This window comes from Nicotiana tomentosiformis, chromosome 10 (genome assembly GCF_000390325.3).
Source record: "Nicotiana tomentosiformis chromosome 10, ASM39032v3, whole genome shotgun sequence".
Classification (NCBI taxonomy): Eukaryota; Viridiplantae; Streptophyta; class Magnoliopsida; order Solanales; family Solanaceae; genus Nicotiana; species Nicotiana tomentosiformis.
The window spans coordinates 67472534-67616712 of record NC_090821.1 but is presented as its reverse complement, the minus strand read 5'-3'; the positions used below and the strand labels follow the sequence as shown (position 1 = coordinate 67616712).

The following is a 144179-nucleotide window of genomic DNA, read 5'->3' as shown; positions in this document are numbered from 1 at the left end:
GGCACAAGATATAGAATTTGAAAGTTCAAAGTTCATAAATCTTGATTTGAGGTGCGATTCGACGTTTTGATGTTATTTGATGTGATTTGAGGCCTCGAGTAGGTCCGTGTTATGTTATGGAACGTGTTGGTATATTTGGTTGAGGTTCTGAGGGGCTTGGGGGTGTATTTTTGGATCATTCGTTGAGAGATTAATAAAGTTAAGAAATTTGGGAGTTTGGCCATGGTCAATATCGGGTCAAGACGACCTCTTTTCAGTATTTTGAGTGCGCGACCAGGTCCGTAGCATATTTTATGATTGAAATTCGTATATGGTTTGTGTCCGGAAGGTTCCGAATGAGTTTCGGGGTGAGTTTTGAGTGAGTCCGGGCATTTCGACACTCTAATATTGTTCCGACACTTTTGGGGGTACATACCGCACATTTTTGGGTGCTGAGGCGAAGGAGGGGCGCGGACCGCACATAATAGTACGGACCGCAGCAGAATTTCGTTGGCGCGCTTGGAATTTCGCGGACTGCACAATTCTGTGAGCGGCCACGCTCCAGGGAGTTCTGCAGATTCGCTGGTCCGATTTCTGAAGCCTATATCTTTTGATCTATTGTACAGAACGTTTTGGCCAAAATACTAAAGCCTGGTAGTGCAGCCACCAGTTTTTCGCGACCGCAGGACCTATGAGGCGCAACTGCGCTCAAATTTTCGCGGACCGCGAAGTGGGAGATCAGAGGTGCACTATATAAATAGGGTTTAAGGTATTATTTCACATTTTGGATCTAGGAAGCTCGGTTTGTGGCGATTTTTCGTGGGTTTTTCAAAAAATTCATCGGGGTAAGTGATTCTAACTTGAATTTGGTAATATACATGAATATATCAATGATTTCATCATGTGATTATTACTTTGAGGTGGAAATTTGGAAAAATTGTATAAATTTCATAAAAATAAATTTTTGAGATTTGAACAATGATTCGGAGTCGGATTTGAGTGAAATTAGTATGGTTGAATTCGTAATTGAATGGGTTGTCGGACTTTGTGAGTTTCGTCAGATTTCAAGATGTGGGCCCCACAGGTAATTTTTGGGGCGTAATTTCAGATTTTGTGAAAAATATTAGTATTTTGATATGGAATTAATTCCTATAAATTTTGTGGGCTGAATCAAATTAAGTGTGACTAGATTCGAGCCCTTCGGAAGTTAATACACGCATAATGGGATTTCTGGAGCACTGTTTAGCTTGCTCGGCATTGGATTTGGCTTGTTCGAGGTAAGTAACTCTTCTAGTCTTAGAGCTAAGGGTATGAACTCTGAATATATGTATTTCGTGAATTGTTGGGAGGTGACGCACATGCTAGGTGACAGGCGTGCACTATAGAAATTGCGACATAATTATTTATGTGGAATTTTGTAGTTGAATAATCTTGGCATTTTCCATGCGGTTTATGATTTAAAGAAATTGAGCTGAACAGCATATTAAAAATCATGTTAAGGCTATGTGCAAGTATTATTTGGACCCACAGAGGTCATATTCTTGTGATTTATTTGTTTATATTGAAAATTCATACGCAGTCATATTCATTTCATTGCATATCATATCTCATTCTCTATTGTTATTTATTGATGCATGATATCATCATTTTTGGGCTATTCTCATAACATTGTGAGCCCATGAGAAAGAGACTGGAGAGATTGATGACTGAGGGAGGCTGAGGGCCTGATTGTGAGGATATTTTTGGGATCGGGTTGCACGCCACAGCAGGCCATGTTGGCTTTATATATATTATTACTATTATATGGATCGGGGCTGCCCACCTGCAGCAGGCTTTATTAGCTTATTATGGCACGTAAGTTATCCGTGCAGATTCTGATATGATATTATAGCCCACGATTTGTCCGTGCAGCACGTGAGTTGTCTGTGCAGATTATAGCGCTTGGGCTGAAGGAGCCCCTCCGGAGTCTGTACACACCCCAGTGAGAGCAGGTACCTACTGAGTACGAGTGTCGAGTGCCGAGTGATGAGTGACTGGGAGGCATGAGTGATTGTGAGGTATGCCCGAGGGGCTGTTTACGAGTGATTGTGAGGTAAGCCCGAGAGGTTGTATACGAGTGATTGTGAGGTCTGCCCGAGGGGCTGTTTATGATTTTATCACTGAGTTGCATAGCATTGGCATGTACACATGACATACACGCATAGAGATGTATTTTTCTCATGCTATACAACATCACATCATTCATGATTTCTCACACATTTTGACAAATGGGCATAGTGATGCAATTTTTTTACACGGGTTATCCGGAAGGAAATGAAATATCTTATTTATTATTGAAAAGATTTTGGGAGAAATTTATTGTTTTCAAACTATTCATATTTTTGGCAACTTCGGCAAAATATTTGGGTTTTCACTAATGTATTTGAAGGAAGAACTATTATTCTTGAAATCATGATTTGACTGAGCATTTTATCTCTGAGTTACTTCTGGTATTGTTTGCTTTATGTTTTTATGGACTGTTGTGGATTAGTGGTTTCGAACCCGACCTTGGAAGAAGCTCGTCACTACTTTCAACCTAAGGCTAGGTTTGTTACTTACTCAGTACATGTGGTCAGTTGTACTGATGCTATACTTCTGCACATTGCGTGCATATGTTGGTTGTTGTTGTTGTTGTGCTCGATGGTTGCAGGATTTGAAGATGTACCTGCGTTCCTGTTGTAGCTGTCTCTTATTCATGGTAGCCTTAGATTTATAAAAGCTATGTTTATGTACTATTCAAACAAACTATGTATTTATTTCATTTCCGCTTTGTATACTCTATTCTTAGAAGCTCATGATTGTACTACCAGTTCTTGGGGATTGTATAAGATTAAGACCTTTATTTTACTTAAATTGTTATAATAATTATTATTGGAATTGGATGGTTAGTAATTGGCTTACCTAACGGGTTGGGTTAGGTGCCATTACGACTAGTTGGATTTTGGGTCGTGACACAGTCCATGTTTTATCTGAGTGAAAATATTTTTTCTCCTCCACTCACTACTAAAAAACTGGCTAATTTCGTCCAGGAAAACCGACCGAAATCGGTCGGAAATTGAGAAAAAGCGATCGATTTCCGACCGCTTTTAATTAGTCGGAAACATGATGGTCGCTAAGGTGTTTCGACCGAAATCGATCAAAAATTTCAATGCGTTGACTGACAGTCAAACTACATTTACCGACCGAAATCAGTCATTATTAATTAGTTTTTTTTTAATTTTCAAAATACCGACCGAAATCGGTCGGAATTAATTAATTTTTTTTAATTTATTTTTCAGATACCGACCGAAATCGGTCAGAATTATAAATATATAATAATTATAGAAATCTTCCATATATATATGTTTTTGTATCACATGTATACTCCTCAGCTCGAGATATCATAGCACCACAATATTATATCTTATTACTATATTATTAATTAGTACTAGTATATATTATCATTATTATTTTATTGAATTCTAATTCTAAATATAGAATATTAAATCTTATTACTTAGAACTAACTACAACCCTTCCTATATTTGCTTATTTTTTATTAGTCCACAATTGTTGGACTCTATGCATCAAAGCTCAACTTATAAGATGGAAAAGCTCACATCTTTCAGCCGATGTGGGACAAGAGTATTTCCCAATTTCCGACCGAAATTGGTCTGAATTTTTGAAAATTTTTAATGAAAAATTATTTTTCCATTTCAGCCGATGTGGGACAAGAACATAATTTCACATTCCGACAGAAATCGGTCGGAATTTTTGAAAACTTTTAATAAAAAATTATTTTCCCATGGAAAAACCCACTACTTCTCTTCCCATGGAATATTTATTTACTAATCTATCCATTTTATTATTTGTTGTTTCTTTCTTTTTTATAAAAAAAAGAGTGCATTAAATAAGGATTCCATAAATCAATAAAAAATTATTTCAAGTGAATAAAATTATGATTACATTTTAATGTAAAAATATGCTTAGTTATTGTTTCTAAAATTTCATTTATAATCCTTAAATAACACATTAATTATTTTATATAAAAAAATATATTAACTAACCAGAATTAAATATATCGTACATTGGTTAAGTAATTGGTATATAAGCTATAAGCTATATTCAATATATATCACATGGCAGCAACTTTACCAGTTACACCAAGGCTCCCCTTCAAAACTATTATCTTTTAATTGTACTATTTTTCTTAACACTTTAAATTCATAAAATAAATCTAAACCATCAATATCAGATTGATTATTATGCTCTAAGGAACACTCAAGATTAAAGCAGTATTTTTTCCAAATTTTCATTATCTGGTGATCTCAGGTTTTTGCGCTAAATAGAAAACAAAAAATATATTCACATGCTTCGAATTGTTCAAATCTATTTTGAAGTGAAAAAATAGTCTTGTTTACTATGTATAAATAGTAATTAACTCTGAAGGACTCTTCAAGAGATTTCAATATCAATAACGTCAAATTAGTTTTTTCTATTTATCACACGTTACTTACAAAGTTCGGGTTTGGTTTCATTTCAGATGCAATTTTCTTGGTAGAAATCATACCAGTTGTAAATCCTTTTACTGCTTAAGCTTTTAAGACATAAGTTTTAAATTTTTTTTTTCTTAAACTCCGTGATGAGTCAAACAATCTAATCTAAATTGAAATGTGGGGCCTAAAGCAGTTGATTTACCTGCTTTAGGGTAGAGCCGCCCCTGGGGGTAAGGTCTGCGTACACACTACCCTCCCCAGAACCCAGTACTAGGATTTCAGTAGGTCGTTGTTGTTGTTGTTGTTGTTGTTGTTGTTGTTGTTGTTGTTATATATTCGATATATATATATATATATATCTTAAGATGTACATATAGTATATTCGATAGGCTATATTCGATATATATCTTAAGATGTATATATAGTAATATATATATATATATATCTTAAGATGTATATATAGTAATATATAATATATAGTATATATATATATATCTTAAGATGTATATATAGTATATAGTATAGTATAGCATATATACTAAGTGTATAGTATATAAGCTATATTCGATATATATATATATATATATATATGAGCTATATATATATATATATATATATATATGAGCTATATATATCGAATATAAGCTACATTCGATATTAAATATTGAATATTAAAATTGGATCTTAAATCAATTAAATATTATGTACATATATATATATATATATATCAATTAAGTATTAAATATTATTTATTTAAAAGCTATTTATATAAAGGTTGAAAAAAACCGACCGACTTCGGTCGGTAATATTATTAAAATTATATTTTATTATTTAAAATTATTTTTCCGACCGAACTCGGTCGGAAATATTTAATTATAACTTATTCCTGTTGGTATATATAATTTTTGTTATATTAAAAAATAATTACCTAGGGCGGGAAATCATAATTTCAAATATTCCGACCGATTTCGGTCGGTTTTTTTTCCGACTGACTTCGGTCGGTATTCTTTGGACGAATTTTGCCAGTTTTCTAATAGTGACTACATATTCCTAGTTTTTTTTGGGTGAAGAAAATAGGTAGCCAACTCTAATATTGTTTTGCGGCTAAAACGAATCCAACTCAACTAACTCAAATATATTGAAAACTTGCGGCTAAAATCCTAGTAGGAATCCAACTCAAATATATATGGAAAACTTGGGCTAAAATCCAGTCAGCACTTGATGGCCGGCCGGTTACCAAGTTATTTATAACCAAATAGTACTAGGGTTAATTTCTCAACTTTGTTATGAGTGTAGAGAACAAAGAGACGCATAGCGTAGCGTAACGTGAGGCTTCTCATATAGCACAAACATGGAAGGAACCCTCAGTGAAGTAACAATTACTACCACCAAAAAGCGGCGGATGGAGGAGAAGCGTGGATTTGCAAGGGACATGATATTCGAGGTATTAACATGGCTTCCGGCGAAATCTCTGATGCGATTCAGGTGTGTTTCTAAAGCTTGGAACAGTTTCATACGACATGATCCCCACTTTGTCAAGTTGCACAATGCTCGTTCTCAAACCCGTCCTCTTGCCAGCCGCCTCTTATTTGAAATAGGAACACGCCATCGTGAAGTTGTAGAAAGCACTTCCAATTTCCCAACACAACTTGAAGGATTCTCTTTACAGCTCGCACGTCCTCGTCATTATTTCGACTTTAATGAAATTACTATTTGCTCAAATCATTGCAATGGCCTTGTTTGTTTCTATAACCGTAAAGATACTCAAAGTTACTTGTATAATGTCACCACCGGTGAGATAAAAGCTTTACCATCTTCTCTGAGGCTTCCGAAAGGATCTGGTCCTACGTTGTTTCTGGGATTTGATCAGGCCACGGAAAGATACAAATTGCTTCATGTTATTTTCTACACGAAAAAACCAAGGATCAAGATTCTAACTCTAGGAACCACCTCATGGAGAATAATCCGCGGAGATCAGTATCCCGTTTCATGTTGTTTTCATACATGTATCTTTCTCAATGGGGTAGTTTATTGGATTGAGTATCACAGGCCTGTTATCTACTTCAACTTCACAGAAGAGAAGTTTGTAACTCTTTCGTTGCCACAAAGGAGTAGTTGGAATACACTGAATAAAATGCAAACTGCACTTTGGGGAAAGTTGTCTATCTACTGTCGCTTCCAACATGAAAGGTGCAATTTGGTATATGATGAGGTCAACAAAATTTTTGTGAAATCTAACTCTACCTCCGACTTGGAGAACGAGAAGGTTGCCTTGCTTGCACCAAAAAACGTTGGTGAGAAAATTACAGAGTGTGGAAACATAGTTTTAGCAACAGGGAGTGTTAATAGCGCCTCAACTTCGTTGGTATTCCCTGATCGTTTCAGGTTAGATAATGTTAGCAGTTTTGTTGAGAATATTATCCCATTAACGTTTATTGAGGTTTAGTTTTTTTTAAAAAATTATATTTATTTATTGAGGTTTAGTTTTATGAGAATTTGTTTTAGTTTCTAAACATTGCTCGTCTCATATACGTCAACCAATTTATGGGTTATTACATTTTAGTTTCCACCCGTGTTTATTCTGCATTGATATACATTAGATTAAGTATCACAATAGTTTGTTTTATTTGCACAGCTACAACCCAACAATATAGGAGGATCAGGCTCCAGTTTTCTATTTCTATTAAGTAAATTATTGAAAGATGTTTTGATTATGTTTCATGTGTCCATATATTTCATATTTCACACATCTGTTCTAGTATTCTAAGGTCTTGCCAAAGGGCAATGCAGAACAAGTGTGTTGTTTTAGTCTCAAAATTTTCCATACATTATGCACCTATTGATGAATATCAATCCCTTTCCTGAAAGAAAACACTAATGAAGTAGCAAAGTGCAAAATAATCTTTAGATCTAGGAAAATTATAATCCATTGAATGCAATGAATCACATAACCACTGCAATTTAAGATCAGGGGCATTCACTTGTAAAATCTTTTCATTCTTTACTAAAGAAAATCCTTGTCTAACCCAAAATGAGCTTTTCAATTTATAGTACAACACAGGCAATGTTATTCGGGTATCTATATTGCAATGGTGCACTTTAAAACAAACTGACTTTGCCTGCCTCATTTTGGTCACCATTTAATAACAGCTCTTGAATGTCTATAAACCAATATACAGTATCATATTCATAATTGGAACATTTGTAGGAAAACAAAGAAACTAAAGGAAATAAAACAATAGAACTCTTACCTGAAATCCAGCTTCTTTCACTACAACACCAACAACAATAACGGGGTAGAGAGACTGTTTCCGATAGACCATCGGCTCCCTCCCTCCAAGAATTCCCCACCTTGATCTTGGGGTGACTCGAACTCACAACTTCTTGATTGGAAGTGAATGGTGCTTACCACTAGAACAACTCACTCTTGTGTACCACTAGAAATCCAGCTTCTTTGACTGCCTTATGAAAATAGAATTTCAGAAGTGGAACTAATGTCGGAGCAGCCTTTTCACGCATTAACATCACTTGTTTAACTCAACATTAAGCAAAAGGTTTCACTCAATAACATATGAAATATGAAAAAAAATTAAAATACCAACCTGGCAAATTTATGGGTAGAACCCTTCCTTCAACTCATCAGCATAGCAGCACAACATATAAAAAGTTGTATCCTTCTCCTCTACCTTTTTATGACTATTCTTTTATCCCCTAAGTTATACTCTTTCTGTTCTAGTTTATGTGAACTTATTTTCTTTTTGGTCCGTTTCAAAAAAAAATTACCACTTTCTAAATTTGTAAATAATTTAGCTTAAACTTACAATTCTACCCTTAACGAGAAGTTTTTATAACCACACAAATATTCTGGCCCTTTTTTGATTTGTTTAGGACCACAAATTCCAAAAGTCTTCATTGTTTTCTTAAACTCCATGCCCAGTTAAACAAGTTCACATAAATTGGAACGGAGGGTGTAGTTAAATTAAAAAATAAATAGATCAGGTCATAGACATTGAAGACATGTCCTCAAGATCGTTTCATATGAAAACTAATGAATGTAATAGAGAACTATAGTGTTTGCTATATTCGATCAACTTGATACAGAAGTAGGTAGCTTTTGATCTCCTCAAAGGTTCTTTCATATGAAAATTAATGAATATAGGAAAAGCTTTTAAATAAATTCTATCAGAGAACATCAATTGCTAACGCAAAAGATGTATGCCCCATCTTAGTTTTGTACTAACCTTTGAAACTATACTAAACAGGGAAATATGCATATATCATATTTAGTAGTAAGGGTGTACAAATGAAACAGATAAACCGTATCAACCCGATAATTCGAGTCAAATCGAGAAAACAAATCCGACTATGGTTTGGTTTGATTTGGTTTGGTGTTGAAAAAATAAATCCGACCTTATTTGGTTTGGTTTGGTTTTAACTAAAAAAGGTCAAACCGAAACCAAACCAACCCAACATTATATGTATAGAAATTTTAAATATATTTAATACATAAAAATATTTATGGTAGTGTAGTTTATAAAAATATTCAGGTTCTGCACAAAAAGTGCAGCAAGTGTAGCATGAGTACGTAGACAATGTGTACCCAGTAAGTATCAAGCCTAATCTCGAAGAGGTAGAGACGAGATGGTCGACTTTGACACTCACTAAGGGTCAATAATATTAAATAAAATAAAAATAAAAATATTTAAATCGACATGGTTCACAGAGTTAAAATTAATTTTATTTACGGCCGTTTTATTTAACCAGCAGAAATAATTAAATTCCTTCAGATGCAACAATTTCCAATCTATTAATTAAATTCACAAGATGCAATTAAAATATCAAGGTATCGTGTAATTATTATTATTATTAAGCACGATTTCTACCGAGGTCGTACGGCCTGATCCAGAGTATCGTGTACACTGCCGAGGGACGTGCGACGCGATCCATAGATGCATTTATACTACCGAGGCGTTCGGCCCGCTCCACAAGAAAGGAGGACATTTTCTTACGTATCTCCGGAATAAGAGTATATTTATTATAAGATTAATTCGAGAGGATGAGCAATTATTTTAATAATTAATTAATTTAAACAGAAAATTAAGTATATAAGATTTCCATCTTTTTACTATCTTTCCCTAACAATTCACAATATATATTACAAATAATTTAATTAAATAAAGAATACAATTTACACACATAATTCATGATTTGAGTCCTAAACTACCCGGACTTTAGCATAAGTATTAGCTACGTACGGACTCTCGTCACCTCGTGCGTACGTAGCCCCCACACTTAGCAACAATTATTAATTTAATCACCTATGGGGTAATTTTCCCTCACAAGATTAGATAAGAGACTTATCTCAACTTGCTCCAATTTAAATCACTAGTAGGCCTTTTTTCCTCGATTATCCAACTCTGTATGGCTCGAATCTAGCCAAAATAATTCGATACAATCACTAAAAATTATAGGAATCAATTTCATAAGAAAATACTATATTTTTCAATAAAAATCCAAAATTAACTCAAAAATTATCCATGGAGCCCACGTCTCGGAATCCGGTGAAAGTTATGAAATATGAACGCCCACTCAACCACGAGTCTACCCATACAAAAATTAATAAATTCCGATAACAATTCAGCCCTCAAATCTATCCAAGAGGGTTTTTCAAACTTTTCCAACTTAATTCAACAATTAAATGATAAAAACAGTGATGAATTCGGGTAATTTAACTAATATTGAGTTAAGAACACTTACCCCGTTATTTTCTTTGAAAATCTCCCAAAACTGACCTCAATCCGAGCTCCAAATCGGTAAAAATAGAAAATGGGACGAAGTCCTATTTTCAGAACTTAAACTCTCTGCCCAGTGATTTCTTCTATGCGATCGCGAACTTCCTCACGCGATCGCATAGCACAAATTCTTACTGCCCAAAAATAAACCTACGCGATCGCGGAAATGTCCACGCGATTGCGAAGTTCAAACTTACAGGCCTACGCGATCGCAAACCAATTCACGCGATCGTGAAGCACAAAAATATCACTGCCTCAAACAAGCCTACGCGATCGCAAACGAACTTATGCGATCGCATATAAGAAAATCAGAAGAAAAATACCAGCAGCTATCAGGAATCTCCCAAAAGCCAAAAATGATCCGTTAGCCGTCTGAAACTCACCCGAGCCCCTCGGGGCCTCAACCAAATACACCAGCAAGTCCTAAAATATCATACGAACTTAGTCGAAACCTCAAATCACATCAAACAATGGTTAAATCATGAATCATACTCCAATTCAAGTTTAATGAAACTTAAAATTTTCAACTTCTAAATTTGGTGCCGAAACCTATCAAATCAAGTCCGATTGATCTCAAATTTTGCACACAAGTCATAAATGACATAACAGAGCTATAAATATTTTTGGAACTGGATTCCGACTCTAGTATCAAAAAGTCAACTCCCCGGTCAAACTTCCAAACTTAAATTCCTATTTTAGCGTAATTTAACTACGAACTTCCAAATAAAATTCTGAACACGCTCCTAAGTCCAAAATCACCATACGGAGCTATTGGAACCATTAGATCTCGATTCCGGACTCGTTTTCTCAAAATGTTGACCGAAGTCAAACTTAGCATTTTAAGGTCAATTTAAGGAACCAAGTGTTCCTATTTCAATCCGAACACTTTCAAATCCCGAACCAACTATCCCCGCAAGTCATAAATTAATAAAAGCACATACGGAGAGTTTTATTTAGGAGAATGGGGTTCTAAAAGCCAAATGACGGATTGGGTCATTACATTTAGGAAAACCTCTTTTGAATATTCTCTTAACTAAATTTAATCAAATTGAGCCATCTCGATGCTGGATTGGTAATTGTTATTATAAGCAAACTCGGCCAAAGGTAAGAAATGATCCCATTGCCCTTCAAAGTCAATCACACATGCCCTGAGCATATCCTCCAAAATCTGAATTGTCCGCTCTGACTGCCCGTCAGTATGCGAATGAAAGGATGTACTGAGCTCTACACGATTCCCCAATTCACTCAGTACTGCTCTCGAGAAATGTGAAGTAAACTTAGGGCATCTATCTGATATGATAGAAATTGGCACAACGTGCAACCGAACTATCTCCTGAATATAAATCTGGGCCAACCTCTCTGAAGTATACGTAGTCATAACGGGAATAAAGTGTGTCGACTTGGTCAACCTGTCAACAATCATCCAAACTGAATCAAACTTCCGCAAGGTCCACAGCAACCCAACTACAAAGTTTATAGTAATGCGTTCCCATTTCCACTCCGATATAGTCATCTGTTGAAGTAGGCCACCTGGCCTCTAGTGCTCATATTTAACTTCCTGGCAATTTAGACACCTAGTTACATACTCAACTATGTCCTTTTTCATTCGTCGCCACCAATAATATTGCCTCAGGTCATGATACATCTTCGTAGCACCTGGATGAATAGAATACCGAGAACTGTGTGCTTTCTCTAGGATTTTTTTCCTCAGTCCATCAACATCAGGAACACATAGACGATCCTGGAGTCGCAGAACACCATCCGCTCCAATAGTAACTTCCTTGGAATCACTCCATAGTATCGTTTCTCGAAGAACCATTAAGTGTGGATCATCATACTGGCGAGCCTTGATCTGCACAAATAGTAAAGACTAGGCTACAACACATGCAAGAACTCGTCTGGGCTCTGAAATATCCAGCCGCACAAGTCTGTTAGCCAAGGACTGAATATCCAAAGCTAATGGCCTCTCCTTTGCTGAAATGAAAGCCAAACTACCTATAATATCTTCAGCGTATGGTACCCCGATCTCAAGTCGATCTTAGAGAACACCCTAGTACCCTGCAACTGGTCGAATAGATCATCAATACGCGACAACATGTACTTGGTCTTAATAGTGACTTTGTTCAATTGATGATAATCAATACACATTCGCATCGTTCCGTCCTTATTCATCACAAATAATACCGGTGCACCCCAAGGCGATACACTCGGTCTGACAAACCCTTTGGCTAGTAACTCCTCAAGCTGTTCTTTTAATTCTTTCAATTCTTTCAGAGCCATGCGATACGGTGGGATAGATATAGGCTGGGTATCTAGATCAAAGTCAATACAGAAATCAATATCACGATCTGGTGGCATGCCTGGAAGATCTTAAGGAAATACATCGGAGAACTCCCGAACTACAGGCACATGATCAATAGTCGGAGTCTCTGCAGTAGTATCCCGAACATAGGCTAGATAAGCTAAACAACCCTTCTCCACCATGTGTTGAGCCTTCATAAAAGAAATAACCTGATTAAATGCACTAACAGACGAACCCTTCCACTCCAGCCTAAGCAATGCTGGAATAGCCAAGGTAACAGTCTTAGCATGACAATCTAGAATAGTATAATATGGAGATAAGCAGTCCATGCCCAGGATGATTTCAAAGTCGGTCATCTCAAGCAGTAGAAGATCTGCTCTAGTTTCATAACCACATAATGTAATAATACAGGACCGGTAGATCCGATTCACAACAACAGAATCGCCCACAAGAGTGGACACATAAACAGGAGTACTCAAAGACTAATGAGAAACACCTAGGAAATGAGTAAATAGAGATGACACATAGGAATATGTAGATCCTGGATCAAATAATACGGAGACATATTTGCCGCAAACAGATATAATACCTGTAATCACGGCATCTGAGGCCTCTGCATCTGGTCTGGCCGGAAAAGCATAGAACCGAGCTGGAGCGCCAACTGGTTGGCCTCCGCCTGGATGACCTCCGCCTATAGGATGACCCCTACCCACTTGTCCTCCACCTCTTGGTGGTCAAATGGCTGGTGGAGTAACTAGTGCGGTAATCATAGGTTGCTGACCCTGCTGCACTGGTCTATCCCGAAGCCTGGGGCAAAATCTCCGCATGTGACTGGGATCCCCACACTTGTAACAACTCTTAGGTGAGATGGGTTGCTGGCTAAGAATCTGGCCCTGGTGACCTGAATACTAGGGGTGTACATGGATCGGGTTGGTTCGGTTTTTATCAAAACCAAACCAACTATATCGATTTGGATTGGTTCGGTTTTGTCGGGGTTTTCGAATTTTTTGTTACTTAAATATTATTTCAATCTTACTTTGTTAAATATTTGATAAATAATATATATTTAGTAAAAATATAAAAAATTGCTAAACATATTATCGATTAAAATATTCTTATGAGAGAATTCTATTAGTAACACATAATAGTTATTTTTTTAGTCGTCTGGCAATAATTTTTCGTTGATGTACACTTTCAGGTTAACCGAATTTAGTAATTAAACATAAAAATCAGTATGATACATAAATATTAACAATCACTTCACATTCGAAAAAGATATAAGAATTTAATATATCTTAACATATGATATGAATATGGAAGAACAAAGAGATAAACGCATTTCAGTAACACTTGATAAGAAAGTGATCATACAACCCATTATTTAAGGTCAATAAATATGGAGCACTTCATATTCTATTAAAATTTATATCCCGCAAGAGAATCCCAAATATTTCTAGATATTTTTTAAAGAAAATTTTGTATAAAATCTTAAAAGTATATATAAAAATTATATATTTATATGTCGGGTTAGTTCGGATTTTTTTTACTCAATACCAAACTAAATCAAACCAAATCAAGTTGGGTTTTTTAATCGGTTTGGTTTGACTTTTCGGTTCGGTTTGTACACCCCTACTGAATACCCACTGGAAGAACCTTGAATAGCCGGTGGGCGATATAAACTCTCTCGCATAACACTGAAATAAGGTCGCACTGGAGGACCCCGATGAGGCGGTGATGCTGGATATGGGGGCCTACTGGACTGCCCTCTCACAAACTGACCTTTACCCCCAGACGGAGCACCTCTGAACTTTCCAGAATACCTAAACCACTTATCTCTCATAACCTGCTCTCGGCTACGCTGACGCACACCCCCAATCCTCCGCGCTATCTTCACGACTAGCTCATAAGAAGTACCTATCTCAACCTCTCGAGCCATAGTGGCCTGAATTCCCGTATGTAAACCCGCAACAAACCTCCGCACTCTCTCCGCCTCAGTAGGGAGTATCATAAGTGCATGGCGAGATAACTCAGATAACCTCGCCTCATAATCGGTCAGTGACATCTGACCTTGCTGGAGCTGCTCAAACTAAAACCGCAACTCTTCCCTGTGGGGGGTGGAATATACCTATCCAGGAAGATACGAGTGAACCTGTTCCAAGTCATGGGAGGAGAATATGCTGGTCTGCCAAGAAGATAAGACTTCCACCATCTACGGGCTCTGCCCTTTAGCTGAAAAGTAGCAAAGTCTACCCCATGAGACTCCAATATCCTCATGTTGTGCAGTCCGTCCCTTCACCGATCAATGAAGTCATGGGGATCCTCATGCCACTCACCCTCAAAGACAGGAGGATGTAGTCTAGTCCATTTGTCCAATAGGTTTTACGGATCAGCGGCTGCAGCTAGCCTGGGCTCAGGTGTAGCTGCTGCCACTGGCTGGGCTCCACCCATGGGTAGTGCACCCTGAGTCTGATATACAGCAGTTGCCTGCCCATGAGCCTGTGCGGTCGGAGTCTGGGATCCCCCGCCCACCTGAGATGTGGCTGGGTCTGCCGAAAATAAATCGGCCTGGGTCATAGTGTCCATGAACCGCAACATACGACCCATGACATTCTGGAATCCCGATGCAGATGTGAAATCCACCGGAGCTGGCTCTGCCACAGACACCTCACCTTGTTCCTCAATAATGGGATTCTCTGCTGGACCCACTGGCGACATAACTGGAACAGTCGTGGGACGTCCTCGTCCTCTACCACGGACCGGAGCCCTCCCTCGGCCTCTAACAGCAGGGTGAGTAGCTCTTCCCTGGTGTGGAACCTCATTAGAGCGCGTTCTCACCATCTGTGAGAGAGTAAGAGAAATATATTTAGTACTACATGAATTACACGGTGGAAAATGAAGAAAGGTAGTTTCCTAACACCCTATAGCCTCTCGAAGATAAGTACAAACGTCTCCGTATTGATCCACAAGACTCTATTAGGCCCGCTCATAACTTGTGGGGCCTATGTGAACCTAGTGCTCTAATACCATGTTGTCACGACCCAATTTCTCCTAAAGGTCGTGATGGCGCCCAACACTACAGCTAGGCAAGCCAACTAGTAATTTAAATACATATTCAATTCTTTTAAAATTATCCGAGTAATTAAACTATTCTTACTTGCAAGAATTTAGACAATATGAAAAGATTTAGTAAATTAAAATAATCAAGAACATAATTAAATCCAAACATTCTACTAGTGCGTGTGCCAAGACCTGGTGACACAAGTGTATGCGCATCTAGTAGATTTTACAAAATTATAAATACTCTTTGAAAGGAAATAGACAGAATAAAATTCCCCAAAAAGGCACCAGTTGCTGCAGAACGGCTCAGAAAGCAGCTCACTACTAAGCCTCTGGATAACGCGGGTGCGCGCCGATAGGTCCAACGATAGCACCTGTCGATAGGTCCTGCACAAAAAGTGCAGCAAGTGTAGCATGAGTACGTAGACCATGTGTACCTAGTAAGTATCAAGCCTAATCTCGAAGAGATAGAGACGAGATGGTCGATTTTGACACTCACTAAGGGTCAATAATAATAAATAAAATAGAAATAGAAATATTTAAATCGACATGGTTCACAGAGTTAACAATAATTTTATTTACGGCCGTTTTATTTAACCAGCAGAAATAATTAAATTCCTTCAGATGCAACAATTTCCAATCTATTAATTAAATTCACAAAATGCAATTAAAATATCAAGGTATCGTGTAATTATTATTATTATTAGGCACGATTTCTATCGAGGTCGTACGACCCGATCCAGAGTATCGTGTACACTGCCGCGGGACGTGCGACGCGATCCATAGATGCATTTATACTACCGAGGCGTTCGGCGCGCTCCTCAAGAAAGGAGGATATTTTCTTATGTATCTCCGAAATGAGAGTATATTTATTATAAGATTAATTCGAGAGGATGAGCAATTTTTTTAACAATTAATTAATTTAAACAGAAAATTAAGTATATAAGATTTCCATCTTTTACTATCTTTCCCTAACAATTCACAATATATATTACAAATAATTTAATTAAATAAAGAATACAATTTACACACGTAATTCATGATTTGAGTCCTAAACTACCCGGACTTTAGCATAAATAGCAGTTACGTACGGACTCTCGTCACCTCGTGCGTACGTAGCCCCCACACTTAGCAACAATTATTAATTTAATCACATATGGGGTAATTTCCCCTCACAAGATTAGACAAGAGACTTATCTCAACTTGCTCCAATTTAAATCACTAGTAGGCCTTTTTCCCTCGATTATCCAACTCTGTATGGCTCGAATCTAGCCAAAATAATTCGATACAATCACTAAAAATTATAGGAATCAATTTCATAAATAAATACTATATTTTTCAATCAAAATCCAAAATTAACTAAAACATTATCCGTGGGGGCCATGTCTCGGAATCCGGCAAAAGTTACGAAATATGAACGCCCACTCAACCACGAGTCTACCCATACAAAAATTACTAAATTTCGATAACAATTCAGGCCTCAAATCTATCCAAGAGGGTTTTTCAAACTTTTCCAACTTAATTCACCAATTAAATGATAAACCTACACGATCGCGGACATGTCCACGCGATTGCGAAGTTCAAACTTACAGGCCTACGCGATCGCAAACCAATTCACGCGATCGCGAAGTACAAAAATATCACTGCCTCAAATAAGCCTACACGATCGCGTAGAACAAAGTCATCTCTACCCAAATTACCCTACGCAATCGCAGACGAACTTATGCGATCGCATATAAGGAAATCAGAAGAAAAATACCAGCAGCTATCAGGAATCTCCCAAAGGCCAAAAATGATCCGTTAGCCGTCCAAAACTCACTCGAGCCCCTCGGGACCTCAACCAAATACACCAGCAAGTCCTAAAATATCATACGAACTTAGTCGAAACCTCAAATCACATCAAACAATGGTTAAATCATGAATCATACTCCAATTCAAGTTTAATGAAACTTAAAATTTTCAACTTTTAAATTTGGTGCCGAAACCTATCAAATCAAGTCCGATTGATCTCAAATTTTGCACACAAGTCATAAATGACATAACAGAGCTATAAATATTTTTGGAACTGGATTCCGACTCCAGTATCAAAAAGTCAACTCCCCGGTCAAACTTCCAAACTTAAATTCCTATTTTAGCGTAATTTAACTACGAACTTCCAAATAAAATTCTGAACACGCTCCTAAGTCCAAAATCACCATACGGAGCTATTGGAACCATTAGATCTCGATTCCGGACTCGTTTTCTCAAAATGTTGACCGAAGTCAAACTTAGCATTTTAAGGTCAATTTAAGGAACCAAGTGTTCCTATTTCAATCCGAACACTTTCAAATCCCGAACCAACTATCCCCGCAAGTCATAAATTAATAAAAGCACATACGGAGAGTTTTATTTAGGAGAATGGGGTTCTAAAAGCCAAATGACGGATTGGGTCATTACATTTAGGAAAACCTCTTTTGAATATTCTCTTAACTAAATTTAATCAATGATTCAACTAGCCTCTTTGGATTACTTAGAAGAATTTATGAATTCAACCAACAATATAATGCAAAGATATCACAAGTTATGCCTCTTTCAATTACAAGAATAAGTGAATATAGATGCAACAATTAAATCTTCCAAAAATGATTCAAATACATAAAAATAGAGTTATAATCCACAAACAATCATCAATACACCAAATCCATCAAAACCCAAAAAGATCTACTCCATAGACATGGAGAAGTTCTTCATAAATATAACTAAAGTATAGGAAAACATAAATTCAATCCAAACCCAGATCTTGAGTGAGGAAGGAATGATGAAATCCTTGTGCTTGTTTTCTTCCAACTCTTCCTTAGCCTCTTTAGGTCGAAAATATATCAAAAGTCCATCTAAAATGATGTTTTGGTGTATTTAAGCCGCACCCGAAACAAACCCCGAACAAAACAATCTTTTTTTAGCGGAAATAGGAAGTCACTCTAACATTTTTGGGCTACCGCGTCGCGCCCCGCGCCGCCCCATGCGGCGCACATGTAGGAAATTCCAGAAAGTTTGGAAAGCTCATTTCTGGCCACTTTTTTCATTAGCGCCCCGCGGGGCGGTAGTGCAATTGTCTCAGAGTGAATTCGTTTTCTCATTTTTTGACGTTCAGACTTGGTCTTCGACCCCCGAACGTGGTCCCGACTTAATTGCTTGAACTTTTACTCAAACTTCAAACCTCTAACTTGTTCAAATTAGCTCCAAAATATCTTAATGGCTCGGAATCACTCCTATAAGGCATAAAATACACAATAAGTGCAAAAACACCACCAATTAAAGCTCAACACAAGTAAAGTACGGTGAATTAGAGTGTAATAAGCGACTAAAACATGAGATTATAGCCTTTGTTTTACCCTTATTCTATTTTCAACTTTTGATCATTCTAAATCTCAATTAGCCACGTTTAAAAAAGGAGATATTAGGGGGGAAATCTTATTTATAATTTTTACTTTCTCTAATTTTACTTATAATCTTTAGATTATTGGGGTTCACAAGTTTACTCTAGCGTCAAACAGAACAACTTTACATTTTGTCTATGTAAGATTAGTTGGCTATGTTACACAAAGTTTACTACCTTTTCTATTCTATTTTTGTGTATTTTACAACTAAAATTTCTACGACGTTATAAGTCCCATTCCTTTTTTGTTAAACTTCATCAATAAATATTTTTACCAAGTATAAATTAGAATTTACCTCTTCAACTTTTTGGTAATTCAGTGAGAAAACCTATTTGACTTTGTCATAATCAAATAATCTCAATAATCTTTACTCTCTAGCGATTCCTTCTATCACTTTGGCTTTTATGTAATCTTAGTAGGCATTTGGTTAATATTTAGTTGAAATTGTGAAAGAATATATGAAATTGAAGTTGGAAAAAAGTATTCGAAAGTTGAAGTTATGCTTTTACATTGATTTCACTAGGAATAAAAGCTGAAGGGTTTGCAAGTGAAAATTATTATTACACTTGAAATAGTACACGGGAAACACTGTGACATTAGGTTGGACTTTTTTAATAAATATTATCACCAAAGAATAACTATGTTAAGAGTGATAAATTATTAATGACTTTTCAATTATTTTTGCATGATATAGTAAAATATTTATGTAATGACCCGACCGATCGTTTTGAGAGTAATAGCCCCGATCCCCTATTTACTATTTTTCTCGTATCTTTTTCTGCTTATATGACTTGCGGGAGGTTTTGTTCGTGATTTCGAAGTGTTTTGGGACACTTAGTCCCTAAAACAAAAGCTTAAGTTTTAGGATTTTGTTCATAGTTGGAACTGTGTGAAGACGACTTCGTAATGGAGTTTCGTCGGTTCCGTTAGTTTCGTTGGGTGATTTTGGACTGAAGGGCGTGTCCGGTTTGTGTTTTGGAGGTCTGTACCTGATTTAAGCTTGAATTGGCGAAAGTCGAATTTTTGGAGATTTTGACCAGTAGAAGATTTTTTTTATATCGGGGTCAGATTCAAGTTCCGGATGTTAGAGTAGGTCCGTAATGTCAATTATGACTTGTGCGCAAAATTTGAGGTCAATCGGACGTGATTTAATAGGTTTTGGCATCGGTTGTAGAAATTTAAAGTTTCAAGTTCATTAAGTTTGAATCAGAGGGTGATTCGTATTTTTAGCATTGTTTGATTTGATTTTAGGGCTCGACTAAGTTCGTATGGTGTTTTAGGACTTGTTGGTATGTTTGATTGAGGTCCCGGGGGCCTCGGGTGAGTTTTAGATGCTTAACGGATCGAAAATTGGACTGTGTGTTTTCTGAAGTTTCTGGTTTCTGGTGTTTTCGCACCTGCGGTGGGGAGACCGCAGGTGCGGTCACGCACGTGCGAGAGGCCAAGCGCAGAAGCGAGATTTAGGAGATGGACAGGGGTCGCAGGGGTGAGGGAATTTCCGCATTTGCGAGCCCGCAGATGCAGAGAGTGAGCTAGAAGGGGAGATCACAGAAGCGGACCACTGTCTGCAGGTACGACCATCTGATCGTAGAAGCGGTCCCAGTCATCTTAATCCATTTCCGCACCTGCGATGGAAATTTTGCAGGTGCGAGATCGCTTGGGTAGAAAATAGGAAGTTCGAGGGTTTTATTCCATTTCCAATTTTGGGACTTTGAGAGCTCGGATTGGGCGATTATTTAAGAGATTTTCAGAGAAAGCTTTTGGGTAACGATTCTTAACTCCTTTATGGTTATATTTCACTAATCTATGGTTCATTTCATCATTTAATTTCGGATTTAGGTTTAAAAATTGGGAAAAATGGGAAGAAGTTCTTCAACCAAGATGTTTGGGTTTTGATTGAGATTTTGACATCGGATTTAGTTAATTTTGGTACGAGTGAACTCATGAGTGAATGTGTGTTCATAATTTATGACTTTTACCCGATTCCGAGACGTGGGCCCGGGAAGACATTTTGGGGCGATTTTTCTAATTTCTTGATTTAGTTTTGATTTCATTAATTAGATTAATTTCTTATAGTTGTATTTATGGTATGTAATTAATTTTGGCTAGATTTGGGCCATTCGGAGTCGGATATTCATGGAAAAGGCATTGTTACCGATTGATTGAGCTTGGTTCGAGGTAAGTGGCTTGTCTAACCTTGTGTGGGGAAATTCTCTTAGGTTTTTGGTGCTGTTGTGATATGTGAGCGCCGTGTACGTGAGGTGACGAGTACGTACACGGGCTACTTGTTGTAAAACCCGATTTATTTTACAGAGTAGCAACATGCTTTTCCTTTAATTTGAGTTATACTGTTTAAATGAGTATTAGTCTGTTTTCATTCTTAATTGAGTTGTTCCAATATGTGTAGTTGTCCTGTTTAGTCTAATATCGTATGTCTACGTGCTTTAACTTCTCATTTGAACTCTATAAAACATGCCTAGTTGATTTCTTGCTTTTCATTTGTTCTTTATCAGTATAACTATAGAAATTTTGCTGTTAATTATTGTATTTATCGGTTTGACCTGTGTGTTTACTTTTGAGACTACGAGGCGGTTCCTCGATAGTTCTCCCTGCACATTTACTTATGAGACTACGAGGCGGTTTCTCGGGAGTTCTCCCTGCACATTTACTTTTGAAACTACGAGGCGGTTCCTCGGGAGTTCTCCCTGCATATTTACTTTTGAGACTACGAGGCAGTACCTCGGGAGTTCTCCCTGTATATTTACTTTGGGGACAACGAAACGGTATCTCGGGAGCGCCCATGTTGTTATATCATTGTGCGGTGTTGTTATTGCCTTGTGAATATTTGTTGTTATCTTCTCCATTTTACTTTATTTTTTATTTATAGCATCTGCCTTATTATTATATCCAGTAGGGCCCGGATCTGACCTCGTCACTACTCTACCGAGGTTAGGCTTGGCACTTACTGGGTACCATTGTGGTGTACTCATGCTATTATTCTGCACATGTTTTGTATACAGATCCAGGTACTTCTTATCAGCCCCGCTACTAGATGAGAGTGCTTGCTGTTGTACGGAGATTTCAAGGTATATCTGTCGTGTCCGCAGACCTCGGAGGCCCCCTCTTTTCTCTCCTATGTCATCTACTTTCCGTATTTCTTTTATTAGACTCTGGTGTATAGAGATTCTAATTTTCTTCTGTAGCTTGTGACTTATGATGTTTCGGGTTTTGGGAAGACTGTGTATTTATAGAATATTGGTTATTGTACATGCCGAGCGACATTGTTACTAGTTACTCAGTTATCCACTGATGTTAGTTGCCAAGTTTTGCTTTTGTTTTGTTATTTTTCGCAATTTGTTAGGCTTACCTAGTCATAGACACTAGGTGCCGTCACAACGTTATATAGAGAGAGTTTGGGTCGTGACAATTTATCTCCAACTTAGGTGGAAGAAATGAGATTAGAGTACTAATATTTGAACTGATCAACTTGTAATTGTCATTCTATAGTGCAATATTTGATAGTTTTACTATCTCTGGGGTCGTCTCCTCCAGCTTTGCTTTCTCGTTGGTTGCCAAATATGATTTACTGTAGTTGTTTCATTAAGTTATCCAAAGTTACTTTTATTGTTTCTTTTGACTTTTATTCAAATGCCAACCGTAAAGTATGTTTTTTAATGTTATGTAATTAAAATTAAAAATGAAAGTTGAATGTAGTAATATGGCAAAACAACGAAATAAATTATACTGCAAATATATTAAACAAAGAAAAAGAAGAAACTATAATTAGCATGGGAAGGTGTAGGGAAATAGTCTCTAGGTTTTGGTGTGAGCAGTACTCCTTTCGTTGTGAAAAGCCACATGGATCCTGACATTAATTACCATGACAAATGGACGGAGAGTTGACACTTGTCAAAAGAATGTGCTACTGGTTGTTGATAAGTAAGAGGCAGTTTCGTCAAAGTACTAAAACTTTTATGTAGTAGCTATAGTGGATTTTTTTCCAGTCAATCGTATTGTTATGTTTTATTGAAAAAATACCCTTATTTTGAGGGGCAGACATGTTGACCTTTGAGGTGCATGTATTCCCTCTTATTAAGTAGTAGTAATTACAAAAATACCCTTATTTTGATAGGCATGCATGTTGACCTTGTGTCACGATCCAAAATTCAACTAATCGTGATGACACCTAACCTAATTCGTTAGGTAAGTCAATTATTCACTATCCAATTTCAATATAATTTAACAAGACAATTAAGTAAAAGAAAATATCTAAATCTTATACATTCCCCAATGACTGGTAGTACAAATCATGAGTTTCTAAGATTAGAATTTACAAAGTTGGCATGAAATATATACATCATCTGTTCGAAATGTACATAAACAGATTTTTATAAATCTAAGGCTACCATGAACAAGAGGCAGCTACGAACGAACACGTGTACGTCTCCAAATCCAGCTCACGTCGATCCCAGCAACATCAGCATCCAATATTTACACGCAAGATGTAGAAATGTAGTATGAGTACAACCGACCTCATGTACTCAATAAGTAACAAAACTAACTGTCACAACCCAAAATCTTACCTGTCGTGATGGCGCCTATCTCAATACTAGGCAAGCCGACAATCCCAATAAACCACCATATCTTTTAAGTTTGAAAACCAAATAATTAAATTCAGAGAAAAAACTCTCACAAATACAAATATGACACTCCCAAAACCCGGTGTCACTGAGTACATGAGCATTTAAATGAATACAAAGTTTGACTAATAAAAATCACTATCTGAAAATATAGAACAGTACAATAACTAAACAGGAAGGGAATCAAGTCTGCGATCGTCAAGCAGCTACCTTGATAGTTTCCAACGTAAATAACTCTGAATTCTAGCAGTCGTCGTATCCGGGAGCACCTGAATCTGTACACGAGGTGCAGAGTGTAGTACGAGTACAACTAACTCAATAAGTAACAAGACTAACCTCTGGACTGAAAGCATTGACGAGCTCCGCAGGTACAGTCTAGTATAATAATAGTACAAAATGTAGACATACTTTCAAATTTAACAGTTAAACTCAGTACAAGTGAAATAGATCAATACTGCATGATATGAAAAATATAACATCTCAGTAGAAAGACCTCATCTAAATACTGGTCACAAATTATCCGGCCACTCGATACTTTTTTATGGCCAATCCAGCCTAGGGGTGTTCCAACCCGTATATATATATACACATCGACTGTCAGTCAGTCACCCAGTACCGTATAAGGCCAATCCAGCCCTGGGATAATTTATACCCAAATATAAATGATACGGACAAAATTCATGTCCAAGTAAACTCATTACAATACAAATAAGTAAGGCAAGTTCATGCCTTGAAAATCCATCCCGAATATACATAATCATCTACGCTCACTGGGGTGTGTGCAGACTCCGGAGGGGCTCCTCCAGCCCAAGCGTGATATAAAGTAAATATGGCCTACTGCAGGCTGGCAATCCTGATTCGTATAATAATAAAGCCTATAAGGCCTGCTGCAAGCGGGCAGTCTCAATCCATAAAATAGTAAAGCGTATATAGACTGTTGTAGGTGGGCAGCCCCAATCCAAAAAATAATATTGTATAAAGCGATTATGGCATGCTGCGTTGCGCAACTCATTCCTATAAATATCCTCACAGTGGACAAATATTACTGAGTATGAAATGTATATTTTTGAACAATTAATTCTATAACAACACGACCCCATGGGTCCCAAAATATTACCACGTAGCCTAAATATGATCTTTAATAGGAGTCTCAACTCAATTTCTCAAACACGTGGAGAATGTTCACATAATAACATGATTCATTAATCTTACAACTGCACAAGATTTATTCATGACACAATTTATATGGTGCATGTCCACATGCTCGTTACCTATCGTGTGTGTCACCTCCAAACAATATATATCATACCAAATTCGGGGATTCATACCCTCAGAACCAAGTTTAGACGTGTTACTTACCTCAAACCGTGTAATTCTTTACTCTCGTATGCCTTTGCCTCGTGAATTCGTCTCCAAACGCCTCGAATCTAGCCATAATTAATTCGATTCAGTCAATAAAATTTATTGGAATTAATCCCATAAGAAAATACTAATTTTTTAAGTAAATCCGAAATTTAGCTCAAAATATTGCACGTGGGACCACGTCTCGGAACCCGACAAAAGTTATAAAATACGAAAGCCCATTCAACCATGAGTCTAATCATACCAAAATTACCAAAATCCGACGTTAACTTGACCCTCAAATCTTCAATTTAAACTAAGAGGGTTTTCTAAATTTTTCCAACTTAATTCACCCATTAAATGATAAAAACAGCCATAGATTCGAGTAATTTAACCAATATTAAGTTAAGAATACTTACCCCATTGTTTCCTCTGAAAATCTCCCAAAAATCGCCCCAATTAACCTTACGCGATCGCGGATATCCCCACGCGATCGCGTAGAACAAAACCTCTACTGACCAACTAAGCCTACGCGATCGCAGACACATTCACGCAATCGCGCATAAGGAAATCAGATACAGATATCAGAATATTCCAGCAGCTATTTAAGACCAATTTTTGATCTGTTAATCATCCGAAACTCATCCGAGTCCTCCGAAACCTCAACCAAATATACCAATAAGTCCTAAAACATCATGCAAACTTAGTCGAGAGTTCAAATCACATCCAACATCACTAAAACTCGAACCACACATAGATTCAAGCCTAATGAACTTTGAAACTTCTAATTTCTACAAACGACGCCAGAACGTATCAAATCATGTCCGGTTGACCTCAAATTTTGCACACAAGTCATAAATGACATAATGAAGGTATTCAAATTTTCAGAATCAGGTTCTGACCCTGATACCAAAAAGTCAACCCCCGATCAAACCTTTCAAGAATTCAACTTTCGATATTTCAAGCCTAATTCACTACGGACCTCCAAATAATTTTGCGGAGTCGCTCTTAAGTCCAAAATAACCATACGGAGCTATTGAAGTCATCATAATTCAATTCTGAGATCGTTTAGGTATAAGTCAATATCCGGTCAACTTTTCCAACTTAAGTTTTCAATTATGAGACTAAGTGTCTCATTTCACTCCGAAATCCTTCCGGGACCGAAACAACTAACCCGATAAGTCATAAATTAATTGTAAGGCATAAATTGAGTAGTAAATGGGGGAATAGAGTTATAATACTCAAAACGACCGATCGGTCGTTACACTAACCTTATGTTGAAAGTAGTGACGAGTTAGAACAAAGGTCGGGTCCAACACCAATACCCAAAAACAGTCCATAACAATATAAAGCAAGTAATAAAAGAAGTAACTCAAAGATAAAATGCTCAGCTTAATCATGAATTCTGAAAAATAGGCATGTTTTTCAAGTATATCGGTAAAAAACCCAAATCGTTTACCGAAGTTGCCAAAAATATGAATAAGTTTGAAAACAGTAATTTTCCACAAAAAAATCCTTTTAACAATAAATAATATATTTCTTTTTTTTCTTTCCATATAGCCAGTGAAAAATGCATCATTATGCCCATAGGCGAGTATGTGCGAGAAGTCATGAATGATGTAATATTGTACATCATGAGGAAAATGTATCTATATGCATGTATGTCAAATGTGCATGTCAATGCGATGCAACTCAGTGATAAAACCATATGCATACTCTCAGAGTATCATTTCACTCAGTCCTCCCAGTCACTCAATCCTCCCAATCGCTCGGCACTCACACTCATTAGGTACATGCGCTCACGGGGGGTGTGTACAGACTCTGGAGGGGCTCCTTCAACCCAAGCGCTATAATCTGCACGAACAACTCACGTGCTATAGTATCAATAACTGTATCCGCACGAATAACTCACGGGCTATAATAAGCCAATCTGGCCTGCTGCGGAGTGCAGCCCAATCCAATAATAATAAAATATATAAAGCCAATATGGCCTACTGCGGTGTGCAGCCCGATCCCATAATTATCCTCACAATAAGGCCCTCGTCCTCACTCAGTCATCAATTTCTCCAGTTTCTCGGGCTCGCAATGTCATGAAACTAGCCCAAAATGATGATATGATGAATCAATAAATAGCAACAGAGACTGAGAGATGATATGAAATGAATAAACATGACTGAGTATGAAATTTTAATTTAAACAACTAATTTAACAACAATATGACCTCTGTGGGTCTCAATAATACTGGCACATAGCCACAGTATGATTTTTAATATGATTCTCACCTCAATTTCTTTAACACATAAAACTAAATAGAAAATGCCAAGATTATTTAACTACAAAATTTCACGAAACTAGTTACGTCATAATTTCCATAGTGCATGCCCACGCCCGTCACCTAGCATGTGCGTCACCTCCAAACAATTCACATAATATGTATATTCAGGGTTCATACTCTGAGATCCAAGATTAGAAGAGTTACTTACCTCAATCTGTGTAATTCTTTACTCCGCTATGCCTTTGCCTCGCAAATTTGCCTCCGAAAGTCCCGTATCTAGTCACAATTAATTTGTTTCAGTCAATACAAATTACAGGAATTAATACCATAGGAAAATACTAATTTTCCAACAACATCCAAAATTGCACTCAAAAATCGCCTGTAGGGCCCACGTCTCGAAATCCGATGAAACTTACAAAAATTGATAACTCGTTCAATTACGAGTCCAACCATACTAGTTTCACTCAAATCCGACTTCGAATCGACATTCAAATCCCAAAAAATTCATTTGATGAAATTTCTATAAATTTTCCCAAATTTCTATCTCAAACTACTAATTGAATGATGAAAATAGTGATATATTCATGTATGTTAACCAAATCCGAGTTAGAATCACTTACCCCGATGAGTTTCTTAAAAATCCCACGAAATATCGTCACAAACCGAGCTCCCAACATCCAAATGTGAAATAATACCCTAACCCTCGGTTATATAGTACCACATCTGATCTCCCAATGTGCAGTCTGTACATTTTCAAGTACTGCCGCACATTTTTAATTTCTGTGGCCGCACAATTTTGAGCGAGGTCGCATTTCACTGTGACAACTTACCAGGCTTTCGTAAAATACCCACAACTTTCTGTACAAATGTCCAAATGCTTAATTTATACTTTTCTGAAAACTAGATTCAAAGGGCTACAACGTTCATTTTTGAATCATCTCCAAATTCTATATCTTATGCCGAAACAAGTATATCTTGTGCCTCCAGTACCAGCATATCATACATGAGCAATTAAACAAGTACACTTGTATATGATAATGAAATAAGATTCTCATGCTCCTGGACTGGTATAAATAACACGTCATAGTGTAACCATGTGCAAAGTCTGCTATCACACTTCAAATCGGCAATTTAACACAGAAATAGTAACTACCCCATTTATTCAGGGAATTAGCCTCTTTGTAACCTCAAGTGTAGCCCAGATAATTCTCAACAAAGGTAAGAACACGAGAAACGTTATCACTCTGCGCTTAACAATCAACTCTAGGCATATCATAGCCTAAGCATTCTTTTGAGTATAAATACTTTCCCCGATGCCCGCGCATTGGCTCAAACCTCACATATATGCACACTTATAGGGCGTAGCTATCACAAATAATTAACGCAACTAGTGCCTCCACTGAGTTTAAATAAAATACTCACCTCAAACAGGCCGCAACCCGAAACAATATGCTTCTGAGAACTCCTAGTCTCCAAATTCATCGAGCACATGAATCACCGTAACTGATCCCAACTTCATCACTAGAATGACTAACACATCTTTCATGCTCGATCATCCCACGAGTTATACTTCTATAATTCTCCCATGCCATATAGCAAAAATCTGAATATCAGCAGTCAATCAACCAGACAAATGCCGCAATACCAATGAAACATTCATAAGTCAAAACATAGTGTGCCCTTCTGAATATACACTCTTCTCAGGTAATACCACTAGTGCCAATATCTGAAATCGACTGTGCTCCATAAACTCATGACCTTCCTTTTGAAATTGAATCGTATACTTGCACATGCAAATCCCAATCTCACTCCACGCATAACCTCTATTAGGCCATCCAATGAAAACATGAGAACCTCATTAACGCTCTGAGTCACAAGAAAAATACATACCCAGTTAGTTAGAAACCTTCTTCTTGCTTCCTTCGAGGAGGAAATCACAATACACAACACGTTTTCCACACTAGTAAAAAATATTCCGTTCAAACCATGGTAGAAACTATCAAGAACACTTTGATATCCATCTGCACATAACCAAGCTATTAGAACTAAATTCCTCTAACTCGACCAAACCACGTAGGTCACCAAAACCCAAGAATGTTGCCACCAAAACATCTGTAGAGTCTCACCACATCATAATTACCTCTATAAATACCACAACTGAAACACCCACTTTGAAAATACCTTATTTGAGTTTAAGACCATTTCATTCACCCTCCTGATACCGAAATATAAAATCCATAATGATATACAAAAATGTCACAAGTCTCGACACCATCCAACTTAAATCTCAGATTTTAGCCATAAACAAATCCGTCAAAAATTCTCAATTGCTACATATTAATCTTGAATCCATTAGAACTTTCTCAAGAGTCGTCCCCTCTGCTCAAATATCAGTTGCACCGCCCAAACTGGCCAAACGACACATGCCCCATTAGCACAACAACACCCAAAGAAGTACCCCTGCCTTAACACCACCAATCAAATTCATACTATGTGTGTACTACATCCTTCACAAATGACAACTCACTCATTACATGATTTTTATATATTCATAAGTGCAATATAACCCGTATCCAGGAATTTCCTTATTCGAGTCATCCTCGATCTCAACTTCTATAAGTCATAACTAACCCACGAGTACGCCTCAGCACAAAACTAAACCTTTACATATAATCATAAAATTAAATTGTCAATAGCAGGCTCCCCCACTTGGATTAAAGCCATAAATTAAAATACTCGATAACTCACAATACCCATACTCTATTACTGCCATAATACCGCATTCAGTTCAACGAAAATTCTTCTCAAGCTCATGTAAAGCCAACCATAAAAATACCCCAATCATCCACTAAACTCGCATTCATTCTCTTGACATTGAAGTCAAATTTCTTAACCAGATTCAAATTCAAGTTTCAAAATCTACGCCCCGCTGGCAGAAAATAAACTCTCCACTCAACATTATAAAGAACACACCTACGTAGATTACTCTCCAGGAGATAATCCACCTCCTTAGCCTCAAATTGGCATCTTGTTATACCCTTTCGCATCCACAATTACTACGCAATCACTTAATATTCCTGAGTCCAAACTCATTAACAAGACATGACAATATAATTCTCTCCACAATTAAACTACATGACAGATACTTCAACATACTCACAATTCGAGATTGTACGTCACATCAAACGAAAATCAATCACCCAATAGCCCTCTTTACATTCCAAGGAAACACTTCTCGTCACGTTCAATCCATCTTAACACATCCCGCACGTCATCCCTGAAATCAAAAGCTGGCGATACATAACTGATACCAAGCGCTCACATGCGCACACAAATGTATGGAGGGAATTCAAAGAGTTATATTTCTAGCTGAATCAATTTTGCACGATAAGGAAAGAAAGATGAGAAATTATCCTAAATGCTCTTTAGCCTCTCGAAGATAAGTATGGACGTCATCATACCGATTCGCAAGACTCTACTAGACACTTGCTCATGACTCGTAGAATCTTTGAACCTAGAAATCTGATACTACCTTGTCACGACCCAAAATCCAACTAATCGTGATGGCACCTAACCCAACCCGTTAGGTAAGCCAATTATCCACTATCTAATTCCAATGTAATTTAACAAGACAAATAAGTAAAAGAAAATATCTAAATCTTATACATTCTCCAAGGACTGGTAGTACAAATCATAAGCTTCTAAGATTAGAATTTACAAAGTTGTCATGAAGTAAATACATCATCTGTTCGAAATATACATAAACAGATTTTTATAAATCTAAGGCTACCATGAACAAGAGGCAGCTACGACCGGAACACATGTACGTCTCCAAATCCAGCTCACATCGATCACAGCAACATCAACATCCATTATCTGCACGGTAGGTGCAGAAGTGTAGTATGAGTACAACCGACCCCATGTACTCAATAAGTAACAATCCTAACCTTAGGTTGAAAGTAGTGACGAGCTGGAACAAAGGTCGGGTCCAACACCAATAGCCAACAACAGTCCATAACAACGTAAACCAAGTAATAAAAGAAGTAACTCAGAGATAAAATGCTTAGCTTAATCATGATTTCTGAAAAATAGGCCTTCTTTTCAAGTATATCGGTGAAAAACCCAAATCGTTTACCGAAGTTGCCAAACACATGAAGTTTGAAAACAATATTTTTTCCAAAAAATAATCCTTTCCGCAATAAATAATATGTTTCTTTTTTTCTTTCCAGATAGCCAGTGAAAAATGCATCATTATGCCCATAGGCCAGTATGTGTGAGAAGTCATAAATGACATGATACCGTACAACATGAGAAAAATGCATCTCTATGACTGTATGTCAAATGTGTATGTCAATGCGATGCAACTCAGTGATAAAATCATATGCATACTCTCAGAGTATCATTTCACTCAGTCCTCCCAGTCACTCAATCCTCCCAATCGCTCGACACTCGGCACTAGGTACTCGGCACTCGCACGCAGTAGGTACCTACGGTCATGGGGGGTGTACAGACTCCGGAGGGGCTCCTTCAGCCCAAGCGCTATAATCTGCACGTACAACTCGCGTGCTGCACGGATAACTCACATGCTATTGTATTAATATTTGGATTCGCACGGACAACTCACGTACTATGGTATAATATCTGGATCCACACGGACAACTCACGTGCTATAATAAGCCAATCTGGGTTGCTGTGGCGTGCAGCCTGATTCCATAATAATAAATTATATAAAGCCAATATGGAGTGCTGCGGTGTGTAGCCCGATCCTATGATTATCCTCTCAATCAGGCTATCGACCTCACTCAGCCATCAATCTCTCTAGTCTCTTGGGCTCACAATGTCATGGAACTAGCCCAAAATGATGATATGATGAATCAATAAATAGCAACAGAGAGTGAGAGATGATATGAAATGAATGAACATGACTAAGTATGAAATTTCAATTTAAACAAATAATTCAACATCAATATGACCTTTGTGGGTCTCAATAATACAGGCACAAAGTCTCAGCATGATTTTTAATATGATTCTCAGCTCAATTTCTTTAACACATAAAACTACATAGAAAATGCCAAGATTATTTGATTACAAAATTTCACGGAACCAGTTACGTCAAAATTTCTATAGTGCATACCCACACGCCCGTCACCTCCAAATAATTCACATAATACGTATATTTAGGGTTCATACCCTCAGCTCCAAGATTAGACGAGTTACTTACCTCAAACCGTATAATTCTTTACTCCGATATGCCTTTGCCTCGCAAATTTGCCTCTGAAAGGCTCGTATCTAGTCACAATTAATTCGTTTCAGTCAATACAAATTACAGGAATTAATTCCATAGGAAAATATTAATTTTCCAACAAAATCTAAACTTGCACTTAAAAATCGCCTGTGGGGCCCATACCTCAGAATCTGACGAAACTCACAAAATCTGACAACTCGTTCAATTACGAGTCCAACCATACTAGTTTCACTCAAATCCGACTTCGAACCGACATTCAAATTCCAAAATTTATTTTATGAAATTTTTATCTCAAACTACTAATTGAATGATGAAAATAATGATATATTCATGTATGTTAACCAAATCCGAGTTAGAATTATTTACCCCGATGAATTTCTTAAAAATCCCACGAAAAATCATCACAAATCGAGCTCCCAACGTCCAAATGAGAAATAATACCCTAACCCTCGGTTATATAGTACCGCGTCTGATCTCCCAATGTGCGGTCCGCACATTTTGAAGTGCTGCCGCAGATTTTCAAGTTTTGCGGCCGCACAATTTGCACTTAAGTGTGACAACTTACTAGGCTTCATTAACATGCCCATAACTTTCTGTACAAATGTCCAAATGATTAATTTTATATCTTTCTGGAAACTAGATTCAAAGGGCTACAACTTTGATTTTTAAATCATCTCCAAATTCTTTGTAGACTAAAAGATATAAGCCTCCGAAGTCGCAACATCGAACCTGCACAACCCCTGAAGTGTGGTCGCACACAAAATTGTGCGGTCCGCACTTTTCCTCTGAAGTGAGGTCGCACACAAAATTGTACAGCCGTACTCAAAATTGTGCGGTCCGCAGTTTTCCTCTGAAGTGCGCCCGCACTCAAAATTGTGCAGTCCGTACTTTTCCAAAAGTTCCAGAACAATATTAAAGTGCCGAAATGCCCGGACTCGCTCAAAACTCATCCTGAAACTGACCGAGCCACTTGGGATCCCGTTCAAATATACCAACAAGTTCCATAACATAAAACGGACCTATTCGTGGCCTCAAATCAAATCAAACAACATCAAAACGTCGAATCGCACCTTAAATCAAAATCTATGAACTTTAAACTTTCAAATTCTATATCTTGTACCGAAACACATCAAATCAATCCGGAATGACTTCAAATTTTGCACACAAGTCATAAATGACATAACAGAGTTATGAAAATTTTCAGAACTGGATTCCGACCATGATACTAAAAAGTCAACTCCCCGGTCAAATTTTCCGAAAAATTCAATTTTCGCCATTTCAAGCCAAATTCCACTGCGGACTTCCAAATAATTTTTCAGGCACGCTCCTAAGTCCAAAATCACCATACGTAGTTATTGGAATCATCAAAACTCTATTTTGGGGTCGTTTATACATAAGTCGACATTCGGTTACTATTTTAACTTAAGCTTTAAACCTTAGAACTAAGTATTCCAATTCATTCCAAAACCTCACCGAACCCGAACTAATTAATCCGGTAGGTCATAAAAAAACTATAAAGTATAAATTAAACAGTAAATGAAAAAATGAATTTGTAATACTTAAAACGATCGGTCGGGTTGTTACACCTTGAGGTGCCTGTATTCCCCTTATTAAGAAGTAGTAATACCGCATATATCTCATAAGCTTATATATACACCCGATCATGTCATTTGTCGGTTATTTGAGATAGGATGTAAAATTCTCTGCTTTACTTTTGTTCTTCTTTAAACTCAAGGGGTATAATAAAATTTTCTAAAACGCCTTATGGTTTTTAAAAGTGGAAGAAGATTATAGTAGTTATAGTAGTAGTAAAGAGAAATTGGCTAAAAACAAAAATGTTGAAAAAAGTGAAAATAATATTTTATTGAATGTGAGTTAGAATGATGACACGTAGCTATATGGTCAAACGAAATGGATGTGGGCCATAGCTTGTGGCCCAATATTATCAATTCAGATCCCAAAAACTAATCATTACCAGAAATCAGGTGAACGGCGTTGCATTTTTTCTACGGAATTGGTGAACAAAAAGACAAATTTTGCTTTAAGTGAAACAAATACTACTTCTATATAATGCAAGAGAGAAAGAAAAATAAGGAGAGAAGGGAAGGATGGATAATGCATGTCATTGATGTCGTATGCAGTCAATATATTATAACATAAATATTAAATATAATACATATATTATATGCGCTATATTTTAACAGACAAAGTTGTCGTTAACGTATAATACGATAAATAATCACGCTATATATAAAATTATAGTAAGTAATTTTTTTACCTAGTTTCGTCGTTTGAGTCCAAAAAATCATATTTTGGTTCCGGACTCCTTTGCTCATGATGGTGTAAGGGCACATTTTCCAAAGTTTTTTTTTTTTCCTTGATAATTAGGAATCAGAGACAGTGTACGAAAAAAACACAATTAAAAAATTGGAAAGCTCATCCAATTAAGGACGTGCCACTTGGCATTTAGATGGTAGATTAGCTTTTGACGCCAAGCAAAAGCCTGACGACAGGTAAGGAAAAAAACTGGCGTAACTCAGTCCAAAGCAGAAGGGTAAAATAGTCCAAACACAAAACTATTGTTGAAGCGGCTACAATAAGATTCTTTATTGTCCAATTGTATGACAAATGATTTAAATACCCTTAGATGAGTAGAAATAAATGGGGTAACTATTTTTTAAAGTGATATTTATTTTTTATTCATTATTTTTAATGCTGGACAAAACTAGTCACTAATTTATTAAAATTAATATGAAAAGATGATGTTACCCTTTCTTTTATCTCTTTTCTTTCCATGTTCTCTTTCTTGCCACTGTACCTCCGTGGCTTTGACCTCACCGCAGAGTAGTGAACAACTTTCACCTTCTCAAGTTCCACATTCTCTGGGTGACGCCACAACATAGCTAATACCAAGTTGTACTTGTTTGGAATTGGCTTGTATACATCTCTGAAGAACATGTTCAACAAATCCTGCAAAATAAATCCAACTCTGTAAACATACAAAAAATATTAAATATTTATACTGTATTCACAGGTAGTCTTGAACTTAGAGTTTCAAGTTCAAAAAATAAGGGCATGTAGTCCTGAACTTCGAGTTACAAGTTCAAATGTTAAAGACATGTAGTCCTAAACTTAGAGTTACAAGCTCAAAAACTAAGGACAGGTAGTCCTTAACTTAGACTTACAAACTCATAAATTAAGGACAGCTAGTCCTAAACTTACAGTAATAAGCTCATAACTTAAGGACACTTGGTCCTGAACTTAGAGTTGGAAGTTCAAAAATTAAGGACACTTGGTCCTTAACTTAGAGTTACAAACAAAAAAATTAAGGACAGGTAGTCCTTAACTTAGACTTACAAGCACAGAAATTAAGGTTAGGTAGTCTTGAACTTCGAGTTCCAAGTTTAAAAATTAAGGACATGTAGTCCTGAACTTAGAGTTACAAGTTCAAAAGTTAAGGACATGTAGTCCTAAACTTAGACTTACAAACTCATAAATTAAGGACAGCTAGTCATGAACTTACCGTAACAAGCTCATAAGTTAAGGATACTTGGTCATGAACTTAGAGTTGGAAGTTCAAAAATTAAGGATACTTGGTCCTTAATTTGAGCGAAGTTCTCTGCAATATATCCGCGTAGATTTCAGCGAATTATAGCAGAAGGGTATTTTCGTCCAAACAAATAAAACTTTATTAAAGGAGTCTCTAAAGACATTTTAAACAATAACTTAAAAATAAATACATATCTTATTACAGGCTAACCGTGCACTTCCCCCTTGGAAAGCAGGCGCACGAGCCCAATAATTTAGTATAGTTGGCCTACAAGTTTTACGTATTGTTAATTTTTTCTTCTGCAAGTTATTTGTCCATTTTTAACTTTAAGTATTTATTACTCTTTTTTTTGTATTTATTACTTATTAATGGGTGGCTCAAATATCAAATTTTCTGAAATTTAACCATGAATCTCTTATTCTTATCGGTACTTATTAAATGGTTTTGTTACATAATTTATTTTTATTATAGTTTTTTGGTCATCATTCAAGTACTAAATATTCTTTTACATAATCGACAAGTAATTAGCTTTATTTTTTCAAAATATTCCCTTATTTACTCCTTATATATCAAATTAACAATGTGCAAATTTTAATTAAGGGTAATTTAGTCAAAATATCAGTTTCTTTCGGGAGTTAATATTTTTTTAAGGGGTGTGTTAAATGCCAAAAAGTTACTTATTATGGATCGGAGGGAGTAATTATTAAAGTTGACATATTGTTGAACATCAATGAACCAACATGCTTAAAAGTCCAAATCACGGAAGAAGACTATTTCTTTTTGGAAATTTTACCTCCTATAATAAAGGTATACACCCTATTTATTGTAAGCCAAAATTATTTTAAAATATTATTTTCTACAGCTACCTTTTATATTTTATAGCAAAATAAGTATTTTATGGTATATACTACCATTGAGGCATGAAATAAGCTATTTATGTTTTTCCTCTCTATTTGACAGCTGGACATACCTATTTTAAGGGATTGTCGTTACTGTATTCATGAATACATGGCGCGAATACATGCGTGTACATTTGGTCTGCCCTGATTTTAGGCGTTTTTTGTTGTTGTATTCATGAATACATGGCGCGAATACACGTGAATACATGCCCATACGGCTGGACTGTCCTGATTTTAGGCACTTTTTACTGATGTATTCATGAATACAACAACGCGAATACATGTGAATACATGCACGTACAACTGGACCACCCTGTTTTTAGGCGCTTTTTAATGTTGTATTCATGAATACATGTGAATACATGCGCGTACAACTGAACTACCTTGATTTTAGGCGCTTTTTGTTGTTGTATTCATAAATACAACAACGCAAATACATATGAATATACTATTGTAACAACTAAATAATAGTTATAGGAAGTAATTATATATATGATAACTATAGAAAGTTAATAGTCACTAAACAATAGTGGTTTACGAAGATTCCTCTTTCTTTTTCAAACATAGAATTCTAATGTTTCTTATGTTATGCCGAAATATTTTTTCCGGAAATATTAAATTTATTTAAGTCATTCTCCTTTAGTGCTCAATGCATGATTTTCTTATGGCTCGATCAATTTTTATAATATGCCTATGTGTTGGGTTTATTTTATTTTAATTTTTTTCAATTCATTTTATTTTAATTGATCGTCACTTAACTTGTACCAGACCTTATGCTGGTAAGATCTATGAACTTCACAAATGTCAGTTATGATATTGTTGGAAATAGGTTAAATAATGCAATATTTATGCTTAATTTTTTTCTTCCTAATATCTCTGATTAAACATTGATTAGTTTATGCAATATTTGTATTTCTCCTAGTCCATTAAACTAAATTCTTCGTTATTGTATTTCCTTTTAAACTATTATGATTTTATTTTTTTGAGCCGATGGTTTATCGGAAACAACATCTTTACTTACTCAAGATAAGTATAAGGTTTGCGTACATAATACTCTCCACAGATCCTACTTGTAAGATTACACTAAGTGTATTGCTGTTTTTTTTTTAAAATCAAACGGCCCCTTAATAATAATGTTAAAAAATTGTGCGTTAAGATTGTGATGCTGCACTAATCTGTTTTGACTGTTAATGATTAATTTTTCTCAACCTTTTGAAATATTTTAAATAAATAATTGTAATCTAAAATCTGATTTGATTAGTTGATCTAATATATGCAAACATTTTATTAGCATAAACAAAATATCCTACTACATATATAATAATTTAATGATCAATTTATTACTACTATATTTCCTATAGAAATTCGTATGAAACGAAACGGTCACAAAATTATTCAAAAATAAATCTATCCAATTTAGGATTCATATTTCAAGGTGGATAAATTAAATATCAATGTATGTGTCAGGAAACAAAGAATTGAGTGGACTCTTACGTTTTCCAAAGAAAGGCACGTGGATTTATGAGGGAACAAAGAGACTAAGGACCAGTTTGGCCATGTCACCACTTATTTTTCCTACTTTATATATATATATATATATATATATATATATATATATATATATATAAGAGAGAGAGAGAGAGAGAGAGAGAGACTAGAAGAGGATTACAAGATAAGTTGCTCTGATGGTAAGCACCCTCTACTTCCAACCAAGAGGTTGTGAGTTCAAGTCACCCCAAGAGGAAGGTGGGGAGTTCTTGGAGGGAAGGATGCCGATGGTCTATTGGAAACAGCCTTTCTGTTGTTGTTGTTGTTGTTGTTGTTGTTGTTGTTGTTGTTGTAGAAGAGGGTTGTATTACTTCGACTATTTTGTAAGACTATTCATGTCAATTTAAATAATATATTTTAAAATAAAAACTTCATATGCATCTTTAATCAATAAAAATTATTGCATTTCTGAATTAACCATATAATTTTAAACTTAATTTATTGGAATTAAACATCAAGGAAAAAGGAGTAAAAAGGTTACCAATATTTCATCAATTTGCTTTTTCTTTGTGTTTGTGTGTTATTTTTTCTCACATTCTAATTTAAAATTTACAATAAATCTTTTTCAGCATAATAATAAGTAGTCTTATTTGTAGCACAAAATTCTTAGACAACACATTTTAGTAATTTCTTAGCGTGTTAAATTTAAGAAAAAAAAGGTCCCAAATTTATTAAACCTCATCAACTTGTGCATAACCATAAAGTTTGCATTTTTCTTCATTGACAATTCATTACTTAATAGTATTAAATAAGATGTGATGTCTTCCTTTAACATAAGAAGAAATATGTCATTAGAAATGGATTTGGAAATGTAGAAACAAATATTTCTAAAGGAGTATCAATTCTATTATTTCTTTTTATAGACCTTTTTCATTAAGTGCTAGAATTAAATCCAGTTGAGCAGTTGTACTTTGAAATGTTTATTTGACATTGAAAATAATCATAAAAGTTCAAATGGTAATGATATTATAATTTGAACAGTAATACCGTGTACCTTTTCTCCTTTTCTTATTTACATGTCCATTTTTTTTGTACCCTCCCATTTAGCAACTTAACATAAATATAGTGGATAAATTATTTATCTCACTTTAAAATTTTATCTTCTTTAGATTTGTAATATCCTTTTTTTCTTAGATTAAGAGCCCGTTTGGATTAACTGGAAAAAGTAGCTTTTAAGTACTGAAACTTGTTTTATAAATAAGCAGTTACCTGTTTGGATAAAAGTGCTGAATCTTAAAAAACGTTATTAAAGTGTTTGGTAAACAAGTGCGGGTAAGAACTTCTTTTTGTTAAAAAGACAGAAATATCCTTAAAATTATTAACATTATAAAGGAGCTGATTACTACAATATATTTTATTTATATAATTAATGCAAATAAAAAATAATTTATATTTTAATTTAATTTCAATTTAAATGATTACTTAAGATAGTTTTTACAAATATAGTTCTTGAACGCTCATTTTTAGTTTGTACAAAAGAGGAAATAAAAATAATTTATTTCTCTAACTAATAAAGATTCAGAATATAAAATCATTGCATCAAATTTTCATAACACTGATTTATGAACCCTCAACAGTTGAGCTGGATGACACAAATCACACATGACAGTGATTTAACTTTAGATCTTAACTTAGTGTTATTATAGTTCGAATTGAATATCTATGTTGAAATCAAGTCCTACTACTCTTTAATTTCAATAAATCAAGTATTACTATTCTTTAATTTCAATCGTTCTAATTTCAACCACTTAATTATATACATATTTCAAGAGAACGAAACAAAATAACATTTCTCAATTGGAATGTAAAATAATAAATATTAGTGTTTTAAAAGATTCATACAACTACAAGTATCAAGCTTCCCAAATTTCATTGGCAATCAAATCGCGAAGACCCATCCAAACAAGATCACTTTGCTCTTCCATATTTTCCGCATTTATATTTTTATTAGCTCTCAAAGATGTACTAACATCAGGATCAACAGATGGAACATATCTCTCATTCTCAGCTGTTCGGAATGCATCATCCATATTGCATTTCTTTCTAATATAGTTATGAATAGCCATAGTAGCAAGTACGATATCTCTTTGAGTGTCAATGTGATAGAAAGACATGTCTCGCAAAATAGACCATGTTGCTTTCCAAACCCCAAATGTGCGCTCTACAATATTTCTACAAGAAGAATGCAAATAGTTAAATTTTTCAATTTGCCCTCTTGGTTCTCGCAATTGTCTTGTTGCACCGCGACGGAATTGTGCTAGGTGATATCTCACATTATCTCGTTTGTATGGAGCCATATATCCATTCATATGCGAATATCCTGCATCAACTAGATAATACTTATTTCCAATTCGACGTGAAAAGTTGAGTTCTGGTCTACAAATGGCCTCACCAAATATACGACTATCGTGAGCTGCTCCTTCCCACCCAACCCATGCAAATGTAAAACACATATTAAAATCTACGATAACAAGAATATTTTGAGTCGGATATCCTTTACGTCCAATATATGGTATCTCTTGACCTTGCGGTAATCTTGCTTTAACATGTGTGCCATCAAGTGCTCCAATACAATCCTACACACATTTACAAGTATAAATTTAACTTAAGTTAGTAATACTTATAAAAGTTAAGTTATAAGTTTAATAAAAAAGAATCATGTAAAAATATTTCTTACTCTAAAGAAAGGGAGATATCGACCATTACATGGCTTGTGAGCTCCTGCACCATCATTATAATTTTGATGTGGTCTAATTATATCTCTTGCAAGCTCACAAATGGCCTTTAAAACACTATAAAAGTGTCTATGAATTGTTTCTCCCGAATGTTGAAAGATTTCCTGTATCTATCGATTTCCAGCTCCATGTGCACAAGTCATCAAGAACATGCCTAACATCTCGTGTATAGACATTCCAAGTGTGGGTTTAAACCCATACTTTTCAGTTAGGTCATTCGATAGATCAACAAACACCGACTTCCTCAATCAAAAAATTTCATAACAACGGGCCTCGTTTCCTCTTAATATCTCTTGAATAAATACATTTCCAGAGCGACTAAATGTACGGCAAGGTTCCTTGCATAGGCATTTTTCATAATACATCAAAATCAATTTACCTGCTATTTGACATAAAGCCTTCCATTCCTTCTCCTCTTGCTCCCTCTGTATTTCCTCCAATGCTTTTTCATATTCATCATCTGACGAATAACTTGGATAAGGATCTACTATATCACTAGAGTTCAAACTCTCCATTTTACTGAAAATAAAAACATAAAGTTAACTGAAGCTTTCTAAACATAACCTTAACTAAAACTTTACAAACATAAAGTAATGAGAAGCTTAACAATAGTAAGCTTAACCGAAGCTTAACAATAGAAGCTCAACAAACAGAAGTTTTAATTCAATAAAAGTTTAATGATACAATCAGAACGTCTAAACAAGAAGCAATATATAAAGTTTACACATAAAATCATAATAACGTTTACACATACAATCACAATATTAGAACATGGAATACTAGAAATACCCAACCACAACGATACATTATCCATTTTTCTTGAGGTATAACTGATAGTTAAACTCCAACCAAGACTTGCGACCCAAAACTATCTGTCGGTTATTTTTCTTGCGGAACATATTCATAGTAAAACTGTAAATTTCACTCCCAGTTAGAATATCAGAAATTTATTCCAACATGCCAATACACTTCTCGATGGATGTCTCATCAACTGCAGGAGATGTAGCAGTGCTTTTGCTTGACATAAACTCTATGAGAGAGTGTATATCCTCTTTTATTAATGTTGCAGCTGTTTTTTCTTACTCTTTCGTACTTGACTACTGGTGCTAACACCATCAGTTGATTTTTGTCTTTTTAGTGATGGCTCTGGAAACATAACAGAATTTATATTTTGTAGATCATCACTTGCATCACTCATTTCATCATTAAGATGAATAAAGTGTTCTTTGTCACAATCATCAATAACATTTATTCCTTCTTCATCAAGATTAAGTCCAATGCCAGATGATTGTTCTTGATTTGTTGCACGTGCTCTTTCTCCTGTGGCAACAACATCAGCAAACAATGCATCGTAGCGAAACCATATGAGCGAAAGATCTTTGTTCCTAAATTTCTTATATTTTGTATTCTCCTGTAAAAAGAGAAAATCAAAACTACTTTAATCAAACTGATAAACTTAACAATGAAAAAAATAAGAATTACACATATAATAATGTGAGAGATTTACCTTAATTTTTCGCTCCCACCAATCATCATCTGCCGTAATCGTATTTTTCATGGCATCACATCCTAAACATGTCTCCCCTCTCATCAACTGCTTAAAAAGTGTCCATTCGCCTTTCATGTACTCCCAATGATTTTTTATTTTTCTTATCATAGTCTTTTCCCGTCTTCTTACGGAACTCGTCAACAATACTTTTCCACCCATATTTATTTAAGTAAGTGTTTGGTATATTTTCTTTTCTAACCTCTTGCTCACACAAATCAAGAAATATAATATGTGTATCATCGTCCCACTTAGCATTATCCGGCATAATTGAATGTAAATAATCTGAAGAAAGTAGGACAACGAAGAAGCTAAGACTGAAGTTGCATAAAGAGAGCCTAAAAGAGCCTTGTGTTTGATAGAAAGAATGCCTTTAGGTGTTTGCTTTGAGGCTCCGTGATGAACTAAAGAAGGCAACAATTGAAACAAATACATTTGGTGAAATACAGATTATTTTGCTACTCTAAGTGACATATATTATGAAGTTTTAAAGCTTATTTTAAATTGAAACCTCCGTACAGAAACACAAGGCTGAAAACTACAATCAATGACCACACATATTTATGTTAGTTTGCAAAGCACAGCCACTCCTAGGCCCAAATAAAGGAGGTCAGTTATGGTAAGTTGATGGCCAACATAAAAGTAGTCTAATAGATTCAGAGGATTCATAATTTCATATAACCAACCACAACTAGCTTTTTGAATTGCAATGCAGTTGATATATATATATATATATATATGTACACACATATTGATATACCTGCCTCACAAAAATTAATTTCTTCCTACAGGTAGGTGCATCTCCAATGCTACAAAAGAGTCAGAGCATGCTGGTTGGTTTTCCTCATTTTTTTTAAATACCTTTTCTAATGGCTGAACATATTTCTTTTGCTCACTAAATGCTTAGCTTGTAAGCTAATTCTTTATTTTCTTTCGATAATATTTAGCTTATATATATATATATATATATACCTAACATCGACTAAATAGATATTGCGTGGCTATGTAACAGTTGTATCTCTTCATCTTTGTCTCCTTTTTAATTATAATTTCTATTACAACTTCTTAAACAAAATGTGATGGATCATGCAGATGATTCCACAAAATCTGGCTGCTACTCTACAGAAACACAAGGCTGAAACAGTACAATCAATGACCACACATATGCAACTCATGAAAATAAAAAAGCAAATAAAAGTCAAGAAACAACTTTTGAAAAAATTGTGTTGTTTGAGATACTCAGCACTTTACTAGCAATAAGACGGCTAATACGACGCAGAGCCGATTTTTATACTACATTTATACGAGAAAGAAAAGAAAACAACCACTATAATACTACTTTTTATCAACAAAAGTTTTTGGGTGACTGAACACTATATTCATTGTACCCAAAATTTCATTGATTGAAACTTTTTTGGCTGACAGAGTTGAAATTAATCCAAGAAAAAGCCAAATAATTAGTCACAGATTCATGTCAAAACCCAAGGAAAAGCCAAATAAAAAGGGGGTTTGCCATTGCAATTAATCCAAAACTTTGAAAACACACTAGGAATTGAAATTCAACAGGAAGATTAAACTTACTGGACTGAAGAGGCTTTCAAATTGGAGCTGAAGTTGGGGAGAGTCTGCAACAAGAAGAGGAAGAAGAACGCAGAGTCTGCAACAAGAAGAGAGAAAAGAAAGATATCGTGTGTTTTAGGTTTTTTTTTTTACTGAGGGGTAATTTCGAAATTAAGAAAAATTATAAGGGATAAGAATGTAATATCTTTGGTCAAAGTAAGGTGGTTGCCAAACACTACTAAAAGTTAAAAAGTGCTTAATTAAGCCCATCCAAACAGGCTCTAAGAATGTATATTATGATAAATTATAAACCTTAGATAGAGGTTAGTGATCAGCTGAATTGTTTTTGGCTAACTTGTAATGACCCAACCTGTCATTTTGACTTTTAGGACCCCGGTTTCCTAAATAAAACTTCATGTATGTTGTTTTACTAATTTATGACTTGCGGGGACGGTTCGTTCGGGATTTGAAAGTGTTCGGGTTGGAATCGGAATACTTGGTTCCTTAATTTGACTTTTAAAGGCCAAGTTTGACTTCGGTCAACATTTTGAGAAAACGACCTCGGAATTGAGATTTTATGGTTCCAATAGGTTCGTATGATGATTTTGGACTTGGGCGTATGTTTGAATCGGGTTTTGGACAATGCGGGACCGTTTCAGTGCTTAATAGTGAAAATCAACTATTTAAAGGTTTAAGGTTCTTTAAATTTGGTTTGGAGTAGGTTTTGGAGTAATTGAAGTCCGTTTGGAATTCTGAGCCTGGGAATAGTTCTGTATGGTGATTTAAGACTTGCACGCAAAATTTGGTATCATTATGAGTAGTATAAGTATATTTCGGCGCGTCCGGAGTAAGTTTAAAGAATTTGAAATTTCTAAGTTAAATCAATTTGGTTTGGGGTATGATTATTAGTTTTGATATTGTTTTACACGTTCCGAGGATTCGAGCGAGTCCGTTTTATGATTTCAAACTTGTTGGTATGTTCGGGCGGGCCCCCGAGGCCTCGGGTGTTAACCGGACGAGGCTCGAATCGATTTTGGACTTTGGAGCAGCAACTGAAGCTTCCAACTTCTGTTGCAACCGCACCTGCGCTTGGCCAGCCGCAGGTGCGTGGAGGACACCGCAGAAGCACAAGGAGCGCATATGCCCAAGTACAAGCCGCATAAACGCATCGCAGATGCGATGTACAAGTCACAGAAGCGGACAAGGCCGACTTAGGGGGAAGTCGCATCTGCGACGCCTTTTTCGCAGATGTGGAGCCGCAAATGCGAAACCACTACTTGGCAAAATGGGTTAAAATCGGGGCTCAGCCATTTTTGAGCCCATTTTTTCCATTCTTGGACCATTTTGGAGTTTTTTGAGCGGGGATTTAAACTAGCAACTTGAAGGTAAGTTAATTGTGCACACTTTGAGTTAAATACATAGATTATGGGTAGATTATAACCTGTAAATTTTGAAAATCAAGGGTTTGGATGAAAAACCTAGATTTTTATAAAAATGAGATTTTAACCACGAAAATGGTTATGGAATTGGATGGAGATTGTATAGTTGAGTTCTTGAGATTATGGGTTACGATTTCCTCCGAATATTTCCGGAATCCGGGCACGTGGGCCCGAGGTGAATTTTAAAAAATTTACCGTTTTAGGTTGGGTAATTAATTTAATAGTCTAATTTCTAATTATTGAGTATGTATTAATTATTTTATATAATATTTCTATAGTTTCGGATTTTTCGGCACCGAATTGGGATTTTTACATGACATTTTGATCGGGAAGTGGACAATTGAGACAAGGTAAGTCTCTTGTCTAACCTTGTAAGATGGAATTTACCCCGTAGGTGATCTAAATTAATAATTATTGCTAATTATGGGGGCTACGTACGCACGAGGTGACGAGAATCCGTGCGTAGCTACTAATTATGCTATGTTCGGGTAGTTTAGGACTCAAATCATTAATTACTTGTGATAATTGCATCTTTTATTTAATTAAATTACTGGAATTGTATTGTAAATTGTTAGAGGAAATAGTAAAAGATTGAAACTTCATATACTTGAATTTTGTGTAAAGTATTTAATTGTTAATAGAAATTGAACATCCTATGTGTTAGTTTTATAATAACTTCTCATTCCGGAGGTTCATAAGAAAATGTCCTCTCTTATTGTGGAGCGGACCGAACGCCTCAGCAGTATAGATGCATCTATAGATCGTGCCGCACGTCCCTCGGCAGTGTACACGACACTCTGGATCGGGTCGTACGACCTTGGCAGAAATCGTGCCTAATAATAATAATTACACGATACCTTGATATTTTAATTGCAGCTTGTGAAGCTAATTGATAAATTAAAAATTATTAAAATTTAAGGAATTAATTATTTCTGCTTGTTAAGAAAATTATTGTTGTTCACCTAAAAATCATGTTTAATTAAATATTTCTATGGTAATATTATTGACCCATAGTGAGTGTCAAAGTCGACCTCTCGTCACTACTTCTTCGATATTAGACTTGATACTTACTGGGTACATATTGTTTACGTACTCATGCTACGCTTGTTGCACTTTTTATGCAGGACCTGAAACATGTGCAATAGGAGGACCTACCGGCATGTATCCACGCAACCCAGAGGTTTAGTGGTGAGCTGCCAGTTTTGCAGCAACTAGTGCCTCTCTCTGTAATTGTATTCTGTCTATTTTATTTCAGACAGTATTTAGAAATTTTGTATAATCTACTAGATGCTCATACACTTGTGACACCAGGTCTTGGCACACACTAATAGAATTTTGGATTTAATTATTTTTCTTGGTTTTTAATTTACCAGATCTTTTATATTTTCTAATTCTTGCAAGTAATAAGAGTTTAATTACTCGGATAATTTTTAAAATAAAATGAATATGTTTTTAAATCACTAGTTGACTTGCCTAGCTGTGATGTTGGGCGCCATCACGATCTATAGGTGAAATTGGATCGTGAATGTAACGACCCGACCGATCGTTTTGAATATTATAACCATGTTCCCCCATTTACTGTTTAATTTATATCTTGCAATTGATTTATGACTTATCGGGTTAGTTGGTTCGGGTCCGAAAGGAACTCGGAGTGAAATGAGACACTTAGTCTCATAATTAAAATTTTAAGTTAGAAAAGTGGACCGGATATGGACCTATGTATAAACGACCTCAAATTTGAATTTTGATGATTCCAATAGCTCCGTATGGTGATTTTGGGCTTAGGAGCGTGTTCGGAATATTATTTGAAAGTCCGTAGAGAAATTAGGCTTGAAATGCCGAAAGTTTAATTTTTGAGAAGTTTGATCGGGGGTTGACTTTTTGATATCGGGGTCGAAATTCGATTCTAAAAATTCAAATACCTCTGTTATGTCATTTATGACTTGTGTGCAAAATTTGAGGTCAATCAGACGTAATTTGATAGGTTCCATAGTCGTTTGTAGAAATTAAAAATTTCAAAGTTCATTAGGCTTGAATTGGGGTGTAATTCATGATTTTAGCGTTGTTTGGTCGAGGTCCCAAGGGGCTCGGGTGAGTTTTGGATGGTTAACGGATCAAAAATTTGGACTTGAATAACTGTTGGAATTTTCTGATATCTGATAATGTTTTCCTCCTACGCGGTCGCGTGAATGCGTTTGCGATCGCGTATGCTTATTTGGTGAGTGGGGTTTTTTGTTCTACGCGATCGCGTGGGGATATCTGCGATCGCATAGGGTTAATATGAGGCAGTGGCATTTTGTGCTTCGCGATCGCTTGAAGCGGGATGCGATCGCGTAGCTCTGAAATTTTGTGACTCGCGAACGCGTGACGAAGGTGGCGTTCGCGTAGAGTAAGTGGAGCGGAGTAGAAGTCACGCGTTTTGTGCTTCGCGATCGCGTGGACTAGTCCGCGATCGCGTATTTCTATGATGTTGTGCATCACGATCGCATGGGAAAGTCCGCGACCGCATAGAGTAAAATCTGGGCGATGGAAAATTGTTCTTCACGATCGCGTAGGAATGTTCGCGATCGCGTAGAGAAAATGTATGGGCAGAGAGTTTAAGTTCTGAAAATGGGACTTCATCCCATTTTTGGTTTTTGACGATTTGGAGCTCGGATTGAGGCGATTTTTGGGTGATTTTCAGAGGAAACAATGGGGTAAGTGTTCTAAACTCAATATTGGTTAAATTACCCGAATCCATGGTTGTCGAGTTCCGAGACGTGGGCCCAACTGACCAAATTTGGGCTAATTTTCAGATTTTTATGGAAACTCATTATTTTCTTATGGAATTAATTTCAATAAATTTTATTGACTGAAACGAATTATTTATGACTAGATTCGAGGCGTTTGGAGACCAATTCACGAGGAAAGGACATTGCAGAATAAGAATTTCACGGGTTGAAGTAAGTAACCGTTTTAAATCTGGTCCTGAGGGTATGAAACCCCGGATTTTGGTATCATGCGATTATTTTGGAGGTGACGCACATGCTAGGTGACCGGCGTGTGGGTGTGCACCAAGGGGATTGTGACTTGGTCCGTCTCGGAATATTATTGTTACTTGCTGAGTTGGTTGTACTCATACTACACCCTGCAATTCGTGTGCAAATCCAGGTGTTCCCGGACATAGCGAGTGTTGATCCTTTCGCGCGATTGATTTTTAGGAGATTTTGAGATAGCTGCCGTGTTCCGCAGACCTTGTCTCTCCTTCTCTATCTCTTTGTTTACTGTATTTGGTCTCAGACTATTATAAACTATATTTTCCAGACTTGTATTCATATTAGATGTTTATGTACTCGGGGTGACACCAGGTTTTGGGGAGTGTTTGTATTGTATTTAAATATTATATTTTCAACCTTAAAGAGAAGTTTTGGTTTATTGAGATTTTTGTCTTGCCTAGTATCGAGATAGGCGCCATCACGACAGGTTGAGATTTTGGGTTGTGACAGTGACATAACTGAATATAATATTGATGAACTCAAATACTTTTATTTCAAGAGAAATAAAATATTACGATATTTGTTTTGTTATAATTTTGTGTATGCTTCATGTACTCCAATTTATGTTACACCCTTTCTCTTTTAGGTCTATATTTACTAACAATTTAATTTTAATATTCTTATGTTATTTTTAGTGAGAATTTATAGCCACACTAATATCTTTAGCTCATTTTAGACCTATAAATTTCAAAAGTCTTCCTTACATAGATGATATTTACTTAATAAACAAATAAAACCCCAATTCAATCCAAACATTAATTAAGTCAGTTCAGTAGTATAATACATTCGTTAAGGTAAATAAACATTTCATTATTTCTAATTATATTTATTTCTTATGAAAGGATTATTTTGTAAACGCCACATAAATCTGTACATGTTATTCATGACTTGAATAAATCAACATAAAAATTAAGATGAGGAATAACTTTGTTGTGGTCTGTTAGCAAATCACTTGGGTTAGCTTTTGTTAAACTATATATCTAATCAAACTTAAATATATAAATGACATCATCATATATTAGCCACTGCAAATAATAACCATATTAGCAACACGTGTCAGTAATGTATGGACATTAGTCTAATTCATTTGAACGTCTCTGACGTGTTGGTGTGCGAAATCAATTGTCCCCATATAGATATAGTACAGCGCCGATACGATGAACCTAATCAAGAAAGTCCCATACTTACTGCACTATGTATGACACTTTAACTACGAAGCTTTGTAATATCTCCAGACTGGCATCAAGTTGCCAAGCTAGCATGTTGACCTCGTGCTAGCTAGAGAGCAGATATTCTTACTTTTCTGGAGATGCCGTTCGTTCGAGATTTTTAGCTGAGAAATCAGGGGTGTTTTCACATGTTAAAGCTGGAACTACACGTGTTAAGCTGAGCGATCGACTGAATATCTTTAAAATAACACAAGTATCCTTAAATTAATTTTTATTTCTATGGAAGCACACATGTTGACCTAGAGGTGCTTGCTATTCCCTCTTATTAGTAAGTAGTAACTAGTTACGGTTAGCCCCGGCGATGCCCGGGCCCAATTGTATAGATAAGGCAATACGTTGTGCTACCTCATATTTATTGTCATAGAAGTATAAGTAAAAATTTCTTTCAAGCTCCCCAAAATATTGTTGGGTATGTTTTTTTTTAAGGTATTATTGGATTGACACTACAAATCTAATCCAAATAAAATAGATACAAAAAAGTATAGATGGGAGAGTGAGTTTCTCTTCATGCATGAGCCTTGAACATAAGAATGTCCAAGATTAAGCAGAAAATATTGCAATTCATTCTTCAAGTTTATTTCTAGTTTCTAGAGTTATTATTAGTATTATATGTAACGTTATTGGCTAGCTAAGGAAGGGCATTACTGTAGCTTCCATGCAAATTTTTATGTGCCTCGACCAAATTACCTCTTTCTTATGCAGTACTTCCTTGTCTAACTTTGTACCCTCTCACGTCCCCACATGTCCCATTCTAACCTTTTATGTGTGTATAATTTTAACAATTCCTATCATGCAATTTGTTATTTCGTTTGAATATATGTGTGCCAAACTTCTTCTTTTTTTATAAATGCCTCCTTTATTTTTGTTGTGTGCATTATTTAAGAAATTATGACATCGTAATTTGTTTGAATTGTGCAAAACTAATACTGTAAAAATTAGTTGAACTTTTTCCAGCTAGATTTTGCAAAATAACTATAACTTAGGTAAACAATTTTAGTACCACTTATATGAAAAGTATTTTGGACTTAACCATTATTAATTATATTTAACTTACTTGTTGTTATTAATAATTTAATATTGAAGGATCTTATATACTGTAAATTTATGACTTTATAATTTGACATTTAATTACTTACGTATGTATAATATCTCAAAAATGAAAATACTTATAACAAATAATTTTGGTAGCTAATTCATATCTAAATGAATTAATTAGCACAAAAGAAGTGCTTTCACGTTAAAATCTATGGATGCCCAATTCTTTCACCAATTTCAGGCTATGAGAATTTAAATAAATCTCCAATTTGTGTAGTTCTCCGGTTGGGTCTCCAAATCTTTCACTAAACTTTGCTTCATCGCGTGTTAAGATTTTCTCTCATTTATTATTAAGTTTTCAAATGCAGCTAATATTTTCTAAAGCTTAAAAAAGAAAGGAGACTCCCTTTAATTTTGGGATTGAAATTCACAAAAGGGTCAGTAGAATTGCTAGTAATTAACATCATTTTGTTATCATGTTGGTCATGCTATACTTTTGAATCGCTTTGAATGACCAGAGTTTGTGTAATACAATAAAACAAAGTTTTTGAGAATATATATCAATGCATCGCTTATACAACAGTACACTAAAATGTTATAACTAAATATTAAATTTTAAAGTGATACTCCATGATATACCTTCCAAATTATGTGTCAGAGGTGGAAGTGCTGTGGTCACAAGACTGCAAATTGAGTGACACATGAAAAGGAAGTTTAAGTGGGGTCCATGTTTGTAGAAGACTTCACTATATAGTCTAAGGACACAAAAGGAATTATACAAAGTGTGCTAGTGTTTTGTAAGGAAAGAGCACCATGAAGTACAACCGTCTTAAGGTAAGAAGACTTTAAAGTTGTTATATGACTTGCCGGGATAATTATTTCGGGTCCGGTGAGGTTTTGAAATGAATTGAGACACTTAGTCTCCAAAATAAAACTTAAGTTGCAAAGGTTGACCGGATGTTTACTTATGTGTAAACGACCCCCGGAAAAGAATTTTTATGATTCCAATAGCTTCATATGGTGATTTTGGACTTAGGAGTATGCCCGAAAAATTATTTGGAAGTCCGTAGTTAAATTAGGCTTGAAATGGCGAAAGTAGGAAATTTAAGTTTGAAAGTTTGACCGGGAAGTTGATTTTTTTATATCGGGGTCGGAATCCAGTTCTGGAAATTTTTTTAGGTCTGTTATGTCATTTATGCCTTGTGTGCAAAATTTGAGGTCAATCGAACTTGATTTCATAAGTTTCGGCATCGAATGTATAAGTTGAAATTTCTTAGTTTCATTAGGCTTGAATTGGGGTGTGATTCGTGATTTTAGTGTTGTTTGATGTGATTGGAGGCCTCGACTAAGTCCGTAATATGTTTTGAGACTTGTTGGTATGTTCGGACGGGGTCCCGAGGGGCTCGAGTGAGTTTCGGACCATTTCTAGGCCATTTTTAACTGCTGGTTTTTGGCTACAGCAGTGTGCATCGCAGATATTTCTGCTGCACAAGGCTGACTTTGGAAGCTTATATCTCGTAATCTGTAAGGAATGTGAATATGATCAAAATATGAAAGTTGTAGCCCTTTGAGTCTAGGTTTTCGAAAAGTAAACCATTTATCATTTGGATAGTTGTACAGAAAGTTATGATCAATTAACCGAAGCCTAGTACTGCATTTGTTTTTTCTGGCAGTGTGCATCGCAAAAATTTCTACTGCAGAGGACTGAATTTGGAAGCTTATATCTCGTAATCTATAAGGAATTTGGCAATCATCCAAAAATAAAAGTTATATCCCTTTGTATCTAGTTTTCAGAAATTTAAACCGTTTGGCAGTTGGAATTGGGTACAAAAGGATATGGTTGATATACTACAGGCTATCGGGGAAGAGTTTTTGGAAGAGTTTGGTGTTTTGAGAATAAGCATGTAATGATACAAAGGCCCATTTTCAGTTCTAGAGATCAAAATTCGATTTCGAGACTTCCGGGAGTTTGATAATGAATTATAGGAATGATCTGAAAAGTTTGGTCTAATTTTATCAAGTCGTGATTCGGTTTTTAGTGCGAAACATGAGTTAATTATTTAACGAGCGAAATTGGTATTGCATTGAGCAAATGAGCCCCGAATTGAGTTTCGATTGAAGGACTAGGTTCGTATTATTATTTGTATCTCATAGGAACAAGGATCGTCAAATTTCGAGTTCTTATGATTGAGTTAGAGTCTTTATAGTGAAAATAAATATTGCTGGTGCAACAGGTTGTGCGCGCCTTTAGCGACCAGAATAGTGTTTTTATTGAGCAGTTTTATTTTTTTTAGTTCATTTTAACATTTTTGGGCGAAAGAACACTGGTTGAGGCGATTTTTGAGCGAATATTCACGAGAAATTTTGAGGTAAGTCCCTTGTGATCATCAATAATATTGAATTATCATTGAGTATTTCGACTAGATTATATGTTTTTGAGGTGAAATTCGAGGATTTGGAGTCTAGGGATTTGAAAATAAGATTTGAGATTTTGAGTCGAGTTGATGTCAGAGTTTGGTAAATTTGGTATGGTTGGACTCGTGGTTGAATGAACGTTTACATTTTGTAACTTTTATCGGAATTCAGTTCTGGAAATTTTCTTAGGTCTGGTATGTCATTTATGACTTTTGTGCAAAATCTGAGGTCAATCGGACTTGATTTGATATGTTTCGGCATTGAATGTAGAAGTTGGAATTTCTTAGTTTCATTAGGCTTGAATTGGGGTGTGATTCGTGATTTTAGTGTTGTTTGATGTGATTTGACGCCTCGAGTAAGTTTTCGGGTGAGTTTCAGAGTGGTTTCGGACCATTTCTTGGCCATTTTTAACTACTGATTTTTGGCTACAGCAATGTGCATCGCAGAAATTTCTGCTGCACAAGGCTGACTTTGGAAGCTTATATCTCATAATCTATAAAGAATTTGAAGATGATCAAAAAATGAAAGTTGTAGCTCTTTTAGTTTATGTTTTCCAAATGTAAACCATTCATCATTTGGACATTTGTACAGAAAGTTATGATCAATTAACCGAAGCCTGGTACTATATTTATTTTGCCTCGCAGTGTGCATCGCAGAAATTTCTGCTGCACATGACTGAATTTGGAAGCTTATATCTCGTAAGCTATAAGGAATTTGGCGATGATCCAAAAATGAAAGTTGTATCCCTTTGTATCTAGATTTCAGAAATGTAAATCGTTTGGCAGTTGGAATTGGGTACAAAAGGATATGGTTGATACACTACAAGCTGTCGGGGAAGAGTTTTTGGAAGAGTTTGGTGTTTTGAGCATAAACATATAATGATCAAAACGCCCATTTTTAGTTTTAGAGATCGAAATTCGATTTCGAGAATTCCGGGAGTTTGATAATGAATTATAGGAATGATCTGAAAAGTTTGGTCTAATTTTATCAAGTCGTGGTTCAGTTTTTCACGCGAAATATGAGTTAATTGTTTAACGAGCGAAATTGGTATCACATTGAGCAAATGAGCTCCGAATTATGTTTCGATTGAATGACTAGGTTCATATTATTATTTGTAACTCATAGGAACAAGAATCGTCGAATTCCGAGTTCGTATGATAGAGTTAGAGCTTTTTTAGTGAAAATAAATATTGTTGGTCCAACTGGTTCTACGCACCGTTAGCGACCAGATATGGCACTTTAGCGACGGGAATAGTGTTTTTATTTAGCAATTTTGTTTTTAGCTCATTTCAATATTTTTGGGCGAAAGAACACGGGTTGAGGCGATTTTTGAGCGAAAATTTACGAGAAAACTTGAGGTAAGTCCCTTGTGATCATTGTTAGTCAATAATATTGAATTATCATTGAGTATTTCGACTAGATTACATGTTTTTAGGTGAAATTCGAGGATTTGGGGTCTAGGGATTTGAAAATAAGATTTGAGATTTGGAGGTCGAGTTTATGTCGAAATTTGGTAAATTTGGTATGGTTGGACTCGTGGTTGAGTGAGCGGTCATATTTTGTAACTTTTGTCGGGTTCCGAGACGTCGGCCCCACGGACAATGTTTGAGTTAAATTTCGGATTTTGTTGGAAAATTAGTATTTTCACATGGAATTAATTCCAATAATTTGTATTGAATGAATCGAACTAATTGTGACTAGATACGAGGCTTTCGGAGGCCAATTCGCGAGGCAAAGGCATAACGGAGTAAAGAATTACACGGTTTGAGGTAAGTAACACTTCTAAACTTGGTTCTGAGGGTATGAATCCCAGAATTTGATGTTATATAAATTGTTTGGAGGTGATGCACATGATAGGTGACGAGCGTGTGGACGTGCACCATAGAAGTTGTGATTTAAATAAATTCTATGAAGTTGTAAAATTAAAGATTATGTTTAGGCTACGTGCCGATATTTTGGGAACCATAGGGTCGTGTTCCTGTTGAATTAATTATTTTAAAATGTACATTTCCTACTCAGTCATGCTCATCCATTGTGAGGATATTTATGGGATCGGGAATACCCGCCTGTAGCAGGACATATCAGCTTTATATATATATATTATTATTATTATTATGGGATCAGGTTGCACGTCGAAGGAGGCCTTATAGGCTTTATTGTTCTGGATCAGGGTTGCACGCCCAAGAAGGCCTTATTGGCTTTATTATTATATGGATCGGGGTTGCCCGCATGCAGTAGGCCATATCAGCTTTATATCACGCTTGGGCTGAAGGAGCCCTTCCAGAGTCTGCACCCCCCACAGTGAGTGTAGATGATTTATATTCGGGATGGACTTCCCAGGGCATGGACTTGCCTTACTTATTTATATATGTTCGGAATAGACTTCTCATGGCAGGGACTTGCCTTACTTATTTATATATGTTCAGGATGAACTTCCTGGGGCAGGGACTTGCCTTATTTATTTATGATTGTGATGAATTTTTCCTGGACATGGATCTTGTTCGAGTCATTTATATTTGGGGATAAATTTACCTCTGGGCTGGATTGGCCTTGTACGGTACTGAGTCACTGACTGAAAGTTGATGTGTATATATATATATGGGATGGATCTTCCCTGGGCTGGATTGGCCATATATAGTACTGAGTTTAACTGTTGAACTTGAAAGCATGCCTACATTTCTGTACTGTTATTTCTATACTAGACTGTACTTGCTGAGCTCGTCACTACTTTCATCCCAAAGGTTAGTCTTGTTACTTATTGAGTTGGTTGTACTCATACTACACTCTGCACCTCGTGTGCAGCTCCAGGTGCTTCCGGACACGGTGACTGTTAGATCTCAGAGTGTTATGAGTTGGAGACTATCAAGGTAGCTACCCGGCGTCCGCTGACCTTGGCTCTCTCTTCCTTTCAGTTATTGTACTGTTCTACATTTTTAGATAGTGTTTCTATTAGTCAGACTTTTGTTATCATTTAGATGCTCGTCTACTCAGTGACACCGGGTTTTGGGAGTGTTTTGTATCTGTAATCGTGAGTTTATGTTTTTCTATGGAATTTAAATATTATATTTTTAAACTCAAAAGAAATTGTGGTTTTATTGAGGTTGTCGGCTTGCCTAGTATTGAGATAGGCGCCATCACGACATGCGAATTTTGGGTCGTGATAAGTTGGTGTAAGATCCTAGGTTACATAGATCTCAAGAGTCATGAGCAAATGTCTAGTAGAGTCTTGCGGATCGGTATGATGACGTCCATACTTATCTTCGAGAGGCTACATGAAATTTTAGGATAGACTTCCCATCTTTCTCTCCTTATTGTGCAGAATTGATTCAGCTTGAAATATAACTCTTTGGATTCCTTCCACGCATTTGTGTGCGCTCACTATCAGTTATGCATCGCCGGCTTATGATTCCATGAACGAGGTTCAAGATGTGTATTCTGTGTTTTGGTGATGGGCCAGTCTGGAGGACTTGAGGTCAGGTTTAGACTGCAGCTTAGGCTCGGTAGCTTCAATTGTGTGAACTTGTACATTTGGACTCATATGTCCAGAAGTGTCCCTATGAGTGGAATTTGTGGCTCGATGAGCGGTGAAATGACCATATGATGAGTATGATGTGACTGCAGAATATGTCCAGATGGTTCGGATATGACGGGATGAGTTTGTTGGGATGTAAAAAGGACTATTGGGTGCTTGATTTATATCTTGATGTGACTCATAGTCTCGAGTTATGAGTGTGTTGAAAGATTCTTTTTTCATGTTGTTTAATTATGGAACGAAGTAGATTTTTCATGTCTTGTGGTGAGTTAAGACCTAGGGAGATTAAGCGATTGCATAGTAATTGTGGCTGTGGAAAAGCGTATCAAGATGCCAATTTTAGGCTAAGCAGGTGGGTTATCTCCTGCGAAGTAATTTACGGATGTGTGGTCCTTACAATATTGTGTGGAGAATTTCTTTTCTACCATCAGGTTCTATGTGTGGAGATTTGAATTTGAAATGGTCAAGGAAGTCGACATGACCGTCACTAGAATGAAGGCGAGCTTAGTAGATGATTTGGGATATTTTATGGTTTGTGTTACCTGAGCTTGTGAAGAAGTTTTATTGAACCGACTGCAGTATTATGGCAGTAATAGAGTATGGGTATAGTGAGTTATCAGATGTTTTGTTATGTGGCTTTGAGCCAAGTGGGGGAGTCTAGTATCTACGATTTGATTGCACGATTATGTGTTGTATTCGTTTTGGTCTGAGGCATACTTGTGGATTAGCTATGACTTGCAGAGGTTGAGATGAGGGATGAGTCGAGTAAGAAAATTCCTGGATACGGGTTATATTGCACTTTATGAGTATATGAAAATCATGGGATGAGTGAGTTATTATTTGCGAAGTATATAGTGCGCATGGAGTATGAACTTGATCGATGGTGTTAAGGCAGGTTTACTTCTTTGAGTGTTGTTGTGTTAATGGGGCACGTGTCTTTCGGCCTGTTTGGGTAGTGCAATTTAGATTTGAGCAAAGTGGGTGACTCCCGAGAAGGTTCTAATGGGTTCAAATTTTATATATAGCAATTGAGAATTTTTTCGGACTTGTGTATGGATAAAATCTGAGATTAAGATTTGCATTTGATGGTGCCGAGACTTGTGATAATTCTGTATGACTATGGATTCTACATTCCAATATATGAAAGGTAAAATAATAATTTTAAATTCACATAAGGTATTTTTAGAGTGAGTGTTTCGGTTGTGGTACTTATGGGGCTGTTTAAGAAGAATACAGTGGCTTATGGGCCTTAGGGCAGTGTCGTTTTATGTTAGGATGTCTTGTAGTGAGCTTTGGGTAAGGATCGTAATGTTCTGACAAGGAGAAGTGTCAACTTGAGGGTAATTCAGAAGAAACTCGGAGAAAATAAGACAATTGGGTAGTAGGCTAGACCAGTATGGTAATGGTATGCTCGATTTATTTGAGTAATTATGATGTGGTGAGCTCTACGGATGTTTTGGTGGCAATATTTTTGGATTTGGTGACCTATGTGGCTTGGTCGAGTTAGAGAAATTTAGTTCTAATAGCTTGGTTATGTGCAAATGGATTTCAAAGTGTTCTTGATGGTTTCTACCATGGTTTGAGCCGGATATTTTCAACTCCCCGATCAAAGTGTTCTTGTTGTGTATTGTGATTTTCTCCTGGAAAGAAGCAAGAGAAAGGTTTCTAACTAAGCGGGTATGTAATTTAATGGTGACTCAGAGTTTATAATAAGATTCTTGTGCTTTTCACATGATAGATGTGGTGTGGTGTGCAGGATTTAGATTTGCATGTACAAGGTGGTAGTTCATTCTTGAAAGGAAGATCCCGAATTTGGGACAATATGGTTAGTTTCAGATATTTAGATGAATGTTATAACTGCTCGGTAATCCCTGAGAGGGGTGCGCATTTCAGAAGGCGCATTGTGTTTTGACTTACGGATGTTCATCTGGTCGATAGACTGCTGATATTCAAATTATTTCTATGTGGAACAGAAGAATTTTGAAAGTATTCCTAGTGGGAGGATCGTGCATGAAAGATGTGTTAGTCATTCGGGTGCTGGAGTTGGGACCGGTTACGGTGATTCATGTGTTCTACGAATTTGGAGATTAGGAGTTCTCATAAGCATATTGTTTCAGGCTTGCGACCTGTTTGAGGTGAGTATTTTATTTAAACTCAGTGGAGGCACTAGTTGCGTTAATTATTTGTGATAGCTACGCGCTATGAATGCGCATATATGTGAGGTTTGAGCCCATGTGCGGGCATCAGGGCAAGTATTCATACTCGAAAGAATGCTTAGGCTATGATATGCCTAGAGTTAACTGTTAAGCGTAAAGTTATAATGTTTCTCGTATTCGTACCTTTGTTGAGGACTATCTAGGCTATACTTGAGGTTACAAAGAGGCTAATTCCCTTAATAATCTAGGTAGTTACTATTTTTGCGTTAACTTGCCGATTTGAGTTGTGATAGCACGCTTTGCACATGCCTACTCTATGGCGTGTTATTTATACCAGTCGAAGAGCATGTGAATTTTATTTCAGTTATCATATACATGAGTACTTATTTGATTGCTCTTGTATGATATACTTGGACTGGAGGCATGTGACCATGCCAGGCGATTGATATTATTAGCACGTGAGTTATCCGTGCGGGTCCAAACATTTATGTTATTGGAACATGGGTTGTTCGTGCGGGTCTAGATATTGATATTATAGCACGTGAGTTGTCCGTGCGGTTGATGTTAATGTGAGCTCTAGAAGAGCTGGTTACCGTTATTAGATTCGTGTGTCTTGGTTCTACTATATATGACGAGCTTATAGCATTGCGGTTGTGGTGGTGCTTATTGAACGTACAATACGGTTATCTTCTTCGAGACATTTTTCAATTTTGGGTACACGGATTGTGCATTTTGTGTCTTGAGTTATATCGGTGGGGCGTCTCTGTGAAATAGTTGTGTTTGATAATATAAGGTCATCAGACCTAGAATTGGTACTATCAGGTTTGATTACGGTATATTCGGGAGGATAATATTGAAAGTCGGCTTAGGAAGTGATTATGGTTCTTGTTGGGGCGAGAGAGCTCTATGACTTGTTGACCTGATGAGTGGTTATGAGATTCCGCGTGTTTCTTTCATTATCAGTAGTGTACGAAAGTTTTGGAACGAAGTTTTGTTTGATATGGGGTTTAATACTAGTACTGGGTTAGTTTTGAGTAGTTACTGTGATCGTAATTAGTGTTGCGAGTATGCGAGTTGTGTAGTATGCTATGTGACTATAGTTGGGGTTATGGTTATGACTTGTTACAACTTGTCCAGACTAATACAATGTGTAATTGTGAGATTCGGGTCTTGTAAGAAATTTTGGATGTTGGAAATTGGGCTCTAAGTTTTTGTGCTAAGGTTAAATTAATGACTTTCAGTTATGTTGTGTTGTCGAACATACATAGAATAGAGTGACGTGGGATCACCCCCGGGTATGTGCATGGTAAGGTGGAATAGTGATTTAAAGGCTTAGGAACAACTCTTGGCACGTTCGAGGACGAACGTATATTTAAGTGGGGAAGAATGTAATGACGCGGCCAGTCATTTTGAGTATTACAGTCATGTTCCCCCATTTACTGCTCAATTTATGATTTAAAGTTGTTATATGATTTGCCGGGGTAATTGGTTCGGGTCCGGTGAGGTTTTGAAATGAATTGAGATACTTAGTATCCAAAATGAAACTTAAGTTGAAAAGGTTGACCGGATGTTTACTTATGTGTAAACGACACCCGTAATAGAATTTTTATGATTCCAATAGCTTCGTATGGTGATTTTGGATTTAGGAGTGTGTCCGAAAAATTATTTGAAAGTCCGTAGTTAAATTAGGCTTGAAATGGCGAAAGTAGGAAATTTAAGATTGAAAATTTGACCGGGAAGTTGACTTTTTGATATCGGGGTCGGAATCCAGTTCTGGAAATTTTCTTAGGTATGTTGTGTCATTTATGACTTGTGTGCAAACTTTGAGGTCAATTGAACTTGATTTGATAAGTTTCGGCATCGAATGTAGAAGTTGGAATTTCTTAGTTTCATTAGGCTTAAATTGGGGTGTGATTCGTGGTTTTAGTGTTGTTTGATGTGATTTGAGGCCTCGACTAAGTCCGTAATATGTTTTGAGACTTATTGGTATGTTCGTAGGGGGTCCCGAGGGGCTCGGGTGAGTTTCAGAGTGGTTTCGGACCATCTCTAGGCCATTTTTAACTGTTGATTTTTGGCTACAGCAGTGTGCATCGCAGATATTTCTGCTACACAAGGCTGACTTTGGAAGTCCCTTGTGATCTCGTAATCTGTAAGGAATTTGGAGATGATCAAAATATGAAAGTTGTAGCCCTTTGAGTCTAGGTTTCCGAAAGGTAAACTATTCATCATTTGGAAATTTGTACAGAAAATTATGATCAATTAACCGAAGCCTGGTACTACATTTGTTTTTCCTGGCAGTGTGCATCGCAAAAATTTCTACTGCATAGGACTGAATTTAAAAGCTTATATCTCGTAATCTATAATGAATTTGGCAATCATCCAAAAATAAAAGTTGTATCCCTTTGTATCTAGTTTTCAGAAATTTAAACCGTTTGGCAGTTGGAATTGGGTACAAAAAGATATGGTTGATACACTACAAGCTATCGAGGAAGAGTTTTTGGAAGAGTTTGGTGTTTTGAGAATAAGCATGTAATGATCCAACGGCCCATTTTCAGTTCTAGAGATCAAAATTCGATTTCGAGACTTCCGGGAGTTTGATAATGAATTATATGAATGATCTGGAAAGTTTGGTCTAATTTTATCAAGTCGGGATTCGGTTTTTAGCGCGAAACATGAGTTAATTGTTTAACGAGAGAAATTGGTATTGCATTGAGCAAATGAGCCCCGAATTGAGTTTCGATTGAAGGACTAGGTTCGTATTATTATTTGTAACTCATAGGAACAAGAATCGTCGAATTCCGAGTTCGTATAATGGAGTTAGAGCCTTTACAGTGAAAATAAATATTGCTGGTGTAACAGGTTGTGCGCACCTTTAGCGACCAGAATAGTGTTTTTATTGAGCAGTTTTATTTTTTTTAGTTCATTTCAACATTTTTGGGCGAAAGAACACGGGCTGAGGCGATTTTTGAGCGAAAATTCACGAGAAAACTTGAGGTAAGTCCCTTGTGATCATTGTCAGTCAATAATATTGAATTATCATTGAGTATTTCGACTAGATTACATGTTTTTGAGGTGAAATTCGAGGATTTCGGGTCTAGGGATTTGAAAATAAGATTTGAGATTTGGAGGTCGAGTTGATGTCGGAAATTGGTAAATTTGGTATGGTTGGACTCGTGGTTGAATGAGCGTTCATATTTTGTAACTTTTATCGGGTTTCGAGACGTCGGCCCCACGGGCAAATTTTGTGTTAAATTTCGGATTTTGTTGGAAAATTAGTATTTTCACATGAAATTAATTCCAATAATTTGTACATGAAGCAAAGGCATAGCGGAGTAAAGAATTACACGATTTGAGGTAAGTAATACTTCTAAACTTGGTTCTAAGGGTATGAATCTCCAAATTTAGTGTTATATAAATTGTTTGGAGGTGACACACACGATAGGTGACAAGCGTGTGGACGTACACCATAGAAGCTATGATTTGAATAAATTTTGTGAAGTTATAAAATTAAAGATCATGTTTAGACTATGTGCCGATATTTTGGGAACCATAGGGTCGTGTTTCTGTTGAATTAATTATTTTAAAATGTAAATTTCATACTCAGTCATGCTCATCCATTGTGAGGATATTTATGGGATCAGGGCTGCCCGCCTGCAGCAGGCTATATCGGCTTTATATATATTATTATTATTATTATGGGATCGGGTTGCACGCCGCAGCATGCCTTATAGGCTTTATTGTTCTGGATCGGGACTGCCCGCCTGCAGCAGGCCATATCGGCTTTATATCACGCTTGGGCTGAAGAAGCCCCTCCGGAGTCCGCACCCCCCACAATGAGCGTAGATGATTTATATACGGGATGGACTTCCCAAGGCAGGGACTTGCCTTATTTATTTATGATTGTGATGAATTTTCTCTGGAGATGGATCTTGTCCGAGTCATTTATATTTGGGGATAAATTTACCCCTGGGCTGGATTGGCCTTGTGCGGTACTAAGTCACTGACTGGAAGTTGATGTGTATATATATATGGGATGGATCTTCCCTGGGATGGATTGGCCATATACAATACTGCGTTTAACTGTTGAACTTGAAAGCATGCCTACATTTATGTACTGTTATTTCTATACTAGACTGTACCTGCTGAGCTCGACACTACTTTCAGCCCAAAGGTTAGTCTTGTTACTTATTGAGTTGGTTGTACTCATACTACACTCTGCACCTCGTGTGCTGCTCCAGGAGCTTCCGGACACGGTGATTGTTAGATCTCGGAGTGTTATGAGTTGGAGACTATCAAGGTAATTGTCCGGCGTCCGCTTTGCTTATTGATTTGGTTTAATTTATGACATAAAGTCTTATGCAATATCACTGCTCAACACATCAATAACATAATAAAATCAGTAATATTTTGCTACCTTATCCGTCAAAGAACATAGATCACTACTATACAAAATAATTCTACTGTGTACTTCCAACAACATACCTAGTGTAAGGGTGACAAGTGGGCCGGTACGGGATCGGGGCCGACCGGCCCGAGATCGCGGACCAAACGGGCCATGACCAGAACGGTCCCTGGCGGGCCAAACGGTCCCAACGGTCAAATTTCAAAAAATAATTTGTCCGTTGGGGAATTTAAAATCTGGCTGTTGGCTGTCACAAAATAGACGTTGGCTATTTACAAAATAGCAATTTAACCCCCCCTCCCCCTCCCCCTCCCCAACTTTGTTTTAACCCCAAACTTTTTATAATTATACTTTTTTCCTATTTTCAACTCTAAATATGTAACGACCCAACCAGTCGTTTTGAGAGTTGTAGCCCCATTCCCCTATTTATGCTTCACAGTTGTTTTGTGACTTGGCGGGGTGATTAGTTTGGGTCCGGTGAGGTTTTAGAAATTAATTGCAACACTTAGTTCCAAGGTTTAAAGTTTAAGCTGAAATAGTGACCGGATGTCGACTTATATGTAAACGACCCCGAAATAGAATTTTGATGATTCCAATAGCTCTATATGGTGAGTTTGGACTTAGGAGCATGTCCGAAAAATTATTTGAAAGTCCGTAGTGCAATTAGGCTTGAAATGGCGAAAGGTAAATTTTTGGAAAGTTTGGCCGATGACTATTTGATATCGGGGTCGAAATCAAGTTCTGAAAATTTTCATAGCTCTGTTATGTCATTTATGACTTGTGTGCAAAAGTTGAGGTCAATCAGACTTAATTTGATAGGTTTCAGCATCGAATGTAGAAATTGGAAATTATTAAGTTCCTTCAGCTTGAATTGGGGTATGATTCGTTGTTTTAGCGTTGTTTTATGTGATTTGAAGGCTCGACTAAGTTCGTATAATGTTTTAGGACTTATTGGTGTATTTGGTTATAGTCCCGAGGGTCTCGGGTGAGTTTCGAAAGGTTGAAAGATCAAATTCGGACTTAGAAGAAAATTGGAAACCTATTGTCATGTGAAGCAATCGCACCTGCGGAAATGGGCTCGCAGGTGCGAGCTCGTAGAAGCGAGCCTGGCAAGCGCAGGTGCGAGCAGGGGGCTGTAAGGCAGTGGTCACAGGTGCGAGGGAATTTCCGCACCTGCGTGATCGCAGATGAGGACGGATGGGCGCAGCAGCGAATTCTCCGCAGAAGCGAAGCGAGCCTCGCAAATGCGAGCCCGCAGAATCGGCTTCTACCTCGCAGAAGCGGAGGCAGTGGAGGCGTTGGCAAACCGCAGAAGCAGTTGGTTTCTCGCACCTGCGAGACCGTAGAAGCGGCTAAATGAGTCGCATGTGTGGAACCCCTAGACAGTATACATTTCGAAGGGGTTTCGAGTTTTGCCATTTTTGGACTTTCAAGCACGATGTTTGGGGCGATTTTCAGAGAGAAATCACGGAAAATCTTGAGGTAAGTCACTTGTGATCATTTCTACTCCATAATATTGAATTATCATCGAATAATCCGACAAGATTACATGTTTTTGAGGTGTAAATCAGGATTTGAACTTAGAGATTTGAAAATAAGATTTTAAGATTTGGAGGTCGAGTTGAGGTCAGATTTTGGTAAATTGGTATGGTTAGACTCGTGGATGAATGGGCTTTCGGATTTTATAACTTTTGTCGGGTTCCGAGATGTGGGCCCCACGGGCAATTTTTGAGCTAAATTTCGGCGTTTTGTAGAAAATTTATATTTTCATATGAATTTATTCCTATAATTTTGTATTGATTGAATATAATTAATTATGACTAGATTCGAGCCGACCGGAGTCGGAAAATCAAGGAAAAGGCATACTACTTGACTGATTGGGCGTGGTTTAAGGTAAGTGACTTGTCTAATCTTGTGTGGGGGAAATTTTCTCTAGGATTGGTATTGATGTGATAATTGTAATGTGTTAAAAATCGTGTACACGAGGTGACGAGTGTGTACACGGGCTAAATGTGAAAGATTATGTATTTAAATTGTGTAGATTAGTGATGCATATTAATTAAATTATTTTATCTTGTTATATTCATCATTATTGATCTATTTTATATTCTTAAACTTGCCTAACATTTTTCCTACTAATTGTTATACCTGTTTAGTTGAAACTTGATTTCTTATATTTTGTGCATTATTTGAAGGTTGAATTTCTTTAATTTAAATATTATTAATATAAATTATTTGATATCTTAAATTTTGGTATTCAGGCAACCTGTTAAAAAATTGTGAAAATTATTTTTGCTAAGTTATTTATTCCCGAATATTTTATGAGATTTTGTACTCATTGTGAGTAAGCCGTGAGCTCCTTATTGTGGAAAGTATTCTTATTGTTGAATTATTTGGCAAGTTGAAATATTTGGGAACTTGAGGTGCAAATTGTGATATATCGTGATATTGATATGCATGCGGTGGTATAAGGTCTGGGTGTTGAAACGCATGCAATGAGATAAGGGTGGCTTGAAACGCGTGGCTAGTAGGGGAACTACTAGAGGCCATGCGGTGTGATAAGGGTGACTAAAACACGGGATGCTATTTCGGAAAAAATTATTTTCTTTAAGATTAAATGTGAAGGCTCCCGCAGTGATATAAGAAAATGAGATATTGTGAATTTATTTATGATTTTGGGACTATGAGGCGGTACCTCGGGAGTGCCCTTGTTGATATTTCTTTATGGCTGCATTTGCCTTTGATTATTGTTGTGATTTTCTTAAAGTTGTAAATTTCTGTTTTCTTTCCACGAGGTATTATTTGCCCTTATTCTGTGTAATTTAATGGTGACATACTACTTACTTGATTCATTTTCATTATCATTTATTGTTATTATATTGTTAAACATTTCACCATGTCTTTTATTATTTTCAGTAGGGCCTGACCTGACCTCGTCACTACTCTACCGATGTTAGGCTTGACACTTACTAGGTACCGTTGTGGTGTATTCATACTACACTTTTGCACATCTTTTTGTGCAGATCCAAGTACTTTCTACCAGCCCAGATATCAGTAAACTACCTATTTACGGAGACTTCGAGGTATATCTGCCAGCGTCTACAGACTCCGAAGTCCCCTTCTATATGTATTATGTTGCTTTCTTATTTTCTTTAGACTCTGATATATAGAGACATTTAGGATAAATTCTTAGAAACTTGTGACTTATTTCTACCGGGGCTTGGGAGTTGTAATTATGTGAATTTGTAGATTTATTTATTTCAGATTTCTATTGTTATTCCGCATTGATATGCTTACCTAGTCTTAGAGACTAGGTGCCATCACGACATCCTACGGAAGGAATTTGGGGTCGTGACAAATTGGTATCAGAGCTCTAGGTTCATAGGTGTTATGAGTCACAAGCAGGTTTAGTAGAGTCTCGCGGATCGGTACGGAGACGTCTGTACTTATCTTCGGGAGGCTATGGAACTGTTACGAAAATTATTCACTTCTTTGATTCCTTATCGTGCGCATTTGTTGACTTCGAAATTTCAAACCATTGTATTTCTATTCTCTCACGGATGGTGAAGACACGCACAACTAGATCCGATGATCAGACACCCACGCCCCCCTGTTGGAGTCGCAAGAGGCCGGGGCCGGGGCGAAGCGGAGACCGAGCCAGAGGTCGAGGAAGACCACGTGGTGCAGACAGAGAACCTGCACAAGCTGCTGCAGCAGAGCCACCAGCAGTTCCAATTGGAGAACATGCACCTGATATGCTTGTTATTACCCTTGCACTTCACGAGACTCCTGCCCAGTTTTTTAGCATGTTTGGCACTCTAGCTCAGGCAGGGCTAATTCCACTTGCTCCTGCCACATCTCTGGCCGCGGGAGGAGCACATACTCCCACCGTCCGTACCCTAGAGCCACAGGCCCAAGTTGACCATGCTCTAGAGACTATACTAGTGCAGCCAGTTGTCCCAGTTCGGTCCGAGGCTAGGGCAGCTATTTCAGAGGGGAAGAAACTCAAGCTCGAGAGGCACAAGAAGTACCACCCTCCCACTTTCAGCGGTTTAGCTTCAGAGGATGCTCAGGGTTTTCTTGAAGAATGTCATTGTATCCTCCTTACTATGGGTATTATGAATTCCAGTGGGGTTACATTCACGACATTCCATCTTAGAGGAGCGGCCTACCAGTAGTGGCGGGCATATGAGTAGGATAGTCCGGCTAAGGCAACGTCACTCACCTGGACTCAATTTTCAGATATGTTCTTGAGGGAGTATGTTCCTCAGAATCTTAGAGATGCATGGCGCGCAGAGTTTGAGCAGTTGCGCCAAGGTTCTATGACCGTGTTAGAGTATGCGGTCTGATTTAGTGATTTGGCTAGGCATGCACCAACCTTAGTTGCTACAGTTCGAGAGCGGGTTCGCCGATTTATTTAGGGTCTTCACCGTAGTATCAGATTCAGTATGGCCCGAGATCAAGAGATTGACATCGCATACCAACAAGTGGTGTCAATTGCTAGGAGATTAGAAGGTATGCGGATCCGGGAGAGGGAAGCTAAGAGACCCCAAGATTTTGGCACATATAATAATTCTCCTGCCCTAGCTGCAGCCCATCGTGGTAGAGGTTATGTGGCTCGTCCTATTCATTCAGCACTTCCAGATTCCAGTGGTATTCCGCCTACTTCTTGACCTCAGGTTCCATATTATGCACCACCAATGTCTATTGTACCTCCTGTACGGGATGCCTTCAGCGGGCAATCTAGTCGATTAGGCCCGAGCCAGTCCCGGCAGCCACGTTCTCAGGGGGCTTGTTTTGAGTATGGTGACACTCGTCATATAATAAGGGATTGCCCTAGACTTAGGAGGGGTGTACCTCCACATATTTCTCAGGCCCCACCTATTCCACAGGGCCCTCAGGATTCTTAGGCCATGATCACTGCACCAGTTGCTACTCCACCTGTACAACTAGCTAGAGGTGGAGGTCGGACAAGTAGAGGTCGCCCTAGAGGGGGAGGCCAGGCCAGATATTATGCCCTTCCTGCTAGGACGGAGGAAGTTGCATCTGATTCTTTTATCACAGGTATTATTCCGGTCTGTCATAGAGATGCATCAGTCTTATTTGATCCAGGCTCCATTTATTCTTATGTGTCATCTTATTTTGCCTCGTATTTGGGCGTATCCCGTGATTCTTTAAGTTCTTTTGTTTATGTATCTACACTCATAGGTGAATATATTATTGTTGACCGCGTGTATCGGTCGTGTTTAATTGTTATCAGTGATTTTGAGACCAGAGCTGATTTATTATTGCTCAGTATGGTGGATTTCGATATTATTTTGGGAATGGATTGGTTGTCGTCCTATCACGCTATTCTTGATTGTTACGCCAAGACGGTGACGTTGGCTATGCCAGATCTACCGCGGCTAGAGTGGAGAGGAACCTTGGATCATGTTCGTAGCAGGGTTGTTTCATTTCTTAAAGCTCAGTAAATGGTTGAGAAGGGGTGTGATGCGTATCTGGCCTATGTGAGAGATATTAGTGTTGATACTCCTACCGTGGAGTCAGTTCCTGTAGTAATGGATTTTCCTGATGTATTTCCAGCGGATCTTCCGGGTATGCCACCCGACAGGGATATTGACTTTGGCATTGATTTGTTACCGGGCACTGAGCCAATTTCTATTCCACCATATCGTATGGCCCCAACAGAATTGAAGGAATTAAAGGAGCAGTTACAAGAGCTGCTTGATAAGGGTTTTGTTCGGCCCAGTGTATCTTATTTGTGAAGAAGGATAACTCTATGCGGATGTGTATTAATTACCTCCAGCTGAACAAGGTTACAGTGAAGAACAAGTATCCATTGCCACGGATTAATGACCTATTTGATCAGCTTCAGGGTGCCAGAGTGTTCTCTAAGATCGACTTGCGTTCAAGCTATCATCAGTTGAAGATTCGGGAGCCAGATATCCCAAAGACTGCTTTCAGGACTCTGTATAATCATTATGAGTTCCTTGTAATGTCATTTGGGCTAACAAACGCCCCATCAACATTTATGCACTTAATGAATGGTGTATTTCAACCCTATCTTGATTCTTTCGTCATTGTGTTTATTTGCGACATTCTGGTGTATTCCGGAGTCGGGAAGATCATGAGCAATACTTGAGGACTGTGCTTTAGACCTTGAGAGAAAAGAAGTTATATGCAAAATTTTCAAAGTGTGAATTCTGGCTTGATTAAGTGGGATTTTTGGGTTATATAGTCTCGTGCGACGGGATTAAGGTAGATCCGAAGAAGATTGAAGCAGTGCAGAGTTGGTCCAGACCGTCCTCAGCTACGGAGATCCGGAGTTTCCTTGGCTTGGCAGGGTATTATCGCCGAATTGTAGAGGGTTTCTCTTCAATTGCTGCACCCATGACCAAATTGACCCAAAAGGGTGCTCCGTTCAGGTGGACCGAGGAATGTGAGAAGAGCTTTCAAAAGCTCAAGACATTTTTGACTACAGCCCCAGTATTGGTATTGCCTACAGATTCAAGGTCTTATATTGTGTATTGTGATGCGTCGCGCATTGGTCTCGGTGCAGTGTTGATGCAAGACGGTAGGGTGATTGCCTATGCGTCCAGACAATTAAAGGTACATGAGAAGAATTATCCGATCCACGACCTTGAGTTAGCAGTTATTTTTCATGCCTTGAAGATTTGGCAGCATTATTTGTACGGTGTCCATTGTGAGGTCTACACCGATCACCGGAGTGTACAACATCTGTTTAAACAGAAGGATCTTAATTTGCGGCAGCGGAGGTGATTGGAGTTGCTTAAGCATTATGATATCACCATTCTCTATCATCCCGGAAAGGCCAATGTGGTGGCCGATGCCTTGAGTCGTAAGGCAGAGAGTTTGGGCAGCTTAGCATACTTAACAGTAGTAGAGAGGCCTTTAGCCTTGAATGTTCAGGCCTTGGCCAACCAGTTTGTTAAATTGGATGTTTTCGAGCCGGGCCGAGTTTTGGCTTGTGTGGTTTCTCAATCTTCTCTGTATGATCGTATCAGGGAGCGTCAATATGATGACCCCCATCTGCTTGTCCTTAAGGACACAGTTCAGCACGGTGACGCCAAGGAAGTCACTATTGGAGATGACGGTGTATTACGGATGCAGGGCACGCTATGTGTGCCTAATGTAGATGGTTTGCGTGAGTTGATTCTCCAAGAGGCTCACAATTCGCAGGTACTCCATTCATCCAGGTACAATATGTAGCTCGATGCCTAAATTGTCAGCAGGTGAAATATGAGCATCAACGACCGGGTGGATTGCTTCAGAAGTTAGAGATTCCATAGTGGAAATGGAAACAGATCACTATGGATTTCGTTGTTGGGCTCCCATGGACTCAAAGGAAATTCGATGCAGTTTGGGTGATTGTGGATAGGCTGACCAAGTCAGCTCATTTCATTCTTGCGGTTACTATTTACTCTTCGGAGCTGCTGGGTCAGGTTTACATTCGCGAGTTTGTTAGGCTTCATGGTGTACCGGTATCTATCATCTCTGCCCGAGGTATGCAGTTTACATCACAGTTCCAGAGAGTCGTACAACGAGAGTTGGGTACTCGGGTAGAGTTGAGTACATCATTTAACTCTCAGACGGAAGGACAGTCCGAGCGCACTATTCAGATACTGGAGGATATGCTTCGTGCTTATGTGATAGATTTTGGGGATGCTTGGGATCAGCTCTTGCCACATGCGGAGTTTGCTTACAACAATAGTTATCAGTCGAGCATTCAGATGGCGCCGTTTGAGGCCTTATATGGTAGGCGGTGCCGGTCTCCAGTGGGTTGGTTCGAGCCAGGTGAAACCAGGCTATTGGGTACGGACTTGGTTCAAGATGCTCTGAAAAAGGTTAAATTGATTCAGGATCGACTTTGTACAGCCCAATCTAGACAAAAGAGTTATGCGGATCGGAAGGTTCGTGATGTTGCATTCATGGTTGGTGAGCGGGTCTTGCTCCGGATTTCGCCCATGAAGGGTGTTATAAGATTCGGGAAGAAGGGCAAGTTGAGCCCTAGGTATATTGAACCTAGGTTCTTGAAAGAATTGGAGAGGTGGCTTATAGACTCGCACTACCACCTAATCTCACTGCAGGTCATCCAGTGTTCCATGTTTCCATGCTCCAAAAGTATCACGGCGATCCATCTCATGTGTTAGACTTTAGCTCAGTCCAGTTGGACAAGGATCTATCTTATGTCAAGGAACCAATGGCCATTTTGGACAGACAGGTTAGAAAGTTGAGATCGAAGAGCATCGCCTCAGTAAAAGTACAGTGGATGGGTCATCCGGTTGAGGAGGTGACTTGGTAGACCGATCATGATATGCGTAGCTTCTATCCTCATCTTGTCACCATTCCAGGTATAATTCTAAACCCTTTCGAGGACGAACGTTTGTTTAAGGGGGGAGGATGTAACAACCCGGCTAGTCGTTTTGAGAGTTGTAGCTCCATTCCTCAATTTACTACTCAATTTATGCTTCACATTTGTTATGTGACTTGCCGGGGGTGATTAGTTTGGGTCCGGCAAGGTTTTAGGAATGAATTGGAACACTTAGTTCCAAGGTTTAAGGTTTAAGTTGAAATAGTGACCGGATGTCGACTTATATGTAAACGACCCCGGAATGAAATTTTGATGATTCCAATAGCTATATATGGTGATTTTTGACTTGGGAACGTGTCTAAAATATTAGTTGGAAGTCCGTAGTGGAATTAGGCTTGAAATGACGAAAATTAAATTTTTAGGTTGTTTGACCGGGGAGTTGACTTTTTGATATCGAGGTCGAAATCCAGTTCTGAAAATTTTCATAACTCTGTTATGTCATTTATGACTTGTGTGCAAAAATTGAGGTCAATCGGACTTGATTTGATAGGTTTCGACATCGAATGTAGAAATTAAAATTCTTAAGTTCCTTAAACTTGAATTGGGGTATGATTCGTGATTTTAGCGTTGTTTTATGTGATTTGAAGGCTCGACTAAGTTTGTATGATGTTTTAGGACTTGTTGGTGTATTTGGTTGAAGTCCCGAGGGTCTCGGGTGAGTTTCGGATGGTTAACGAATCAAATTCGGACTTAGAGGAAAATTGGAAACCTGCTGTCATCTGATGCAATCGCACCTGCGGAAATGGGCTCGCAGGTGCGAGCTCGCAGAAGCGAGCAGGGGGCTGTGAGGCAGTGATCGCAGGTGCGAGGGAATTTTCGCACCTGTGTGATCGCAGATGCGGACGGATGGGCGCATAAGCGAATTCTCCGTAAAAACGGAGCGAGCCTCGCAAATGCGAGCTCACAGAAGCGGCTTCTAGTTCGCAGAAGCGGAGGCAGTTGAGGCATTGGCATTGCCAACCGCAGAAGCGGTTGGTTTCTCGCACCTGCGAGATTTCGATTGACTTTTCCAAAAAGAAAAGTTAAAAATTTGAAGAAAAAAATAAATAAAGCTGCCAGGATCACTACTAGGCATATTATTGAAGCAAACGAATAACCAGGTTGTATTATCACTTTTAGCATGTGCCACAAACTATTTACATCTGGTAGCGAAAAAAATATATAAAATTTATATATTTTTTGTATATTAACATACAAAATGTATATATATATATATATATATATATATATATATATATATATATATATATTATTTATACAAATTTTATACATTTTTCGGCTATTATTTTTACAGCGGCTATACGGTGTCATTTTCTCATTGAAAATTGGCACAAAAGGGGAGATTTTCAAGGTCAACATTTTAGAAGATATTATCTAAAAATGAGGAATTAAAGTGATAATTTGCGTTATCCAATAAAAGGAGAGGAAACATGTTGCTTCAGAGCAGAAGATTTGCTTCATGAATCAGAGTTCGGTAACACCATTAGTTTTTGAACACATTGTGTCAGTGAGACTAAAGGTACTCCACTTTAGCATACTTAAGGGACTAAATATGCTCAGGCTATATTTGAGGGACCAAAATAGACCTACCCTCAAAGATAAGAGACAATATTGGTCAAAAACTCCAACTCCTCTCTATTTTAAAATTGAGAACATGTGGCTACAATAAGAAGGATTTCTAGACAAGCTGAAAAACTGGTGGCAGAGTTACACTTTCACAGGTAGTGCAGACTTCATTCTCCTACAAAAGTTGAAAAGCTTGAAGAAGAACATCACTACTTGGAACAAGAAAGAGTTTGAGAAGATAGAAACCATAAAAACCAAGGCACCAGATGAACTCATGGCATTTGAGCAGGCGACAAAAAGAAGGCAGCACTGACTTTATCTGAATCCACCCAAATGTTAGAGTCTGAGAAATGAAATACAACAGATAGCCAAAGACGAGGCGGCAAAAAGAAGTCAGCTGCCAATTTTGAAGGTATAACATCCATCACAGATGAGGAGAGTGATCTGGAAGCTCCATTTGCTGAAAACGAGGTGTTAGCAACTATACAGTCAAGTGCTCCGGACAAAGCATCTGGACCTGATGGATATACAATGGCCTTCTACCGGCAGTCATGGGAGTTCATCAAGTATGACATCCTTGCAACTATGAGTCATTACCATCAGCAATGTTGGATGGTTAGATCATGCAATGCTTCCTTCATTGCATTGATACCCAATTAGCCACATTTGCAGTGTATACAAGATCACATCTAAGGTATTGGCAGAAAGATTGAAGAAAGTTGTGAAAAAATTGGTCTCAAATCAACAGAATGCCTTCATTAAGGGAAGGCGGATTACAGATGTTTCACTGATAGCAAATGAGGTTCTTGACTGGCAACTGAACCAAGGGGGAACATGCATCTTATGCAAGCTGGACAAAGAGAAAGCTTTTGACCAACTAAATTGGTCTTTATCTTATCTCCATTCTTAGGCAAATGGGATTTGGAGAAAGGTGGATCAAATGGACTAAATTTAATATGTCCACTGTGAAATACTCTATCTTGATTAATAGAAGTCCAGTTGGTTTCTTCTCTCCACAAAGGGGCTTGAGGCAGGGAGACCCCTTATCTCCAATCTTATCCATCCTAGCAATGGAAGGATTAAGTAGAATATTGGACAAAGCTAAGCAGATGCAGTGGATTAGTGGCTTTGATGTGGGGAGAAGCAATTCAGTAAACCTCTCACATTTGCTCTATGCAGATGACACTTTGATTTTTTTGTGGGGCAGACAGAGATCAGGTGCACTATTTAAACCTAACTCTACTTATTTTTTAAGCTCTTTCACGTTTGCATATCAACATGCTCAAGAGTGTGATTTACCCCGTAAATGAGGTACATAACCTAGAGGAATTGGCAGGAATACTCGGTTGTTGCATAGGGACTTTCCCAACTACCTATATGGGGCTTCCTAAATCAGAAGCTATATGGGATGGGGTAACTGAAAAGTTAGAAAATATGCTAACATCATGGCAGTTACAGTATATATCAATGGGTGGAAGATTGACCCAGATTAATAGTGTCCTTGATAGCATCCCCACTTACCATATGTCACTATATCCGATGAGTAGTAGGGTCCTGAAACAACTTGACAATATCAGAAGGAAGTTTTTGTGGGAAGGAAAAACAAGGATCATAATTTCATCTGGTCCAAGTGGTCTAAGGTTCAATTACCAAAGCACCAAGGCGGATAGGCATAAAAAACTAGTCCTTCATAACAAATGCTTGTTAATGAAATGGCTATGGAGGTACACACAGGATGAGCAATGTCTTTGGAAGGAAATTGTCAACGCCAAACATGGAGTCCTGAATCATTGGTGCACTAAATTATCAAGAGCACCAAATGGAGTTGGAGTCTCGAAGAACATTTGTAAGCTATGGGAAGAATTCTCAATGAACAAACACTTTGTAGTAGGGAATGGTTAACATATCAAGTTTTGAAAGGACAAGTGGTTAGGAAGCACTGCTTTGATGAAATGACTACCCTGCAATATTTCAGATAGCCAAAGATCCAGATTCAACAATCTTGCAATGTAGGGAGGGCGACACCTGGAACATACTATGCAGAAAGAACTTGCAAGACTGGGAATTTGAAGAGCTAGTCAGACTACTAGCCACACTGAATAGCTACTCCAGTAACAACCTAGTACCAGACCAGTTCAAATGGGGGAATGCACATGCGGGAAGGTACTCCGTGAAAGCAGCCTACAAGTTATCAGAAGCTCAAAATGCAATCACCGACCACTGGCCTTGGAAGCTAATATGGAAAGTTAAACGGCAACATAAAGTCGCGTGTTTCAACTGGACTGCTCTACATGGATCATGTCTAACACGGGACAATTTAGTTAGAAGAAATTTTCAGATTGTCAATAGATGTTACATGTGCCAGAGGGAGGCAGAATCACATAGCTATCTCTTCCTACACTGCCCAGTTGCAGCAGATCTCTGGAATGTTTATTTCTCTATTTGAACTCAGATGGGCCATGCCACATAACATCAAGGAGGCTTTTGAGAGTTAGAGCTTTTGGAAAGTTGACAGCACAAGAAAGTCTGGAAGATGGTTCTTGCTGGTATCTTTTGGAGTATTTGGAAGGAAAAGAATAGCAGATGTTTTGAAGGACTATCAACTGCTTTCCAATCTCTCAAAGCTAATTGTATTAACTTTTTTATTCACTTGGGTTTATTTATCCCCCATAAATTCCCCCGATAGTTATTTGAATTTTGTTAGCTCCTTAGTAATAGCCTGAACATCTGTATTAGAACTGACATTATTTCTTTTTGCTATAACTCTTTTGTAACTATTATGCATCTTCTTGATGCCAGCAATGAAATTAATTACTTCATCAAAAAAAGGAAACTAAAATGCCACAAGAGAAACTCAAAAGAAAAATAAAAACAAATAACACAAAAGTAAAAGACAAAATAAAAGAAACCAAAATTGAAAGGAAAAAACCGAATAAAACAGAAAGAGGAAGAAGAACCCACCGGAGAGAAAAAAGAGCAACAGAGATGTGCGGAAGAAGAAACCCAAGAGAAGAGAGAGAGTGAGAAAAGAAATGAGAACCAAAATTTACTTACATAATACAAAGCCAAATTTCCAAGTGGGTCTGTGGAACAGAATGGAGAACCAGAAGTGGTTTCGAACTCGCCCTCACTTTTGATTTAATTACATAAATGTCATTCGCCGTACCTCAGTACCTTCACTAATCATATAGTTAAATGTTTCTCGATGACTTCACCAAAGTTTCTTTGAATTATTTGATGCAAGAAAATATGAAGCACCAGATAAATTCAAGAAATTTTTACACGACGATTTCTAATGGCTTTCAATCGTCGATGTCTAGTTTCGGTCTGATGGTGGAAAAAAAAATATAAGTACTTATTTACATGTACAAGGTATGCATTTGGACACTAACGAGAGTACTCATCTACTAAAATGGACAATGGCAACGGAAATAGAATGTTGAAGCTCATCACCCCTTCTATACCCTTCGTCTCATCGGAAGATAGTCCCTAGAGAGAGAGAGAGAGAGACAGAGGGGTTTGCATTCGACGACAAAGAAATCTCACCCGCGTTTAGCGCCACAACAGTCTGACATGCTGCTTTAATATATACCGTAGGTTATTAAGCAAAATCATATATAGTTCATAATATATGACATTTTACATAATTTAAAAGAATAAAGATAAAAGTTAAGTTTGTACTGAAGATCTTCTGGTGTCTTTGCAGTCATGGTAGAAAGGGAATTCATATCATATAGCAATTGGATGGCATAATATCAAACCAATTAGGGTCTCATTCTATGATAAAGTTGAATCATAATTGTCCTTCATTATCTACACTATACTGATAGTGATACCATAAAAATTCTACAGCAAAACAAAATTCAACTGTTGCATTTGTTGTGAATGAATGATGTTCCCGCAATCGTAACCTGAATCTTAAACTGCCAATCAGACTAATAGTTAAAGAAACACATCAAGCATATCAAAATTCCTAAATGGTAGTACAACAAATATTCCCAACTTGTCTCAAGGGAATATAGTACTTCAAACAGGGGTAAGGCTCTAATTTGGACAAGTCTAATTATTGAGCAGGTTATTAGAAAAATTACAAGCTGAACGAAAAAGGAAAGTCTAGTTCAAGTTTGGTAAACAGAAAAGGAACAAAGAAATAGTTTACCATTTAGACATAAAACAAAACTAAAAATTACTAACTAAACCTATTCCAACTGCTAAAAGTACTCGGTCTATATCATTTTCATAACCTAGTTACCGGAGAAAAGGAGGATTTTTTTAGTGATGGACCCTGCTACTAATGATGATGCCTTATAAAGGCGATGGAGGAGTACATCCATATGTCCAAGAATGAAGTGGGTAGGTTGCTATATTGCGCGGACTCTACAAAATGTTGTAAGATTCTACCCGTGTCCGATTCTCCAAAAATATACTACTTTTGGAGGATCAAACACGCATCCGGAGACATTTTCGGAGAGTCCGAGCAATACAGGTAGGTTGCCCTGGATTTAGGACAGTACAGTAGTCACTTATGAGACTATTCAATTTTCAGTTATCAGCGGGTGTACTCAAGTAGATTAACAATAGTGGGTATTTATTTTTGCATTGTAATTTAAGCTCTTATCTGAAGAACGTGTCTAATTAAGTCAATTAGCAGAGCTGAACAGAGGCAGAAGGCAGAAGCGTAGGCAATTGTGCACACAATCACAATTAATCATCGTTTTATAGACTATATCAATAAAAGAAGTGGTACTTTAAACCTCTTTCAAGAGGGAAGATGAGTCTCTTATGACATTAGAAGGACGATGCAGGTATCGCTTTATCATTAATAACAGAATGCTCAAAAAGACGAAATCTGTAAGTGTAAGTCATCTTAATTTCATTTCAGAACTACTGTTTTCAGAATATTGATACTCTTACCTTAATAAAGCTAAGTTCAACAGCTACATCGATTGACAAATTTATCAGAAAGGGCTTTTGTTTCACTGTTTTTTTTTCTAACACCAGATCCCAAATAGAGACAACGAAAAGCAGAGCTTCCTCATTCAAAGTGTGCACGACAAAGCAAACACAAACGACATAAATTATATCATGGTATTATTAAAGTGAAGACCACAAATAACTTAACAATGACACAGAACACTTCACTCATACTAATGACACATACAAAATAATAGCTTTTATCAATCATGTACAAAATAATAGTTTATGCAAATTGATTGCGTTAAGTAAAATAGCATAACTTACCTTTTTAGGTTGACAGTGCTTGGAGTTTCTGAAAATAAGGACAGCAAATAACTTTGTTTTGTCAATAATGTACATGTAATCACGGACGGATAAAAGAATTGCAGTACCATGTCGGTATAGGAAGTTACAAAACTAGGTGTAATAATCTCTGAACCAACAAACATTAATTAAAACAACTTAGTAGTTCATAAACACCGTATGCAGCAACATTACCACAAAGCACATGCAGTCACCTTTCATTTCGGTTTAATACGTTTAACACTCTACAAAATACAGCTACGTAGGAATATGACACTGTCTGCAAATCATCCGAGTATTTATGTTAACAACTATCTGGTACAAGATTCTCAGTTCACTTCAAATCATTTAAACAAGAAAAAGAACATAAACCAATTAAGCTTTTCTAAATAGAAGATATCTTTCGAGTTTACCAAAAGTGCAGCAAGAGAATTCTGTGCACCTCACATTTGAGGCTGAACAACTACGTCCGCAAACTTTTTTAACCACACGAATAATCATCTTAGCATACAATTCTTCATAATAAAAGAAAACACCTTCCAAAACTATATTTCATGAACACATTCTCCAGAGGATCACATGAAGAGTTTCTTAACAAATAAATACATTCTTAAATGTTTCTCCACACTGAGTGCCTCTTTAAGCAAGTTAATACAATCCAAATATTTATTTAACATATTAATAAGTGAAGGTTTTTGGACGACCAAGGGTAAATACGTAATTGTAAAAATATAAACCCACGTTTAACTATCAAATACGTGTAGTTATTGGTGACACCTGTTTTATACATTTCTTCTTCCTTCATATCTATATCCGTACTTTCTAGAATTTTCTCCAATCTTCCAGAGCCTTTCTCTCCCTCTTACCTTTTCTTTCTCCTTTGGTACGATTTCTTAGCCTCGTTTCTGGGTTTTCTATTCAGAATTTTTTAACTTAGTTCGTGATTTGATCTTCACTCTTTCAAAGCTTATCCATCTTTTTTCTGGTGAGTTATTTATGCAATTTCTCTGTTGGCAATTACTGTTTGGTGAGTATATGTTTAATTTTTCTATTGTTTTGAATAATTTCTTACTAGAATTTTTACATGCATATCAGTGATTATACTTGTTTCGGACATGCATTATGTATATCTTTCCTACTAATTTATCACTTCAAAATTAAATTGTTTTACTGAAAACTTGATTTGTGCTATACTACAGATCGATTCTAGAAAGGAAGAGATAAGCAATGAAAGAGGAGGATGGGTGATCTGATGCTAATATACACTGGGTATGATTACTTTACCAGCTTGTGTGACAAAAATGTTAGAAGACGAAGATGCACCCATATTCTTTTTCTTCAGTTCTTTCACTTTCTGTTCCTCTTCCTCTTCTTCTTCTTTTGTGGGTAATTTTGTTTTTTATAATGTGATTATCAATAATAATTGTTTAAGTGGACTATGCATCATAGATGTTTGATGATATGCTTGACTGACCTTATTTAGAGTAATTAAATCCACAAATTTTATTTCAGCCTTGGCGATAGGAGACTTGTGCTTTTTTAATACCGGCGAGCTGATTTTGCTGCTCTGAATGTTTCTTTATATGGTGAAATTTTGTGGATCTATAGTTTGCTTATGCTAACTAATAGTATTGGATATGACGAATAGTTTTTTTTTTCGAATTATAAGTATTAAATAACAATAACGTGTTATCAAGGATGCTTCTAGAATTATGTTAAGGGTATTTGTTGGAATAGAAGCCACCTGGCTTGAGAACGCAATAAACATGTATACCAAAGAACTTTTGTAATACCCAGTTATCAGAGTCACCATTTCACCCCTGTATGGCTAAAATGACAATACGATGTTTAGATTGTATTGTAAACGTCCAAATAGCACAGAAAAAGTTAATGGTTTAACCTTGTAGATAAAATGACCTCGTGTATTTCCTTGCATTCTTCCTTAAAGCGTGCGATTGTGGTACTTGTTTAATGAACCTGAAACAGAAATTTCAAATAGAATCTATAACTCTTACCGATCTTAAATTCAAATTAGTAGAGAGATACATCAAACAAAGCAGCAATATGTTTGCTTACCTTCATGGGAATCATTCTGGAGGATACTATAAATTGGGGATCCTACATTTGACAAAGTTGATGAGACTTTAGTAATCCCCTATGCTTTGGAATGTCAACGAAAAACCTTGTTGAATTAGATAAGAACATAACTAAAACTAATTCAGCTAAACTATTCTTCTCCAGGTTTCTTAACCGTCATAGTATCGGAATCATTGCACTCAAGGCATCCATAACCATAAGTGAGTAAATTCTCACAAGGAAAACAAATCTAAGCTGAAAGTTTAAGACCAAAAAGAATAAAAAGGGAAAAGAGAACCATATTTGCATCGACTAAGAAAAGTATATTCACAATAAATGCTGAAATAATCAACACATAAGAAAAAAGACAACCTATACTCAACACATAAGAAAAAAGACAACAATCTGACAATTATTTCTTCCTTTTCCCTCTGCTTAGGTTCTTCCAATATGGTAAGACAAAGCACAACCTAAATGTAAAAAAAATTCAAAAGAAATCAAGTAAAAATGCAAACTAAAGCAATTTTCTCACTTAAAAGCAAGAAGAATTCAGCGCTCAATATTAGCTAAAAAGATTGACAGAGAGAATGAATTAATCAGTGACTTCTCTATTCTAAAGAGAGAATGAATTACTTGGTGATGACTTCTCTACTCTAACTACGGAAAAATGTAACAAATTACAGCTATTGTTCATAGAGAGGAGGGGGAATGTTTAAGAAAATTCACCTTAGTCGATGAGAATCAAGCAAAAGAGAACACAAATTCAGAAATCTTAAAATCAATTTTGGCATTCGACCTCATAATTCAGAGAGAATCAAGGCACCTTCTTAGAGATCACAGTGTTATCATATCACATTGTATACTGGCTTCTACTAGTCAAAACCGATCATTTAGCTCACCTGAATCTCCATTCCCATTTAGCTCCCATGGAACAATTGTTTATTTAATTTATTCAATTCAATAAAGTACCTTTTAAAATAGATCATTTGTTACATGTGTGTCCTTTTAGTTATGTAGTAGACAATTTAGTGTATGGAGTTTTAGCTCATGCACAGAAGATTAAATTGTCGGTTCACATAATTAATAAACTATGTTCACAATCAAAGATATTATTGGACAAAATATCTTGATGATTGTAGCACAAGATTATAATATAATTTGTCTTGATTATGGGAGTGATTTTACTCCAACTTCTTGTGCTAGTATACTTAGTGTATATTGAACGAACCAAGTAGACAAAAAATTTGTACTGAATATATATAAAACATTTTCTCTTATTCATTAAAATGAGCTTATACTCCTAATCTTGATATAATTATTATGATCAATGTGATTTGTTTATTGTTTTGATTTATTAAAAGGTACAACTCTATTCAGAGTTAGTGTATGCCTAATAGATTGGACAATAATGAATAACATTTGTGAAATAATAATTAGTAGATAGAATCCATGGCTCGGTTTTGAGTTTGATGATACCCCTTTCATGTAAGCTTATAAGTTTTCATGTGAAAACTCGGCCGGTGGATTTTGTATCCGTCACATGAAATAGTTTAAGCAGAATTATAAAAGATTTAATTAGTTGATTAAATTAAATTTTCAGTGATTTAATTTAATTAACTGGTATTTGGGATCTTAACATGGGGAGTTAAAATAAGCGTTAGTGAATTTTCGAAACTCATATTGAGGAGTTCAATTGCAGTTTTTTAGTGAAATAAACTGCAATTAATTATAGTAAGAATTAATTCATGCAAAATTTCGAATTAATACTATAATTAGTAGCCTCTTATTATTTCTGTGGTCCCTGCTATGCCTAGTAAAAATCTGGACTGACTTGGGTAAAAAGTGACTTGGGAGAAAAGTCATCCGGTAGAGTTAGAGTAGGATTCTACTTGTGCAAATAGAATTCTACACGTTTTTGAGAGCCTAATTTTTGGCTGAAAACGTGTCTACTTAAGGAAGACATTTTCACCCAATAACTCACTTTTAGAGTTGTATTGTTTTTGCCCACTCAAAGCAAATTCGTCCAAGGTCTTATTAGGACCATAGCAGAAGACTGCAGCCCTGGATTCTTGCTGTATGGAGGATTTGTGCAACGATTTCAAGAGGTTAGTGCTTCTAATCGAGTAATTATATCATTGTCTAGTTTACATGTATTTGATGTCTGGTTTGTATGCTAGCTTCCGCTGTGTATGTTCTAACAATATGAACCTATGTGTAATCCTCTATTCATCTGTTAAATGAAGAAGTAATGACATAACTCACTACATTACCTGGAAGGGATATACTGATATCAGATACAACCAAAAGTTCCTCAGGATGTGGCTTTAATTAAAGACAACAAATCCTGCAAATCCGAGAGATAATTGAACCGAGTTTTACCAAAAGAGTACTCGTCTCTTCCAGCCTCAAAAACTCTATGTTTAATATCCTTGATTCTTTACTTAAAACAGTATTTATACCTTAATAGATTATTAGTGAAAAGATTCTCTTATTTATACTCCAATCTTCTTTGTACGGCAACTACAGTGGCATATTTAGCAAGTAATAAACAAAAGAAACGATGCCAAAATTATTGTGTTATTTTCTCTTTTCCTTTATGGCCTCTGTCAGGCACTATCTTGATGCATTTGTGTTTACAACTATCACAGAAAGCCCATATCTCATATCATTGGCAAACGTTCTGTATATGTGTGGCCTTGAGTAATTTGACTATAGAGCCACAAGAGAAACATATGTGGGTAGGAAAGTGAACTTTGATATACGGGCTACTGTCTAACGTAAGAAATGAAAAGTTTCATAGATAACCCCTCAGAAGTAGTTGAAGCCTTTCCAGTTTGGGATTCTTCAACCGCAAAAGCGCAATCACTATAACAAAGTAATTCATAAAGCAATATTGAGAATTGAGGGATACTCACAGGTTGTATTCATATGCTTACATGAAAATTGCCATTCACGATCACAAAAATGCCAACGAAACAGCACAATAGGTATTTTATCCTTGGCGGGGATGTTGGTATCATCCTCTGTCCAGAATAAAAACAGCCAAATATATGAACAAAATGCAATAAAATGTATCACTCAAAACTGTGACTGCAACAACCCCTAATTCAATCAAGATTACAAGGTAAAACTACCTGATGAATGTGTAGAATTATATGAATTAATAAAACAGACATACGAATAGCTTACAGCAATTACTTTATGTAACACATAGCTAGTCAAAACTCTTTGTAAAAAAGAAATTACCAATATAATTAATAAGAGGAGAGTAACATGCTTTTTTTCAATCAGTGAGCAAGTGAAGTTTTCACTGCATAAATTTACCCTCTCTCCTCTTCTTGCTGCTCCAGCGAGAAGCAAAAGAAGATAATGAGGAATAATTGAGTCAATAATTTAACCTACTCTTTGAAAATAAAGGACTGAGGTGCTAAAATAATCACAAAAAGATTTGCGCACACAAGATCTAAATTCCTTATATTCTATGACTATACTTGACTGCTAGTCTATCATGTTAACCAATACCATTGCTGATCAGAAGTCCTATGGCATATACAAAATTAGGCAGTAACTCATGATCTTACAAACAGGGTTAAGTTCTCCACGTACCAAGTAGAAAAGGCATGCCTGCAAAGTCCAATAAAAATCAACCTTCAAAACGTGAGTTATAGAAACACATGAATCTAAGAGTTCTAGCTGGATACCAAGGTTCAAATCCTAGGAGAGACTGAGAGGACAGTCTAATCTCGGAGTACAAAATTACCTGGTAGCTTTGCTGATACAAGATAGCAGCTACCTTATGAAATTACAATTTAATTGATGAAAATCAATATATGGCTCTGTTAAAAATCATCACTAAATCGAAGAGAAAAAAACATTCAACATAGTATAACTTGGGATAAGTATCTATAATCCTCTTCATTTTTGTCCTCTAATAAGGATTTACACAAAAATTGTAATAAGCTGGAAACCCTGGACCTAAATTTCGCGAACCAAAAAGGTCATTCAGAAATAACCTTTGTTTTGTCAACTTTGAGAAGGTCGGTTGGGAAGCAAGAGACCAGCTTTGCCGGTACTAACATAGATCTCAACTCTCAGGTGACGGAATAAGGCGGCCAAAGCCGTGGGAGAAATAGGCTAAAGAACATTTTGCTTCTGCTCGCTTCTTTAAGTTGACTAAAAGTAACAATAGAGGTATGAGTTATGGCATAATATTGGTTCATTAATTACAATATATTTAAGTCACCACGTGTGATCTAAACGTAAAGTGATAGTACTATTCTAGAACGATATGGCACACAAACATTGTGCTATTGATGAGTGGAAATCTGCAACGCCAGCCATTTTCCATTATTAGCGAAGGTGTTCATAGGCCATTGGGAGGTATTGTTAGAATAGTTTGGTCAGCCCCTACCGTTATATTTTTATTCAATTATACCCTTTAATTGGAGGGAAAATGGCTAAATGTATCCCATCTACTTTCATATATTGTTTACATTTAACCTCTGTTATATTATCGGACCAAATTTACCCCTACCGTTGTACTATCTAGCCAAATTTACCCCTACAATCAACAAACTCTAAAAAAATACCCCTTGAACTGTTAAGTAGTCCAAAATCTCCCAAATTTCTTTTATTTAAATCACTTGTTGTTCTTCTTGGTCCACAATTTTTGAAATAATTGGCATTTATCAGCTTTCTGAATTAGAAAAAAAATATTAAATAATACAATCGAATAAATAAAGTATAGTAAATTAAACTAAATTCTAAAAGTATTTACAACATTCCAATTTTAATGAATTCGTTGCACCAAATTTATGGATACTTTGCAAGTATTAGTGATTGAAGTTGAAGTTCCTCGGAGACTTTACATTGTCTAATTCAATTTTGTTTTAATTAAATGCCTACACATTGTGCACTCTTAAGTTAGTCGATCGAACTCTATACTAACCAAGCAATGACAAAATATATTTGAATATACATGTACATACATTATGATCGGTTGCATATAATATACAATAAATAGACCCACTAAATTCTACGGTGTGTATATGATTAAAAAATAAATAAAATTTTAAACCAATTTTATTTATTACAAAAAAAGAGAAATGGTGCATTGATAATTAAAAAACATTATGAAAAAATTGTATAGTCTAGTAACTTTAGCATTCACATCAATAGTAATTTTTAAAAATAGTGGACCAAGAAAAACAACAAGTGATTTCAATAAAAGGAATTTGGGAGATTTTGAATTACTTAACAGATCAAGGGGTATTTTTAAAAGTTTGCTGATTGTAGGGGTAAATTGTGACGACCCAAAAACTTTACATGCCGTGATGGCGCCTATCGATGATACTAGGCAAGCCATTTTTTTTCAAAATACTTCAAATGTTTCACAAAATAAACCAAAAACTTGATATGACAGAGTTTTCATAAAAACAGGAGTTAAACTCAAAATACAACGCGGAAAAATAGCCCCAAACATCGGAGTGTCGCCAAGTCATGAGCATCTAAACAACCAGTTTAAGAAACATTGTCTACAAGAGTCTGTGTCTAAATGCCAATACAGAAAAGAAAGATAACAAGAAATGAGAGACAAGGACTGCGAACGCCGGCAGCTACCTCGCGAATCTCCGATACTTAACCACGCACGAGATCAATGTCCTCCGTGACCGGATACACCTGGATCTACACATGAAGTGTAGGGTGTAGCGTGAGTACAACCAACTCAGTAAGTAACAAAAATAAATAAGGAACTAAGAAGTAGTGACGATCTATACAATTACCGTTCACTTCATAAATTCCAGCAATGAAAGTAGACATGATTCAATTTCGGCAATATAAGTTCAATCAATTGTACATTTACTAAGTTCAGATAAACCGGATACAATATTTTCCAGAAGTTCAGAACAATGACATAATTCAGCTAAGTGCATCAACAAAGGAAACAAATGCAACCTCTCAAGGTAACAATCACTCAAGCTCTCAATAGCTCAAACACCCGGCTCTCAGCCCTCAATAATCACACTCAATAGGTACGTGCGCTCACTGGGGGTGTACATACTCCGGAGGCGCTCCTTCAGCCCAAGCGTTATACCGCTACGGCGTGCAGCCCGATCCAATCATATAAGTATCCATAAGGCTTGTTGCGGCGTGCAACCCGATCCACAATCCATAAATAACCATAAGGCTCGTTGCGGCGTGCAACTCGATCCATATATATTCAGCCCTCAGGTTCGTTGCGGCGTGCAACCCGATCTATATACCTCACATAGCTCATAGCTCGACATTCAGGCCCTATCTCAGTCACTAACCTCTCCAGGCTCTCGTGCTCTCAGAAATCATACGAATCAGCCCAAAAGAGATAATAACAAGTATCAACAAGAAAACAAGAGGAAACAGAGATATGACACGCAAGTAAAACTGTGACTAAGTACAAGACAATAAATAGCAGCTAATTCAACAAGTACCCTACCGCTGCGGGTCCCAACAGTGATACCATATGGCCTAAGCATGGTTTCTAACATGAATGGCAGTCAAATTTCTAGAAGACAGAGGGAACATGTAATTAACAATAAGCTATTCGACTTTACAGTCTCACGGGACGGACTAAGTCACAATCCCCCACGGTGCACGCCCGTCACCTAGCATGTGCGTCACCTCCAAAATAATCACATCATACCAAAATCTAGGGTTTCACACCCTCAGGACCATATTTAAGATTATTACTTACCTCAAACCGCGCAAAATCCTACTCTAAAATGCCTTTGCCCCTCGAATTAGTCTCCAAATTCCTCGAATCTAGCCACAAGTAGTACGAAATAATTAATATAGGCTAAAGGAATCAATTCCACAAGAAAAACATAAAATTATAAGCCAAAATCCGAAATAGGCTCGACCCTGCTCCCGGGACCACGTCTCGAAATCCGACGAAAGTCACAAAACCCGAAATCCCATTCACTCACAAGTCTAACCATACCAAATTTATCAAAATCCGACACCATTTGATCAGCCAAATCCTCAAAATTCACTCTCCAATTTCCCTAGCCCTAAACCCCCAAATTTCACTTTAAAAACTCACTAATTAGGTGAAGAATCAGTGAACAAATATCATTATTGAAGATAAATTGACACACGGAGCTTACCTCAGTAATCACTTCAAAAACCTCCAAAATCCGAGCTCAAAATAGTGAAAATGGTGAAAAATCTCGAAGTCCCGTATTTATATGTTCTGCCTAGGCCTTTCGCACATGCGGCCTTATTTCCGCACATGCGAAACCGATCCTGCGCAAAAGTATCCGCACCTATGGAACCCACTAAAAACACTAGGCTCGCACTTGCACTCCAGGTCTCGCACCTGCGAAGTCTATTCTGCGGCCCTTCGTCCGTTTCTGCGTAAATGCCCAAACTTCCCTTTTTCGCATCTGCGGGTTCGCCACCGCAGGTGCGAAACACTAGAATACCAGTAAACTCAGCGGCCTTGCCTGCACCTGCGTCCTTCTCTTCGCTTCAGGGGGTCCGCACCTGCGGTCTCCCCACCGCAGGTGCGTAACACTAGAACACCAGTAAACTCAGCAATTACCTAAGTCCCAATTTTAACCCATTAAGCATCTGAAACACACCCGAGGCCCCCGGGACCTCAACCAAACATACCAACAAGTCTTATAACCCAATATGAACTTAGTAAAACCCTCAAATCACCCCAAACAACATCAAAAATACGGATTACACATAGATTCAAGCCTAATGAACTTCTAAACTTCTAAATTTCACAAACGGCGCTGAAACCTATCAAACCACGTGCGATTGACCTCAAATTTTGCACACAAGTCATATTCAACATTATGGACCTACTCCAACTTTCAGAATCAGATTCCGACCCCGATATAAAAAATTCCACTTCCGGTCAAATTTGCCAAAAATTCAACTTTCGTCAATTCAAGTCAAATTCTACTACAGACCTCCAAATCACTTTTCGGATGTGCTGCTAAGTCCAAAATCACCAAAAAGGGCTAATAGAACCATAAAAATTCAAATTCGAGGCCGTTTACACATATGTCGACATTCAGTCGACTTGTTCCAACTTAAGCTTCCAATTGAGAGACTAAGTGTCTCAATTCACTCCGATATCACTCCGGACCCGAACCAACCAACCCGGTAAATCATATAATAGATGTAGAACACAATAAAAGTAGAAAATGGGGAAATGGGTCTACAACTCTCGAGACGACCGGTCGGGTCGTCACATCCCCATCCTCCCCCTCTTAAAACAAACGTTTGTCCTTGAACGAGTATAGAGACATGCCTAAAGTGGTGAAAAAATGAGGATAAATGCTGTGCATATCATGATCGGTCTCCCAAGTCGCCTCCTTGACCGGCTGACCTCTCCACTGAACCTTCACAGAAACAATGTTCTTTGACCTCAGCTTCTGAACCTGCATGTCCAAAATAGTCACTGGCTCCTCAACATAAGATAGATCCTTGTCCAACTGGATTGGGCTGAAATCCAACACGTGAGACGGATCGCCGTGATACTTCCGGAGCATAGAAACATGGAATATTGGGTGAACTCCTGCTAGACTAGGAGGTAAAGCAAGATCATAAGCAGCCTCCCCAACTCATCGCAACACCTCAAAGGGACAAATGAACCTTGGGCTCAGCTTGCCCTTCTTCCCGAACATCATAACGCCCTTCATAGGCGAAACCCGGAGCAAGACTCGCTCTCTAACCATGAATGCAATATCGCGAACCTTCCGATCCGAGTAACTCTCCTGTCTGGATTGGGCTGTGCGTAGTCTATCCTAAATCACCTTAACTTTCTCCAGAGCATCCTGAACTAAGTTTGTACCCAATAATCTAGCCTCGCCAGGTTCAAACCAACCTACTGGAGACCTACATCACCTACCATACAGAGCCTCATACGGCCATATGGATGCTCGACTGATAACTGTTGTTGTAAGCAAACTCCGCTAAAGGAAAGAACTGATCCCACGAACCCCCAAACTCCTTCACACACGCACATAGCATATCCTCTAATATTTGAATAGTGCGCTCAGATTGTCCATCCGTCTGAGGGTGGAATGTTGCTCAACTCCGCTCGAGTAACCAACTCATGTTGTACGGCCCTCCAGAACCGTGATGTAAATAGTGCTCTCATATTTTCCGTCCGTCAGAGATGATAGATACCGGTACGCCATGACGCCTGACAATCTCGCGGATATACACTCGAGTCAGCTGATCGAAAGAATAGGTAGTCATCACAGGAATGAAATGAGCTGACTTAGTAAGCCTATCCACAATCACCCAAACATTATCAAACCTCCGTTGAGTCCGTGGGAGTCCAACAACAAAATCTATAGTGATCATCTCCCACTTCCACTACGGAATCTCTAGCTTCTGAAGCAACCCACATGGTCGTTGATGCTCATACCTCATCTGCTGGCAATTTAGGCACCGAGCTACATACTCTACTATGTCTTTCTTTATTCTCATCCACCAGTAATGTTTTCTCAAGTCCTAATACATCTTTACGGCACTCAGATGAATAGAATACCGCAAACTATGAGCCTCCTGGAGAATCAACTCACGCAAACCATCTACATTGGGCACATGTAGCCTTCCTTTCATCCTCAATGCACCATCATCTCCAATGGTGACCTTCTTAGCATCACTGTGCTGGACATTGTCCTTAAGGACAAGTAGATGGGGGTCATCATACTGACGCTCTCTGATACGATCATAAAGAGAAGACCGAGAGACCACACAAGCCAATACTCGACTCGACTCGACTCAGAAATATCCAATCTAAGAAACTACTTAACCAAGGCCTGAACATCCAACGCCAATGGCCTCTCTACTGCTGGAAGATATGCTAAGCTCCCCAAACTCTCCGCTCGGTGACTCAAGGCATCAGCCGCCACATTAACCTTTCCGGGATGGTACAAAATAGTGATATCATAGTCCTTAAGAAGCTCTAACCACCTCCGCTGACGCAAGTTAAGATCCTTCTATTTGAACAGATGCTACAAACTCCGATGATCAGTGTAAATCTCATAATGGACCCCGTACAAATAGCTGCTAACTCAAGGTCGTGGACATGATAGTTCTTCTCATAGGGCTTCAACTAATGCGAAGCATAAGCAATCCCTATACCCTCTTGCATCAAAACACACCCAATACCGATTCCCGAGGCATCACAATACACTATGTAAGAACCAGAAGCTGATGGTAGAACTAGAACTGGAGTCGTGGTCAAAGCAATCTTGAGCTTGTGAAAGCTCTCCTCGCACTCATCCGACCACCTGAAAGGAGCACCCTTTTGGGTCAATTTTGTCAAGGACGGTCTGGGCCAACTCTGAACAACCTTTATCTTCTTCGGATCTACCTAAATACCCTCACTAGACGCCACATGCCCCAAGAACGCCACGGAACTGAGCCAAAACTCACACTTGGAGAACGTTGCATAAAGCTTCTCTTCCCTCAACCGCTATAACACAATCCTCAAATGCTGGGCATGCTCCTCCTGGCTTTGAGAGTACACCATGATGTCATCAATGAATACAATATTGAATGAGTCATGGCTGAAACACACTATTCATCAGATGCATGAACGTTGTTGGAGCGTTGGTCAGCCCAAAAGACATCACAAGGAACTCATAATGGCCATATCGGGTCCTGAAAGTTGTCTTAAGAATATCTGAGTCTTGAATCTTTAGCTGGTGATACCCTGACATCAAATCAATCTTGGAGAACACCATCGCTCCCTGAAGTTGGTCAACCAAATCATCAATACGTGGCAAATGATACTTGTTCTTGATTGTGACCTTGTTCAACTACATGTAATCATTGCACATTCTCATAGTACCATCCTTCTTCTTTACAAATAGAACTGGTGCACCCCAAGGTGACACGCTAGGGCGGATAAACCCCTTATCAAGGAGTTCCTGAAATTGTTCCTTCAATTCCTTCAACTCTGTCGGTGCCATACGATACAGTGGAATAGAAATGGGCTGAGTGCCCGACACCAAATCAATACCGAAGTCAATATCCCTGTCAGGCGGCATGCCCGACAGGTCTACAAGAAACACATTCGGAAAATATCGCACTACCGAAACAAAATCAATAGCAGGGTCTCTACACTAACATCCCTCACAAAGGCCAAATAAGATAGACAACCCTTCTCAACCATCCGATGAGCCTTCAAGTATGAAATCACTCTACCGGGAACATAGTCTATAGAGCCGCTCCACTCAACTCTCGGCAACCCCGGCATCGCCAAAGTCACGGTCTTAGCGTGACAATCTAGAACAACATGACATGGAGACAACCAATCCATACCCAAAATCACGTCATAATCGACCAAACTAAGCAACAAGAGATCTACTCTGGCCTCCAGACTCTCAATAGTCACCACACATGACCGATATACACGGTCCACAATAATAGTATCGCCCACTGGAGTGGATACATGAATAGATGAAACTAGAGACTCAAGGGGCATATCCAGATAATGAGCGAAAATACGAGGACTCATATGAATTAGTAGAACCATGGTCAAATAATATAGAGGCATCTCTATGGCAGACTGAGACAATACCTGTAATCACAGCATCCGTAGCAATGGCATCCGGTTTGGCAGGGAGGACATAGAAACGGGCCTTCCCCTTTTTCGCATCTACGGGGTCGCACATACGCACCCTTTCTCGCACCTGCACCCCCTGCCCTTCCTGGCCTTGCCCGCATATACGGTCTCCTCTTTGCTTCAGCGGGTCCGCACCTGCAGTCTCCCCACCGCACGTGCGAAACACCATAACACCAGAAAACTCAGCAATTACCTAAGTCCCAAATTTCAACTCGTTAAGCATCTCAAACACACCCGAAGCCCCCGGGACCTCAACCAAACATATCAACAAGTCTTATAACCCAATACGAACTTAGTCGAACCCTCACATCACTCCAAACAATATCAAAAATATGTATTACACCCGAATCCAAGCCTAATGAACTTCTAAATTTTCAAATTCCACAAACGACGTCGAAACCTATCAAACCACGTCCGATTGACCTCAAATTTTGCACACAAGTCATATTCAATATTACAAACCTACTCCAACTTCCGTAATCATAATCCGACCCCGATATCAAAAAGTCTACTTCCAGTCAAATTTACCAAAAATTCAACTTTCGTCAATTCAAGCCTAATTCTACTACGGACCTCCAAATCACGTTCCAGACGCGCTCATAAGTCCAAAATAGCCAAACGGGGCTATCAGAACCATCAAAATTCAAATCTGAGGCCGTTTACACATATACCGACATCCAGTCAACGTTTTTCAACTTAAGCTTCCAATTAAGAGACTAAGTGTCTCAATTTACTCCGACATCACTCCGGACTCGAACCAACCAACCCGATAAATCATATAAAAGTTGTAGAACATAATAGAAGCAGAAAATAGGGAAACGGGGCTACAACTCTTGAGACAACCGGTTGGGTCGTCATATAAATTTGGCCTGATAGTATAACGGAGGTTAAATGTAGATAATATATGAAAGTAAAAGGGTATATTTGACCTTTTCTCTTAATTGGACGGGCTGCCATGTGCCCAAAATGAACCATCCCTTTTTCCTGCTTTGTTTAGCCTCAGATGGTCAGTACCCCACATTCAATCCCAGGATCGTGAGTTTGAGAGCAATAGGGTATCAAAGGGGAGGAAGATTTTTTAAAAAAACTACCGAACGAATTGAAAAATATTAATATCACAACACTTGATACATTTGAATTACGTTATTACTGGTATATTGTTTCAGGGCACTATGGGCGCTAATAATATTGAATTACTAGTATATTTGCTCGCGCTTCGCGCGATTATAAAAAATATAAGAACATAATTAAATAGTAATGTTATAATTTTGGTAAACCAATGAAATTCTAATAAATCATGTTTATGTGATTTTACTATCTTTTCATACTTCTTTTAAATTTATATGATGAAATTCTTTATACAAACAAATCTTTCCATGCAGGATGATTTTAGACCTATATAAATAATTTTTGACGGAACTGATATTCCATGTTAAATCTGAAACAACTCACGACTTAAAATCATTTACAGCAATATATGTGACTTGAATTAGGGAAAAACAAAATTTTAAATGGAAAAATAATTATAAGGTAAAAGCCTGAGAATGTAAACCTAAGATGTCGCTTGCTTGCTTTCTTTCTCTAAGGAATCTTTCTTGATATTTTATTTCTTACTATTAATTGTTCACACCTATGTTTCATAAATTTGATAGTTTCAATTCCCTCAAATAAAAATTAATCAAAAACTTAAAAGAGATGGAAGCAAAAAAGAAATAGAAAAAGAGAAGAAAAAGAAAAAAAAAGAAAAGGAAAAGAATTAATCAAATGTATCTCTCCATTACTTGAGTACTTATTCATCCGACCCTTTTCTTTCTTCTTTCTCTAACCCTCACTTTTACATAATCAATTAATCTAAACTTATAGTCTAACGCTGCTACAAATATGTAATGAACTTCTTTTTCAATAACAAAGACATACTCTTCACGCAGTTTGTGTCATATTTTCCTGAAAATAGACAACAATAAACATCAGAAGAATAGGACCTCCATTTACAAATACACTTTATATATGGCTAATTTCCTATGATAGGTTATAAGTACCTTGTTTTATGTTTTGATGATCTAACAAACTTAATGTCAAGAACTAGATAAGGAACATGATACACATTCTTAAGCATGTGGAAATAACCAGACTTAAGCTTGAGAGGTTCGTTAGTCTTTCAGAAGATAAATAATCAACAAGGGGAACATATGGACATCAGTTCTCCTGGTGATCGTACCAGTCAACCCTCCAACAGCTGAAAAGTGGCTGGCTGCACACGCAACAGTACAACACAGTGCAACAATCAATTGCATTGGGAAGGATCTTATACCCAAGTTGCTTACATCATTTAAGTGATGTTATCAATGTTATATTAACATTAAACCAAAGATAAAACATCACTTGAACACCTGGAGAATTCACTCAAGCACTCCCACAGTGATTGATCATCCAGAAAACGATTCTCAAGTGCATCAAGAACAAAGAACAACACTGCTACAGACCAGTTCCCCATAACAAGTTATTATATGTCCTTAGTTGAGTTGTACCTTTGTCAAAGTTCTTACTTGAAATTTCTACTTAGCTTACTTAGAATCATTGTGTAGGAAACCCTTTTGTAAATCATAAACCTTTGCGTTTGTGTCTTAGCTAGAGTTAGTCGAGTTGTAAAGTCTTTGTAATAGAGGTATTACAAAGTGACTTGTAATAGGATTGTTACAAGTTAGTGAGGGATTAAGAAGTTAATTCCTAGGTTACAATAGGTTGTAATCTAAAAGTTTTCTCAGTAATGAAATTAAAATCCTACAAGAGTAGGTCGTGGTTTTTAATCCCGTGAGCTGAGAATTTTCCATGTAAAATTTTTCAGTGTCATTTACTTACTGTTGTGTGTGCGTAATCTATGGAAACTAATAGAGAACCTGGTTCTCTATATAGTTTGGTGGACCTTAGAATTCTATCAATTGGTATCATAGCAGGTTCTTTCTATCAGGCGAACACCTAGAAAGGATCCTCATGGTTGCTCCACCAAACTTTGAAGAAGGCTAATGTACCTACAGACCACCAAGGTTCAATGGCCAGTATTATGGATGGTGGAAGACCAGGATGCATGACTTCATCATGGCTGAGGATTTCGAGCTCTAGGATGTCATCTGTGATGGACCCTTCGTTCCCATAAAAACCAGTAGCGATCCTACTATAACCATCCCCAAAACAAGAAAAAAATTCAATGACGCCGACCGAAAATCCATAGAAAAGAATTTCCGTGCAAAGAAAATTCTCGTTTATGGTATTGGTCCTTATGAACACAACAGGATATCGGCATGCCAGTCAGCCAAAACAATCTGGAAAGCTCTCCAAACAACTCATGAAGGAACAACACATGTCAAGCAATCCAAGATCGACATACTCACAACTGAATACGAGCTCTTCAGGATGAATGATGGTGAATCCATCCAAGATATGCATACTCGCTTTACATCTATCATTAATGAGCCTCACTCTCTTAGAGAAATTCTTCCAAGAAACAAACTTGTTAGGAAAATACTTAGTGTACTGCCCAGTTCCTAGGAAAGCAAAGTGAATGCTATCACAGAGGCAAAGGACTTGCAGAAGCTGACCATTGATGAACTTGTTGGCAATTTGAAAACGTATGAAATGAAGAAAAAGAAGGACAATGAAAGAAGAGAACCCAAAAGAGAGAAGAATCTGGTCCTTAAGACATACAACAATGATTCAAGTGGTGAGGATGGTGATATGGCTTACTTGACAAGAAGATTTCAGAAAATGGTTCGCAAAAATGGAGGCATTCCAAAAAGGGGCAGTTATAGCAAGACAAAAAAATATGACTTATGTCATAAATGTGGCAAGCCAGGACACTTCATCAAGGACTGTCCCCTCTTAAAGCAAGATCAATTCAAGCACAACACAGACAAAGCAGCTAAGAGGAACTCGGTTCCTAATAAACATTTCAAGAGAAAGAATACCGATGACAATGTTTTGAAGCAAGCTCTTGATGCATGGGGAGACTCCTCCAGCGAATCTGAAGAAGATAATGATCATAGTGACAGTTCAATGATGGCAGTAAAAAATGAAGCAACTAAATATGACTCTATTTTGCCTTGATGGCTCAGTCTGATGATGATGGAGATGACGACGACGATAATGAGGTAAATTTTCTAGATGTTTAGAGAAATCTGAAATTTTATTCTCCTAAAAAAACTCATGTCTTTGGCAAATGTTTTAATAGATGCATACCACAGTCTTATAAATAATAAAAATTCTCTAATTGTGGAATTAAGAGAAGCAGAACAATCTAGAGATGATCTAGTAGTCGTTGTGGTAGATTTGAAAGAAACTATTGAGAGTTTGAAAGAAGAAAAAGATGCCCTAACTGAAAAAATTGCAAACGTAGAACATGAAAGAGATGATCTAGTAGTTGTTGTGGTTGATTTAAAAGAGATTATTGAGTGTACTAAGAAAGAGAAAGAAGTTTTAATTGAAAAAGTTGCTAACTTAGAACTTGAGAGAGATTATCTAGTAGTAGTGGTGGTTGATTTGAACGAAACCATTAAGAGTGTTGAAAAAGAAAAAGATGTCTTGACCAAAAGAGTTGCTAACACTGAGCTTGAAAGAGACGATCTCAGTTGTCTAAGAGCTTGAGAAAAAGATGTCTTGACCAAGAGAGTGGTGATCTCAAATGTTTAAGAGATATTGATGATGATGCTGAATTATGGCACAGAAGGATGGGGCATGAAAACTTTCCACTACTGAACAAGCTAGTCCAAAAGGACCTGGTTCGTGGTCTGCCCAAGTCAAGCTTCAAGGAACACAAGGTATTTGATGCGTGTGCAAAAAGAAAGCATGTCAGATCCTCATTCAAGCTCAAAAAGGAAGTTAGCACTTCATATGGATCTATGTGGACCTATGAGGGTGCCAAACATAGGAGGAAAAAGATATATCTTTGTGATAGTGGACGACTACTCCAGATTCACTTGGACCCTATTTCTCAGAACCAAGGATGAAACCTTCTAAGTATTTGTTGCATTTGTCAAGAAAATACAAGTGAAGATGGGAAGTAATGTAGCTTGCATCAGATCTGACCATGGGACAGAAATTGATAATGCCAAATTAGATGAATTCTGTGTCGAAAATGGCATTACTCATAATTTCTCAACTCCAAGAACACCACAACAAAATGTTGTTGTCGAGAGGAAGAACATGACTCTTGAAGATATGGCAAGGACAATTCTAATTGACAGTGGCATTGCAAAAACTTTCTGGGCAGAAGCAGTCAACACTGCATGTTACTTGATAAACATGTGCATGATCGGTCCTTTATAAACAAAACACCTTATGAGTTGCTGAATGGAAGAAAGCCCAAGCTGACGCATTTGAGGACATTCGACTGCAAATGTTTTCTTCTCAACAATGGCAAGGAAGCTCTTGGAAAATTTGATGCCAAAAGTGATGAAGGAATCTTTCTGGGATACTCGTCCCAAAGCAAGCTTACACAGTATACAACAAAAGAATTCAATGTGTTGAGGAGAGTATACATGTGATCTTTGATGAATCTCACCTCTCATGTGAGAAGGACATACATGATGATCAAGATTGAGAACCTTTATATGTTCCAGGTGAAGTCATTGACATGGAAAGTAGAAAGGCAGACATGATGAGTCATGTCAAGGAATCCAGTGAAGATGATGCAACTACATCTCCATCCATTGGAGAAGAACCTGGTCCCACAATCACAACAACTGAAGCTGCAAACAGAGTTGTCGATGCAGTACAAGGTACTCCACTTGTAGAAATAAGAAGCGGCCAAGAACCTCAGTCAGATATACCTGGGTTTTCTACCAATGAGGCTCAGGTACCAAATTGGAAGCACAAAATTTCACACCCTCTTGACAACATAATCATTCTTCTTGACTCAGGAATTCAAACCATGTCAAAAACTAGAAACTCACTTGCCTTCTCAGTTTTTCTTTCTCAAATAGAGCCCAAAGATATCAAAGAAGCATTGAAAGATGTAGATTGGATCACAGCCATGCAAGATGAGCTGCATCAATTTGAAAGGAACAAGGTATGGCACCTGGTTCCTCGACCTACAGATCGAACTATTATAGGAACCAGGTAGGTATTCAATAACAAATTCCATGAGTTTGGAAATACAACAAGAAACAAGGCAAGGCTTGTAGTTCAAGGCTACAACCAGGAAGAAGGGATTGACTATGATGAAACTTTTTCTCCAGTTGCTCGAATGGAAGCTATCAGAATTCTTATTGTCTTTGCATCTCATATGAAGTTCACATTGTTACAAATGGATGTCAAAAGTGCATTTTCGAATGGCTTCCTAAAAGAAGAATTTTATGTCAAGCAGCCACCTAGATTTGAGAATCACAAGCATCCTGAGCGCGCGTTCAAACTGGACGAGCATTGTATGGGCTAAAGCAGGCTCCCCGGGATTGGTATGAAAGATTGTCAAAGTTTCTTCTAAAAAATGGATTTACAAGAGGGAAAATTGACAACACTCTTTTTCAGAAGAAACGAGGGAGGAACCTATTCATTGTGAAAGTATATGTTGATGATATCATCGTTGTATCCACAGTCGACTCTCTATGTGAAGAATTTGCAAAACTCATGGGGAGTGAGTTTGAGATGAGCATGATGGGAGAATCAAGTTTATTCTTGGGACTTCAGATGAAGCAATCTCAAAAGGGAACACTGATAAGTCAGCAGAAGTACATCAAAGAGCTGCTAAAAAGATTCGACATAGAAACATCAAAAGTTATTGACACTCATATTGCCACAACCACTCATCTAGACATGGATGGACATGGCTCCCCTGTAAATCAGACCATGTATAGAGGTATTATAGGGTCGCTATTATATCTCACTACAAGCATACCAGACATTGTGTTCAGCGTGTGTCTCTATGCAAGGTTTCAGTCTAATCGAAAGGAATCTCATTTGAAGGCTACCAAAAGAATATTGAGATATCTCAAAGAAACACAAGACCTGGTTCTCTACTATCTCTCAGGAGACAACTTTGATCTTGTTGGGTATGTTGATGCTGATTATGCAAGATATCTGGTGGATTAGGAAAATCACGTCTCGAATGGCACATTTTCTGGGTTCCTGTCTAATCTTATGGGGTACAAGGAAGCAAAACTCAGTGGCACTCTCAACTGCAGAAGCGAAATATATAGCAGGTACTTCTTGATGTGCTCAATTGTTATGGATCAAACAGTAGTTGGAAGACTTTGGAGTGTTCTCTGACTGTGTGCCCCTCCTGTGCGACAATACAAGTGCACTCAACATGGCCAAATCCAGTCCAACATAAGAGAACCAAGCACATTGATGTGCGTCACCACTTCCTCAGAGACAATATTGAAAAAGGGCTCATCTGTATGAAATTCTGCAGCACAGAAGATCAGATTGCAGACATATTCACCAAAGCCTTGAGCAGAGAACATTTTGAAAGAAATCGCCCGACACTGGGGTTGATAAAACCCAACTAAGAACCTGGTCCCTCAATGATTGGCTACAAAAGAAATGTACAGGTAAAATTAGCTAAAAAGTATTTTCTGGCAAAGTCTAACTCATCTTATACCGTTATAGGTACACACGCATAATTATTACAGAGCAGTTGATGCAGTGCATGCTGGTAAAAAGGGTAAACCTTACACTTGCAAGATCCGCCCGGAAACCTGGTTCTCCTAACACAGGTTAGTAGTTTCTCTGTTCTCTCATGCACAATTTTGAACAGATAAAACAGTGCCACATCATCAGTGTGTCAGTTTCTTTTCTTTGTGTCTTTTGAACCCAAAGGTCTCTCCCATTGGTAAGCGACCCGTTTCCTAAAATTGTCGCATTTTCTTAACCGGTCCCTCATCCATCTTAAATACATCCATCACTGTCACAACTCCTCACATCAAACTTCAAAAAAAAAAATTCTTCTTTCTCTCTTCAAACTCCCAATACCTCCTCTTAAACTCATCACTTCTCACCATAACTGAAAATCAAGAAGCCTCAGGTGTTTCAAGTAACACCCCCATTGAGTCTCTACCAGTTAAAACACCGATGTTAGACTCCTCACTCAACTCCACAACTAACTAAAACCCTAGGACAGAGTCACCACTACACTCAGTCTCCTCTCTTACCCAATCGAGTTCTGTTTCTCATCAGAGCCGCAAAACCTCGACTCCTAAAAGGTTTGTGGCTACGAGCTCTCATCCCGCCTCACCGGAAAAACTGGGTGAAAAGGGTACAGTTGATGAAGAGGAAAATCAGGAGATCTCCAGTCTTCCTATGGAAGAAGGCTCAAATGTAGACCAAACTGCTGGTCCTAAGAATGCTGAATCAACAAAGACAGTTCCTATTCTTGAGTCCACAGGTAACACTCCTCCTTCTCCTGCATTTTTCATGGAGTTACAAGAGAAAAAAACAATGGAAAATATGCCATCTATAGTGGCTGAAGGGGTTATTATCGAAGGAGGTGAGGATGGGTCTGAGCCTTACGGGGAAGAGCCTAAGACCTTGGTAGAAGGTAGAGAGCTTGTGCCTGTTGAACAATCAACATAGGACAATACTACTGGGTACCTAATGAAGGACCTGATCCCTCCTCGGAGGATCCAACTCAGGGGTCCTCTCAAGAGCCCCAGGTCAGTATTGACCCTACTCTCTCTCCTTATGTTTATGCTGAGCCTCTGTATGTGGTGGTGCCTGAGATGAGATCTGTATCTGGTGAAGAGAATGGGGATAATGAATAGGATTTCGATGATATAGCTATTGCTAGCTTTATCCGGCTAGGCTTAGACCGGTTTCTACTTTAGAGCCAACTCCTAAGCGACCCACTACAAGATTGCAAAAGAAGGAGGCTCTTGAGTCCGCTCTTAAGAAAAGTCAAGTCAATCAAAGGAGGAGGAAATTGGTGAAGGATGGGAAGGTTGTACATGAAAATGTAGTGCATGTTGTCACTATGGATGATGAAGTGGACGAGGAACCTGGTTCCTTGACTCACAAGCGCTCACAGAAGCACTCTTTCTCCAAGTCTAAAAAGAAATTTTCTATGAGTATTGAGAGTCCAAACAAGAGTGATGATGTTATCTCTAGTGACAATTTGGTGGAAGAATCTTGCGACAAGATAGTAGAAGAAGGTGGTGAAACATCTGGTAATAAGGTGATGGAAGATTCTGGTGAAAATGTGTCTGAGAAAATAGTGTCTGCAAAGTCCGTTGAGAAGGGAAAAACTGCTCGCAAGCATGTGAAAAGGAAAGTTGATGTCGAAGAGGAACCCGGTTCCTCCAAGAAAGCCAAAGTTGATGAATCCCAGAGTGCTGGGAAAGAAAAATTGAGGAATCGGAAGGTACAATGGGGCCGCACATTTGCCCCTGACATTTTGGAGCTGGCCGGAGTGCGGCAATTGGTTGAAATCTGTGAATTCCAGCAATGGACATACTTGTTTACAAATGATGCTCCAAAAGTTGTGAGGATGAAGTACAAAGCTTTTATGCCGACTTCTTCAAAGTTGAGGATGATCACATCTGCGTACTGGTGAATGGGGTTGACATTGTGATGGACTCTACTTTGTTGGGGTCGATTTTGGGTGTGCCTGCTGAAGGGTTGTCATCAATCCAAGGATCATGCTCTTCCAATTTTAGAAATGCTATTGTTAAGGACAAGGCAATCCAGCAGGGTGAACGTGTGCACAAGAAGGCTCTCCTTCCAATGTACCAATTGATGTTTGAGATGGTGAATAAAGTGGTGCTTCCCCGAGCTGAGAGAAGATCCATTACCTCTAGAGCCAACATGGTTCTCATGGAAGCGCTGGATGGCTTCACTACCATTAACCTGCATGGGATTATGATTGAACACATGCAAAAAATGGCAGAGTTCAAAGATGGTAACCATGGGCTGCCTTATGGGTTCCTTCTCACCAAGGTTTTTGAGTTCTTCAAGGTCCCTCTGGGATAAGCTAAAGTGGGAACTAGGAAGCAAACTTTCTCCAAGACCACTCTCGAAGAATATGAGTGCATTTGATAAAGTTGGAGGAGTTGGAAGCACTTCTACCATTTCTCAATTGATCAACGCTTAGAACAGTGCTACAGAGGAGATCAGGAAGTTAAAAGCAAGAAATGCTATTCTTGAGGGTCAGCTCAGTCAGCTTTAGGAGGCACATGGTTACAGTAGTTCTCAAAGCTCAAAGGCTGCCCGTTTGACTAAGGAGAATGTTGAGCTCAAGAAACAAGTGGAGGACCTGAAACAAAGACTTCTCAATGAGCAAATATCGGCGAATGCTTGAATTGTTCTAGTCCTCAAAACCCTTGCCCCTCCTCTAAGCCCTCTTCCTCTAGTTCTCCCTAAATAGTGTCCCTTCCAGTGTCAAGTTTTAAGTGTCCGATTTTTATGACTTTTCTAATGATCTTTTATCGTTGGTACTTGTTTTTTTTTGTTTTGAATTGTGGATGGTTGCTGGCAACATTGAAACTGCTCCTGTCGTAAAATCCAAATTGTTTAAAGAAAGTTTTTCCCTTTTTGTTGTGTATACATTACTCTTATGTCCCTGTCTTCTATTATATTTGTGTGCACACATGTGGCATGAGTTAACCACACTGAACTTATTTTTGCTTTTACTTGTTTTTCTTCTTTTTATGATGCCGAAAGGGGGAAGAATATGCATAATTGAATAAATGATGTGCATTGATTGAGGAGGAACACAAATTTAGGGGGAATTCAAGGTTAGGCATTGCCATTTCTGGTTCATTATGGTTCTTCGTTGGCATTTCAATTATAAGGAACATGATACACATTCTCAAGTATGCGGAAATAACCAGACTTAAGCTTGAGAGGTTCATCAGTCTTTCAGAAGCTAAAGAATCAACAAGGGGAACAAATGGACATCAGTTCCCCTGGTGATCGTACCAGTCAACTCCAACAGCTGAAAAGTGGCTGCCTGCACACGCAACAGTACAACACAGTGCAACAGTCAACTGCATTGGGAAGGATCTTGTACCCAAGTTGCTTACATCATTCAAGTGATGCCATCAATGTTATATTAACATTAAACCAAAGACAAAACATCACTTGAACACTTAGAGAATTCACTCGAGCACTCCCACAAGAATCAATAAGGGGAACAGATGGACATCAGTTCCCTTGGTGATCATACCAGTCAACCCTCCAACAGCTAAAAAGTGGTTGCATGCATACGCAACAATACAACACAATGCAGCAATCAACTGCATTGGGAAAGATCTTGCACCCAAGTTGCTTACATCATTCAAGTGATGTCATCAATGTTATATTAATATTAAACCAAAGACAAAACATCACTTGAACACTTTGAGAATTCACTCAAGCACTCCCACAGTGATTGATCATCCAGAAAATGATTCTCAAGTGCATCAAGAACAAAGAACAACACTGCTACAGACCAGTTCCCCATATCAAGTTATTATATGTCCTTAGTTGAGTTGTACCTTTGTCAAAGTTCTTACTTGAAATTCCTACTTAGCTTACTTAGAATCATTGTGTAGGAAACCCTTTTGTAAATCATAAACCTTTGCGTTTGTGTCTTAGCTAGAGTTAGTCGAGTTGTAAAGTCTTTGTAGTAGAGGTAATACAAAGTGGCTTGTAATAGGATTGTTACAAGTTAGTGAGCGATTAAGAAGTTAATTCCTAGGTTACAATAGGTTGTAATCTAAAAGTTTGTTCAGTAGTGAAGTTGAAATCCTATATGGGTAGGTCGTGGTTTTTAATCCCGTGAACTGGTAATTTTCCACGTAAAAACTTTCAGTGTCATTTACTTACTGTTGTGTGTGCGTAATCTGTGAAAACTAATAGAGAACATGGTTCTCTATATAGTTTGGTGGACCCTCGAATTCTATCACCCCACTACATTTCGTGTCATATAGGCATCAATTAGACAACAAAAAAAATGAATTATTGAACAATGTTTTACTACGTAGCAATACATATTTAAACCGAAAAGCAGCTATATGAAAAATAATAGGAAGAGAGGAAGGTAGAGGAGCAACATAAGATTAACTACAAAATGCAAGTTTCTATCTGGATTTATATAAACAACGACTATAAATAAGTCCTAACCTGCAAACCGTGAACATTAAGTTGTTTACCATTTGAACTAACTGAGTGCTAAATAAATCGAATCTGCAAACACATGGCAACATACTTTAATTTGTAAAAGTACTTTTGATAACCTTAGTTTATTTAAGACACATAGTTAGAATGAAATGGACTTGCATACAGTGAAAATATTATATACCGGATTAAATAGTTGTTCTTTCTACTCCATATATAGCCCTTGACATAAGATAACCAAACAATTGTAATCGTAATAAGTTATTGCAAGAGTAAGTCACAATATTCGCTTTGTAAAGTTCCTTACTCCACAATATCATATGTAATGATCGGGTTTGCGTTGTCTTTAGATGTTGATAACAACTTTGGCAAATTATTTGAGAGAAGGATATCCAATTTGCACTCATAATAGTCTGAAAATCTTCACTTCAACCTTGAAAATAACATATTGTATGTGGAATAAATTTTTCTGAGGATGATGACCTAATGACGAGTCCAGAAAAGTACATTATAAACTATTTATCTACAATAATGTAATTCACAAGTCATAAATGCAATAATATATATAATATTTTTACATACGCAAATATATTGAAAGTCAATCTTTGCATTATTGATAGTTGTACTTGTTTATTTTTCAAATATTCAATCCACATTTGTGAGATATTTCGATACATCAAATATATGGAGACTTCAAGTTCTTTAGTTGCACTTGTTACATTGACAAATGCAATGCAGCATGCATAAAAATTTACCTTTGATAATTGCATGATATATTTCGCTGCAAGCAGAGCATAAAAGTGTAGAAAAAGAAATGCTAATAGAGGAGGAAGTTGAACTACAATCCAATATCATTTTCTGAGGCTACGATAAAAAGTTAAGGCAATTTAAACTTCATATCAGTAAACTATATATAAAAAATATTTATACATATTATTATGGAATGCGTGATTTTTAGACAAAGAGAAGTAACAGAAAGTTGAACAACTATGCAGTACCAAAATATAAGGCTACAATAAAAATCTAGTACAGTCTAAACACCATAATACTAAACTATATGTAAACAATATTTATAGATATCATTATTGAAGGCGTGACCTCTCTTTTCCCCCTTAGTTAGTCTAAAGATATCAGGATTCATCCAGTTGTTATCCACTATAAGCGCGAAAAAATAACATTTATAGATATTACTGTAGAAGGAGTGAGTTTTGTAGGAAGAGAAATAAGAAGATCGAGTAGGAGGCATGACTTAGGATTAAAAAGAGGCATGTCTTTTGAATATAGGAAAAGAGCAAGATATAAGAAAATTGCAGAATAGATTTTCTGGTTTTACAATATTGCTCTGGAAAAAATATGTTTCTGATCATTTTGCTTTTGTCGCTTTGTTAAATGCATATTTCGGACTTCAATCAGAACGCAAAGGAAATGTGCAGGCCAAATATAGTAATATTAATGTAGGAATAATCTATATATATAATCAACATTTAAAGACATTGTTGTCGAACTTTGCTTCCAAGTAAAAAGCAGTAATGAGGTAAATAATTATAGTATTTCATAATATTTAAACATTAGTTATATTGTGTTAAAATCATATAGTAGTGAATAATATTTGTTTTTTTACAAAGTTTAATGTGTTTTAGAATCTTAACATAATGTTTACATCCTTAGTTATTGATTTTGGAAGAAAATTAGAGTATTCCAGAATATTCACACCAATGGTTATGAATTGTGCAAAAAGTATAGTAGTGAAGAAGTTTTGGACGTACCTCAATCTCTTCACGGTATTTTGGCACCCCAATCTTTGGTTTTCCATACCTATACAGTAAGATTAGGATGTAAACAATTTTAGAAGAATAAGAAAATGGCATAAATGGTAAAGATTAGCTTTGAAAGGATTACAAACAGTGGGTGAAAGTATATTTTGTTTTCTAGACTTCATTGGCATTTGGTGAGGAAAACCGTGGCGAGGGAAAAACCTAGAGGTTAGTAGTGAATAAACCAGAGTTTCCTTTCCCCTAAAAAAATAAATAGAACAAAGAAGTTAGAGAGAGTTTCGTTTGAAGAATTTTAACAAAGGTCAAGGTAGCGAGAAGTTGCTGAAGGAAATTAAAAATAGAGATGAAAGATTACAGATGAATCGATAGAGTATGAAAAGTGAGATAAGTAGGGGAACAGTGAGTAACAAATCCCTGTGGGGAGAAAACTATGGTTGTGGCATGTGGGAAGAGGCGGTTGTGTATGTGAAGCGGTAAGGATGTACCGTGAGGAGTCTTTTGTTGTTGAGCGGTTAATCTTTAGGTTTTAAAGCGATGAATTTTCTGATTTTAAAAGTGAAAAAATACTGAGGCAGAAAAAATATATTTTCCGCCCAATGAGAGTGCCACGTAACCCGGTCATAGGCCCTCTATTATATATTTATATAGATATAGATTTTTACAAAAACTGAGATATCTATCTCTTTGAGACTATCAAATATTACGTGTCATGAGATGTAATCCCAAACATACACCGTACATCTTAGTACCTTAAACTGATAAACATCTTTTCAAAGAATTCTCTTCTTTAAAACCTATCAAACATGATTCTGTTATGAATATATTATATTATGGATGTTCATTTAGTATTTCGTTGTAAATAAGCTTCCTGAAAAAGTTTATCCATATGAGACTTCGCCATAAATATATTTATCTATTTAGTACTCTATTGAAAATAAACCTCCTGAAGAAGCTTATCCTTTCGGTACTCCGCTATGGATAATTATTACCCATGATAGGAGATTATCTATATCTGGTACAAGCAGCTTACACAGCAGCTTGCAGTAGCAGCTTACACAGCAGCTTCCTTTCTTCTATAAATAGAGGAGAATTCAGTTCATTATGTACAGAAGTTTGAAGTTTAATAATATATCAGTTTCTCTCTATACTTGCCTTTATTTTACTGTCTTTATTTTATAACACGTTATCAGCACGAGACTCTGCCATCTCGAGCAAATACTTTGAAAGTATCACAGATTATGGATAATCCTCAAATTATGTTTGGATCAAAGACAAATCATGAAGATATTTGTGTAGTTGATAGTGGAACAACTCATGCCATATTCAAAGATCAGAAATACATTTCTTATTTGCATAAGAAAAAGGCAAATGTTTCTACAATTTCTGGTAATATAAGTTTGATTGAAGGCTCCGGAAGAGCTATTGTATTTCTGTCTAAGGGAACAAAATTTATTATCGACAATGCATTGTACTCCTCCAAGTCCCGAAGAAACTTGTTGAGTTTTATAGATATCCGCCGAAATGGGTATCATGTTGAGACAATAGATGAAATGAATATGGAATATCTTTGTATTACAAAGAATATTTCTGGCCAGAAATGCATTGTAGAAAAGTTACCAACTTTATCTTCTGGCTTATATTATTCAAAGATTAGTACAGTTGAAACACACTCTGTCGTAAACCAGAAGTTTACTGATTCAAATACTTTTGTGCTTAGGCATGGCCGTTTGGGCCATCCTGGATCAATAATGATGAGACGAATTACTGAAAATTCGAGTGGGCATCCATTAAAGAACCTGAAGATTCTTACAAATAATGAATTTTCTTGTGATGCTTGTTATCAAGGCAAAATGATCACTAGACCATCACCAATGAAGGTTGGCATTGAGTCCCCTACCTTCTTAGAACGTATACATGGGGATATATGTGGACCTATTCACCCACCAAGTGGGTTGTTTAGATATTTTATGGTCCTAATAGATGCATCTTCAAGATGGTCTCATGTGTGCCTATTATCATCTCGCAACCTGGCGTTTGCAAAGTTATTAGCCCAAATAATTCGATTAAGGGCACAATTCCCAGATTATCCTATAAAAGGCTATTCGCCTTGATAATGCTGGAGAATTCTCATCTCAAGCTTTTGATGATTACTGTCTATCAGTTGGGATAAAAGTTGAACATCCGGTAGCTTATGTTCATACTCAAAATGGCCTTGCAGAGTCATTTATTAAACGACTGCAATTGATAGCAAGACCACTACTTATGAAAACAAAATTGCCCACTACTGTTTGGGGCCATGCTATCTTGCATGCAGCATCACTTATCCGTCTCAGACCAACACATTATAATAAATATTCTCCGTCACAATTAGTTTTTGGTCATGAACCAAATATTTCCCATCTACGAATTTTTGGATGTGCTGTATATGTGCCAGTAGCACCACCACAGCGCAGTAAGATGGGCCCCCAAAGAAGGTTAGGAATATATATTGGGTTTGAATCACCCTCTATTATTCGCTATCTTGAACCATTGACGGGAGATTTATTTACTGCTCGATTTGCAGATTGTCGATTTGATGAAACAAATTTCCCACAATTAGGGGGAGAGAAAAAGGAAATCAAAAGAGAAATTGTGTGGAAAGTTTCATCATTATCTCACTTTGATCCGCGTACCCCTATATGTAATCAGGAGGTCCAGAAGATCATCCATTTACAGAATATAGCAAATCAAATGCCAGACGCATTTACTGATTTGAAAAGGATAACTAAGTCACATATCCCTGCAGAGAATGTGCCTATCCGAATTGATGTCCCAGCAGGACCATCTACAAGCATGAGAGCTAGTGAACCTAAAACACGCCTGAAGCGTGGTAGGCCTGTGGGTTCTAAGGATCGAAATCCTAGAAAAAGAAAATCGACAAATGATCAAAATGATATTATGAAGGGATCTCCTGAAGAGACCCAAGATCTGATTAGTTCTGAGATTCCTGAAAAAATCAATAAACCCAAGAATCAAGTAAGCAGGGAACTTTTAATAAGTTCTACTGGTGATGGGATTAATTTAAATCGATCTGAAATAGTGGTGGATAATATTTTTGCTTATAATGTTGCACTTAACATTATGCAAGATAGTGAGAATCTTGAACCCCGATCTGTCGAAGAATGTCGACAAAGATCTGATTGGCCAAAATGGCAAGAGTCAATTCAATCGGAATTGAAGTCACTTGCTAAAAGAGAGGTTTTTGGACCAATAGTCCAAACACCTGCTGGTATAAAACCAGTTGGTCATAAATGGGTTTTTGTGCGAAAAAGGAATGAGCAAAATGAAGTTGAAAGATACAAGGCTCGCCTTGTCGCACAAGGATTCTCACAACGACCTGGAGTCGATTATGAAGAAACATATTCACCTGTTATGGATGCCATAACATTTCGATATCTCATCAGTTTAGCCTTACGTGAAAGGCTTGAAATACATCTAATGGATGTGGTTACAGCTTATCTGTACGGGTCACTTGATAATGAAATTTACATGAAAATCCCTGAAGGATTTAAAATGCCTGAAGCATATTCAAAATCTCGGGAAATGTACTCAATCAGATTACAAAGATCTTTGTACGGTTTAAAGCAATCTGGGCGCATGTGGTATAATCGCCTCAGTGAATATTTGCTGAAAGAAGGTTACATAAATGATGTTATTTGTCCATGTATTTTCATAAAGAAAATGGCTTCAGAATTTGTTATACTTGCTGTTTATGTTGATGACATAAATCTTGTTGGAACTTTAGAAGAGCTCCAAAAGGCAATTGAATATCTTAAGAAAGAATTTGAGATGAAAGATCTTGGGAAGACAAAACTTTGTCTTGGTCTGCAAATTGAACATTTAGCAGACGGGATCTTTATCCATCAATCTGCCTATACAGAAAGGGTCTTAAAACGCTTTTACATGGACAAAGCACACCCATTGAGTACACCAATGGTTGTTCGATCACTTGAAGTGAATAAGGACCCATTCCGACCTCTAGAAGAGGATGAGGAACTCCTGGGTCCTGAAACACCCTATCTCAGTGCAATTGGTGCACTTATGTATCTTGCTAATGCTACAAGGCCTGACATAGCATTTTCTGTTAATTTACTAGCAAGATATAGCTCTTCTCCTACACGGAGACATTGGAACGGGATTAAGCATATATTACGATATTTAAAGGGAACTCTTGATATGGGTTTGTTTTATGCTAACAAAGATAGTGCAGATCTTGTTGGTTATGCAGATGCAGGTTATTTATCTGATCCCCATAAAGCTAGGTCTCAAACCGGGTACGTGTTTACATGTGGAGGTACTATCATATCATGGCGATCCACAAAACAATCTATTGTTGCTACTTCTTCAAATCATGCTGAAATAATAGCTATTCATGAAGCAAGTAGGGAATGCGTATGGTTGAGATCAATAATTCATTTTATTTGAGAAAAATGTGGTTTGGAATGTGAAAAAAGACCCACAATTTTATACGAAGACAATGCTGCATGCATAGCCCAATTGAAGGGAGGATTTATAAAAGGAGATAGAACGAAGCACATTTCACCAAAATTATTCTACACACATGATCTTCAGAAAAAGGGTGACATTGATGTGCAACAAATCCGTTCAAGTGATAATCCGGCAGATTTATTCACCAAATTTTTACCAACTTCAACTTTTGAGAAGATGGTATACAAGATTGGAATGCGGAGACTTAAATATTTGAAATAAGGTTTTCATCAGGGGGAGTAAAATACGCGATGTACTCTTTTTTTCTTATTAAGGTTTTTTCCCACAGGGTTTTCCTTATAAGGTTTTTAATGAGGCAGTTAGCAATGCGTATTACTAAATATGTGTACTCTTTTTCCTTCACTAGGATTTTTTTCCCACGGGGTTTTTCCTAGTAAGGTTTTAACGAGGCACGTTATCTTTTAATGAACATCCAAGGGGGAGTGTTATGAATATATTATATTATGGATGTTCATTTAGTACTCCGTTATAAATAAGCTTCCTGAAGAAGTTTATCCATATGAGACTCCGCCATAAATATGTTTATCTATTTAGTACTCTATTGGAAATAAGCCTCCTGAAGAAGCTTATCCTTTCGGTACTCCGCTATGGATAATTATTACCCATGATAGAAGATTATCTATATCTGGTACAAGCAGCTTACACAGCAGCTTGCAGTAGCAGCTTACAAGCAACTTACACAGCAGCTTACAAGCAGCTTACACAGCAGCTTACAAGCAGCTTACACAGCAGCTTGCAGTAGCAGCTTACACAGCAGCTTCCTTTCTTCTATAAATAGAGGAGAATTCAGTTAAGTTTGAAGTTTAATAATATATCAGTTTCTCTCTATACTTGCCTTTATTTTACTGTCTTTATTTTATAACAGATTCCAAATTATTGCAAACAATTATGAACTTGCTAATGTGATGGTTATTATCTACAACATTGTACTTACATTAATGAAAACATAATTTAATTTTTGGCATTCTTATTGCAGATCGATTAAATATTATGAAAATTATATATTTTAAACTACTCTTAGTGCAATTCGACTATACATTAAAGAGGGGAAAAAACATGTTTTTCTACTTTTAGTTTATATTGATATAGCTCATAATTCTTTAAAATCGATTTTTGGTGTGTTGTATCTAACAAACCCCGAAGCATATCCACGTGTTAACTATTTTCGGAGAAAAAGAATATTACATTTGTAATAATTGTTTATACTGATAAAAATCACAATTCTTTTAAAGTCGGTTATTTGTTGTGCCGTATCTAATAAATTTTCAGAAGCTATGGGTACTCATAGTGTGGCCAATAAAATGCGACGAAGAGAGGGTAAAAGTATAATGTTGCTGTATTTGATGAGTGCCATAATTTAACAAGGGAATAGAAATAAAGCTAGTGCTCATTGGTTATGTATATGACTTTTTTCAAGAGAGAACGAAGTTGTTCATGAAGATTATTGTTCAGTTTTGCCCCAAACGAAATAAAGTACTAATAAAGTTTAAAATTAGTTTAAATTATGTGTGTGTGGAGCCTATCTAGCATACTGTACAATGGTAAAATATGCTATGACATATGGCCGTACGAGAAAGGGACACGTGGAACACAAGACAGGGGATGGCTAAAGTCCGAAAACAACTATTTCATTTGTCACCGGAAAGAATAACACTCATAAAGATGTAATAAATGTTCTTCTCCCGATAGCATTTAATAGAGAATATTCCATGGCATTAAAAGCAAATATCTGAGATGACCCAAAATGTCATCTTTAAATTTGATAATTAATTATGTGTTCTAAAACCTCGAAAAGCACTATTTATCACTCCTCGACTTGAGTGCACAGTCCGTACAATTTTCCGGAAAGTTTTTATGTGAAAAATGGATTAAAAGGTGAAATAGAGCTTTAAAACTCAACTGAGTTGACTTTGGTCAATATTTGGAGCAAACGAACTTGGATCACTATTTTGACTTGGGCGTATGCTCAGAATTGAATTCCGAGGTCCCTAACCCGAGAAATAGAATTTTGATGATAAATTAAAAGTTTGAAAGTTTAATAATTTTTAAGAATTTACTGATATTGGATTTATTGACATCGGGTCCGTATTTTGGTTTCGGAGTCCGATATAGGTCCACTATAGTATTTATGACTTGTCTGCCGAATTTGACGAGAAACGAAGTTGATTTGACGTGATTCAGACGTCCGGTTGTGAAAATATAAGTTATAAAGTTTTCTTGAAAACTTCCTTTGATTTGGTGTCCGATTCGTAGTTCTAGGTGTTATTTTGACGATTTGATCACGTGAGCAAGTTCATATGATGTTTTAGGACTTGGGTGCATGTTTGGTTTGGAGCCCCGAGAGCTCGGGTTGGTTTCGGGTGGTTAACGGATCATTTTTGGACTTGAGGAAACTGCAGAAACCTGCTTTTGGTTTCCTTCTTTGCATTCGCGAGGGGAGTCTCGCGTTCGCAAAGAGCAAATTGGGTCTGGCACATTTTGTGCTTCGCGTTCGCGACAGAGAGAACGCGTTCGCGAAGGCTTGAGGTGCGAAGCTTCGCGTTCGCGAAGGGAAAGGGGTTGGCTAGAAAAATTGCCTTCGCGTTCGCGAAGGACAAGCCGGGAAAACTTCGCATTTGCGAAGTATCCCTCGCGTTCGCGAAAAGTAAAATTGGTCAGCAAGAATTTGTTCTTCGCGAACGCGAGGTACTGACCGCGTTTGCGAAGGGCAAAAGTTTCAGAAAATGGGATTCGTCCCATTTTCAACCCTTTTCCATTTTTGAGCTCGGGTAAGACGAATTTTGGGTGATATTTACGGGAAAAGGGTAAGTGTTCCTTATCCTATATTGACTATATTTCATGATTCTATACTCATTTATATCATGAATCCGTGAATTTAGGGAAGAAAAATTAGATTTTCATAAAATCTTTCAAAAACGAAAATTTAAGATTTGAAAGTCCATTTGACATCAGAATTGGATAAATTTTACATGGTTGAACTCGTATCGGAACGTGTGTTCGGATTTTGTAAGTTTTTTTTCGAGATTTGAAATGTGGGTCCCACTGTCGAATATTTAAATGAATTTTGTATTTTTATCCGAAAAATTAGTAAATTTTTATGAAATTAATTCCTATGATTCGTATTGAGTATATCGAATTGTTTGTGAATAGATTTGAAACTTTTGGAGACAAATTTAAAAGAAAAAGCTATGATCGAGTAATTGATTGGAATTTGCAAAGCGAGGTAAGTGTCGGTGTTAACCTTGACTTGAGGGAATAAAACCCTTAAACTATTTGTTATGTGAAATGCATGTGAACGACGTATAGGCGAGGTGACGAGTGTCTATACGTTGTCAAATTAATTATTTGCATGTTTACTTGAAAAATAATAAATTGTTTTAATCATGAATTAACGGTTATAATAATTATTTCTTTCCTATTCTTTGACAAATATTAATTCTTGAATTCCTGCAATAATTGTTACATGCTATTTGATTTATGTGTATTAATTTCTACTTGACATTTAGCATAGTTAACATTAAACTGCCTATTTACTCCCTGATTTCCTAGATAAATTGCTATTTGTCATTTTTTGTTCATAATTAATTCATAATTATTGTATGCTTGTTGTCCAAAAAACTTTATATTAATTGTTTCATTCATTGGGGTAATTTCTTCTATAATAATTGGTAAATAAATATATTGAAGGATCGGGTTGCATGCCGCAACAGACTTATTTAAAAGTCGATATATATATATTGGGGGATCGGGTTGCACACCGCAACAGACTTGATTAAAATGAATATATTGGAGGAGCGGGTTGCACGCCGCAACATACTTGATTAAAATGAATATATTGGAGGAGCGGGTTGCACACCGCAACAGAATTGAATATGAATATATTGTGAGAGCGGGTTGCACGCTGCAACGGAAATTGATGAAAATGATAATTGGTTATGACTGCTGAGTTGGCTTCAATTATTATAAATGAGTTACCTGATTTAATTCTATTATTTGTTGTTGTTACTAATATTGCGTACAGGTTAATGTAAGTGACCCGCCTTAGCCTCGTCACTACTTCGTCGAGGTTAGGCTCAGCACTTACCAGTACATGGGGTCGGTTGTACTGATACTACACTCTGCACTTCTTGTGCAAATTTCGGAGTTGGTCCCAACGGCGTACCATAGACTTGCTCGGATTTCATCTACCAGAGGAGACTTGAAGTATAACTGCACGGCGTCCGCAGTTCTGAAGTCCCCGTCTACTTTACTTTAGTTGTGTGTTTATTTTTAGACAGCTTTATTTTATTCAGACCCTTATTTTTAATATTCTAGAAGCTCGTGCACTTGTGACACCAATTCTGGGATGGTATTTAGACACCATTATTTTTATGGATTATTCACTACATTTTAGACTTTACTTCTGCATTTGTTTCTTTGATTATTAATAAATTTAAAAATTATTTTAAAATAGATAATATTATTCTAACGTTGGCTTTCCTAGCAAGTGAAATATTAGGCTCCATCAAGGTCCGAAGGTGGGAATTTCGGGTCGTGACAATACCCGTTACAAGGAATTTGACATTTATGTTCACCGTTATATCTTCATCAACGTCCCTCATAATTGACATTGAAGAAAGGCACGATCATCTTCTTCATAGCTATAAATAGTGAGCTTAGTTGTCATTGTAAAGGATATGAATTTTCTGGCAAACTTACGCTACATTCTATATAAAGCCTAATACAATCTTATCTTCTTATTTTTTGATTTCTTTGTTGTTGTGCCCGGAAATCTTGTTCCCGGAATTATTGCTTCTGTTGTTTCGTCTATATCCTAAGTCTAAGTATTGCATATTCCTTCGATGATTTATTTTTTTCAGGATCAAATTAATTCACTTATCTAAAAACGACGTATAAATTCAACTGTACCATTTTACGGGTAAACAGTTTGGCGCCCGCCGTGGACCTAGATAGCCGTGTAATTAAATTGATCTTTGCCTTTTTTACTAGCGTGTTTGATTATTTTTGTCTTAGAAAAGATCATAAGAAATGGCACATAATATATTAACGGCATGCACAACCCCGAGATTCGAGGGGATCAACCTCATTGCGAGAACTCAATCAGTGACACCCATAATAAGGGAAATGACGCTACACCGGTGCATGACAGGTAGTATCCTTGACATGTTCGGGGGACTACACCTGATGACGCTGATGAGGAACATGTCGTCGACGTGGTAAGGGCCTTGCAAGAGCAACAAGTGATCATTTTAGGCCACCTCACGCGACAGGATAAGGTTTTGACGGAGTTGAAGCAAGCGCTGTTGGGAGCTTCAACAATAACAACAACAACCCAGTATAATCCCACTAGTGGGGTCTGGGGAGTGTAGTATGTACGCAGACCTTACCGCTACCATGAGGTAGAGAGGTTATTTCCAATAGACCCTCGGCATCCTTCCCTCCAAGTACTCTCCACCTTGCTCTTGGGGTGACTCGAACTCATAACCTCTTGGTTGGAAGTGGAGGTTGCTTACCATCAGAGCAACCCCTCTTGGTTGGAAGTGGAGGTTGCTTACCATCAGAGCAACCCCTCTTGGTTGGAAGTGAAGTTGTTGGGAGCTTCAAATAATACAAATAGTCAAGATTCGATTCCTCCCGGGGTTCCCATGAATCAAACGACGCGGAGGGTCGATAACAACATTCCCAGGGGTGAAATTGGCTCCGATGGGGCAGGGGGAACGGATTCGGCCTTAACAACGAGAATGATCCTTTCAAGAATGAACTTTTATGGTTCATAAGGGAAGTGAACGCCCGGATGAACCAAATCCCGGGCGTGCCACCAGTGCTGAAAGGTCCGGACTCGAAGAAGTATACTCAATTACCGTACAAACCAAGTGTGGCACCAGAGTTAATCCCGAAACGGTTCAAAATGCCTAAAGTACCAAAGTGTGACGGAACTTAAGACCCCCAGGAGTATATTACCACATACACAATGGTGATAAAGGGAAATTATTTAGCTCCTCACGAAATTGAATCTGTGCTACTGGAGAAATTTGGAGAAACCCTCACGAGGGGATCCTTGACGTGGTATTCATTGTTACCCGAGCATTCCATAGATTCCTTTGAAATGCTTGCAGAATCTTTCATCAAGGCTCATGCCGGGGCAAGAAAGGTATAGGCTCGAAAGGTTGTCATATTCAGGATTGCGCAAGGAGAGTCCGAGCTGCTACGAGAGTTTGTTACCCGATTCCAGAAGAAGAGAATGTTGCTCCCGGCTGTCCCGGATGAATGGCCGGCTGAATCATTCACCAAGGGATTGAATCCAAGGAGTTCAAATGCTTCCCGAAAATTGAAGGAAACCCTTCTCAAGTTTCAAGCAACGACCTAGGCGGATGTCAATAACTGGTACGAATTAAAAATAAGGATCGAAGATGATCAAGTTAGTTTTCCATCGTCGACCAAAGGACAAGAAAAGGGCAGAGAAAAATCGAAGGATGATTATGACGTGGATAGACGGACTTCGAGGGGCCAGTTTTTGCCTTACAAATGGAGTGAAGGCCACAACAGAGGTTTTCGGATAGCGGACAGGTTCACCGTTGACAGAAGGACTGATTATGGTAGGACCAATTGATCACTGCATGATAAAGAAGTGTCAGGATCGTGAGATCTTTCTTACCCCAAATTATCAGAATACAACTTCAACGTCAGTATCAGCCATGCGAAACATCAAAGAAGCATGATTCCCATAACCCTTGAGATCTGATTCCATCCATAGGGATCCCAACTTGTCGTGTGAATACCACAAGATGAATGGCCACCGAACATGGGACTGTCGATACCTTTGGGAAGAAGTGGCAACATTACTGAAAAATGGTCACCTCAGAGAATTCTTGAGTGATCGAGCTAAGAACAATTATGGTCGTAACTAAGACAACATGGAACCCTCGAAAGCAGGAGAAGATCCCCTGTGTCAAACAATCAAAATGATCTTCGGAGGGAACGAGATTAACGAGGTCACATTTTCAGTAGCAAAGAAGACGAAAGTATCAATAACGCATAGCAACAGTCTTCGGGAAGACGATATCACTTTTACGGAGGAGGACGCAGACGGATTGCTGCTACCACACGACGCACTGGTAATTTCTTTAAATGTGCTATATTTTAAGATTAAACGTGTTCTAGTGGATCTAGGGAGTTCAACTAATATCATACAATGGAGAGTATTGGAGCAAGCTAAACTCACCACTAGCATTATTCCGGCCACAAAGCTCCTTGCCAGATTCAACCTTGCAAGTGTGACAACTCAGAGAGAAATTTTATTACTCACGAACGCTGAAGGAGTAATGAAAACAACTCTTTTCGAAGTGGTAGATAGTGATATGGGATACAACATCATTTTGGGAAGGCCATGGTTGCACGAGATGAAAGTTCTACCATCAACGTATCATCAATTACTGAAGTTTTCGATAACCCGAAGGAATTAAGAAGATAAGGGGCGACCAATCGGCGGCAAGGGAGATGAATGCAATTTCAGTCTCGAGTAGCAAAGGAAAGGAACACGTGGCATAGCAATTATAGGGACCGGAACCTGCTCTTGAACTAGATGAAGTTAGCAAGGCATCGGAATATTATTAGGTGCCGAGATATTTCCAAGTTTCAGAAGAGACCGATGCGACGAAGTCCACAACGGAAGAGCTGGAGCAAGTGACATTGTTTGAAGAATTCCTAGAAAGAAAATTTCACTTGGGGACAGGACTACACCCAGAACTCGGGTTCGATTTCATTAAATTTCTTAAATTTAATGTTGATTGTTTTGCATGGTCGCATGAATATATGACAGGTATCCCGACATAGGTAGTCGTACACAAATTAATCTTTGATCCTAACATACCTCTGGTAAGACAAAAGAAGCGCCCGATCGCCGAAACCAAGAATAAATTCGTCAAGGAAGAGGTAATCCGCTTACTTAATATCGGTTCGAACCGAGAGGTAAAATATCTAGATTGGCTAGCTAATGTAGTAGTAGTTCCTAAGAAAAATAATAAGTTTCGCATGTGTGTATTATAAACATCTTAACAAGGCGTGCCCAAAAGACTCATTTCCACTGCCAAACATCGATCAAATGATTGATGCCACGACTGGGCACGAGTTATTGAGTTTTCTCGACGTTTATTCTAGGTACAATCAAATTAAAATGAACCCGGAAGATCAGGAAAAAACTTTGTTTATAACTAATTTCGGTGTATATTGTTACAATATGATCCCCGTTGGGTTGAAAAACACCGAAGCCACTTATCAACGGCTTGTGAACAAGATGTTTGAAAATAAAATAGGAAAAACTATGGAGGTTTATACAGAAGATATGCTCATTAAGTCTTTAAATGCAGGTGATCATCTTAAACATCTGCAAGAAACTTTTGATATCATAAGGAAGCATAATAAGAAACTTAATCCCAAGAAATGCATATTCGGGGTCAGCTTTGGTAAGTTTCTGGGATTTTTGGTATCACAAAGGGGAATTGAGGTAAACCCCAATAAATCAAGGCCATAGAAGATATCTCGGACCAACTATCAAGCGTGAAGGAAGTCCAAAGGCTTACGGGGAGCTTGGCAGCTTTGAGCAGATTCATCTCCCGGTCATCAGAAAAGTGTCTTCGTTTCTTTGCACTGCTTAAAAAGAAAAATAATTTCAAATGGACCCCAGAGTGCTAGCACGCTTTGAGAGATTTAAATAAGTACTTGTGAAGCCCTCCATTACTTGCAAAACCAAAAGAAGATGAAATATTGATGGTTTACCTAGTGGTATCAGAAGTTTCGATAAGTACGGTTTTAGTCCGAGAGGACGAAGGTACGCAATCTCCTATTTATTATGTTAGTAAAATTTTAACGGGAGCAGTAACTCGTTACCCACATTTGAAAAAATTGGTTCATAGTGTCCACTTGGAAGCTGAGGCCCTACTTCCAATGCTACCTGATAGTCGTGGTATCTACTGTAATTAAGTCGCAAGTCTTGGCTGACTTTGTGGCCAATTTTAGTCCGGGATTATTGCTTTTGGCATCCAAGGAACAGTAATGGCGTCGGAATCGACATCAGGGGTTTGGACCTTGTTTACGGATAGACATTCCAACGTACAAGGGTCCGGGATCGGTATAGTCTTAATCACACCTTCGGGGGGAAACCCTAAGGCAAGCCATCAGAACGGTCAATTTAATTAGAAATGAAGCAGAGTATGAAGCTTTGATTGCAGAGCTCAAATTGGCCAGGGGACTTGACTCCGAGGTCATCGAAATCAAATGCGACTTAGAGCTGGTGGTAAATCAGGTCTACGGGATCTTCGAGACCAAAGAGGAGCACATGCAACAATACGTGGTAAAGGTTCAGGATTTGTTGGCGCGATTCTGGGAGTGGTCAATTACTCATATCCCAAGGGAAGAAAGCGCAGAAGCAAACGCATTGGCAAACCTAAGATCATTAACAAAAATAAAGGGATCGGAGTCCAGGACGGTAGTACAACTGATGAACGCAGTCTTGGATACAGATAGTTACTACGAGGTAAATTCAACTAATATGGTCTGGGACTGGAGGAATATGAAATTATCGAATATCTTGAACATGGGAAGCTACCTGAAGACCCCAAAATATCCCGGGCATTGCGCGCCAAAGCAGCGCGATATAGTTTCAAGGGAGGCCAATTGTATATAAAATCTTTCCAAGTCCTGGTGGCCTGATGCTTAGGGGTATCCGAAGCTAACTATGTCATGAGAGAGGTTCACGAAGGGATATACTGCAACCACTCGGGTGCAGATGCCTTAGTGCTGAAGTTGGTAAGGGCAAGATATTAATGGCCCCACATGGAACAAGATGCCAAAGACTTCGTACGAAAATGTGATAAGTGACAACGCTATGCACCATTGGTGCATCAACTGGCAGAACCCTTATATTCGATTCTATTTATGTGGCCGTTCATAAAATGGGGGATGGACATCATCAGACCACTTTCATCGTCTCCAGGAAAGGTAAGATTTCTTTTAATTTTGACTGACTATTTTTCTAAGTAGGTGGAAACATGTCCTTATCAGAAGATCAGATAACGAGAAGTGGTGGATTTCTTGTGGAAAATTATAATCTGCAAGTTCGGAATACCAAAAGAGATAGAATGAAACAATGGGCCACAGTTTATCGGCACAAAAATTACAAAGTTACTCTAAGATTTAAAAATAAAGAGGATTGCATCTTTACCCTATCATCCAAATGCAAACGGTCAAGCAGAGTCGACGAACAAAGTGATTATTCAAAACTTCAAGAAAAGGTTGGAAACGGCTAAAGGAAACTGGCCCGAGGAATTACCCGGAGTTCTATGGGCATACCGAACTACGGCCAAGTCGAGCACATGGGAAACCTTTTTTCCCTCGTGTACGGTGCATAAGCTTTAATCTCTGTGGAAGTAGGGGAACCCACCTCTAGATATTTCCAGGCAGATGAAAAATCGAACAACGAAGCAATGCTAGTCAACTTGGAACTGCTCGATGAACGCAAGGACATGGTGCATGTAAGAATGGTAGCTCAAAATCAGAGAATGAAGCGGTATTATAATCGAAGAGCCAACCTCCGCTATTTCAAAGTTGGAGACTTGGTCCTAAGGAAAGTAACTCAAAACACCCGGGAGCTTAACGCGAGGAAGCTAGGTCCAAAATGGGAAGGCCCCTACCATGTTTCAGCTATTACCGGAAAAGGTTCATACGAGTTGAAAAACCAAAATGGAGAAACGTTACTAAGCAATTGGAACGTGGCACACCTCAAAAGATATTATTACTGATGAACATTATCCGATTAGAATGTATGTGTTGCACTCTTTTTCCCTTCATTCAGTTTTATTCCCAATTGGGTTTTTATGGTAAGGTTTTTAATGAGGCAACAACAGAAAGCATATTGCGGAGACAATAACAATAAGACCTTTAATAGCAAGGCACACAAGCAAAGATCCACTCGGGGATGGTTAGATAATATTTTGCTCTATAGAAAATTCCCACCGGGAAGTTAAGTTTGCTATTGAGCAAAGATTACCCGATCGTTCACGAGCATAAACCACTAGAGGGTTATTAGATAGTCCTTCACTCAATAGCATAAATTCCTAGGGGGAAATATAGTGTGTTTCTAAGTTAAGGATTATCTAGGAATGCATTAGTGAAATCATCAAAGATACAAGACTTCTAGTGTTCCAATTCACACTCTTCGTATTCGAACACTGGGGAATGATATGAGAATACGACAACAATGACCGCTACGTCGATCGAGAAATGAAAAAACCGAAAATATAATTGCATCATCGGGAGCGGGGGCTGCGCGGCCAGCCCCGTATAAACAAGTTGTACAAGTTAGCCATAAGTAATGGTAATTTATTTTCAGCATAGCAAATGCTTATGTATTTTTTGAAAATAGAAAGAATAAAATGAAATCCTTTTATTTTTATCTTGTTTCTTATTTGAACGATGAATTAACTTTGTCATTTGAAAGTTAAACAAATACTTCAAATTCTAGTGTCATAATGAACATGAGACGTCCTCTTCAAGAGCACCGTAAACATAAGAGGGCCTTCTCTTATAAAAATCCTCATGTTAAAGGGTTGATTCCGAAATAATTTATGCCCGAAATAAAAAAAATGCCTTTGGGGAAAGATACACCCGAAACCGTATACGAAAAGACGCAAAAGGGATGATGCCGATAGCCAAAAATTCTTTCGGGGAGAATACACCAAAAGTTTCACATAATAAGACGCAAAAAGGTTTGCGTAAGAGACTTAAACAATACTTGAGCAAAAGATGTTTTTATGGCACAGGTACGATAATTGAAAAAAGAAAAGAAAATCTAAACTGCAGTATCTCCGAACCCAGGAAGAAGAGAAGTATCCGCACCCCTGGGAGAAGTAGACGGATCCACCGATGGTTCAACATTTTCACCAGTTTGGCCTTCAGCATCATCCCAATTCTTCTACATTTCCCGAGAACTTGATACCAGAACCAGAAGGACCATGTGCATCAGAACTCAATCTCGCGAGCCTTAGCAATTTCGGCATCAAAATCAATGATACCAGCTTTGGCCTCTTCCAAGGTTTTTCTCCTCATGCTGTATATGGCGTAAGTTACGATGGAAGTCGCTCGGTACTTGAGTTCTTCTTTGAGTTGGATTACCTCGGCAGAAAAGTTTTCCCGGGCGTACCTAACAGATTTGAGGCTAACATCAAGGTCGCGAACAATTGAACTAAAAAGCCTATTATACTTGATACTTTTCCTATACTTCTCTTCCAGCTGGGCATGCTTCGGCCCCGTAGTAGCAAGCTCTTCAATTTTAGAGTTCAAGGTTGCCTCTAAGTTGATCACTCTTTCAGCAGAGGCAGACTCGCATTTGGTCGCAGCAAAAACAGCAATCAACTTCAACCTATTTGGCCCTCACTTCGTCAAATCTAACACTCAGCGGACCAATTTCTTGGCTACGGGTTACCACTTCTTGCTCAATTTGTCACAAACAAGCTTCCAATAAATTAACCTCAGCATCTTTGGCCTCCAGTTCTGAAAGGAGAGCGACATGTTGCTCCTGCTCTGCCAAAGGCTGATCACGTGCGAAGGTAATCTCTTCCTTTTCATGAATCAACCTCTGAAGGCCCTCGAAAGCAATAAAGTTGGCCTACCAAATAACAAGGGTAAAATTCAGGATATATTCACACCCAAAAATAGAAGAAGTAGTAAAGGAAGAAAAGAACGTACCGCCGCAGTGTTTTGCTTGGCATTGTTCAACAAACACTCTCCCGAGAGTGCCAGAAACTTTTCCCAGTCTTTATCTGAAGCCAAAGGCTTCAGATAATTAGCAAGCTCCACCGGCCGGAATAACAAGTTGCATCTGGTAGAGATCGAAAGAGTAATATTCCTCCTCCTTTGTGGATCTTCAGAAGAAGCAGCATAATTTTGCTCCAAATTCCCATAAATTGGGGATTGTGGAAGAGGAACACCTTCTTCATGGTCAGGTGCGGCTATTGGAGATGATGTAGAAATTGCTGGTGGAAGAGTGGATGGAGATGGAAGTGATGTTGTTGTTGCTGTTGTTGGCAAAGATGGAGATGAAGCTACTAGAGTTGAAGAGTGAGAAGCAACTGCATCAAATGTAGTGCTGGTTGTTGGATGCTCGCCAACCAAAGACGACAGGGTCCCGGTACTCAGCTTCGCAGTACCGGACACAACAATTGGGGCCTGAAAGCGGGAGTTGACATTATCTATCAAAACTAACTCTCCCAAAAGTGCCGAGGCATCGTCCTCGGTTGGTGTAACTCTCTCAACAGGTCGAGCATCCTGTTGAGATGATGAGGATCATCTTTTTCTATGTAGAGAAGCTCCCTCATCACTAGCTTCTTCATCATCGTCGATCATCACAATATCTATGACAGACTGACCCATAATGATGGCCGGTCACCATCGCTATAGGAGATGACTCGGGGCCATCGGTCCTTGCCCTCTTATTCTTTTCCCCGGCAACAGATGAGCGTCTTCTCTTTGGTTGTTTGTCTTCTAGCCGAGGACTCCGTAAAGAAACATTTTCTCTCGAAGCAGAACCGAAGCCACCTGTTCGAGTAAGCGCCTCCCGAAGCAGCCTTGCTGCATCAGCAGGATTAGCCTAGACATCCTCCTCGGGAATAGCAACAGATCCCGCGGGTAGACCCAGTTTCATAGACAGGTTAGAAGGGATCAATCAAGTTCTTCACATGAAAAATTGAAACAAGGTGAGTTTGAGTTATCATGATTCTTAGCCTTTCACTCGTATTTATGGGCCAATTCTTTCCACAGGTGAGTCTCGGGCGTCGTAACATCCAAGATCTTTTGTACCCACTGGTCCAAACCTTCAATCACCGGTGGGATCTATCGAGTTGCTGAAACAAACAAAGGATAGAGGGTCAATACGGCTATAGAAAAATATTTAGTAAAAGGAAATACTAAAAAAAAAGCTTACGAGTGTGGTTCCAAGCGGCCGAAAAGGATGAAGCCATTGCCGGAATGATGTCGTTGGTGGCAACTATAATGAACTGTTCCATTCACCCACGGTCATTGTCATTATCCATGCTAGACAACAAATCATGATGACTACGCTTGCAAAGGTTTATCATTCCCCCGCGGAAGATTTTGGGAGAATAGAGATTCAACATATGAGCTAAGGTTAGCTCATTTCCAGTTTTCTGGCACAAACGCCAAAGGCAAGCAACCGTCATCCACACAAAAGGGCTTACTTGCGCCAAACACACTTGGTAGCGGAGGCTAAACTCCGCAATAACGGAGTCAAGCTCTCCGGTCAAAGAGAACGCACCCAAAGTAAAGGGATAGTGTAAACATATGTAAAAACCCTCCTTGGGTAGGGTGACTCACTCCGATAAATCGAGAGCAATAATTTTCAAGTCATGGCAGCGGCAATCTTCCTTCACAACAGGAATGCTCGAAGGACGTATAGAAGAAGGATACCTGTTGACGGCCCATGTACGAGAGTTAGCAGTAGGGAATTTCTCTTCGAAGTCTTTTTGTAGTCATAAGACTTCTAGGGATGATGGAGACCACTATTGGATGAGCAGAGTCCTCAGCCTTGTTCTTGCTTTTTAAAAAATCGGTACGTTTTGAGGAAGAAGCCATTGTATGGAAGAAGGAGAAGGTCTTTCGTTTGAAAAGATTTAGAGAAAAGCTGAAAAGCAAGATGCAAGTTAGTTAAATGAAGCTTGAACAGTTATGAAGTATAAGGGAGGAAGTTGGTACGTATAAGTGAAAGTTTTGGCGACTAAATTTATGGCCATGATTACCTCGATAATTGGCAAAAGTTATGCTGAATCATGGGATGACGCGTGTTCGGGGCATTAAATGTGGAGAGACGTGCGTCTAATCAGCCGTTAGAAGCCTTCAGAGGGAATTATAGAAATTCCCGGCAAAATAGTGTTTCTACCAACTTTTCGGTAATACAAAGTTATGTCACCGGAAAGTAGGGGGCTATCTGTGTAGGGTAAAATATGCTATGACACGTGATCGTCCGAGAAAGGGACACGTGAAACCCAAGACAGGGGGATGGCTAAAGACCGAAGGCAACTGTTTTGTTTGTCACCGGAAAGAATAACGCTCATAAAGATGTGATAAATTCTCTTCTCCCAGTAGCATTTAATAGAGAATATTCCATGGCATTAAGAGCAATTACCCGTTACAAGAAATTTGGCATTTATGTTCACCATTATATCTTGCTCAATGTCCCTTATAATTGACATTAAAGAAGGGCACGATCCTAGGACCTTCTTCATAACTATAAATAGTGAGTTCAGTTGTCATTGTAAAGGACACGAATTTTCTGGCAAACTTACGCTACATTCTATACAAAGCTCAATACAATCTTATCTTCTTACTTTTTGATTTCTTTGTTATTGTCTCCGGAAACCCTGTTCCCGGAATTGTTGTTGTTGATGTTTCGTCTATATCCTAAGGCTAGGTATTGCATATTCCTTCGATTATTTATTTATTTCGGGATCAAATTAATTCACTTATCTAGAAACCACATATAAATTCAACTGTACTATTTTACGGGTAAACACATATCACATTGATTATATGAATATTTTAAATTAATTAATTATGATAGTAGAATCCCTAAAAATATTTACTTTTTACGACTAACAAAACAAGCACCTTATCACCCCGTTTTGGTTGCGTGAAATATGATATAATCGTGCTTACATAAATGGAAGAAAATTAACATTTTTAAGTAACCTCTGAGAAAATCGATTAAACAATAGATAAAAAGCAAGTTTATATTTTATATTTTTAGTTTGTACTCATATAGCTCATAATTCGTTCAAAATCGATTATTATTGAGACGCGTCTAACAAATCCCGTGTGACGAATGTTTAAACCTAGTTTGATATATAAAAATGCAAAGAATATTGGAATTTCAACTGAAAACAAGAAAGCACAGTCTAAACTTGAAAGTGAAACTGAATTTATTAGGAATAATTTTTTAATTTCTTTTCCACATTTTGTTTTACTGAGTCATACTATAGGGTAAGGTTATTATTATAGTTTTTTTCATCGAAGTTTTATAACTATGATTTGTAACAGAAAAGTTGACTTTTACCTAATAACACTAACGCTACAATTGCTAGAAAATCCAGCTTTCTGATGCAATAACTTTTACTCCATATTTTTTTAAATTTAATAAATACACCCAATTAAAAGAGGATTGACCCAGCCCGGAAGTAATAATCTCAGTGATAACTTCTTCTCAATTCATTAACCTAGAAGTATAGTAGGATTTGCATAAGGCAAAAACAACAAGAAGGATGAGCCTAGACCCAACAAGATAGTCAATTTGCCCCTCCGTCATAACCCGTGGAGCAAGTCTCTAAACATACTATGTATACTATGAGCATGGTGTAACGACCCGACCAGTCGTTTTGAGCGTATTAGCCTCGATCTCCTATTTATTAACTTATCTGTGTTATATTATAGTTACGTGACTTGTCAGGGTATTTTATTTTGGTTTCGGATGAGTTTCGGGGTGAAATGGGTCACATAGTCCCTAAGTTAAAAGTTTAAGTCGTAGGAGTTGACCGTAGTTTGCCTTGTGTGAAGACAACTCAGGAATAGAGTTTTGATGGTTCCAATAGCTCTGTATGGTGATTTTGGTCTTAGGAGCGCGTCCGGATATTGATTTGGAGATCTGTAGGTCGTTTCAGCGTGAATTGACAAAAGTTGAAAAATTGAAGGATTTTGGAAAATTTGACCGGGAGTTGACTTTATTGATATCGGGGTCGGATCCTAATTTCGAAAGTTGGAATAGGTCTATAATGTCAATTATGACTTGTGTGCAAAATTTGAGGTCAATCGAAGTTGTTTTGGTATGAATCGGCATTAGTATTGAAAATTCGGAAGTTCATAAGTTTTTATGCTTGAATAATTCGTGATTCGTGATTCGTGATTCTAGTATTGTTTGATGTGATTTGACACTTCAAACGTGTTCGTATGATATTTTTAGGACTTGTTGGTATGCTTGGTTGAGGTCCAAGGGGCCTCTGGTGTAATTCAGACCTTGTTCGGCGCATTTCGGATCATTTAGGAATGACTGAAGTTCTAGTGCCTCTCAATTCTGGTTTTCTCTTATGCGATCGCGAAAGGTCGGCTGCGAATGCGAAGCTATGAGACTGGCAGGCATGGTTTTGTGCTATGCGATCGTGAGATAGCCTATGCGATCGCGTAGTTTGGAAAGTTAGTGGATCGCGAACGCGTGAATGGTGTCGCGTTCGCGAAAAGGAAACGCGTTCGCAAAAAGGAAATGGCAAAGTTGGGGCTGAGGCGGTTGTGCTACGCAATCGCGTAGCCTGTGATGCAAATGCGATGTTGAGGCACTGTATGTATCCGCGTTCGCGAGTGCTTTTATGCGATCGTCGAGGGTAAATTTGAGCTGGGTAGAAATTGTCTTACGCGACCGCGAATGGATTTTCGCGATCACGATGTGTAAATAACTAGGCAACACACTTAAGTTTCAAAATCGAGGGTTTATTTCATAATTCACAATTTGGACTTAGAGAGCTCGGTTTGAGGCAAAAGTTCGAGGGATTTTCAGAGGGATTGTTGGGGTAAGTGATTCTTACTTAGTTTTGGTTAAATTCCACCAATCTATCTTTGATTTCATCATTTAATTAAGGATTTGGGTTGAAAAATTGGGGAGAAATGGAGGAAACTTCTTAGGCCGAATTTTGGGGATTTGAGCGAGATTTTGGGATTGAATTTGTGTAATTCTTGTATGGTTGGATTTGATATCGAATGGGTGTTTGGTTTTTGTAATTATGGTCGGGTTCCGAGACGCAAGCCTGGGTTGACTTTTTGGGGTAATTTTTCAATTCTTTGCTAAAATCATAATTTTATTATTTAAATTAGTTTCCTTTAGTTATATTTATAGTATGAAATTATTTTGGCTAGATTCGAGCCGTTTAGACTCGGAAAATCGAGGAAAAGGCCATTTAGTTAATTGATTTAGCGTGGTTTGAGGTAAATGACTTGTCTAACCTTGTGTGTGGGAATTCCCCTTAGGATTTGGTATTATTGTGACAATTGAGATATGTGAAGTCCGTGTATGCAAGATGACAAGTGCGTATATGAGTTAAATGTTGAAATTCCTATTTTTAGCTATGTAGCTTCCTTTCATGCTTTAATTGAGTTACTTTAGCATGTGTCACGACCCAAAATCTCATCACAGACGTCGTGATGGAACCTAGTCTCTAAGATTAGGTAAGCCGATTACAATTACATTTCAAGCCTTTTTTCAAATTTAAATAGGTAATCAAAACAAACAACGGAAACAAATATGAATATAACAACCTCCCAAGACTGGTAGTACCGAGTCACGAACTCTAACTGAATACATAGAATGATCACGATGACCGAATATATAATACTATTTGATTAAAAATTAAAAGTACAATGAAATGAAAAGACTCCAAGGGAATGCGACGACCAAGCAGCTCTACCTTGAATCCTTACGATCCCACTCTAATTCTGTTCGAGTCCGATATCTCCAATACCTGGCTCTGCACAAAAATATGCAGAAGTGTAGTATGAGAACACCACGGTCGGTACCCAGTAAGTGTCAAACTAACCTCAGTGGAGTAGAGACGAGGTACAGTCAAGACACTCACTAGTCTAATAACCTGTGCAATATAGTATACAAAATAATAGGAAACAAATAACAATAATAGCAACACAAATCAACCAATGATATACCCGGCATGGTAACAAGAACACTATTAATATTGCTCAACAAATAATAAATACAAGTACACCCAAGTAAATCAAGTTCTTCAAATAAATATCTTTCACATATAATTCTTCCAAATAACTCTCTTTCAAATATAGTTTCCGAAAATAAATATCTTTCAAATATAATTCTCTCAATAAATCTTTTTCAAATATAATTTCCTCAAATAAATATCTTTCAAATACAATCCCTTCAAGTACTACTTTTTGAATAAAAATCCTTCCGAATAAATATTTTAAATATAATTCTTTCAATTAAAAGTCACCATGTGATACCTCATTTCATAATCATAAAAGTACGGGTCTCAACCCTTTTCATATTTTCACGGCACTTTGTGCTCATAATTAAATCATCATATTTTCCTGGTATCTCGTGCCCATTTTTCATATCACATCTACACGGACAATTCACGTGCCAATAATAAAACCATCATATTTTCCCCGGCACTTCGTGCACACGTTTCATATCTCAACTGCACGGATAATTCACGTGCTAATATCATCATTATTTATTCACGGCACCTCGTGCCCACATTTCTTTTCATAATCCGCCTGGCAATAGCCACACGCTCCCAATTTCAACACAAATCAGACTATTATCAATTTATCAACAACAAGACAAATTGCACAAGGTATAAAAATAAACACAAGGAAAACCACAACATCATATAAAATCACCAATGCAACCACTCCACATCATCACATATCATCCCTGATAATCGCCACCCTTATCTCTCCTATAGCTACCCTTATCACTCCTATAATAGCCACCATTATCCCTCCTCCCTCACAATATCAATAGTCACCCTTATCTCTATATTGCCACCCTTCTCTCTCCTATAGCCACCCTTATCTCTCCTATAATAGCCACCCTTATCCCTCCACCCTGACGATATTAATAGCCACCCTTATCACTTTTATTGCCACCATTATCTCTCATATAGCCACCCTTATCGCTCTGCCCAGACAATATTCCAACAAACACAATAACAGTGAAATGCCACACCCTTATACCCACATAATATCAACAGTGGAAGGCCACCATATATCCTCAAAATGACAACTCACACAACATAACAATTTACATGGAAAATTATCACGGCAACATAACGGAATCAATTCATATCACAATTTGCCCAATGGCCACAATCAATTCCAAGGATATAATAAAACTAATTAATTTCACAACAAATAACCCAAGGCTCCACACAATGTATATAAAACCTCAAAATCAATGAACATAGATAGAAATTATTCAGCATAAAGCAAAGCCTTCATTAATCCAAATTTAGATAATTATATTAGCACATCTTCTTATGCTTGCTTAATTAATTATTTGCATAGGAAAAATTCATAATGAAATTAAATTCCAAGAATATCAAACCATCAAACCCACGGAATTCACATAAATATACAGGTAATAATTATATCAAATTGTCATATAAAAACAAATTTAATAAATGGGATTTGAGGCATGGCAAACAGATGATTAAATATATGTCAACAATTATTCAATTTACTACATAATATGCCCAAGACTTTAACTCGATAAATTTTGCACATATAAGCCCGAGTACGTACTCGTCACCTCGGGTACACGGCTTTTCACATTTTATAAATGGCACATAAGACTAGATGCCTAAGGGGTAATTCCCCCACTCGAGGTTAGGCAAGACACTTACCTCGACGAAACTAAGTCAATGCTTTAAATGATCTTCGTGAGTGAAGCCACCTTCGGACGGCTCAAATCTGAAATTCTCCCCTTAATAATACTACGATGGTCCACCATACTAAACAAATTTCAATCTACAACAATGCAAAACAATTGCACCAATATTAGTAAACAAGTTTCCAGATTTTTGGTCATTTAGGCATTTTATCAAACACCTATTAGGCATGAATCTCTACATATTTTAACCATAGAATTAGTTCATCCAACTACTACCATTTATCAACAATTTATTCCACCATCATTCTTAAACAATTCATAACTTCCAACATCACATACATGACCATACACCCACACCACCACCACTACCACCAACAACAAACCCAGTTTGATCCCAACATGTGGGGTCTGGGGAGGGTAGGCTGTACGCAGACCTTACCCCTTCCTAAGAAAGATGGAAGAGAAAAGAAAAAGGGAAAGATAAAGGATAAGTTGTACCAAATAATAGTAACATGGAATACAATACCTGAGGTGAACAAAATCACATAACGTAATAAAAATATAAGAATATGAAGGGACATGCATGCTACTAAGACTATCGGTGAACAACTATAAACTACCTACTAACTTTCTACCTTAATACTCGACCTCCTCACCCTCCTATTAAGGGTCATGTCCTCAGTGAGCTGAAGCAGCGCCATGTCCTCCCTAATCACCTCTCCCCAGTACTTTTTAGGCCTACTTCTACCTCTTCTCAAACTCTCCAAGACTAACCTCTCACACCTCCTAACAGGAGCATCAATGCTTTTTCTCTTAACAAGTCCGAACCATCTCAGCCTTGACTCCCGCATCTTGTCCTTCACGGAAGCTACTCCCACTCTGTCCCGGATAGCTTCATTCTTAATCCTATCTCTCCTGGTACACCCACACATCCATCTCAGCATCCTCATCTCTGCTACTCTCATCTTCTGTACGTGGGAGTTCTTGACTGGCTAACACTCATCCCCATACAGCATAGTCGGTCGAACCACCACTCGATAAAACTTACCCTTAAGTCTTAGCGGTACATTCCTATCACATAAAACATCGGAAGCGAGCCTCCACTTCATCCATCCCGCTCCGATGCGATACGCGACATCTTCGTCAATATCCTCGTTACCCTGGATAATAGACCCGAGATACTTAAAACTCACTCTCTTGGGGATAACTTGAGCATCAAGCTTAACCTCTACGTCTGCATCATGGGTCCCGTCACTGAACTTGCACTCCAATATTCTGTCTTGGTTATACTCAGTTTGAAACCTTTAGACTCCAAGGTCTGTCTCCAAACCTCCAACCTCGCGTTAACTCCGCTACGCGTCTCGTCAATCAACACTATATCATCGGCAAATAGCATGCACCAAGGCAACTCCCCTTGGATGTGACACAACAGTACATCCATCGCCAAGGCAAATAAAAATGAGTTAGGAGCCGATCCCTGGTGCAACCCAATCACCACAGGGAAATGCTCAGAGTCACCATCTACAGTCCTCACTCGAGTCTTAGCATCATCATACATATCCTTAATCACCCTAATGTACGCTACCGGAACACCGCTAACCTCCATAGGACCTCCCTCGGAACTTTATCGTATGCTTTCTCAAGGTCAATAAACACCATATGCAAATCCTTTTTCCTCTCCATGTACTGATCCACTAATCTACTTACCAGATGAATCGCTTCCGTAGTCGAACGCCCTGGCATGAATCCAAACTGATTCTCAAAAATAGACACGCACATCCTCACCCTGGCCTCCACCACCCTCTCCCAAACCTTCATAGTGTGACTCAACAACTTGATACCCCTATAATTATTGCAATTTTGGATATCACCCTTGTTCTTGTAAAGCGGAACCATCATACTCCACCTTCATACTTCGGGCATCTTCTTTGTCTTAAAAATAACATTAAACAACCTAGTGAGCCACTCCAAACCTGCCCGCCCCGCGCTCTTCCAGAATTCCATCGGGATTTCATCAGGCCCCATCGCTCTGCCCCTGCACATCTTACGCACCGCCCCTTCCAACTCCTCTACCATAATCCTCCTACAGTACCCAAAATCCCGCCGACTCTCGGAGTGATCCAACTCACCTAGCACAATGCGTCTATCCCCCTCCTCATTCAACAGTTTATGGAAGTATGTCTGCCATCTTCTCTTATTGAGTGCCTCGTCCATCAATATTTTTCCATCCTCTTCCTTAATGCACTTTACTTGGTCTAAGTCGTGGGATTTCCTCTCCCTCACCTTGGCCAACCGGTATAACCTCTTGTCCCCGACTTTGCCCTCGAGCTCCTCGTACAAACGAGAAAACGCCGCGTTCTTAGTCGTCATAACTGCTAACTTCGCATCTTTCTTTGTCTTTCTGTAACACTCCCGATAAGTCCTTTTTTCCTCCTCGTTTGTACTCTCTACTAGCTTCAAATAAGCAGCTTTCTTAGCTTCCACTTTACCTTGAACCTATCCATTCCACCATCAGTCCCCTTTATGACCCCCAGGAGAGCCCTTCGTGACCCCTAAGACCTCTCTAGCAGCTACCCTAATGCAATCCGCAGTCTTGAACCACATACTAGATGCGTCCCCCCTACTCATCCAGGCCCTCATAGCTAACAACTTCTCCCCTAACTCCTGAGCTTTGTCCTTGGTCAAGTTACCCCACTTGATCTTAGGTTGCCTGCACCCCGACCTCTTCGTCCTACTCCTCTTGATCTCCATGTCCATAACTAGGAGCCTATGTAGAGTCGTGAGGTGCACACTTGGGATGACCTTGCAGTCAGTGCACAGACCTTTATCATATTTCCTGCAGAGAAGATAATCAATCTGAGTCTTGCCCATTGAATTCCGGAAAGTGACCAGGTGCTCTTCCCTCTTCGGAAAACTCGAGTTAGCTATAACCAAATCAAAAGCTCTAGAAAAAACCAACAGTTAATTACCTCCCTCATTCCTATCCCCAAAACCGTACCCGTCATACACATCATCATAACCCCTAGCACTAGCCCCAATATGACTATTGAAATCTCTGCCAATGAACAACTTCTTTGTGTGCGGGATACTATGCACTATCTCGTCCAAATCCTCCCAGAATTGCTTCTTGACCTCCTGGTCCAAACCTACATGAGGAGCGTAAACACTAATCATGTTTACAGTAAAACCACCAACAACCAGCTTAATACTCATCAATCTATCATTTACCCTCCTAACCTCAGCCACGAACTCCCTAAGGTCTATGTCTACTAAAATACCTACCACATTCTTACCCCTAACGCTCCCTGAGTACCATAGTTTAAACCCGTCTATATCTCGTGCCCTAGTACCCTTCCATCTAGTCTCCTGAACACACGCTATGTTGATCTTCCTCTTCTGAAGAATCTTACCTAACTCTATAGACTTCCCTGTCACTGTCCCAATGTTCCAAGACCCAATTCTCAGCCTAGAGGCTTTCTTACCCCCCTTCCCACCCCTGGACCCCACCCCCAGCCCCACCCAAGGACATGACCTTACTCTCACATCGTCCACTACCGCCACTATAAGAAAAAGGTATTAGGTAAACACTACCACTAAGAACCAATAACGGGAATGAAGGACTACAGGCTACGTACCCGAGAGCTAAAAACAACTCAAATGAGCGACTACGAGAACAGTAACGCGAGTAGGCACTAGAACAATGAATCTACCACATCTACGAAATTACCCCTATGCAAACACAGAATTAAAATGAATAGATGAAACCTTAAGCTTAAAACACTAGTAGAAAAGATAGAAAAAGCAATCAATCCAATCAAAACTGCGAGCAAGGCAACAGTAAATAGATGTGCGCAAATACAATTCAAGAAATATGGAACCTGGATCACAGTCAGGGATGTCCGGACGCGCTTCCAAATCCGCTGAATACTGCTGCTCCCGAACACGTGAGTAGGAAAGTTTCAGCGATTTGTTAGTTTCACTTTAATCCAACCAACAAAATACTATCAAATAATCACATTTCAATCTCTACAATGGTTATGTATTTAAATTGGGAACATATGGCTTTCAATCACCATACCATAAGTTCTAATACTTACTTCATACATAAATAATCACCATAGATTAGTTAGAGATGGTAGACATACCTCTCATAGTAAAACTCTTGATAATCCCAACTTGTAGTGTTCTTGACCAATTTGGGGATTTAAGTGGAAATCTATGGATCTTCAAGATTAATCCTAGTTAATACAAGTGTTTAGGAGTAGTAATCAACTCAAAATTACTCCAAAAATAATACCTTGGATCATGGGAAGGAGGTGTTGGACGGATTCCCCTTGATATGCAAGCCCTAGCTCAAAGAAATGACTTACCTCTCACTCTACCCGACCTTGGGGGTATTTAAATGGGTTCCTACGTGCGCGGCCGCGCATCTTGGCGCGTATATGACACATGTCCAGTAAAATGGCCATAACTTTATGTATACTTATCCAAATGACGAACAGTTTAATGCGTTGGAAACTAGACTCAAAAGGCTTTTATTTGATAGTTATACACTATATAATTCTTCCTTTCCTGATATTTATGCTCGTTTGAAGTTAGGTCTTGTGCGAACTCACTTGAAACTTTGTCCCATCATATAATTTCCAACTTGACTTAGCCTTAGGGCTCTTCTTAGACCATAAACCATTCTTAATGCACCTCATACATATATTATCATGATAAATTGATATGATTCAAATTATCAGTCTTGTTCATACCCGAATTAATATAATTAGCACCCGCCGATCTTCTTAATGGTCTTAAAACACTTCAAAATTTTCCCGGGGTGTTACATCATGTTTAGTCTACTTTTACATGTCTACATGTCTTATCTCTTATTTGTAACTTGTACTACATGTTTAGTTGAATTACTTGCATTTCTAATTTTGTATTCATTATTTAACTGTGGGATTCTCTACCTGAAAGTTACTAGCCTTGAAATGACTTGCTGTTGAGTTTGGTGTTGAGTTGTAAAGGCCGTGGTTTCTATTGAGGCAAAGTTTAAGTTGTGAAATATTATTTTTTTTATTGAGTTGTTATGTTTTGGTATTCGTGTTATTGTTGAGAGGATTGTTTGGTTGTTTGCAGGAGGTTTTCTGTCGTGTTGTTGTTATTATTTACATGAGGTTTCTGTTGTGCTGTTGTTACTATTTACACGAGGTTTCTGTCATGTTGTGTTATTATTGGTACGCATGCGGTGGTATAAAGTCTGGGTGTTGAAATGCATGTGATGAGATAAGGTGGGCTTGATACGCGTGGCTAGTGGGGGAACTGCTAGGAGCCATGCGATGTGATAAGGTGGGCTAAAACACGGGGTGCTATTTCGGAAAAATAATTTTCAAAACATAATGTAAAGGCTCCCGTGGTGATATAAGGAAAGACTGTGAATTACTTTTATTATTTGGGACTACGAGACGGTACCTCGGTAGGGATCCTATTTTTCATTTTTTTATTATTGATGTACTTGTCCTGGTTGTTGTTTCTTTATCATGTAAATCCTTGTTTCCTTTTGTGTTGTATTATCTGTCTTGATTCTATGTTGTTAACTTTCCATAACTTCCTTATTGTAGTATTTCCTTTGTCATTATCAATATATCATTTTATCATTCGTCTTGTTTCTTATTATTTCCAGTAGGGCCCTCACCTGACCTTGTCACTACTCTACCGAGGTTAGGTTTGGCACTTACTGGGTACCGTTGTGGTGTACTCACATTAAGCTTCTGCATATATTTTTGTGCAGATTCAGGTACATCGTATCAGTCCTGGTATTAGCACGTTGAGCTTGCTTTTGGAGACTTCAAGGTACACCTGTCAGCGTACGCAGGCCTCAGAGTCCCCTTCTACCATGTTCTTCCTTATTTCTTTATGTTTTTGATAGACACTGATGTATAGGATTGTTCAGCATTGTATCTAGAGCTAGTGACTTACATCTCACCGGGTTTTAAGGAATTGTACGATATTTTACGGAGGGAATTTGGGGTCATGGCACATAGTAAAGCATATAACAATAGATTATTGTATAGATAATATAGCAACAAATATACATATAATATCTCACAAAATGTTATTATGATGTCACCTAGCGGTGCTCAAACCCAACTAGAAAGCCGCATCAAATCGAAAAATCAAACCAACCCGATTAAAAATTCCGACTAGGTTTGGTATTCAGTAAAAAAACTGAACCAAACCGGCATATAAATATATAATTTTTTGTATATACTTTTAAGACTTTATATAGAATTTTGTTTAAAAGATGTTAAGAAATATTTGAGATCCTCTCATAAGATGTAATATTTAATAGAACTATAAAGTGCATTCATTTTTATTTACTTTAAGTAATGGATTGTATCGTTTTCTTATTAAGTGTTATTGAAATGCGTCAATCATCTCTTTGTTCTTTCATATTCATATGTCAAAATTTCTTATATCTTTTTGAATGTGAAGTGATATTTCGATAATCTAAAATTACATAGAACATATCATTATTTAGATGTCATATTGATTTTAATGTTTAATTGTTAAATTCGGTTAACCTTGAAAGCGTACATCAACCAAAATTATTGTTAGACATCTAAGAAAATAAACTATTATACTAAAAAATTTCTCCCATAAGAATACTTTAATAGATCATGTGTTTGTTAATTTGTTTTTTCATTTTTAGTAAAAATATATTTACTTATCAAAATTTTATTTATAACTTTAATAAAGCAAGATTTGAATATTATTCATGTAACAAAAAATCCGACAAAATCGAACAAATCCAAATCGATATAATTGGTTTGGTTTGATTTTGATAAAACTCGAACCAACTTGGTCCATGTATACCCCTAATGTCACCTATGTGTAGTAACCATAAGTCACACCCTTACATTTGTTTAACTATGCGTTTCAATAGACAACTCATAGGCCATAGCCAATAATAAACTCATGTTATACCAGGGACGGATTTATAGGCTTATATATGGGGCTCGTGAACTCATGATTTTTTCGTCAAACTAGATATTTTATGTACATATTTTCTAGAACTGATCTAATATTATCTGTTGGCACTCATGATTCAATGAGGCTAAATTGTACACTTAGTTGAATATACTGAGTTATTTACCTAAAGCACCAAGGATCAATTCCACTTAATACTTTTTTTTCCCTCCTTTCTTTAATTGGGTATCCGTTTTATAAAAATACTAGATCCGCCTTAGTGTTATACTCCACCATTAGTGAGTTATGAACTATAGAGCACTGTGGTGGCAACCGGACTATGCGTTAACCGGGTATCATCCACAGGTATGATGTTAGCATTATCTCAACACATAAACTAAATGCACATAAAGCATGTGCAATCCAATCATTAGACAATGAAGACATGCTATGAATCTCAACACGTATGGGAAAACATTTCATAATATATATGCTCCCTAATTCGTGCAAAACAGCGTATCATGCTCAATTTATCATACAAAATATAGAACATGCGTTATATAACTCAATCGTGAAATTTATAGACCTCGGTAAATAGCATATAGGTTGTGAAGACTACATAAATGCCGTAGTGTGTGCTCGCTATATATATATATATATATAAATGCCGTAGTGTGTGTTTCGCTTTACAACACCATCATTATCATCCAAATCACTGGTCCCAAATGTTGAAACTGAACTTGAAGGAATATTTGCATCTACATCAGAAGAAGCATCAACAATGTTAGCATAATAATTATATAATGTTTCTAAATATTTGTGTAGATCAGAAATACAAGTGTCAATATCAGGAGTTTCAGTTGGTCTAATATCCATATAAGAATATAAAGCAGTGATTAATTGGCGACAAGTGGCCATTTTGATAGAATGGTTTAAAATAGCACCAATTAGGTAAATAGGGGGAATTTGGTAAAAATATTTTTTAAACTTATCTAGCATAGATTCAACAACATAAGTATATCCTTCTTTCTTCTTCAAATTATGTAGTAAAAGAGAAATTTCAGTAATATGAATTAAACCATTTGCAATAGTAGGATAATTTGCAATATTTGAATTTGACCGTTGGCAACGGTCCACAAAAAAAAATTAAAAAAAAAACCTCGTTAAAAAATTGGCTGAACCGGGCTGTAGCCCATTTAAAACCCGTTACGGGTTTCGGTGCACCGATATCAAAAAATTGTTCGTTTGAAACCCGCTCCCCGCCCAACCCATCCCAGCCCGCCCCCACTACAGTATCGAGCTGAACCGGGTTATATACGGGTCAGCCCGACCCGATTAACAGGTATAGCTCAATCTATGCAAAAACAATATTGAGTAACACACTCAAATTAGTATAGGTAAACTATTTTCCAAAAGTCAAAATCAACAATTAGCATCGATCCTCGGTCAAACTAGTCAAAATCCCCACAAAAAAGCTTCTTAGTGCAAGTACCCATATGCTTGTACATCCAAATATATGCTTAGTTTCTCATTTTGGGTTCATTTACATAGTCAAATCCTTAATTTACTCCCCAAACTTGATATTCAGATCTCATGAATCGATTGATCAAATCCTGTCAAATTCGAGTATATTTGTCTTTCCATCGGGTGAAGTTCAAGCCATCAAATATGTCTAGTTTGAACTTTTTGTTGAAAACAATATCACTTTAGCCTCCATTATAGTGATTAAATTCCTTAAGTTTGTTAGGAGTATTAAAAAATAATTGCAGAATATGGGAGCAAAAAACTAATTTTGATAGTATAACCACCGTTCTTAAGGATGGTGGCAGAATTCCAACAGGATTTTACAAAAGCAAACAAAATTAGAATTTCAACAATTACTCGAATTTCTCACAAAAAATAAAACAGAATATTGTGATATGTGGTGAGTGGTCTAATAGAAAGAGAAAGATATCTAGGAGAACGTTTCGATTTGGAAGGTATTTATAGTAGCTCTAGGAGTGGAATCAACTGACTCAACCTTTTACAAACAAGCAACTTTTAAAAATCTATAGTCACCTATTTCGAATTTAAAAAATAATTATTTGAAGAATATCTAAATGATTATATCTATCTATATTTATATCTATATCTATCTATAATCTATAATCTATATCTATAATCTATAATATATTAAAAACACGAATACTCTTAACAAAATATCGTTTGCCTTTTTTACCCTTTAAAAATAAAGTTAATATTAAACAAAATTATAATTTAAGTTATATTCCTAATTTTAGTACTTCAAAATCAATTAAAATTTTGCTTATCAAAATACTCCTTATTTGAACTAGGTAAAAAAGTCCTAAATATTAGGATATTAATATAAAAAACTTTATTTCCTTGTAGGTGACTTTATTAGGATATGAAACGTAGTGATACTTGTCGTTTTTTGTCCATTTCCTTTCTTACTTTGTTATAGCTGCGCTAATTTAATCATTTTAGACTAAATTATTCAGATCATTAATAAATTTATTCGTTAGAAACTTAATACAACTATAAACGATAAATATATAAAATTTACCATTAGTTAGTTTTTTCTATTCTATGTAGTTCAATTTGAGTCTCCTATTCCTAATCATGCAAACATATATAGTTATATTTAGAGTTACAAAAGTACATCTATTGAGTTACATATTTCTTTGTCACAACCCGAAATTTTCACCTTCGGACCGTGATGACGCCTAACATTTCACTTGCTAGGCAAGCCAACGTTAAAATAATATTATTTATTTTTAAAATAATTTTTAAATTTATTAATAACAAGGAAGCAAATGCGAAAGCAATTTTGAAATAATCCATAATAATAACGATGTCTAAATACCATCCCAGAATTGGGGTAACAAGTGCACGAACTTCTAGAATAAATACAAATAAAGGTCTGAATAAAATAAAGCTGCCTGGAAATAAACACACAACTAAAGTACAATAGACGGGGACTTCAGAACTGCGAACGCTATGCAGTTATACCTCAAGTCTCCTCTGATAGGTGAAATCCGAGCAAGCCTATGGTACGCCGCTGGGACCAACTCCAAAAACTGCACAAGAAGTGCAGAGTGTAGTATCAGTCCAACCGACCACATGTACTGGTAAATGCTGAGCCTAACCTCGACGAAGTAGTGACGAGGCTAAGGCGGTTCACTTACATTAACCTGTACGCAATATTGATAATAACAACAAATAATATAAATAAAACAGGTAACTCATTTATAATAATTGAAACCAACCCAACAGTCATAATCCATTATTATTTCAACTAATTCTGTTGCAGCGTGCAACCCGCTCTCACAATATATTCAAATTCAGTTCTGTTGCGCGCGTGCAACCCGATCCTCCAATATTTTCATTATAATCAATCATGTTGCGGCGTGTAACCCGTTCCTCCAACATTTTTACTTACTAATTCTTATAGAAGAAATTTTTCCAATAAAGGTAACAATTAATATAAAATTACGAGACAACAAGCATACAATAATTATGGTTTAATTATGAAGCAAACAATGACAAATAACAAATTATTATGAAAATCTGGGAGCAAGTAGGCAGTTTAATATTTATTATGCTAAATGTCAAATAACAATTAAGGCACATAATTCAAATAGCATGTAGCAATTAATGCAGGAATTTAAGAATTTATATTTGTAAAGAATAAGGAGAAACAATTATTATAATAATTAATTTATGATTTTTCAAGTAAGCAGGCAAACAATTAATTTGACGACGTATAGACACTCGTCACCTCGCCTATACGTCGTTTACATGCAATTCACATAACAAACAATTTAAAGGTTCTATTCCCTCAAGTTAAGGTTAATCCCGACACTTACCTCGCTTTGCAAATTCCAATCAATTATTCAGCCACAACTTTTTCTTTTAAATTTGCCTCCGAAACTTCAAATCTATTCACAAACAATTCAATATATTCAATACTAATCATAGGAATTAATTCCATATGAATTTATAATTTTTCCGGATAAAAATATGAAATTCATTAAAATATTCGACAGTGGGATCCACGTCTCAAATCCCGAAAAAACTCGCGAAATCCGAACACTCGTTCCGATACGAGCTCAACCGTACCAAATTTATCCAATTCCGATATCAAATGGACCTTCAAATCTTAATTTTTTGTTTTTGGAAAGTTTTGCAAAAATTTCAATTTCTTCCATCTAAATCCGAAATAAATGATGAATATAGACATGGATTTGTAAAGAACACTTACCCAATTTAAAGTCGGGAAAATCTCCCTTGAAATCGCCCAAATCGGAGATTCAAAACTCAAAAATGAGTAAAAATGGCTAAGACCCGATTTTATGTATTCTGCCCAGCATTTTCGCATCTACGGTGCCTGGGCTCACACATGCGAGAAAAATCTCGCATCTGCGAAAAGGGGCTGCCTAGCGAGGTTCCGCATCTGCGAACAAAATGTCGCACCTGCGACGTCCGCTTCTGCGCAAAAGGGCCGCACCTGTGATCAAAATTCCGCAGGTGCGATTATACCAGAACCCAAATTTTAGATTATTTTGCTTAAGTCCAATTCTTGTCCCGATATCGATCCATTTCACTTTCGGGGTATTCGGGACCCCGTTCGAATATACGAACAAGTCCCGTAACATAATACGGACTAACTCTGGGTCTAAAATCACGTCAAACAGCACTGAAATTACAATTCACACCCTGATTCAAACTTTGAGTTTTAAACTTTCAATTTGCAAATCTCGTGCCAAAACATATTAAAAGAATCCGGAATAACTTCAAATTTGGCACACAAGTCATAAATGACATAACAGAGCTGTTCAAATTTCCAGAATCGGATTTCGGCTCCGATATCAAAAAATCAACCCCGTGATCAAACTTGGAATTTTTAGCCTTTAAATTGCTAGTTCCGTTAAATGGTCATAACTTGAGTTAGAGACCTCCAAATTAAATTATGGGCATACGCCCAAGTCCAAAATCACGATACGGAGCTACTGAAACTGTCAAAATACTGATCCGGGTTCGTTTGCTAAAAACGTTGATCAAAGTCAACTCACTTAAATTTTAAAGCTCTATTTCACATTTTAATTCATTTTTCACATAAAAACTTTCCGAAAAATTGTACGGACTGCGCATGCAAGTCGAGAAATGATAAATGGCGCTTTTCGAGATCTTAGAACACAGAATTACTTATTAAATTTAAAGATGACATTTTGGGTCATCACATTCTTCCTTTTATATTATCTCAAAAACTCTTATATTATTTTGGAAAAAATAATACGCAACACCTTTTCATAGCAGTTTTCTTAATATATTAGTGATTGTGATATGGCTATGTAGTGTACACTTATTCTTAATAGATTACCAATTAATACTTAGATGTAATTAGTTATTATCTTATAAATTACCTGATCGTATAAATAATTTAAAATATTTGAATCCATGCCTCTGTCTCTCTACAGTTAACTTCTATCAACTTTGAATCACTTCTCAACTTAGAAATTAAAAATTAAAGAAACAATTGTTATCCCCAGTTTAGGTTAAATATGAAAGATAAAAAAGTTTCTGAAACTTCAGCTTGATGAGTGTTGTATATTATTTTTATCTTAATTTTGGTGAGAAATCATGAACGATTTACTATATTTTTATCGTAGCAATAAAAATAGGATCAAAGATATAATTTTTTTTGCTAATGAAAGGAGAGACTATATTAAAAGCATAGAAAGTTTAGTTATTGCATAACATATGGATAGACCGCATTGCA

The 144179-nt window shown here is 37.5% G+C and overlaps 5 protein-coding genes and 2 long non-coding RNA genes across 10 annotated transcripts; 3 read left to right on the top strand and 4 right to left on the bottom strand.

Moving 5' to 3' along the window:
- Positions 1-5814: 5814 nt before the first annotated feature.
- LOC104103764 (F-box protein At2g23160-like) lies at positions 5815-6938 on the top strand. The gene has a single exon (XM_009611694.3). The coding sequence runs from the start codon at positions 5844-5846 to the stop codon at positions 6936-6938; it is 1095 nt and encodes a 364-aa protein (XP_009609989.1). The 5' UTR covers positions 5815-5843.
- A 33382-nt stretch (positions 6939-40320) lies between these two features.
- Positions 40321-44521, bottom strand: LOC104103762 (uncharacterized). Its single transcript, XM_070187461.1, has 3 exons — positions 44420-44521; positions 41235-41396; positions 40321-41133 (listed from the first exon to the last, which is right to left on the bottom strand). The coding sequence occupies exon 3, from the start codon at positions 41008-41010 to the stop codon at positions 40411-40413; it is 600 nt and encodes a 199-aa protein (XP_070043562.1). The 5' UTR covers positions 41011-41133; positions 41235-41396; positions 44420-44521; the 3' UTR covers positions 40321-40410.
- Positions 41616-43861, bottom strand: LOC117278598 (uncharacterized). Of its 2 annotated transcripts, XR_011411595.1 has the most exons (3): positions 42800-43860; positions 42447-42703; positions 41616-41699 (listed from the first exon to the last, which is right to left on the bottom strand). XR_011411595.1 is itself a non-coding variant. In XM_033658078.2 (2 exons), the coding sequence occupies exons 1-2, from the start codon at positions 42998-43000 to the stop codon at positions 42350-42352; spliced, it is 555 nt and encodes a 184-aa protein (XP_033513969.1). In that variant the 5' UTR covers positions 43001-43861; the 3' UTR covers positions 41935-42349. The 2 variants fall into 2 exon arrangements, 1 of the variants encoding a protein (XP_033513969.1); XM_033658078.2 differs by lacking the exon at positions 41616-41699 and having other exon boundaries at positions 41935-42703; positions 42800-43861.
- A 23568-nt stretch (positions 44522-68089) lies between the features above and the next one.
- LOC138900339 (uncharacterized) lies at positions 68090-76045 on the top strand. Its single transcript, XM_070187067.1, has 6 exons — positions 68090-68294; positions 73964-74165; positions 74272-74412; positions 74510-74750; positions 74887-75483; positions 75575-76045. Exons 1-6 carry the CDS (start codon positions 68090-68092, stop codon positions 76043-76045), a joined length of 1857 nt encoding a protein of 618 aa, XP_070043168.1.
- Positions 76046-79696: 3651 nt separating this feature from the next.
- LOC104103760 (uncharacterized) lies at positions 79697-80369 on the top strand. Of its 2 annotated transcripts, none has more exons than XR_011411546.1 (2): positions 79697-79843; positions 80058-80369. It is a non-coding gene; the product is annotated as an uncharacterized lncRNA (long non-coding RNA). The 2 variants fall into 2 exon arrangements; XR_004508957.2 differs by having other exon boundaries at positions 79697-79885.
- Positions 80370-94315: 13946 nt separating this feature from the next.
- On the bottom strand, positions 94316-106957 carry LOC138900574 (uncharacterized). Of its 2 annotated transcripts, XR_011411683.1 has the most exons (4): positions 106784-106956; positions 106420-106668; positions 104660-104722; positions 94316-94516 (listed from the first exon to the last, which is right to left on the bottom strand). It is a non-coding gene; the product is annotated as an uncharacterized lncRNA (long non-coding RNA). The 2 variants fall into 2 exon arrangements; XR_011411682.1 differs by having other exon boundaries at positions 106420-106957.
- A 26394-nt stretch (positions 106958-133351) lies between these two features.
- Positions 133352-135595, bottom strand: LOC138900338 (uncharacterized). The gene is made up of 4 exons (XM_070187066.1): positions 135589-135595; positions 134413-135003; positions 134246-134367; positions 133352-133939 (listed from the first exon to the last, which is right to left on the bottom strand). Exons 1-4 carry the CDS (start codon positions 135593-135595, stop codon positions 133352-133354), a joined length of 1308 nt encoding a protein of 435 aa, XP_070043167.1.
- Between the last annotated feature and the right edge of the window lie 8584 nt (positions 135596-144179).

Excerpts from the sequence above, each read along its gene's own strand:
- LOC104103764 (XM_009611694.3), top strand. The coding sequence starts at position 5,844 with ATGGAAGGAACCCTCAGTGAAGTAACAATTACTACCACCAAAAAGCGG.
- LOC104103762 (XM_070187461.1), bottom strand. The coding sequence starts at position 41,010 with ATGTGTTTTACATTTGCATGGGTTGGGTGGGAAGGAGCAGCTCACGAT.
- LOC117278598 (XM_033658078.2), bottom strand. The coding sequence starts at position 43,000 with ATGGGTGGAAAAGTATTGTTGACGAGTTCCGTAAGAAGACGGGAAAAG. Across the intron at positions 42,704-42,799 it reads GGTGGGAGCGAAAAATTAAG|GAGAATACAAAATATAAGAA; the intron begins GTAAATCTCTCA and ends CTCTTTTTACAG.
- LOC138900339 (XM_070187067.1), top strand. The coding sequence starts at position 68,090 with ATGGCCCGAGATCAAGAGATTGACATCGCATACCAACAAGTGGTGTCA. Across the intron at positions 68,295-73,963 it reads AGCACTTCCAGATTCCAGTG|ATAGCCAAAGACGAGGCGGC; the intron begins GTATTCCGCCTA and ends GAAATACAACAG. Across the intron at positions 74,751-74,886 it reads ATGTGGGGAGAAGCAATTCA|AGTGTGATTTACCCCGTAAA; the intron begins GTAAACCTCTCA and ends AACATGCTCAAG.
- LOC138900338 (XM_070187066.1), bottom strand. Across the intron at positions 134,368-134,412 it reads TGGGGATAGGAATGAGGGAG|CTAACTCGAGTTTTCCGAAG; the intron begins GTAATTAACTGT and ends ATTTGGTTATAG. Across the intron at positions 133,940-134,245 it reads GTCTGTGCACTGACTGCAAG|GTTCAAGGTAAAGTGGAAGC; the intron begins GTCATCCCAAGT and ends TGGAATGGATAG.